General features: G+C 33.2%; 5 protein-coding genes and 1 non-coding gene across 8 annotated transcripts in view; 5 read left to right on the top strand and 1 right to left on the bottom strand.

Annotated features, from left to right (window-relative positions):
- Positions 1-48,074: 48,074 nt before the first annotated feature.
- On the top strand, positions 48,075-51,788 carry LOC137921517 (uncharacterized). Its single transcript, XM_068764306.1, has 4 exons — positions 48,075-48,127; positions 48,917-49,003; positions 50,614-50,706; positions 51,281-51,788. The coding sequence occupies exons 1-4, from the start codon at positions 48,102-48,104 to the stop codon at positions 51,750-51,752; spliced, it is 678 nt and encodes a 225-aa protein (XP_068620407.1). The 5' UTR covers positions 48,075-48,101; the 3' UTR covers positions 51,753-51,788.
- Positions 51,789-53,083: 1,295 nt separating this feature from the next.
- On the top strand, positions 53,084-63,287 carry LOC137921080 (uncharacterized). The gene is made up of 7 exons (XM_068763919.1): positions 53,084-53,221; positions 56,332-56,445; positions 56,989-57,036; positions 58,109-58,132; positions 58,935-59,045; positions 60,209-60,472; positions 62,695-63,287. Exons 1-7 carry the CDS (start codon positions 53,095-53,097, stop codon positions 63,024-63,026), a joined length of 1,020 nt encoding a protein of 339 aa, XP_068620020.1. The 5' UTR covers positions 53,084-53,094; the 3' UTR covers positions 63,027-63,287.
- Positions 55,175-55,248, top strand: TRNAT-AGU (transfer RNA threonine (anticodon AGU)). The gene has a single exon. It is a non-coding gene; the product is annotated as a tRNA-Thr (tRNA).
- Positions 63,288-68,242: 4,955 nt separating the features above from the next.
- On the bottom strand, positions 68,243-89,570 carry LOC137933403 (protein male-specific lethal-1-like). Of its 2 annotated transcripts, XM_068777356.1 has the most exons (12): positions 88,877-89,570; positions 82,565-82,705; positions 80,272-80,401; positions 79,150-79,312; positions 78,465-78,577; positions 77,096-77,438; positions 76,207-76,564; positions 75,341-75,506; positions 74,644-74,807; positions 70,978-71,102; positions 69,820-70,011; positions 68,243-68,795 (listed from the first exon to the last, which is right to left on the bottom strand). In XM_068777356.1, exons 1-12 carry the CDS (start codon positions 89,261-89,263, stop codon positions 68,723-68,725), a joined length of 2,355 nt encoding a protein of 784 aa, XP_068633457.1. In that variant the 5' UTR covers positions 89,264-89,570; the 3' UTR covers positions 68,243-68,722. The 2 variants fall into 2 exon arrangements, with proteins under 2 accessions (XP_068633457.1, XP_068633464.1); XM_068777363.1 differs by lacking the exon at positions 70,978-71,102 and having other exon boundaries at positions 68,712-68,795.
- Positions 89,571-91,521: 1,951 nt separating this feature from the next.
- On the top strand, positions 91,522-125,620 carry Hk (Hyperkinetic). Of its 2 annotated transcripts, none has more exons than XM_068769476.1 (19): positions 91,522-91,602; positions 95,766-95,860; positions 99,060-99,161; positions 102,127-102,261; positions 103,168-103,279; positions 104,421-104,541; positions 115,833-115,906; positions 119,212-119,445; positions 120,126-120,219; positions 121,923-122,050; positions 122,126-122,205; positions 122,454-122,586; positions 123,232-123,368; positions 123,448-123,544; positions 123,625-123,740; positions 123,852-123,988; positions 124,701-124,866; positions 125,096-125,162; positions 125,239-125,620. In XM_068769476.1, the coding sequence occupies exons 2-17, from the start codon at positions 95,852-95,854 to the stop codon at positions 124,813-124,815; spliced, it is 1,824 nt and encodes a 607-aa protein (XP_068625577.1). In that variant the 5' UTR covers positions 91,522-91,602; positions 95,766-95,851; the 3' UTR covers positions 124,816-124,866; positions 125,096-125,162; positions 125,239-125,620. The 2 variants fall into 2 exon arrangements, with proteins under 2 accessions (XP_068625577.1, XP_068625497.1); XM_068769396.1 differs by having other exon boundaries at positions 104,409-104,541.
- Positions 125,621-142,669: 17,049 nt separating this feature from the next.
- The window catches only part of LOC137919387 (sodium-coupled monocarboxylate transporter 1-like), a 17,291-nt gene continuing 15,781 nt past the window's right edge, over positions 142,670-144,179 (top strand). Inside the window, 3 exon segments of the mRNA XM_068762452.1 lie at positions 142,670-142,773; positions 142,775-142,981; positions 143,576-143,735. Coding sequence (XP_068618553.1) covers positions 142,670-142,773; positions 142,775-142,981; positions 143,576-143,735 — 471 coding nt within the window.

Here is a 144,179-nt window from a genome sequence, read left to right as displayed (position 1 = left end):
ATATTGGTATATTAATTTTTTTTTTTTGAAAAATTGAGTATTGCGCTAATTAAAATGTACTTTTAAAAGTAGCCATTTACAGTCGAAACTTGTATCTTCTAATTAATGATAATTCATAAACTTTACCTTTACTAAATTACACAAATTACTAATTTGAAGTCAGTATAAATTAATGTTATAATATTTTAACTAAAAATAAATCATTCCAACGAAGGTTTTCTTTCGGAACTTCTAACAGTCATCAGACATCCTCTGAGCCGGCGATTCGCTTTTTGTTGCATTTAGGAAACGTCAACGTTCACGATCACTTTTTAAATATAGATTGTAAACTATATTAATGAGAAATCGTGACGTAAACGGAGTCCTTTGGTGTTCTTCTTTTCTGACGATAGAGGTCCACTGCAAAACTTAGACCTCTCCCAAAGACCGCCAAGATGACAGGCTCGGGGCAGTACAGTAGCAGTGTTTCTGCCGGATATTCTTAGCACTCCTTGCTTAGGGTAGTTACCCATGAGAGTATGTACCATAAACACCACCGTTGGAAGGCAGGTTGTCGATCGCAGTTTGATGTTATGACACCAGAGGACGCTGCTATCCTCTGGAAACTGATCCCTCTGTCGCCTTTTACGACACCCACGGGAGTAAAGGGGTGGGTCTATTCTAGGCCGGACCCACACGGCAGCGGTTAATTGTATCTAAAATAATTAATTCAAATAAATAATTATAAATACAATTTTACTACTAAACACGTACCATTCCTACGAAGGATTATTTCCGGAGCCTCCGGTGTTCAAGGCCACAAGGCCTTCACTGCGCCAGCGTCCGACTTTGGCGTTGACTTCAGGTTGCATTTAGACGGAATCGCAAACATTCGTGCTGATCAATGGTAAAATTTAACTATAATTATTAATAAACACCAATGAAAAACGAGTCCTCAGTATTTCGTTCCAACAGCCACACTATCTTCAAATATTAATGTCCCATGTCTGTATTTATAGGTAATTTATTAAATAAGCGTCCATATTGTGTGACATTCCTTCCGATTAAGTTACGTTCATAGTTAAACACCAATGTTTTAAAATGTTTTCTTTTCACAATTCGTCCTAAAAACTGGATTTTGCACACCACACACACACGCGTATGTATTTAAAAATAGAACATCATTAATCAATCATGAAAATACTAATATAACTGAAAAAGCCCATTAAACTCTTTTTTCTATAATAATTTGTCACAATTTATCGCCTAAAATAATCACTCACCTTATTTACAATTAATTCATTTAGTGCCAAGTTCTACGATCGCCCCGCTTAATACTGAGATTTGCACCTACAGCCTGTGATTGATTTTCTTGTTAACAGATTTGGAAGATATTGCGTTGCGTTTAGGAAACGTCAACGTTCACTATTACGGACGATATAGATTATAAACTATATTAGCCCGAAATCGTGACGTAAACAGATTCCTTTAGTGTTCTTTTACATCAGTCGGCAGATTCCGCTTTTTATTCTTCTTCTTATCTTCTTATCAACTGAAAGACGTCCTCTGCAAATCACAGGCCTCCCCCGAAAGTCGCCTCGATACCGAAATATGCTTCAATAAATTCCTTTTTTGTATACTGCATCAGTATTGTATATTGTCTTGTATATTTTATGTATCATTTGACCGAAGAACTGGATTTTGCAAAATTTATATTACACGGACAGTTTACGTAATTAAAACTATAGAACTTATTTTATAAACAAAGCTATCATTAAACTAAAAACATTTGAAAGGTATGAAAACCATAGAAGAAACATTTGAAGAAATTACTCTTTGCGGATTCTCTGGTATCCTTTAAACTCCCTCTGCACCTGCGGTTGACTTTGTAGTTGGCTTAAAGTTGCATTAAGAACAAATCTTACATACATGTGATCACTGTAAGAAGATTGCAATCTAAGTATATCTAACAATTAGTTTTGTCCTAATTAAAATGGACTTTTAAAAGTAGCCATTTACAGGCGAAATTTGTGTCTTTTAATTAATGATAATTCATAAACTTTACGGTTACTAAATTACAAAAATTGCTAATTTGAAGTCAATATAAATTAAAATATTTATATTATAACTAAAAAGAAATCATTCCAACGAAGGCTTTCTTTCGGAACTTCTAACAGTCATCAGACATCCTCTGAGCCGGCGATTCACTTTGTTGCATTTAGGAAACGTCAACTGTCAAGATTACTGCAGATATAGATTACAAACTATATTAGCCAGAAATCGTGACGTAAACAGATTCCTTTAGTGTTCTTTTACATCAGTCGGCAGATTCCGCTTTTTATTCTTCTTCTTATCTTCTTATCAACTGAAAGACGTCCTCTGCAAATCACAGGCCTCCCCCGAAAGTCGCCTCGATACCGAAATATTCTTCAATAAATTCCTTTTTCGTATACTGAGCATCAGGTACGCAAGCCTCGTATACACACTCTTGATCTTTTCAATGTTGTTTACGACGGATTTGTGGAAAAACCATTTTGTTGTTAACTGTTTCTCATATTGGTTACATAATGTATAAATGTTTTGAGACAATATCTATAGGTAAACTACAATTCAAGATCGATAATTTATAAAAGATTTTTTAAAACAATGTAATAACTAAGAATGAACCATTCTAAGAACGATTTATTTTTGAATCCCTCATAAACACTGGACACATACTGCGCCTGCGATTGGCTTTGTCATTGGCATTAAGTTCCATTGAAAAGAAATCGTTAACTATCGTGATCACTACAATTAGATTTCAAAGTATAACTGTCAGTAAGCACAAATATTATAAGAACACTTCAATTTTCTTAACAGCTATCAATTGCCAGTAGGCGTCTTCCTCGCTACTGCACCTGCGGTTCACTTTTTCGTTGATTTCAAGTTGAACTCAGAAGGAGCCGTTGACATTTGTAATTACTGATAGTAATATATTAAAAATATCAGGTAACTCTCTCCCCGGCAGTCGGCAACTTCTGTTCTTTCGTAATTCAAGTGAAAACATTTATAGTAAAAACTAATTATCGTGTACAGGTTTTATACATCGCACGTTACATTTAAAACACATTATAAACTTCCTTTGGAAGACTAAACTTCCTTTCTTTTAATTTGGAACTGCGGCTTTGATTGGCATTGTCGTTGACTCTTGGTTGCATTAAGAAGAAATCTTAAACTTTTGTGACTAGTGATAGTAGACTTTAAAGTATAATAATCATAGAAATATAAATAAAATGATTCTTCCTTTCTTACTTTCCAGCTGTTGACAGCTAGTGAGTGTCTAACCATCGCAATTGCGTTTGACTTTGTCGTTGAATTCAGGTGGAATACAGCGAGTACCGTTTTCATTTGTGAGTACTCATAGTAGATTTTAAACTAACTATAAGTACAGACAAATTTAAAACGAAAACTTCTATCTTTCTCTGTGGTCGACAGCATCTTCTTCTTCTTTTTATATAAAATCGTACACTATTTAATCTAAAATAATATACTTAGGTTTACGTGGAATTGATGAAATACCGCTTAGAAAGGCTTTAAAACACTATGTTTATCTTATTACTAGTCAAAAGTATTTATGGCAATCATTACTCACGTGAAGTTCGTCCTTTAATAAATATCCCTAGCGATTAATTATCTGTTTAATGGACTATCCACCTTCTCCACGGTTATTTTTGTTTCCAGTATAAGTCAAGAAAGTTTTTACATCTACGTCTGATTTGTTAATTTAAATTTGGCTTAACCTGGAAATAAATGGTATATTTTATAACGAGCAATATTCTCCAAACAATGCTTAAACCTCTTTGAATTCCCATAAGATTTTTATTCCAAACAGTATTTCACTGCCCGATGGCACAGGACATTATTTATCAATTACAAAAAAAGAAACAAGTTCAGATATGCCTTGTATAGAAGGAATATTACTGAGAAAGATGATAAAATACTCTTCTGGTTTTAATATTCACAATTACTTTGTAATTCAAATTTATTTTTCACCTGGAGATTGTCTTGCCGGCATAGTATCAAATATTATATATAATAGCAAATATTGTTCGTGTCCACCCCTTCCTCATGCCTTCCGCGAAAAGTTCTTTGTATCGCCGCGCCTGCCTAATACTGCTCCTTAACCCTTCAACCGTTGCAATGAAAAGGCCATTAAATACCTGAAACTACCTTATATATATTTCTAGATATTGGTATGTAATTTCTAGATATTATAGAAACAAATTCTAGATATGTGTAATTTTTTTTGTAAATATAATTATTTTACTACTTAAAATGGACTTTAAAAGTAGCCATTTACAGACGAAACTTGTTTCTTCTAATTAATGATAATTCATAAACTTTACCTTTACTAAATTACACAAATTACTAATTTAAAGTCAGTATAAATTAATGTAATAATATTAAAACTAAAAAGAAATCATTTCAACGAAGGTTTTCTTTCGGAACTTCTAACAGTCATCAGACATCCTCTGAGCCGGTGATTCGCTTTTTGTTGCATTTAGAAAACGTCAACGTTTACGATCACTTTTTAAATATAGATTATAAACTATATTAATGAGAAATCGTGACGTAAACGGAATCCTTTGGTGTTCTTCTTTCCTGACGATTGACGTTCACTGCAAAACTTAGGCCTCTCCCAAAGACCGCCACGATCACAGGCTCGGGGTGATAGGAACTATGTATTGAAAATTGTACCAAATGTTATTTGATATTTAAACTATTATATATATATATATATATATACACATATATATATATATAAATCTATATATACATATAGATATATATATATAGATTATATATATTTCTTAGTCAGCCGATAGACAACAAAATTTTTAACTAAATATAATAAACATGTAACCAAAGCTGGCTATAAGCAATGTTCGATGATGAGACGATTTTAAACTGACTTACTTTATAATTTCTTACCTCCCATTACTAACTATTTGTTACGTAAAATGTGCCCAAAGAACTGTATTTAACAAAATTTATATTATATGGAAAATTAACATAAAATTATTAACTTATGTTATACACATAATAGTCATTAAGCTCGAGACAAAAGATTCCATTGACCGTTTGAAATATAACTAAGGTGTTACTATTACAAGAAAATTAGCTTAACGAAATCTCGGGCAGCCATTAAACTGCCACTGGGCCAACAGCAACACTATCTTTAAACGCGTATGTATTAAAAATAGAACATTATCAATCAATCATGAAAGTACTAATAATATTACAGGAAAAGCCCATTAAACTCTTTTCATATAAAAATTTGTCACAAATATTTTATCGCCTAAAATAATCACTCACCTTATTTACTATTAATTCATTTAGTGCCAAGATCTACGATTGTCCCACTTAATACTGATATTAACGCCTACAGCCTGTAATTGATTTTCTTGTTAACAGATTTGGAAGATATTGCATTGCATTTAGGAAACGTCAACAGTCACGATTAATGGCCAAATAGATTATAAACTATATTAGCCAGAAATCGTGACGTAAACAGATTCCTTTAGTGTTCTTTTACATCAGTCGGCAGATTCCGCTTTTTATTCTTCTTCTTATCTTCTTATCAACTGAAAGACGTCCTCTGCAAATCACAGGCCTCCCCCGAAAGTCGCCTCGATACCGAAATATTCTTCAATAAATTCCTTTTTGGTATACTGAGCATCAGGTACGCAACCCTAGTAAACACACTTTTGATCTTTTCAATGTTGTTGACGACGGATGTGTGGACAAAATGGTTATAGTAGCCGGGTCACTGCTGAGAATTCTTAACACGTCTTGCCACGCTGTCACCGTAGCTAGGAATAGCAAGGCTGCTCTGGACTATCCATGTCATCCAGGGGGGGGTATTCCATAATCGATTTATATTATAACTAAAAAGAAATCATTCCAACGAAGGTTTTCTTTCGGAACTTCTAACAGAACTTCTAATTTCTAACAAAATGGGGTGGGCCTATTGTATGTCGGGCCCACACGGCAACGATTATGATTAAAGATTCTTTTAGAACCTCTAGGAGACGCTAGACCCTTCCTGCGTCTAGGGATGAGTTTATCGTCGAATTAAGCGTTTAAGAGGAGACAGGATTCGTGACTATCGACAGTGGATTTTAAATTATAAACGTAAATAAACACCAATAAAAATATTTCCTTCAGTATAAAATAGGCATCCATATTGTGTGACATTCCTTTCGATGAAGTATTATTCGTAGTTATTACACCACTAGACCAGACTATTAAATTTTACATTCGCTTCCGTATATTTATGTTTATTTTAAAATCTGACCAAGGAACTGGACTTTACTAGGTTAATGTATACATATATACAGACCATTTTCTAGTTTTCCTAGAACTAATGAAATATTACTGCGTTGGGCTATAAAAAACTAAATTCTCTTTTGCCAGTCGATAAAATTTTATTATCAAAATTATTACTGACCTGAGATATTGCTCCGAAGGTGTCAGTCGTCTCTTCACAAAAGTAAACTTAGCGAATTAGATGTTATTACACGGACTGTCCGTCTTCTCTACCTCCTCGTTGAATCCCTGACTAGTTCTATGGCTGCCGTGCCGATCACTACGCCTTGCGTCTTAAGTCATGATTCTGTAAATATTCAAAAGCAGCTATAGCAAAATGGTCTACAAATACAAATATATAAATGAAGTATTTTGTTAACATTAGTATTATGTGAAGAAATTTTTTTAAAAAAATAGTCACGCTTAATTATAATTATAATACCAAATATTCATAATCAGCTGAAGTTGGCTTGTCTAGAAATACAATTGAAAATATTAACAATGTTGTTAACACAAGTGTTCTGTGAAGAAATTTAATAAACAACATGCACACTTCACAACTTACCATATAAATAATGTTCCTAAATTATAAGGCTATGGAAGCCAATCAATGGTGACAAGCGTAGCAACCATTATTTTTCATTCTTCTACATAAACCGGTAAAATCTAACTGGTTATTTCTGTATTTTATATTTTCTTAGGAATTTGCCGGCACCTGAAAGATGAATATTTAAATTTTCATAAATAGCAATAATCGATAAAGGATTAAATAAAATGATTTTTTGAAACGGGCGATGGTCCTTTACATGTATTACCTTTTATTTCTGTTAGATTATTACTGTTCATAAAATAGATTTATAAAAATCCAGAGGATTTAACATCTTCCAACTGGCACCTATAATTTATAAATCAAACACTTCTGAGAATATTTTAAAAACTTTATAACTAAATATAGTAAACATGTAACCAAAGCTGGCTATTATCAATGTTCGATGTTGTGACGATTTTAAACTGACTTACTTTATAATTTCTTACCTCCCATTACTTACTATATGTTACGTAAAATATTTTCAAAGAACCGTATTTAACAACATTTATATTGCATGGAAAATTAACATAAAATGATTAACTTATGTTATAAACAAATTAGTCATTAAACTTAAGACAGAAGATTCCATTGACCATTTGAAATATAACTTAGGTGTTACTATTTCAAGAAAATTATCTTAACGAAATCTCAGCCATTAAACTGCCACTGGGCCAACAGTTGACTTTATTATTTACTTGAAGTTCACTACAATGCATTTAGAATGAGGCGACCACATGACTGATTACTGAAAAGGGATTAATATAAAGTTTAAAAACTACACCCATCATTTACGTCGGAGTAAATCGAGTCCTTACTGCATGCCGATATGAATTTAATTCAACACGTTGGTAAAATATTTTACAATTTTCGCGTCTAGGACACCCACCACCTAGTTGTAGAATATTATTTACCGATTAAAACGTGACTATGTACAAGTTTACATGGGGTTGATGAAATATTACAATGAAACTTGTTCGACTCTCCTATTTTCATGTCGCAAATGTTTTATGGATCCTAACTGTTTCTCACATTGGTTAACACTATTAAGGAAGATGATAATTGGTGTATAAATGTTTTGAGATAATATCAATAATAAGTTTACATATCTAAAAAAAATTCAGGAGGAATAGAGCGAATACCGTTCTCATTTGTGAGTACTGATAGTAGATTTTAAACTAACTATAAGCATTGACAAATGTTGAGAACTTCAATCTTGTTCTACGGTCGACAGCATCTTCATCTTTTTATATAAAATCGTACACTATTTAATCTAAAATAATATACTTAGGTTTACTTGGAATTGATGAAATACCGCTTAGAAAGCCTTTAATACACTATGCTCATCTTATTACGAGTCAAAAGTATTTATTGCAATCATTACTTACGTGAAGTTCGTCCTTTAATAAATATCCCTAGCGATTAATTAATTGTTTAATGGACTATCCACCTTCTCCACGGTTATTTTTTTATCCAGTATAAGTCAACAAAATTTTGACATCTACGTCTGATTTGTTAATTTAAATTTGCCTTAACCTGGAAATAAATGGTATATTTTATAACGAGCAATATTCTCCAAACAATGCTTAAACCTCTTTGAATTCCCATAAGATTTTTATTCCAAACAGCATTTCACTGCCCGATGGCACAGGATATAATTTATCAATTACAAAAAAAGAAACAAGTTCAGATATGCCTTGTATAGAAGGAATATTACTGAGAAAGATGATAAAATACTATTCTGGTTTTAATATTTACAATTATTTTGTAATACAAATTTATTTCTCACCTGGAGATTGTCTTGCCAGCATAGTACGAGTAGCAAATATTATATATATAATAGCAAATATTGTTCGGGTCCACCCCTTCCACATGCCTTCCGCGAAAAGTTCTGTGTATCGCCGCGCCTGCCTTATTAGGCAGTATTCTGCGCCTTGACCCTTCAACCGTTGCACTGAAAAGGCCATTAAGTACCTGAAACAAACTTATATATATTTCTAGATATTGGTATGTCATTTCTAGATATTACAGAAACAAATTCTTAAACTTTACCTTTACTAAATTACAAAAATGACTAATTTGAAGTCAATATAAATTAATATCATAATATTATAACTAAAAAGAAATCATTTCAACGAAGGTTTTCTTTCGGAACTTCTAACAGTCATCACACATCCTCTGAGCCGGCGATTCACTTTGTTGCATTTAGGAAACGTCAACGTTCACGATTACTTCTTAAATATAGACTATAAACGATATTAATGAGAAATCGTGACGTTAACGGAGTCCTTTAGTGTTCTTCTTTTCTGCCGATTGACGTCCACTGCAAAACTTAGGCCTCTCCCAAAGACCGCCAAGATGACAGGCTCGGGGTGATAGGAACTATGTATTGAAAATTGTACCAAATGTTATTTGATATTTAAACTATTACATATATATGCATATATATGATGGTTTAGTATTATTCTTCTTTTCAGCCGATAGACAACCACGCTGCATGGCCTAGGCCTCCTCCGAAGATTGAAGCGATGGACTGCTCTTGCGCTGCTTGTAAAAAGTGACTTTAACTTTATCGAATCCCCTTGTGTTACTCTGAATATCAGATACGAAACCCCGGCAGACACTCCCGATCTTGACAATATTGTTGACGAGGGAGTTGCGGACAAGAAACCCGAACTCGTTTTTTTTTACAATTCGTCCTTAAAACTGGATTTTGCACACCACACACACGCGTATATATTTATAAATAGAACATTATCAATTAATCATGAAAATACTAATATAACTGGAAAAGCCCATTAAACTCTTTTTTCTATAATAATTTGCCACAAATATTTTATCGCCTAAAATAAACACTCACCATATTCACAATTAATTCATTAAGTGCCAAGTTCTACGATTGCCCCGCTTCATACTGGGACTTGCGCCTACGGCGTGTGATTGATTTTCTTGTTAACAGATTTGGAAGATATTGCGTTGCATTTAGGAAACGTCAACGTTCAGGATTACGGCAGACATAGATTAAAAACTATATAAGCCAGAAATCGTGACGTAAACAGATTCCTTTAGTGTTCTTTTACATCAGTCGGCAGATTCCGCTTTTTATTCTTCTTCTTATCTTCTTATCAACTGAAAGACGTCCTCTGCAAATTACAGGCCTCCCCCGAAAGTCGCCTCGATACCGAAATATTCTTCAATAAATTCCTTTTTCGTATACTGCATCAGAGTATCAGAGCATCAGGTACGCAAGCCTCGTGTACACACTCTTGATCTTTTCAATGTTATTGACGACGGATTTGTGGACAAAATGGTTATAGTAGCCGGGTCACTGCTGAGAATTCTTAACACCTCTTGCCTTGCTGCCGCCGTAGCTAGGAATAGCAAGACTGCTCTGGACTATCCGTGTCATCCATGGGGATATTCCATAATCGACACGCTTGGCAGACGTTGACGACCACAGTCCGGTATTATGCTACGCAAAAGACGCTGCTGTCCAGCTTCAGTAATCTGGACCCTCTATCGCCTCGTACGACACCCATGAAACGAAATGGGGTGGGCCTATTGTATGTCGGGCCCACACGGCAACGATAATGATTAAACACTCCCGATCTTGACAATATTGTTGACAAGGGACTTGCGGGCAAGAAACCCGAACTCCATTGGACAATTGGTTGCTCTGTTGAAAGTCAAAGAAGCTTCCTGATTTAAGACTTAATCTACCCTCTCGGTGTCTCTGTTCAACTCTTTCTTCAGTTCCAACAGCTTCTTCTGAGATCGCAATGTTCTCACGTCGTATTTTCCCAAGGCCAACTTCCGTAGTTACAGAAGCCGTGTTTCTGCCGGATATTCTTAGCACTCCTTGCTTAGGGTAGTTACCCATGAAAGTATATACCATAAACACCACCGTTGGCAGGCAAGTTGTCGATCGCAGTTTGATGTTATGACACCAGAGGACGCTGCTATCCTCTGGAAACTGATCCCTCTGTCGCCTTTTACGACACCCAAGGGAGTAAAGGGGTGGGTGTATTCTAGGCTGGACCCACACGGCAGCGATTAATTGTATCTAAAATAATAAATTCAAATAAAAAAATATAAATACTATTTAATTACTAAACACGGACCATTCCTGCGAAGGATTATTTCCGGAGCCTCTGGTGTTCTAGGCCACAAGGCCTTCACTACGCCAGCGTTCGTCTTTGGCGTTGACTTCAGGTTGCATTTAGACGGAATCGCCAACATTCGTGCTGATCAGTAGTAAAATTTAACTATAATTATTAATAAACACCAATGAAAAACGAGCCCTCCAGTATTTCGTTCCAACAGCCACACTATCTTTAAATATTAATATCTTATGCCTGTATTTATAGGTAATTTATTAAATAAGCGTCCATATTGTGTGACATTCCTTCCGCTTAAGTTACCTTCATAGTTAAACACCAATATTTTACATGTTTTTTTTTACAATTCGTCCTAAAAACTAAATTTTGCACAACACAAACACGTATATATATATTTAAAAATAGAACATCATTAATTAATCATGAAAATACCTTGATCAAGTTCCCTAGGATTGATGAAATGTGTGTATGTACTGTATGAGGCTATAAAAAACACACCATTCTCTTTTACTAGTAAAACATGTTTTTTGGTTTAAAACTTTTATATTACTTACCTGAAAATTGCTATGCTGGATTTTGTCTGTGATCGCTTTATAATAGTGTCCATAGCGTACGTTATTAGACGGATCGTCTCCTCCTCATTCAATCCCTGATTATATAATACCTATGAATGCCCAATTCTGCGCCTTGCATCTTAAGCCATGACGCTGTAAATAACCATAATTAGCTAAAGCTAGCTGTCTATTAATACAAATAACAATATTATTTGATGAAATTTATCAATTAATATACTGACTTCTCGACTTACCATATTGATGTTTTTTCTTCATTTATATTTTTATATCAATTTTCTTTACGAAGCCAATGAACCGACACCTATATAAACCAATGTATGTCTAACATGTAAAGTCTGCTGCATGTATATTTGATATTTTTTCAAAAAATGCCGGAACTTAAAAGTAAGTTACAAATATTAAAAAAAATGTATCAAGATCTAAGATCATTTTTCACAAGTAGAGATTCTCTTGCATGAAAAATAGTGATCTTCCTATAGGAAATCCAGCTTGGTTACTTAGGCGGTTATCCCAAAAATATGAAGGATTTCAACCTGTAATCTATGAATCTATAAATCAATTAGATCATACCTTCTAAAAATCGCGATCTCATATTACAGGATCAAATAATCCGAATGATAAATCATCAAATTTAATGTATTATTCGTCCAAAGAACTGAATCATCCAAAATTTAAATTAAACGGGACATTTACATAGTAAGAACATTTGCCATATACACATATATATGTGTAAACGTAATAATCATTTGATAGGTATAAGTAACTAAAGAAGGTATATTTTAAGAAATATATCACGGCCCCAGCTACTAAGCGCCCGCTAGGCCTGCAGTTGTTGTTACTTCAGGTTTACTACAAGACAATTTATTTAGAAAGAGGCGTGTACAGCAATGATTATTGACAAGGGTTATTAAACTACACTTCTGAATTACACCAAAGTAAACAGATTCATTCGATCTTTTTTTCAATCATGAAAACCCGTGATTGTTGGTGAACCGTGGCAATCCTATATATATAATAAACATACAAAGTGTGAATTATATAAGATTGTATTGTATCCTAGATATCAAACCCTGGATATATATATATATATATATATATATATATATATATACATATATATACACATATACATATATATGTATATATATATATCACAAGTAAAATTAAAGATAACAGATTTCATGCAGACGATTTCGGCGGTATTAGAAGTAACGAGAAACCATTCTAATAATTTTATACTTGTGGTAACTCTGTTGGCCACAAAACACGTTGCGATAGCAGTTGATTTTACTATGAACTTCTAATTGCATTGAGAAGGAACCGTTAGTATGTGTAATCACGGACAGTTTAAAGTAAAGCTATCTAAAATAACAAATACCAAAAGAGTCCTTCAATCTTATCATGGCGACAGCTGCTGCTTCTTCTCCCTTGTAGCATTTTATTAACCGATTAAATGAGCGCACTGCGGTTTACCGCCGATTGAACAAATATTACTGAAAAAGGCCATAAAACGCCCTTTTTTAATTTTACAGAAGTGAAAATGTTACTTACCTTGAAAATTAATGTGCAGGAAGGTGTCTGTGACTTCTTATTCTTACATTGTAGAATATCCATAGAGTAGGTTATTAGATGGACTATCGAACTTATCCGCCCATTGTTTCGGTTTTAGGGCTGCCGTGTTTAATACTGCGCTTTGCGTTTCCAGCCACACATAAGCAATTGTGCCTATAGTACCTATTAATTGAAGTGTATAAAATGATAATTTTGTGAACATTAGGATTATAGTAAAAAAATCTTAACTAACCATTAAAATTCAGTAGTATCCGTATTCGATAGACAGATGAAGGCGTGGCTCAACTGTGACAACCGTATACTAATATATAATAAGAATATATAATTATGAATGTATTTTTATGCATAACCTTGTATATGTCAGGAGTTGTATATAACAGCTTGTGAAGTCTGCATTCGCTATCTGAAAAAAAGCTAGAGAATTATTATAAGTATAAGGTTTTTTTTAAAATTTAATTATATAAAAATGAGATCGAATTCACAGAATAATTTTTTAAAAAGTGATTTTGACATTTTTCACGTTCTTTTAATGTGTTGAGTCTAGTCTATTAGGTAGAAAGTGCGACTTACTATCGTTAGTTGCGGATTCAATATCCGATGATCATGTCCTTTAAGTATTCATGTTATACGGTGTTATTTTCATTCTTATTAATTAACCACTGCTCACTAGTTGTAACTAGTTCTAAGAATCATCCAAATCATTATTGACATTCACCAATCCGCACCTGTAATGACGGTCTATATAGAAAAGAAAATGATTTCTTCTACTAATCATCATGATGAAATAACTCACATAATCTGCAGTTTCTGGTAGATAGTAAACCCGCTTGCTTGCTCTCCGTACATATTGGTAGTTCGTTTATACATGAAGAAACAAAGCTAGCTATAGATAATGCTTATGTTTCCTGATACTTATCACCTAATTAAAAATTCAAATCAAAAGTAGTAAACACCCTAAAATAACCTTCTTTAAGCCGCTTCATATTTCAATGTAGTACATAAATATCAATTATTAATTATAAATACTAACACTTGTGTCTTATAATGGCTTTGTAAATTCATTTCAAAAATAATATTCGTTGTTATTATATTGAGATTTCATTAAAATGTTTAAATATAGCGAGTTTGGGCGAGTAGACTAACTTACTTTATAATTGCTTACCTTTCTTCTTCTTTTCAGAGTACTCCAAAGATCGCCCTCAGTACCGTTCTTGCTCTGCCCGAATCCAGTGACTCTCCGCGACCTCAACCTTATCGTTGCCCACCCGGTGGGGAGTCTAAGACCTTCCTTATCTATCATCATCCTTATCGGGAACTTCCCGAGCGCTGCCGGTCCGAATTAGATTCAGTAAAAATTCTCTTTCTATAAGTTGAACTAACCAAGCTGGACAGTTTGCACCCGGGTGTATATAATCGTATACAACTTCAAGCGTAGCACCATCAATAACTTTCTCGAACACGCTCTTGTTAGGAAGATCTTCCTTACAGCGTCGATGAAATATAGATCGTGGATCTTTAACCACATCGGTAACAGGTTTGCGTGTTAAAGAGTATAACTACCTGTAAAACTTGTCGACCTCTCTCATCACCTCGGTTTTCATCAGCTGCCTCTACCCAGTACACTGATCTGTTGTGAACACTTCACCTTCCATTATTTGCACATTTTTAATATATAATTCGACCCAAAAGCTGAAGTTTCTAGAAAGCTTATACACATCTCAAAAAACATTTACAATACATCATAAATATTAAAGTTACTGAATAAATAATAGTAGATTCCATTGTAATAATTTTGATGACATTATAACTAACGAGAAATCTCTCGCAATCACTAGACACTTACTTCGCTGGTCGTTGACTTTATTATAGACTTCAAGTTGCATTAAGAAGGATCCATTAAAATTTGTAATAAAAGTTAGCAATTTTTAAATAATAGCTCTCTCCTAAAACAAATTCTAAAGAGTCCTTCATTATTTTCTTGCAGTCGACAGCTTCTGCTTCTTCTTACTTGTAAAGTTTTATTGATCATTTAACTTACCTAAAATGTGAAGATATTACTGAAAAAGGCGATGAAATATTCTATTTTATTGTTAATTTTTACAAACGGATAGTTTCAAATTTATTTCTTATCTGAATATTGTCTTGCTGGAAAGTGCCTATGATCTTTTTAGAAAAGTGTCCATAGCGTACGTTATTAGATGGATCGGTGGCCCTGTCCGCTGCCTCATTCATTCCGTGAAAAGTTTGCTGATCCTAATACTAGGTCTTGCGCCTTTAACTATAGCAATGTAAATAACCGTAAGTGACTTTTATATCTAGATAGAATCTAGATAGATTATCTATTAATTTAAATATATAAAAGGACATTTTTAACATGACTGCCATATGAAAAAAATTATCAACTAACCGTTTCAATGCAGTAGTACATATATTAGGACACTGAAGAAGCTAGTCAACTATGACCACCGCAACAGCTATTATTTTTATTCTTCTTTATTATATTCCAATATATGTCAAACAGCTTGTGTATTCTGCATTATTTACCTAAAAATAAGTGATATATTTATTATAAGTAAAAACATTCTTACAACAAGGATATGAGAATATGAAGAAATGAAGCAGAACTAGAGTAAGACATTTCCCAAAAGATTTCTTTGTGTCAAACACTGCACATGCACTGTAGTGTGAGGTGGGTAAAGAGTGCAACTTGCGATCGTAGACCATAAGTATGATTCTCAGTGAGTACACGAGGATTTTTGACTTCCAATTTTTGACGACCAATATACCCTTTAAAATAAACATTTTTTTACCTTCTGAGAAACAGAGCTTCATAACTCAAATATTGAAAAATTATTGACTATATATATATAGATATATAGTATATATATAAATATATATATATATATATACTATATATATATATATATATAGTATATATATATATATATATATATATATTTATATATATCACAAGTTAAATTAAAGATAACAGTATTTGTAATCACAGACAGTTTAAATTAAAGCTATCTAAAATAACAAATACCAAAAGAGTCCTTCAATCTTATCATGGCGACAGCTGCTGCTTCTTCTTCCTTGTAGCATTTTATTAACCGATTAAATGAGCGCACTGCGGTTTACCGCGGATTGAACAAATATTACTGAAAAAGGCCATAAAACACTTTACCCTTTTTTAATTTTACAGAAGTGAAAATGTTACTTACCTTGAAGATTAATGTGCAGGAAGGTGTCTGTGACTTCTTATTCTTATATTGTAGAATATCCATAGAGTAGGTTATTAGATGGACTATCGAACTTATCCGCCCATTGTTTCGGTTTTCGGGCTGCCGTGTTTAATACTGCGCTTTGCGTTTTCAGCCACACATAAGCAATTGTGTCTATAGTACCTATTAATTGAAGTGTATAAAATGATAATTTTGTGAACATTAGGATTATAGTAAAAAAAATCTTAACTAACCGTTAAAATTCAGTAGTATCCGTATTCGATAGACAGATGAAGCCGTGGCTCAACTGTGACAACCGTATACTAATATGTAATAAGAATATATAATAATGAATGTATTTTTATGCATAACCTTGTATATGTCAGGAGTTGTATATAACAGCTTGTGAAGTCTGCATTCGCTATCTGAAAAAAAGCTAGATATTTATTATAAGTATAAGGTTTTTTTTAAATTTAATTATATAAAAATGAGATCGAATTCACAGAATAATTTTTTAAAAAGTGATTTTGACATTTTTCACGTTCTTTTAATGTGTTGAGTCTAGTCTATTAGGTAGAAAGTGCGACTTACTATCGTTAGTTGCGGATTCAATATCCGGTGATCATGTCCTTTAAGTGTTAATGTTATACGGTGTTATTTTCATTCTTATTAATTAACCACTGCTCACTACTTGTAACTAGTTCTAAGAATTATCCAAATCATTATTGACATTCACCAATCCGCACCTGTAATGACGGTCTATATAGAAAAGAAAATAATATCTTCTACTAATCATCATGATGAAATAACTCACATAATCTGCAGTTTCTGGTAGATAGTAAACCCGCTTGCTTGCTCTCCGTACATATTGGTAGTTCATTTATACATGAAGAAACAAAGCTAGCTATAGATAATACTTATGTTTCCTAATACTTATCACCTAATTAAAAATTCAAATCAAAAGTAGTAAACACCTTAAAATAACCTTCTTTAAGCCGCTTCATATTTCAATGTAGTACATAAATATCAATTAGTAATTATAAATACTAACACTTGTGTCTTATAATGGCTTTGTAAATTCATTTCAAAAAGTAATATTCGTTGTTATTATATTGAGATTTCATTAAAATGTTTAAAGATAGCGAGTTTTGGCGAGTAGACTAACTTACTTTATAATTGCTTAACTTTCTTCTTATTTTCAGAGTACTCCAAAGATCGCCCTCAGTACCGTTCTTGCTCTGCCCGAATCCAGTGACTCTCCGCGACCTCAACCTTATCGTTGCCCACCCGGTGGGGAGTCTAAGACCTTCCTTATCTATCATCATCCTTGTCGGGAACGCCCGAGCGCTGCCGGTCCGAATTAGATTCAGTAAAAATTCTCGTTCTAGAAGTTGAACTAACCAAGCTGGACAGTTTGCACCCGGGTGTATATAATCGTATACAACTTCAAGCGTAGCACCATCAATTACTTTCTCGAACACGCTCTTGTTAGGAAGATCTTCCTTACAGCGTCGATGAAATATAGATCGTGGATCTTTAACCACATCGGTAACAGGTTTGCGTGTTAAAGAGTATAACTACCTGTAAAACTTGTCGACCTCTCTCATCACCTCGGTTTTCATCAGCTGCCTCTACCCAGTACACTGATCTGTTGTGAACACTTCACCTTCCATTATTTGCACATTTTTAATATATAATTCGACCCAAAAGCTGAAGTTTCTAGAAAGCTTATACACATCTCAAAAAACATTTACAATACATCATAAATATTAAAGTTACTAAATAAATTTTAGTAGATTCCATTGTAATAATTTTGATGACATTATAACTAACGAGGAATCTCTCGCAATCACTAGACACTTACTTCGCTGGTCGTAGACTTTATTATAGACTTCAAGTTGCATTAAGAAGGATCCATTAAAATTTGTAATAAAAGTTAGCAATTTTTAAATAATAGCTGTCTCCTAAAACAAATTCTAAAGAGTCCTTCAATATTTTCTTGCAGTCGACAGCTTCTGCTTCTTCTTACTTGTAAAGTTTTATTGATCATTTAACTTACCTAAAATGTGAAGATATTACTGAAAAAGGCGATAAAATATTCTATTTTATTATTAATTTTTACAAATGGTTAGTTTCATATTTATTTCTTATCTGAATATTGTCTTGCTGGAAAGTGCCTATGATCTTTTTAGAAAAGTGTCCATAGCGTACGTTATTAGATGGATCGGTGGCCCTGTCCACTGCCTCATTCATTCCGTAAAAAGTTTGCTGATCCTAATACTGGGTCTTGCGCCTTTAACTATAGCAATAAAAATAACCGTAAGTGACTTTTATATCTAGATAGAATCTAGATAGATTATCTAATAATTTAAATATATTAAAGGACATTTTTAACATGACTGCCTTATGAAAAAAAATATCAACTAACCGTTTCAATGCAGTAGTACATATGTTAGGACACTGAAGAAGCTAGTCAACTATGACCACCGCAACAGCTATTATTTTTTATTCTTCTTTATTATATTCCAGTAAATGTCAAACAGCTTGTGTATTCTGCATTATTTACCTAAAAATAAGTGATATATTTATTATATTATAAGTAAAAACATTCTTACAACAAGGATATGAGAATATGAAGAAATGAAGCAGAACTAGAGTAAGACATTTCCCAAAAGATTCATTGGTGTCAAACACTGCACATGCACTGTAGTGTGAGGTGGGTAAAGAGTGCAACTTGCGATCGTAGACCATAAGTATGATTCTCAGTGAGTACACGAGGATTTTTGACGTCCAATTTTTGACGACCAATATACCCTTTAAAATAAACATTTTTTTACCTTCTGAGAAACAGGGCTTCATAACTCAAATATTGAATTGTCATTGACTATATATATATATATATTTATATATATATATATATATATATATATATATATCACAAAAGTTAAATTAAAGATAACAGTATTTGTAATCACGGACAGTTTAAATTAAAGCTATCTAAAATAACAAATACCAAAAGAGTCCTTCAATCTTATCATGGCGACAGCTGCTGCTTCTTCTTCCTTGTAGCATTTTATTAACCGATTAAATGAGCGCACTACGGTTTACCGCGGATTGAAGAAATATTACTGAAAAAGGCCATAAAACACTTTACCCTTTTTTAATTTTACAGAAGTGAAAATGTTACTTACCTTGAAGATTAATGTGCAGGAAGGTGTCTGTGACTTCTTATTCTTATATTGTAGAATATCCATAGAGTAGGTTATTAGATGGACTATCGAACTTATCCGCCCATTGTTTCGGTTTTCGGGCTGCCGTGTTTAATACTGCGCTTTGCGTTTTCAGCCACACATAAGCAATTGTGTCTATAGTACCTATTAATTGAAGTGTATAAAATGATAATTTTGTGAACATTAGGATTATAGTAAAAAAAATCTTAACTAACCGTTAAAATTCAGTAGTATCCGTATTCGATAGACAGATGAAGCCGTGGCTCAACTGTGACAACCGTATACTAATATGTAATAAGAATATATAATTATGAATGTATTTTTATGCATAACCTTGTATATGTCAGGAGTTGTATATAACAGCTTGTGAAGTCTGCATTCGCTATCTGAAAAAAAGCTAGATATTTATTATAAGTATAAGGTTTTTTCAAATTTAATTATATAAAAATGAGATCGAATTCTCAGAATAATTTTTTAAAAAGTGATTTTGACATTTTTCACGTTCTTTTAATGTGTTGAGTCTAGTCTATTAGGTAGAAAGTGCGACTTACTATCGTTAGTTGCGGATTCAATATCCGATGATCATGTCCTTTAAGTGTTCATGTTATACGGTGTTATTTGCATTCTTATTAATTAAACACTGCTACTAGTTGTAACTAGTTCTAAGAATCATCCAAATCATTATTGACATTCACCAATCCGCACCTGTAATGACGGTCTATATAGAAAAGAAAATAATATCTTCTACTAATCATCATGATGAAATAACTCACATAATCTGCAGTTTCTGGTAGATAGTAAACCCGCTTGCTTGCTCTCCGTACATATTGGTAGTTCGTTTATACATGAAGAAACAAAGCTAGCTATAGATAATGCTTATGTGTCCTGATACTTATCACCTAATTAAAAATTTAAATCAAAAGTAGTAAACACCTTAAAATAACTTTCTTCAAGCCGCTTCATATTTCAATGTAGTACATAAATATCAATTATTAATTATAAATACTGACACTTGTGTCTTATAATGGCTTTGTCAATTCATTTCAAAAATAATATTCGTTGTTATTATATTGAGATTTCATTAAAATGTTCAAATACAGCGAGTTTTGGCGAGTAGACTAACTTACTTTATAATTGCTTACCTTTCTTCTTCTTTTCAGAGTAATCCAAAGATCGCCCTCAGTACTGTTCTTGCTATGCCCGAATCCAGTGACTCTCCGCGACCTCAACCTTATCGTTGCCCACCCGGTGGGGAGTCTAAGACCTTCCTTATCTATCATCATCCTTATCGGGAACTTCCCAAACGCTGCCGGTCCGAATTAGATTCAGTAAAAATTCTCTTTCTATAAGTTGAACTAACCAAGCTGGACAGTTTGCACCCGGGTGTATATAATCGTATACAACTTCAAGCGTAGCACCACCAATAACTTTCTCGAACACGCTCATGTTAGGAAGATCTTCCTTACAGCGTCGATGAAATCTAGATCGTGGATCTTTAGCCACATCGGTAACAGGTTTGCGTGTCAAAGAGTATAACTACCTGTAAAACTTGTCGACCTCTCTCATCACCTCGGTTTTCATCAGCTGCCTCTACCCAGTACACTGATCTGTTGTGAACACTTCACCTTCCATTATTTGCACATTTTTAATATATAATTCGACCCAAAAGCTGAAGTTTCTAGAAAGCTTATACACATCTCAAAAAACATTTACAATACATCATAAATATTAAAGTTACTGAATAAATAATAGTAGATTCCATTGTAATAATTTTGATGACATTATAACTAACGAGAAATCTCTCGCAATCACTAGACACTTACTTCGCTGGTCGTTGACTTTATTATAGACTTCAAGTTGCATTAAGAAGGATCCATTAAAATTTGTAATAAAAGTTAGCAATTTTTAAATAATAGCTCTCTCCTAAAACAAATTCTAAAGAGTCCTTCATTATTTTCTTGCAGTCGACAGCTTCTGCTTCTTCTTACTTGTAAAGTTTTATTGATCATTTAACTTACCTAAAATGTGAAGATATTACTGAAAAAGGCGATAAAATATTCTATTTTATTGTTAATTTTTACAAATGGATAGTTTCAAATTTATTTCTTATCTGAATATTGTCTTGCTGGAAAGTGCCTATGATCTTTTTAGAAAAGTGTCCATAGCGTACGTTATTAGATGGATCGGTGGCCTTGTCCACTGCCTCATCCATTCCGTGAAAAGTTTGCTGATCCTAATATTGGGTCTTGCGCCTTTAACTATAGCAATGAAAATAACCGTAAGTGACTTTTATATCTAGATAGAATCTAGATAGATTATCTAATAATTTAAATATATTAAAGGACATTTTTAACATGACTGCCTTATGAAAAAAATTATCAACTAACCGTTTCAATGCAGTAGTACATATATTAGGACACTGAAGAAGCTAGTCAACTATGACCACCGCAACAGCTATTATTTTTATTCTTCTTTATTATATTCCAGTAAATGTCAAACAGCTTGTGTATTCTGCATTATTTACCTAAAAATAAGTGATATATTTATTATATTATAAGTAAAAACATTCTTACAACAAGGATATGAGAATATGAAGAAATGAAGCAGAACTAGAGTAAGACATTTCCCAAAAGATTTCTTTGTGTCAAACACTGCACATGCACTGTAGTGTGAGTTGGGTAAAGAGTGCAACTTGCGATCGTAGACCATAAGTATGATTCTCAGTGAGTACACGAGGATTTTTGACGTCCAATTTTTGACGACCAATATACCCTATAAAGTAAACATTTTTTTACCTTCTGAGAAACAGGGCTTCATAACTCAAATATTGAATTGTTATTGACTATAGGTTGCATTTAGAAAGACACGTTCATATTGTAATTACCAATAGAGAAAATGTTTAACTACTCCTATTAGTTATTACACTATATACAGAGTCGATTTTAGGGTGAACAGAGAAGGAACCGTCAACCTTCGTGATTGTTTATAACTGATTTTATAACAATAACTTTACGCAAAAATGAATGTTATACGGTTCCAGAACTGAAGAAATATTACTAAGAAATTCCATAGATCATTTTAAGTGTTGTGTGAATAGAAATCATTACTAGCCATGAAGTTACCTTTCTTGAAAGTATCTATGATATCCTGTTAATCTTCTTATTAAATATCAATAGCGTAGGTGGACTAGCCGCCTTCCCCACAATTCATTAATTCCGTGACGGGAGTTCTATACTACGCCTTCCGCCCTCAGCCATGACGTCGTAAGCAACCATAAGCTAATAAAGATTTATCTCGATGTTGCAGAGCGATAATTGAGAACGTAATAAATGGAAAAGAATATATAAATAGTACAGGTCGGGTAAGAAAAAAATACAGATTTAGTGAAAATAAAGTAAATGTAATTGTTAACGAAGATAACGTAATTTGAGGAATTCAAATTAGTACCTAAGTATATGATATTGTACTGAGGTATTTAATTAGAACAAATTGTAACAAATTGTGACCTTAGGAATGACCGTGAGAGATAGAATTACGGATAAGTAAGATAATTATTATGAAGTATAGAAGATGACGAAATAAAGGCATTATTATGAAAAAGAAGGGAATTAAAATAAATATATCATGTGAAAAAAAATTGAAAATGTTTAATGAAGTCCACACATAGGGTGATTGAACGAAAAGCTCCAAAAACCATAAGCAACTGAAATTAACTTATCAAGGACATTAAAAGATGACTTTTTTAACATCTGTATTGCATAAGAAAAATCTTTAAATAAATGAATACATTTTTAAACTCACCATTTAAGTTCAATAGCTGTTGCCATATTTTGAAGGTTGATGAAACCAGACAACTGTAGCACCCGTAGCAAATATTGTTTTTTATTCTTGTACATAAACCATTACGTGCCAAATAGGTCGTCAATTCTGCATTTGAGATCGGGTCCAGAATTGTCTAAAACCACTAGAAAAAATATTCATTGTTTTATAATTAGCAATACACAAACATTAGTAGATAAAAACTATATCATAACGAGAATATCAAAACCAATTTTTCATGTATGGAAGCCAACAAAATACTACTTTAACATTTTACACATATTTAATCTATTATGAGCGGTAGTAGTCTAAATGGAAAGAAGTCTGATTAATAATCGTAGGTATTTTCAATTACCCTGTATACATGCTTTTACATGGGTTTTTCGTCTACAAGCTAGTCATAATCAGTGCTAAAACTAGAAATCGAATCTATAGGTATATTGTCATCCACTAATTATTATTAAAGGTACTCACGTCATTATTAACTTGAACAACGATCAACGGTTTTAGTTACTTTTAAAACAATTGGGAACGTAAAATATTAAGCTGACGACCACACATATCACGAACCGGCTACCTTCTCCTATCATTATCAATACTTTGGTCTACAAAAGTTTATGGCATTAAATAAACTTTAAGAAATTCTGTGTGAATTATATTCATGGATCAACAACGCTTTTTAGCGGGATGTATACGAAGATTTTCATCTATAGTTAATTTCATAAGTAAATAATAAAATTGTGTGATTGTAAATAGGTGTAAAATCTTTTTAAAAGGTAAATGCATAGCTCCTTTGCAGTCAATGTATTGTATAAACTTTACGTGAGCTGTGGTAGCCCAGCGGTGAGGACGTAGACTTGCAATCGGAGGTCGCGGGTTCGATTCCAGGTATGCAAACTAATATAATTCACACTTTATGCATTCATTATATAGGATTATCATTGCTTACTAACATGTTTCCAGAGGATGGGTAGAAGTGTCCTCTGCGTATTATAATACCATATTGCGATTGCTAAATCGGCTGCCAAGCGTGGCGATTATGGTATATCCTCTCATAAACATCTTTGGGGAAGGTTTAGGCCTTGATGTGAACATATTTGGGCTCTTGGCTCTCGATATCCTTTTCAAAATTCAATAATTCCAAAAATGGTAAATAAAATAATAATACAGTAAGAAAAAGCATTATAGAATACAGATATTTTACATATTAATTATTGCTTACTATCTGTACCTGTAAGCTTTGTTCTATCAGTTTTTTAAGGTCACATTTCAATTGAAACAATTAATACAAAACACATGAATTTTTTAAACAACCTGATTAGAAAAAAATGTTAAATATTTGCTGACAAATGAGCTACATATTAACTCTTTTTATTACGATAATACTTTTATAAATACACTTAAAAGTTGTTTAAAAAATTTAACATTTATTAATTGATACGTAACCTTTTTTCCAGTAAGAAAATATTTAATACCCTTTCCGATTTATGGCTTTATAATTCATGTAAAAATTACTCGAATAATCTGCAGCCTCAAGTAGATTGGCAATAATACTCTTTCTCTCCTCACATATTGGTGAGGAATATGAATTATCCAAGTTAGTATCATCATCATCATTTAAATCGTAAGACATTCTCTATTGGACTTTACCGTCCTAAAAGGTTGGCTATAAGCTATGCCTAATATTTCAAATACTCATAACCCCATTTAGAAATTAAAATCGAGAACAGCAAACACATTCTGAAAGCAATACATTAAAGAAATATATAAATGTAAATACATAATTTTGATAAGTACACGTATCTTATAACAGCTTAATATTTAATTTAAATAAAGTTGTATTCATAGTTATAACACCAATATTACAAAATTAAGAGATAGAAAATTTCTTCACTGATTTACTTAACTTTGCTTTATATAATTCGTCTTAAGAAGTGGACTTTAAAAAGGTAAATTACTGGGCAATGGTTGCCCAGCGGTAGAGGACTGTGACTTGCGATCCCAGGTCGCGGGTTCGTTTTCTGGGATACATTCTAATATAATTCACACTTTAAGCATTCATTATATAAGATATATATTCATTGCTTACTAACATGTTTCCAGAGGATGGACAGCAGCGTCCTCTGCGTATCATTACACCAAACTTGATCAAAAACCCGCCTGCCAAGTTTGGCGATATCTCGCTATAGATATCTATGGGAGAAGCATATGCCTTACAATGTAACAATGAAATATGTAATTTGAAAATTACATGTATTATCTGCTCAGTATTTTAAATAGGATATTAAATTTAATATAGTTAAATATTTCATGTAATCACGTAAACTCTATAAAGACTTTCGTATTGATTTTTTAAATAAAAGATTCTGTTTGGTTAATCAGATTTTTTGCGTTTTAAAATTAACGCTATATCTTTTTACAGAATTATGGTTACGATTCAGTCAACTAATTTATGACCTCTGTCTATCAATGTAAGCTTTTTTGCTTTTAACTTACTTTAAAACAAAAATCTCAACTTATTTAATATTCGTATGGCAATCTAACGCTGAATACGTGGTTAAAACAAGATTTTAATAAGTGTAAAGATAATTCGTTTCTTAAGTGGTTTGTCATACTAGTAGACTCATAAATTCAAAAAAGTATAAAGGAAATATGTCACTCTAATCGTATGTTATCATTGTAATCTGGTGTTAAGAAAATAGGAAATCTACACCATATCTACAGAAAACATACATTTATTTCATCTTACATTTTGTGGAAAAACACATAAATTTACTTGTTATCTGTATAATATGAAGTTATAAAATTAATTAAACTTTCATGTTTTAATAAGTTTTACCCGTTAAGAATGAAAAAAAAAACATAAACATCCTATGGTATTAAAAAGCTTAAGTCTCTACGGCTAACATTTGTTAATGTTATTATTAATTTATTCAAATGATTATCTTGCGTTCTTCTTTACGTTTATAATATGATTTTAAAACCGCCTCTGTCATTATGAGATCCAAAGTAATTTGAAATTTTTTAGACTTAATGTTTTTTCATTTCAATTTATCAATATACAGCGGAGTTTTAAAAAATGGGATTACTTTATGTGAAATGTTTTTCTAACAATATATTGGATATTACATTGATATAACATGTCATTCGTTAGGCGTGAGGATATTTAAAGAAATATCCTTACGCTTTACAAATGATATGGAAGCAAAGTCTTGGGTATTTTTCTAGACTGGTAGACTTTTAAAAGCAAAAATATAAAAAGGGTGGTGGAACTATTGTAAATTACATATTTTTGGTGTACATAATGTCAATGATCAAAATATCTTTGAAAGGCCTATCTCACTTCTTTAGAAAGTAAATAATTTATAAGGAATCTTGTGTCACTTAATCGAACAATTACAATTTATTATGAACATTACAACAATTGAATTAAAGGCAATTGATGTTATAAAAAGTCGGTTAAATGCTTATACGATTAATTAATTTAAAATGTATTTTTTTAACTAATTCGTTGTTATGAAAATGTATTGACTTGTACATTCAACACTATAATCAAATCAGCCGATAGATGCCCACTGCAAGGTATAGGCCTCGTCAAAATATCGCCACGATGACTGGTTTTGCACTGCCCACATCCAGCGACTTCGTAGATCGTCGGTCCGCTTCGTAGATGCCTACCCGCGCCGCGTCTACCGGCGTCGATAGGCCCGTTGTACATAGTTATTACAAAAGCATTTAGCATTCTTGGGTATTTTTAAACCAGTGGATCCATTAGTTAGGCAACTAAGTCATTGCAGCTTTAGTCAGTATATTCACTGTACACTTTCTTACGTTTTATTAACCTGGTCTGAGCATCTAACCTATTTTTTTTTCTCACTGTGTGGACTTAAATTTAAAGATTAAAAAAGAATGGAAAAAAGATTAGAAAAGATTAAAATAATTTAAAGATCATTGATTACGTCAAGAAACTTGATTTATGGATCCTTCACCAGATAAAGCAAATTTATTTGACTCAATTTCTGAAAAACTTGGTCACTGGCGACGAAAAGTGGAGACTTTATAACAATGTTACTCGCAATAAATCGTGAGTGAAGAAAGATCAACTTGCCCAAATAACTGGGTTGGGATATTTTGTGACACTAACGATATAGCCATGATCTTGAGCCTTCGGATTACAATTTATTTCATTCCATGCAAAACTCTTTAAATGGTAAGATTTTTAAAAACGCGGTTATAATGTTAAAGCACACCTATTTCAGTTTTGTGGTGTCGAAAAACGTTAATTGAATAATTAACATAACTTGTGCGCGGAAAATGAATAATGCGCCTACGAGCAGTTGCGCATGGATCCCTAGTTCAAATCCGACTCTCCGAGAACTGCAACGGCCGCGCGCGCACGTGCTGCGCCTTGGCTACCTGCCAAGGCGCAAGTAAGAACGCGTATAGTGCACGCCATGCAAGTGAGCGAGACGAGTGAACGGTTGAGCATTGTGACGAGGTCCGCGGGAATTTCTACATATGGTGGTTTTTTATGTAGCAATATTACTACATACTCCCCTTTTTGACCAGGACCAGTGACCTCACAACTGGTCAAACCGACATAAGCTTTCGCGGTCAGCCGCGAGAACGTTTTGGAGCCACAGGCTCAGGAACCTTAGTGCATTTACCCTCTCGCGAGTGATCGCGTCTTAGTAGTCGGGCTAACTTTCTTCTGAACGACGTAGGGCCCGTCTCGTTTAGGTACGAGCTTAGCGCTGACACCTTTTGCCGAGTTGTTGAGAACATGCGTTTTCATCAATACGAGGTCGCCGACGTCGAGACTGTCACTTTTACGAATTTTATCTTTAACAGCTTCGCGGAGGTCCTGTTGGTGTTCAATAGTTTCTTTGCTGGACTGGAGATTATCTGTGAGTCTTAGCAGGTAAGGTGTGATTTGCGGCACATAGTTGTCCGCTTCGACACCTGCACGCAAGTCCGTCTGAGCTGCAATTGGTGAGCGAAGTTCGCGAGCAAAAGTCAGGTATGCAGGAGTCTGTTGGGTTGCTTTTGTTAACGACGTGTTTAAAGCGAAACGAATAAATGACAGAGCTTCAGGCCATTTTTGATGGTGATTTTCCACAAGGATAGCCATTTGCACCTTAAGGTCTCTGTTCTTCCTCTCCACAGGATTCGCTTCTGGATGATACAGGGGCACCAGATTCTGCTTAACACCCAAAACAAATATGGCTTTCTGCATAACATCGGCGACGAATTGAACACCATTGTCAGAAATTAATCGCCTAAGAACACTAAAACGAAGGAAAACCTCCTCTATTAAGATCTTAGCACAAGCTTTAGCAGTAGCCTCAGTAAGCGCAAACTGCTCTACCCACTTACTGGCGGTGTCTTCGACAATAAGGACCCAACGCTCACCCTTGGGACCCTTAGGAAGTGGACCGAACAACTCTACTGCTACAACTTCGAAGCGCTGTGCGGGTACTGGAGTCTGCAACAAGCCTGAAGGCTTCTCATTCGGAGGCTTGTAACGCTGACATTCAGTACAAGACTTGAGATCTCCGACTCCGCTACGAAACGACGCATTCCAGGAAAACTAAACCGCTGGAAAATACGATGCAAAGTCCTATCAACACCACCGTGACCAGCTGTTGCAGCGTCGTGACATTCAACCATCACTGGCTTCCGACTGTTGACTGGCACAACAAGCTGCAGTTCTTCCGTTTTTGCTTCCGTATATCGGTAAAGTATCCCCTTTGACATATGATAACCTCTATCTGTCCACCTACCAATCTCCACTTCTTCCTTTCCTTCGAGGCTCGGATAATCTTCGCGATTTCAGGATCTGCGTGCTGACCTTCACGAAGAGCGGTCGCCTCCCAACGTGGCGTTTCATCCACCACCGTACAGACGCCACAAGCATCGCGAGCCTCCTCAACGCATGGCGGTCGACTAAGCGAATCTGCGATGATGTTTGCCTTTCCTGGGGTGTAGTCCACTTGGAAATCGAAAGACTACAACTTCATAGCCCAACGGACCAATCTACCCCCAGGAGACTTCAAGGTTAGTAACCACTTCAGAAGCTGGTGGTCGCTGGCGACGCGCACAGGATGACCATCGATGTAGCCGCGGAACTTCTTGACTGCCCACACAACTGCAAGAGCTTCACGCTCAGTGGTTGTAGTTTCGTTTCGCCGAAGTCAGAAGGCGGCTGGCGTACGCGATCGGACGCTCGTCTGTAGATGTTAAGCAAAATTTTCAAAGATCACGATGAGGTCGTCTATGTAACCTAAAATAGTCACGCCTTTCAAAGCAGACCCTGAAAGAAACCTGTCAATCAGGCGTTGGAACGTCGCCGGAGCGTTGCGCAAGCCAATAAGCATACGCTTGAATCTGAAAACGCCAAATGGTGACACGAAGGCGGTCTTGTCGCGATCCTCTTCCTTAACAGCAACCTGCCAATAACCAGCCTTGAGGTCGATGGTGCTCATGAAACAGCTTTTGCCAGTATACTGTCGTATACGATCGTCGATCGCCGGAAGCGGATAGGAGTCAACCTTCGTGACGGAATTCAATTTGCGATAATCTACACAAAATCTGTAGGACCCATCCTTTTTAGGTACCAATAGCGCTGGTGCTGCCCACGGAAACTCACACACTTCGATGACACCCTCCGTCAGCATCTTATTAATCTCAGCCTCCATAACTTCTTTTTTCGCAGGCAACAGGCGGTACGGCGGGACGGCAATCGGCGGGTGGGTGCCGGTGTCAATCCGGTGTTCAGCGAACGATGTCGGTCCTCCCCCTTCTCGGAAAATGTCCTAATCCAGATCTGTCCAGATGGTGACAGCATAATACCCTCGTCCGAACGCAACATGTCGGCAGAGGCGCACCCGATGAAGTTCCGTGATTTCTCACAACGCAAGGGGTAAATGACCTGAGGTTGATCAGCTGTGAACCACGTTTCATTAAAATTTTAATAACCAAACCAGCTTTACGTAAAAAATCAATGCCTAGCAATGTTTCATTGTTAACTGCATCTGGAAAAATAACAAAAGTGATAGGTATTGATGCGCCCGCGAGCATCACCACAACGTCCACCAGTCTGACTGTCACGTCACGCACTACACCGTCAGAAAGTTTCACAGTCATGACGCTACTACGCATCGGCTGCGCTAACTTAAGCAACAAGGAGTACAGCGTGGATCCAGAAACGCTACGTTTAGCCGCCATGTCTAATAGACCGGTACCGCGGTAGCTGAAAATCTCTATGTCCAAAATTGGACGGCCTTTGGTACAAACATCCGGACGCAAGCGCTCGGTACGCGAGTTATCCACTAACCGAGCATCAGGCACATTATATACATTACAAACAGAATATAAAAAAACAGTATTACAATCAAAAGAAACATGGGCTTGACATTGCGATGCATCGGTTTTGGAACGTAAATGCCTATTTGTTGACTTAAAATCGCACGAAAAGAACGAATCCTTTCATACCACAACCGTAACACGAAACTGTATGCGGATCATTTTGAGATTTAAGCCTTGAGCACTCATCGCGATCATGTCCACTCTTCTTGCAATAAACACAAAAACGTTTATCTGGATTTGGCGCATTCGTTGCGCTTACCACAGCAGGTACAGCGACGGCGGCGGCGCGTGCGTTGCACGTCGCACGCGCGCTCGTGCCCGCACTCCCTTCTCGCTCGCTGTTCCGACGGCGCGCGGGACTGCGCGACCGATGAGACCTCCATCAGCGACTCCTCTGCGCAGCGCGCCTTTGAGACCAACTCGTCAACGCTTTGTACACTTCTAGTGTTAATCGCTTCCGAATACGCTTATTTAAGAGACCATAAATCATATCTAAGTGAATTCTCTCGTCTAATGCATACGGGAGTTTGGCGATCGAGGCGCGTAAACGACCGATGAAAACTTCCGATTGTTCCCGGTCTCCTTGCTCAGAAGGGAAGATGTCTTGGAATATTTTATGCGGGGGCGGGGCGCTCCGTACATAGCGCGTAAGCGCTGCAGCGCGTCCTCCCACGACGCTATCGATGATTTTACGCTTCGGAACCATACAACTGCCTCTCCTTCGAGTAGCATCGGTAAACCACGAAGTGCATGATCGTCCGCGATGTTTACACATTCTTTGTATATCACAATCGCGTCGATAAAAGCTTCCAAAATGTCGGAGTCGCGTGAGGCGCCATTGAAACGAGCCGTGCAACCGGCGAAGTTTCCCGACGGAGACGGATGAGCCGAAGATGACGATGATGATGGTGATGGTGATGGCGAGGGCGCTTCTGCGGTGAAGGCCGGCGATCGTAGCAAAACACTCTCGAGTAGCTGGCGGTGTGACTCCGCCTGAGCCTTGGCGAACGCCGCCATGAACGACGATAGCTGCCCTTGGTCATGAACCTGCCCGAGTCCTCATCCTCGACGTCGTTACGGACGCCTGGAGCCTTGCGACGCGGCATCGCAAACAACAGATGCAAAACCACTGACGAAATTCACTGCGATAACACACAATTGTTAAATTTTTAGATGGAATTCTTCTACGACGCTAAGATGGCAAACGGTCGAGTACGCGATTTCGTCGATAATTAGCGCGTAGGCCCTACGTTGGACTTCAGTGTGAAGTGGAAAAACGTTTTATCAATTCATAGTTCAAATCCGACTCCCCGAGAACTGCAACGGCCGCGCGCGCACGTGCTGCGCCTTGGCCACCTGCCAAGGCGCAAGCAAGAGCGCGTATAGTGCTCGCCGTGCGAGTGAGCGTGACGAGTGGGCGAGACGAGTGAACGGTTGAGCATTGTGACGACGTCCGGGGGAATATCTACATATGGCAGTTTTTTTATGTAGCAATATTACTACAGTTTTTTAATAGCAAAGACCAGAAATTTTACGAACGAGGAATTCTTGCACAGAACGATTAAAAAAAACATAGTCAAAAACGGGCAATATCTTATTGAATAAAGTTATAATTTTAAACGAAAATTCTAAATTTTCCTTCTTTCTTGAAATCGGCAATGATTTAGTTACCAACACAATATAACTGCAATAGAGTAAGGACGAATGGCAAACTACTGTGATTTAATTTCGACTTTTATAAAATTTCATGTTAAAGGAACTACTTTGTGTATTTCATAAATATAATTATTAGTTTTAAACACGTTTTGCTATTGAATAAATCATGACGTTTACATAGACATACATAATAAATAATACATAATATATTACATAATAATACATAGTATAATTATAGATAGTTGGTTCAAAAAAAGATTGATTAAAATCATTTGAAGTATACTACAACTAAAGAGGAACCGTTCCCCGATGATGTTCGTACGTAGCGTGCAACAGTTACACGATATCCGCTGCGCCTGCGATTGACTTTACCATTGATTTTAGATTCACGCACGAGAGAGAGAGAGAGATAGAGGAACGCATTTGTGATTACGGATACAAGATTTTAAATTATCAGTGAACCATGCAAAATCGAGTCCCTCAATCTCTCTTTTCCAGCCATCGACAGGTTCGAATGGACTACCTGAAAATAGTACGTTATTTTTCCATTAGCGTATTAACTATGTGTCTTATAACGTCCGCCCTAAGGACGCTTGCTATCTATTTACAAAATATTACTTATAGATTAATACATGAAATACTGACAAATAGAAATATCGTTTAAACACTTATGTTTTATAGTTTAAAATAATTACTTACATTGATAGTTAAATTCCAAGATATTTTCATGAGAATATCCAAAAGGTAGGTTTATTAGATAAACCATTCGTCTTCGCTACCGCCAATTCATTCTGTTAATATTTTTCAGTTTTTCTTCTTAATACTGCACCAGTTGTCGAAGTTGTAGTCTTGAAGCTGTAAATAGCCATAAGCAACTAATTCTAATTAATCTATAAATAAAAATGAAGAATTCTAAATTCTATGAAATAAGTTTTTACTCTACAAAACTAAAGCATTTAAAATACTATAGCTATGTATGTACGCTAAAATCTATGATACGCTAATATTTCATAGCTGATGAAGCCTGTCAACTATGACACTCTAAGCTATTCCTAATTTTCACTATTTTTTTATGACTGTCTAAAAGTTAAATCACTTTTTGAAGATAACCTTAAAATGTAAAATTCAGTTATACCTTAGAGTTTCGTAATCTGAAATAAATATAATTCTGTTATATAAGATGTATAATTATTATTTGTTCTTGGCCACTCGTATTCCAACAGAAAATAAATAAATAATGTAATATATTTCAGAGTGATCAATTTATACAAGTGTAGAAGCTAAACGCATTTGTAAATAAATCACAAATGCGTTTTATTTAATTACTCCTTGCCATCTTATGGGTAATGTCGTTGCTGTAGAAATTTTTGGACTTGTCAAATAAGCACGATAATTTTTATCACCAGTTAATAACCTCTTCAAAAACTGTTCGTTTTCATTATGTCTTAATGAATAATCACAAATGAGTACACGGTTCATTGTTTTATTTAGGGAGCTCGTGTGGTACTCGAATATCAAGTATTTTGTGAACAATTTTAATGCTTTAACTATATCGTAACTGAATTGTCTGTATATACGACGATCTTGCTAACTTTTTCACAAAAATTACTGCCATTTTATGCGTAACTGGGCGAACAGACCGAGATATTTTGAGACTGTGCTATTTTTACTAACACTGCATTATGTTTATAAATATCACGCTTTTTAATTTTTTTGTCGGAAAGAAATTAGTTTGATCACAAATGTTAACTAACTTTTTTTAATTTCACAATATAACCTTGACATTAGTAATAGTAGAATTAAAGATATTTTACTATTTATACATATTTTTGCCAAAAATATTTATTTTCCGATGTAATAAATGAACCACGTGCACTTTTAAATACTTTGATTTTGAGACAATTAAATCTATTCACATATTTCACTGCCTGAAAGTAGAGTTAGCGGTTAGGGGGAAATCCCGAGCGTATTAACACAATAAAGAGGTTTTCATAGGCGCCTAAAAGGCTCTATCATATCACACCAGTTTCACGACGAAGCAACTATACATTTCCTTGATTAGAAGTAATTTAACCTCCTAATTTAGCTTTCGGAGACCTGCTTGCACCACACTTGCTAGGAAAAATTTATTTGGTGTGGTATTTAAAGAGGAACATCTGTTTTGGGTTCACTTGCAGCTTGATGGAATTTAGACTACCTATTTATTATATATTAGAACACTACTGCTTATCGTTTTGGGAAAGATGAGTCCAGATGCAGCGATTAATTGCTCCAAATATGTTAATTTTGCTAACGATGACACTGCCCTATGTACCACTTTTGCACACAATTTTATCTATTTTTGTGTGACATTTCGTTAGATGTTATAAAATTATCATTTTTATAAAACATATTGTCACTGATCTGCCGACGAAATTTGTAACTGTGATGATATCACATAAAAAAAATTCACACACATTTTTTCACCATTTTACTGTTTGTTTACTGTAATATAATATAACAAATTCATTAACTTCATTTCTAATGACACTATCACCATTTTACTTATTATTAAAATTATATATACAGCGTAATTGGTTATTGATGTGAGTTTTAAAGGGCTGAATGTAAGTAATGTAATTAATTTAAGTTATAACTTATGAAAAAAATCAATGTTTTCAGAAATTTGTACACAAAATACGGATTACTGCATATTAATATTAATAATTTTTTACTATATGTATATCCTGGGGACTGCCTGAAATTATTTCAATAAATTGGAAGAGGCGTAAAAGCTTTATAGCTTTTTGCTGGAATATGAGCTATACATTCACTCCTTAAAGCTTTCGAATATAACCAATCACCCTGGAATTAGATTAGTCCATTTCATATTTTATTGGTCTGTAAAAAATCAAATAAGGCTATATCTATCAGAAAATATGTTGTTAAAAGTACAAAAAGCTCTCCTGGAAGTTTATAAACGATAATGTTGTGCCATATTTAATTATTACGTTATGATTATTAGATATCTTATTGCATAACCACTTGAAGGTTAGCGTTGTTACATATTATATGGCTTCAGGTATTCCATTAAGAAGTGTAAGTCGAAGAGAACAATTAAACATTGGAAATCTTTGTTTGTCCTAAATTGAATAACATTTATTTAACAAACCTGAAAGTTCTTGTTGACTTAGAGTAGTAACCCAATTTGCGAGCGGGGCCTTGTGGAAATGTAATTAGAGAAGCGATTTTCCGACCGCAATGACAATTAATTGTTAGTTCTCTTACACGTTATGTAAAGAGAATAAAGATCGCTCGCTGAAACGTGAGTGAGCAGCTTTCACCCTTTAGTCAGAGCGCAGGACACAGTTTATCAAGTAATTTCTATTACCCAATAAGAAAATTTAAACATCTTATTGATTTTATTAGTTTCATGTTTCATTAAACGCATGCGTGACCTTTTCTTAAACATAAATCTCCTTCAAATCTTACCAATATGCCTATAAACTTTTTCTTTTACTGTACGAAATATTTGCTTTTTCAAATATTAGAAAGGTTTTTGGCACCCGTTTTCCAAGTGATAACTGCAAATACTATCGTAACAGCTCCGGCTATGACCAGATCGCTGCCAAAATAGCATCTTAAGTAAATAAATGTACTAAATAAATTAAATAAAAACAAAAATACAATATTACAAAAGGAATAAGAGATAGTTAAAATTGTAAATATTAAGAAATAAATAAAATACATAAAAACTTAAGGTAACAACGTACCTGACCGACATCTGTTTGAATAAAAGATCAAACACGTACTCATGACCAAGATCAAAATAAATAAGATAATATAGTAAAAATGCAGAATAAAAATAGTGAAAAATGCAAAATTATAGAAAATATAATAGACGAATTAATGAAATAATTAGAGAGTGTAAGAGTGCACTCTAATGCCATCTGCTTGTATAATACATACACGCACACGAATAACGACTAAAATTAAAAATTTAATAGAGTAAAAATGCAAAATAATAATAGTTAAAAATTCACATTTTTGTATGTACACAAAATAAAATAGGTAATTAAAAAAATTATGCGAAAGTGTAAGTGTGCTTTTAACGCCATCTATTTGAATAATTGATGTACGCACAAGAATAACGACTAAAATAAATAAAAAATATGTACAGTAAAAATGCAAAAAGTTAAAAATGTATAGGTGTAGAAAATAATATAGATACGATAATTAATAAAATAATATAGAGTGTAACAGTGTGCTTTAATGCCATCTAATTGAATAACAGATGCACGCACACGAACAAGGGTTTAATTAAAAAAGATGTACAAATGTAGAATAAGAATAATTAAAATGCGAAAGTGTAAATAATGAAATAAGATAATTTAATAAAAAACAATCGACTGTAACAATGTGTTTTAATGCCATCTATTGAATAATAGATGACACTCGCTCATAACTAGAATACATTACAAATTTAAATAAAGCAAATAGATAACATAATCAAATAATTTAAATAATTAGTCCTGGTATCTCGGGGTAAGGGAAAATAAAAAGGGCCATGATGATTTTAATCGGCCAATCTACTCCCTATAGAGCACTGGTGGCCCAACGATAGAGAACTGAGGCGATCGTAGTTTGCGGGTTCAATTCCTGGGATTCAATCTGATATAATTTACACTTTATGCATTAATTATATTTAATTGCCACTGCTCAGAAACAAGTTTTCAAAATATGCGCGGCACTTCGATCGCCAGCCACTTTGGTAGCGATCGCAGTGCGGTATTTTGGTCCGGGTAGATTATAGAAGGATTGTGAAAGGTGTATATATAAAGTATATCCATATATATTCTATAACTATCATTAGTGTGGGATATGCCTTGCAGTGGCATCTATTGGTTGAAACGGCGAAAAAACTGTAGTAAGCAAAAGTAGAAAATTAATAAAGAAATAATAGATGGAAATAATAAAAACGGTTAGTAAATATAAATAGGAAATAAAAATTAAGGGACGAATGTAGACAAAGTCAAAAACTGAATATTCTATTGAACCCTAAATGAGGTGAAAAAAAAAGATTATCATACAGGGATAAACTTTTTTTATAATATACCAGTAATTTTTAACCTCGTGTTCTCCTCATTAAACCACCCGATCGAAAATCCTACTAAAATTAAAATATATCCATCGCAACAGAAAAATAAACAATAACAAGTTTCAATAATGGTATGGGCAACGTTCGCTTTGCTAATTTACCACTTACTTACTAATGTCATAATATTATTAAGCAACCATATACTCAACTCTCATTCAACATACACACTCCGTACACGCTTTCTAATAATCATATGTTCCGTTTTTGTTTGTTTATTGTCGCGACTTAAATTAATAACATAGAGTGCTTAATAATTGGCGTGTTGCATCTGTTAATGTTTATATTGTTATAAGTAACGTGTTAGCTGTGAAAGACCTCAGAATAAATATATAAATAAATCAATATAATAATAGATACTTACATACATAAATAAAAAAATACGTAAATAAATAAATACAAGAATAAATACTTACATCCATAAATAAATAAATAAATAAATAAATACATTCATAAATAAATAAATAAAATTCTATATACGTCGTTTTCTGCTTCTAGGGCGGATTTAGTATTTGGTTCCGCGGACTATATATATAGCAGGAACTATGGTTCTTATCTTGTATATTTTCATTGCTAACTTCGCATTGCATCTTCGTATAGTAATAGAAAAATCAGCCAATCAACACGCATTAAAGACAACCCTATTAAATCCACTCAGAGAGCCGAATTAGTCCCACGGCATAGGTAGGCGGAGTATAGTTCTCTTTATTCTCTCGTCTGTCCAAATTACGACTACTCGCCCTATTAGAAAGGCAAATGGGGAAACAAAAGAGATGACTCAAAATGTCGACCCAAATACCCAATCCTCCTTGCCATATACCCAATGTCTGGGAGATCTTGAGCGGATTTGCGCACTTAATACATCTTTTTCCGGCATCAAACTAAACAATAACTGGTCTCTTTTGTACTCGATATTTTTCATTCTCAGTTCGCCTGTAGCAGATATAGTGATAGTTTGAGACATTCTCCACAAAATGTAGACCCTAGCTTCTTTCGATGCCGTATAATGTACCCTTAGACCGCATGTTTCAAAAAAATCTAGCATTTTTTTGAAGTTCATGAAAAAACGTGATATTTTTTATTAAAAATGCAAGCTCACGCTATTTCGAATATATTCATTAAATTCACTATTTCATTTTGATTGGAAAAAAAATAAAGGTTAACAAGAATTGATTCCAAAATATTCCACGTCAAGTCACAATCCTTAATACTTTGCCAACAATAACCACAAATAATATTACATTTAATTTTTATTATCGGCTTTAAAGTACATAAAATTTCATAAAAATATTATTTCTCGTATCTTGGGAAAATCCATGTAAACGCACAAAAATTATTTTCGTATCTTTTTATTAATCCAGATAAAAGTACAATTTTGTCTTTTGCAAAAAATATTTATATCCAAGCTTCATTTGCGGGTCTTCAAGTGTTTTCCAAAAATTCTTTGTCTCATCAAAACTTCATGCATGAGCATCAGAAATTCCAAATGTCACGTCTGCTTTACATCCTCTACCACAATGCTTTAATGTAGATACTTAACTATAAAATCATTAACAATTTATACGTTTTACCATGCGCATGTTCTAGACATTAACAGAGGAAATTTCTAGAAGCTCACCATTTCTGTTACTGGTATTAAATCATCGCGCAGGCGCCTTGCATTTACCAATCAGCGTTAAGTAGCCATAAAACATTTTAAGAATTTTCGTATCTCTACCAAGGATAGACATGGTATCACAATACAAACCTTGCAAAGCTATCGATTTCGGCGCTCTGCGCTGCGCAGTTTAAATATAATATAATAAAAAGCTATACTTTATAAAATTATATGCACATTGAAACTACTATCTATATACATGCAATATCAAATATTATCACCCTCAATAATTAACAGTACCTGAACTTTCGAGACACTTTACATAAAATAAATTTCTTTACGCACACATGAATAGACAACAAATTAGCATTTATTGTAATGATTAAGTATACATTACACATATCGAGTTTTCATTGTTTTTAAGATGTATCATCCTTTTCAGGGCGGAGACAAATCCAACGATCTCGAGTTATAAGTGTTGTAACAAACCCGTCTTTGTTTTATACATATAGAGATAAAGTTTTCATTTTATTTCATGACAGTAAAACAAAAATTACTTAAGTGAAAATTTTTATCAGAAATGTGTTCGAATATTGTTATTGCCTGAACATCACTTCGGCGATACAGTTGTCGACCAAATGTATTAAAAAATTTATTAATAAATGATTTACACAAATTAATGTCTAAAACAAACAAATATAACACCTGAACTTTCGAGACACTTTATACAAAATAAATTTTGGTACGCACACATGAATAGTTGTTACATTATTTGACAGGGTTGGACAACAAATGTTTGACATGTAATAAACAAATTAGCATTTATTGTAATGATTAAGTATTCATTACACATATCGAATTTTCATTGTTTTTAAGATGTATCATCCTATTCGGGGCTGAAACAAATCCAATAGTAGTTTCCTCACCTGAAACAAATACAGTAAAATTGTATTTTAGAACCACTAATAGGTTAACGACTCTTACAGCTACTCTTTACTAAATTAAGAGTATAACTTTTTTTGGTTACCAAAAGCAAACAGAATAAAATGTATATCAAGTTAAAACGAAAACAATTATATTTATCTTACCATTCAATAGATTAGTTATTTTGATATTAATGTCATATCCATCGTCTCCTTGCCAAAACATCTGCGGGTATTGTAACGCGTCATATGAACGGTGTGTTTCACATATTCTTTGTAGTTGCCTAGTATTGCGTCGTGTAAGTACAATATCACGTGTTTCCAAGTTTTCACCAAAAATCATGATTTCCACTTCATCGATTGTAGGAGCATTAAATGTGCGTTAATGTGTTCTAGCTGGTCTTTTATCTGCTCTGATCACAACTTTATATTCATCACTTGGCATGCGCTCTAAGCTCTCTAGCAGTCTTGAACAGCCTGACCAATACATGATGTTCATGAAGCATTTGCTGCAAATCTTGGAGAATTGCTCTTTTCGTAGCTGTGTTGATCCCATGACGCCGGTCAAATTGTTCTTCCATATTGCCCATGAAGTTTATTTGCAAGAATTCATGCTGTGCATCTTCGATAGGTTGCAACGGTCCAATGCGATGGCAAATCTGGTCTTGAATCTGTAAAGACAAAGCCATAGTTATAGTTAGATTTACAAACACTTTTTTTTTATATTTTTATTTCTTCTTGCACTTCGAAGATTATTCCTCTGTACAGATGTACGATAAGCTCGACGATTTTTCGTTTCTAACCTAGCCGTTTCACGGGCTGCCTGCCACAAAACTATTTTCGGAAATAAAAATTAAATTAATTAATAATTATCTATATATATGCGATAATTTATATATATATATATGCGATACAGTTGTGGACCAAATGTATGTCGGCCAATAGTCTTTCAGTATTACGTCCTGACACGATATATGGTGTGTGACGATTTTAAAGTATCCTTTTGAATTACTGGACTAAAGACGCGAAACACCTTACGTAGGATGTTGAAGTAGGCAATTATGAATGTCCACAGTGTTGTTTGTCAAATGTCAATGCCGTAATTTCATTTGGAGTTTGCATGCTAATGGTCTCAAAATAATTAATAAACTAGTAGTGTTCTTAACTCAGCTTGCTTCATAAATTTGTGGTATGTTTATATACATGTTTCTGACAAAGTAAAGAAAATGAAACTTGTATGAACTTGTTTTCACTTTATGAATCTCTTGTAAGTCAAAAAAAAATATTTAGTATTTTAAGTATCTAGTCATATAATCTATACAGAAAACCACTTTTTGCTAAACAAGTTATTACGCGCAAAACTCGGATATAGCAGTCTTTTTTATCAAAATAAAAAACTTATGTGAGAGGCCTATGTTCATCAGTGGACGTCACAGGACAAAGTAGACAAATTGTGTAGGCAAAATTCTTCTTAATAACCTTTACAAACAAAACTTAATGTATCTTTTCGTTTGTGTATTGTTAGTTTGATAACGCCTGCATTAATTAAGAACTTGTTCATAGAAATTACCGCCTCCATGCTTTAAAATTAACAGTTTGCATTACACAAAAGTTTGTTTTGCCATTCGACTGTAAATATTTACATCCTTTCTATTGCGAACCTCTTATCCATACTGAGAGTTCTTTGTTTCATCCCAACGATTATACAAACAAGGCCACGACCCTCTATTATACAAATGTATGCGTATGTTTTAGGGAATAACGGAGGAAAATTCTAGAAGCGTCCCCATTTCACTATTGACACAAATGTCATTGCGCAAGCGCTTTGAATCCACCAATCAACGTTCAGAGGTCATGGAATGTTCCAGACGCTTTGTGTCTATAATAAGGATAGACATAAATCTATAGAGCTAACGAAGTATTGATCGCAGTGGATGGGAGAATTTTTTTTTGTACTCTATGAACTTTTACTATAACCAAAACTTTAAAAGGGGGATATTAACAAACTATTTTAGTAACAAAACACAACTAATAATTAGTAAAAATAAAGTAGAAAATCTTTAAGATTTAAGAAATCGAGTAAATTAATGTAAATATTAAGGGCACCGGAGAGCAATGTCGCTTTCTTAAGTTTCTTCTAATTCACACGACTTGACACGATTTTAACTAAGTTTTTATTTCTAATCAACAATATATTTACCTTCGTTATCAACAAACTTTTGTCATCTAGTTTACAAATTGTCAATGCGGGAGCGATAAAATTGAATCGGTTTTTCTGTATAATATATCGACAGAAACGACATTATTTTCCGGTCCCCCCAATAGTAAATAAATAAAATATCTTGGTAACAAATAGATATGTATGATATTAATTAGTGTTTTATGTAACTTTTTAACAGTTGTTAAATACTCGTAATTATAAATGTTTCGTTCACTCGTGTTTATAAATGTTGTTTTGCCAAGCAGTGGTATTTACAATAAGAAAAAAATATTTTTTACTTTCATAATTTATGTACGCTTTGTTTAGTGATATCTTTCATTACCAAGGCATCTTCGTTGCTAGAACCAAACAACATTTGGTAAACTTAATATTTGGCCAATGGATAGTTGGTCTACAAACACAACACTATGTTCTTTATTGGTAGTCACTAAAGAGATTATCGCTTAGTGTGTACAGGTTATCTTTTTCAAAAAAAATTCTCAAGGCTAAAAATTTTAAAACATGAAATTCTATCGATAAATAACAAAAATATTGAGGGAAATCAGATTTGAGTGGAAAAAAAACTGAATATTTATGCTTCAACGATAAGAAATGTATCGGCCGGTATTTTCACCTCCAAAATCTTTAGGTGTATTCTGATGAACTTAACCTAAAATAATATTAAGGATTATGTAAAGGTTATTTATTAAATAATAAGCTATTTTTATTTGGGTGGTTTATCTTCTGGATTTTCAAGTTACCCTGCCTAGTTCCGATAATCGGTATATTCCATAGGATTGGCTAATTGATGCAAGCCACTTATTCGTCTTATTAGGAAACTATGGGAGGCCTCTGCCCAGCAATGGACGTCGTACAGCTTAAATGATGATGATAATAATAGTAATTCTAGTAAATTAAAACATTTTTGAATAAATAATGTTCAATTTCAGCTCTAATATTACGAATATAATATTACGATGATGATGGTTGAAGATTTTTTAATGCTATCGAAACGTTTACACTGTGGAAAATGTGTAAGATGGTTCCCTATAGCTATAAAAACGTATAGAAATGAATTTTGCCGCATAACCATAAAAGGAAACCTCTGCATAGAACTTTCTGGAATGGACAGACTCCAGTTTCATTGGAAGAAAAATGCCGCATTGACACGCATGCGCCCTATTTTCACGAATCAGCATACAGTATCCGTGGAATATTCCATAAATCGATTTATTGAATATAAAACAGATAGCGTAACGGGGTTCACATGAAGGCAAATAACCTAGATATGCTATTTTAAATATTATGGCGCAATATCGCAAAATAGAATAAATAGTGTTATTTGAAATTCTAGAGTTGTTTCTAAATCCCGCGAAGTCATCAAAACTATATTATATATTCCTTTGATTTCCGGATGGTAAAAGTAAAAAGATATTTGATTTATAATACGTTCTAAATTAAGCCTCCGTCTTAAAAATCTTCAGCCTGTAATTGAACTGTAAAATGGCTCTTATTAGATCGCTATTGTTACATATGCTGACACCGCAAACTCTTATGCAGCATATTCTATTTCCTTAGTAACCACTTATGTTTTCTACACACAACCGGCACACCCATTGTTGATCGCAGTGTGTTATTATGGAAGGTAGAGGACGTTGCTGCCCTTCCTCTGGAAACTTGTTTGTGACCAATGACAATCTTATATAATTAATGAACAAAGTGTGAATTGTATAAGAATTGTATTGCAGGAATTGAACCCGCGACTTACGATCGCTAGTTTGAATTCTCTGCCGCTGAGATACCAAAACGTTTACCAAATAATTCGGGTTTATTACATAGAACTTATAAAGGAAAATTATGTTATTAATTATATCTCTTAGAACAAAGGATACGAAATTGGTACAAATCAAATTCTATTTATAGTAAAAAAACTTTTCTCGTTGACTACGTATAAAAAATAATAAAATCATTTTATTTTAAATTTAGAGGAAAGTTTTGATTATTATATAGAGAAATAGAGTAAATATGGTTTCAGTACAGAAGATCAGGCGATAATTTGGACTAAACTTAAAATATTTTTCTTACTTAATATAGTTTCTTAAATCCGTTCATTAGAATGAGAGAGTCGGAACAATGATTACCAAACTATTGATTAATTGATTCAAGATGATGAAATATTTTTTATTAACTATGAGTTGCCGATAAAATGAACACAGTCGAATACAAAGTAATAAAAAAGGAACAGCATTAAATGCAATTTTAACGGCAAGCCACCACAATTAATTAAATACAAAAGAATTTAAAAAAAAGGAAATCAGATCAATGACAAGTCTAAATACATATATAAATGTGTTTACAGATTTAAACGCTTGAAATATTATGGCTAACATTTTTACATTATTGTAATTGAGATTAGGAGTCATTTCTATTTGAAAGTATTCCGTTCATTCAGCAGTCATTTATTTCTGCATTCACCCGGATAATATGTTTAAAAGTATATTTAGGTTATTATATTCAGTAAGAGTTTTTAAAATACCGAACAAAGTTTACTTACACGTTTCATTAAGATTCCATTAATACTAAAACATACTCATATTGATAATAATAGGAATATTAATAACCGCGATAAGAAAAATTTTGTTAAAAGTATTTTAATAACCTTTTGCATCTTTCTTTTCCATTTTTTTAAATTTTTCTTTCTTTTTTGACACGGCAATTTGTAGTGTAACATTTCATACAGGTTAATTGCTACGCGTGAGAGCCTTAAAGGGGTGAACGTATAGGTAACCGACTATCTATTAATATGTGGTGTACCCGATCCAATGATCGATGCTATCAAAAATAATAAATAATACATAAATCATAAAATAGTGATAAAAAGCGCTTTTAAAATTCCGATTACTTCATATTAATATTAATTATTGTTTACATGCTTGTTTGCTTTCTTATTACCTGGGGAATATAAATTAAGTCTCTTCAATGGCAGTGTGAATAGATACTGAGTCTGCGTGCTTAATCTTTGACCACATCGTCGCTTTCCAACAGATGAGTTGGAGATGGAGATTAAAGTACTAGTCCGGGAAAACTATAAAAATATCTATCTGTCCCTGCCAATTTTGTACTACCAGATGTTATCATGTTGTCATCCTAATGCAAAAAAAATACAATTTAACATATTTCATAGTGATAAATTTACGTGGTGATTAGTAGTAAGTGTAAAATCTTTTTGGGTTTACTGGTATTGTACGCTCAAAAGGTATTAAGTCTTCCATTACACAAGTTTTAAAAACGGTAAATAAATAACAGCCTTAAAGCATTTTGCTGACTAATAAGCTGTACATATCTTTTAAGCTTTAACACTTGTAAAGAATCATCCTATACGAGTGAATATCTGAGTAAAAACAAAAAATAAAAACTGTTACTTTGTGCGTAATTTTTTTTTACATATTAATACTGCAGGCTTAAGAGAAACGATGTCGTATGCTTTAATCTGAACATAAAGGTCCTTGTACACCGCTTGCGCTGTAAATTTATTAGAATTTTTTTTTAATTCATGCAGATATTTACTGCATAAAAATTGAAACTTTGTAAATAATTATCTTTTAAAATATTGAGTAATGTCATGTCTATGGATATTTAGAGCAATTAAAATAATAAGAAGAATTTATCCTACTTCCAGTGTATTGTTGTATTGTTTCTGAAGATGTTAATGCTGTTAGCCATAAGGCTTTTACAGATTTATCGGTACTGAGTTCACGGAGCGGAAGGGTCCGTGAACTAGATTGTCTAGCAGTGAATGTCCTTAGGCTGAAATAATGTTAATGATTATTCAACTTACAGAGCGAATTTAAGACTTAAAACTCATTTATTAAAAATAATACTGCCACGTTATCTTTTATATAGATATAATTTTTCTCTTGTTTAGTTTGTTGGGACCTTTCGCCTGGTCTAACAGGGTAACAGCCCAAGCAGAGTCTCTTTGAAGAGCTATACGCTTGGTTACTTTAAATTAAATTTCGGCTCAGAATTTGTTCGTTTTCTGTCTGATATCGCGGAATATGTAAAGGAGATAAGACAAAGGTGGCCTTTCGGGATTATCTAGGGGATTGGTAAGTTATAATGTCAGTGAGCGGGCCACATAGCACGCAGAATAAATAGCAGCTGGGGTCTTAAAGTTCAGTAGTGGAGACCACAAACTGGCAAGATCGAAGTAATATGACCTTGTTAATGGCGTCGGAAGTCGGTAGATGTCCGTCGATTCCGACTGGTACTCTTTGAAATCTATAGGGAAGGGTGAAAATGATTATAATGATAATAAACTTCAATAAAAAATTGGAGTCTGTCCGACAGTTTTCTAAAGTGTTTTCGTTTTTTAAAATTTCATTTGCTTAGCATTTCTTTTTACCTATAAAACATTTTTTTGTAACCATGCGTTGTGTACTATAAGACTATATAAAAATATGTTTTCTTGATTCTCTTTTATTGTACCGGAATAGAAGAATGTACATGTTGTTATGTTTATTAGGATTATTTGTTAGTTTGGTTTATTAGGATTCGCAAATATATAAGACACTATTTTGTTTTATTTGATGCGCAATTATATCTTATATTATATGTATGTAGATGTATAAATGTCATAGTTCATGTACCAACGGGAGGCTGAGGGTGGAACTTTATAGGGGATGGGGATTTCCCTCCAGGTCACGAGGCACGCGCATTGCTTTAACCAATCAGCGATAAAATATCGTGGAATATTCTAGAAATTTTGTACGTAGATTATATCTATATTATGAAATATCTAGAATTACATTTCCCCCTGTATTATTGATCGAATCTCCCTGGCATGAAGGCTTCTGTGCGTCATACAATAAATTGCGTTTCACATGTATTTTTGGACGAGTATGTCACAATCAAGTCTTTATGAGGAATGAAGTTATAATATATTGCAGTAATATTATATTCACTATTCACGTGCTATTACTTAAACATCATTTTCATGTCTAATTCAAATCACCCTTTATCCATAAATGCTGTTTTTTTCTTGGTTGGTGTCATATATTTTAAATATGTAACTTATTCAATGACAATAAACTCATTTTAATTTATATACACAGTTTTTAAACGTTTTTCCAATATATCAACCATGTGGCTACTACTACGGCATTTATTTTTATAAACTACTATATCAATAGACATATCAGTACCTTTACTGGATTCGGATCTGTAGGGAATACCTAATAATGACTAATACTACATGAGTACTAGAATTATACTACAACATTATGTTATCAACATTATTTTAACCGTAGAAAGTCTACAGCTGGAATTAAGCTAAACAGATTTCCAATAGCACCTGTTGGAAGCGATATACTTCCAATATCTTCCGACGACCTAAATATGGTTGTCCCTCAGAACCTTAGGCGATTTATTCTGCGAGCTGTTTCTTTAACTTTCCGATCAGCCAGGCTATGGCAAACCATACGGTAATAAGAAAATTATTTAAGAATACGTTCACGTCAGAAAACATCTACCAAAATAATTTAGATATCATAAAAATTAAAAAAAAAACGCGCCTAAAAGATAACGATGTAGATATTATCTCATAAAACACGAAAACTACATCACAGTTATATCATACCGAATTAAATATAGGCTATCTACGAATGGTATTTATCACTTTACTATATTAAAAGAAAAACGCATATTGACAGCTGTCATTATGTTAAACTAAAAAATCAATAAAAAGATAAATTTTAAGTCTAAAAATCCCGCAATATGGTCATTAGGTGTAAAAATAGATCGTAAGTATTATAATTGTGTTGTTTAATATTAACTAATATAACTTAATATAATAGTATTGATTTACCTAATTATTTAACTTATTATTACATTTTAATATTGTATGCTAGTAATTTTATATTAACGAATTATAAAACTTAACAATGATTATACAATACTAATAGTAACTAGGTAGATCACAGCCGGTAGACGAGGCGTGGGCGTGGCCTCCCACTAAGTGGGCCGGTCACATAGTCAAGGTCGTGGGAAATCGCTGGACGCGGGCAGCGCAATACCGGTCATAGTGGCGATCTTTGGGGGGGGGGAGCTCTGCAATGGGCGTCTGTCGGCTGAAAAGATGAAGTAGAAGAAGATGGACTACATATGTTTCGTTTATTTAAATCCATACTAATGGGAATTGTGAGAAGTAAATAGCAAAAATTAGATTTTACAAAAACGGGAATAACATAGAACTATTTCTATAAAAGTTCTGGATTTTCTGCTGAAATGGCAATAGCTAAGCTGGATACCACATAGAACAGACATCCAGCGGGGCTTTAAGGTATGGAGTGGGCACCACGGCCCGGCAAGCGCATCGCAGGACGTCCACCTACAAGGTGCACAGATGATTTTATTAAAACAGTTCAATCTCTTAATTGAGGCCCTTTACTAGCCGGTTCTACATTTTAAATCTATTAGAATGATTTATCATATTTCTGTGAAAACTTAGTTTCACGCAAATAATGCATATTTTTTATTTTCATGAATTAATTTTGAATGTCGCTGTACTCAAGTGCTTGCTTAAACTACAGAGCTTACGGTGATTCAGTAGACGTAATTCATCTGCCCAGGACCAAAAAACCCAGACCGCTTTCGCCCTATTCGCACAGAATGAAACTGTAAGTTGAAACCAATAATACAAATATTTAAAATGCGTAACGATTTAAAGTTTAAATAATTTATTACTACAAATATTTCGTCTAAAGTTTTATAAACTTTTTTTCATATTTTCGACGTTATTGTAAGTAGTAGTATCATATGAGCCGCTCCGAAACCAATGCGTTTAAATCCAAAAACCAAAAGAAAATTAATGTTTTTAAATTTAATTAGAAAAGTGTATAGTCTTTTTTCGAGGTTTAAACTCTGCAATAAAAACGAGCAATGTACAGGATGTGTTAATAATAACGTAAGTATTTATTAAAATAATGAGAGCATCTTAAAAAATTTTAGGACTTGTACCTTTCGGTAGCTGAAAAAGGTAAGAAATTTATGTAACGGTTACAGTTACTGTAAATTTCTTTCTTTTCAGTGTTACCAACAAGCACCGAAAGAAGAAGAATAATTTAATTTTTATTTCAAAGTTTATTTAAAAAAATATCGATAAAAGGTGGACTTATTCACAATGGCTTCTGAAATTACTGTACAATATATTCAGAAGCTATTAAAAAAGACAAGTAAATCCTTTAGTAACTAAGAATATTATTTATTTCATCAAATTTTACAAAAATCAGTAAACATAAAAAATGGATTGGCATTGGCTATATATATATGTAAATATATGTATATATACCACAGTGAAAATTTTGAAAATTAGTAAGTATATCCCCGAGAAGGTTTATGAAACTTGGTTTTTTATCAGTTTGTTTAAGGTGACAAAACCGCCTTTTTTTATTTTAATTAGATGCATAACACAGCAAAGTGTGAACGGATACACCTAGTTTGTTATAAAAGCCAATTAGCTTTATAATGTCATTATATTGTCATTAAAAAAAATAACTATAATTTAAGACAACATTTTTCTTTAATAAAATTGAAAATCACTCGTTTGAAGTATAATTAATATATTCGTTACCGTGTAACTGCTAAGAAATTATTTTTTTCACCTTGACTTGTATTGTCAAATAAAACACTCACCATCTAGACAAATATCAATCAATTTGGATAATTATTTTCGTACGTTTTCCCTTACGATGGTTTTAAGCAGTGATGTGGTAAAAAATAAATTAAAATGTGTTATGGGTGTAGCATCGGGAGGAGGTGCACATTTAGGTCAACAAAGATACATTGAAACATACATTCGCAAAAGCGCTGCGTCGTAGTTTTCGAGACAAAATAATGCAGCGCTTTTGCGCCACCTAGCTGTTAAATAGTTAACTAGTTATCCTTCGCACGCTACGCGAATCTTATGAGCAGTTCCCAAAGCCCCCTTGCAATTAAAATTTGGTACGTATCTTAGCTGATCTCTGCTTGGCAATACTCTAAAGGAATATTCATACCAAATTTTCAATATTACTAACTTTATGGTTTTCGAGACATCGTGATGAGTCAGTAAGTAGGTGGAAATCTTAAATATGTCAGAATATTTGTGCTGATTTTTTTAATTTTGGGTATTAAATATATGAACCGTATTTTAGTTTATGTTATTTAATAATATCAACTATCTGAAAACATAGTAAAGATTATCCATAACATAATTTCATTATTATTATAATTTATTATTGTGGGACAGATCGCATGGTGAGTCTCAAGATGTGATTGATTTAGGCGGCCCCAAGAAACCTCGTGCCAAACCACGCGCCCCTTACATCCCCAGTACCAGACTGTAAGATTTTAATAATAGTTTGTAGTAATATTCATTATTTTTTATAATTTCGTTAAAAATAAGTTGTCAGTTTCCGGTGGGTTTGGTATTTGTGTGCGCAAGTCCACTCTCCGCCTGAGATCCCGCTTTGTGATTGTATTTTAAATAATACTAACGAAGATTTTGTTTAAAAAAGAGAAAGATCATCACTTAAGAATATTTACGATCTGATGTATGATTTTTCATTATCTGTTTTGATTTAAATAGTATATACCTAAACTTTTCGTACGCTTTTTTATATTGGTTAAATGATGTCATTGAATATTTTGTCAACTACATATTACTACTTAAGAAGCTCTTTGTCAACATATTTATAAAAATCCTTTTAAACTATGAAGTATTTTAAAGGATTGTTGAACTACTGTACGGATGTACTAAAGGTGACCAGAGACCATTGCAGGGGGAGCTTAATTAGATTCAAGTTTCTGACAATGACTATTCTAACATTTTTCTCACGTCTTGAACAAGTAATATGTATATGAATAGACTAATACTTTTTCGAATCAAGTTATTAAATAGTTTTATAATGCTACAGATATCCAGGCCCGCAAGCAATGCATAAGAAAAAATCTCAAGACGGGGAGTCCAAGCTGCAACGTAAGAAGAAGATGCGACAACCCAGACAATTAGTTCCAAACCCCCGCCTGTACCAGCCTCGACCACGGCGTGTGATCCCGCCGCCACCACCCTTGTGGCCCGCAGTGTCCTGGCAACCTCCTATTCCCACAGGTTCCCTAGATACTGCTTCTGGAGCTGCACTCCGCTTGATAGAGTCCCGAAAGCAATCTTACCAAAAACTTTCAAAACGTCGCACACCTATTAATAAAGGCATGTCATCTGAGACTCGTAGAACCCACAAGAAGAAGATGCCGCAACAAGACTTCAACGCCTGGCAGGAAGAGAATCCATTCCTCAGGAGTGTCTCCGTTGCGCCGAAGGCGTCAGGAAAACAACCGTCTTGGCTTTCCAAGCCTCATGTCCTGGGGCCTTACGACGACCTTATATAAACATGATTACGTAAGAAATGTACCAATAATTTTTTATTAAAGCCTTTTGACTTTTGTGGAGTATAATCTACAAGAATTTTTTTTCTAGTACTTACATTAGAATACCTCGGACCTACTGCATATCGTACAATTTTCTTCCGAAAATGTCATTTTTTTTAAACTTTTCTTAATAGAGTATTTTAAAATTCAATTCGCTGCAGATAGCAGCAGGCAAATATTTCTCCGCTTAAATGTAATATTAGGTAGGGCTTACAATACCGAACTAAAATCTACTCGGCGACGTTTGTGTAATAAATGTGCCTGATATAGATTTTATACAATGAAATTGTTTGTATATCTTTAAAAAATCCTTGTAATTAATTAATATTATTTTATTAATATGATTTTATTATTATAATTAATTGGATTTATATTGTGCATAAATTCAATTTTCATCAACTAATTTTTTACCGAAATGCCGGTATTTTTACATAAATACCGGTTTTGAATACCGGACAAATATCATCCGGAATTCCGGTATTCGGGATCCCGGAATTCCGATATTATAAGCCATAATTTTAGGGATACGAGTAACGTTTATTGTACTTATGCACTTGGCTGCGAACTCTAGAATTCAACATCAAAATGTTATTACAAATGATTTTCGTCTAATGTAACGGAGATAATATTATGGTTATAATATATTTTGTGACTAGCAACATTAACGAGTTTAAAAAATAATTTAAATAAGTTTTAATTATTTTTATATATCAAAAAACTTTAACAATCATCATCGTCGTCATTTCCACTGTAGGACATGATGCGGCAGCCCCAGCGGTTAGCCATTCTGCACGCAATATTGTCTGCTCACTATAACTATGTCGGCTACATTTTTTCGTATACAGATCTCATAATTCTCGATTCGATCTGAAAATAATTTCGAACATAACTTTCTCCATAACTCGGAAAACAATATTAAAGAAACAATGTTTAAAATCTTGAATTAACTCGTACTCGGAATACTCTTTTTGTAAATATCTATATGTCTTTATATAGCAGTAAATCATTATAACGTTATATAAAACGCAATAGGTTACCGTATTATCTAGAAACTTGCTAATTATTCAGACTATATATAGATGTATGTATGGCTTATTAGTTTATCGGGGAGGAAAAAATGCGTGAAAAAAATTAAAGACATTCGTACATATGCGCAATGGTTTGTGCTACAAATCTCATTTCTCAAACGTTATATAATCATAACAATTTTAACGACTAAATTGCCCAACCGCTTCTCACGCAGCGATAACTTGTACAAGTGCGTGTTGTTATTGTATTCGCGATGAGATGTAAGAGGTAGGCGATGTGTGTGTCGGGATGGTGTGTGATTATGTGCATATTTGCAACGATTCCACTTGCACAAGGGCATGATAACAGTTCTAGTGAGGAACTGCGGCAGGCTCTTGTCTTAGTCGATATTCTAAGAAAAGGTAAGATTCTTTAGAAAATGATAACTATACAAAGGACAAACACAAACGTCTCTTTGATATTTTTATCTCAATTATAATAATAGGCAAAGTTTAAAATTGGATTCTAGAACAATTTAAAATATATTCGTTCTCACCTTAGGTATCTATTTAATTTTCTAGACTTTTTTCTTGTATCTAATTATAACCTCCCCTCTCTATTAATAGTTTCTAATTAATTAAATAATTGAGTTTAGGAATGCTATAGTTAGCACTGCTATAGTTAGCACTGCTATAGTTAACGTCATATATACGCATAGTGATTACCTTATCGAACATTTACAAAGGAAGTAATATACTTCACTTTTATTCTAAAATGAACAGATATTCAGGGTAACATTTTCTCTAACAGTTATGAAGATGAGGCCTCGCCGCACTCAATTGCTATTGTAACAACCGGAATTAAAATCACCCAATATTGTAGTCTTTCATCCTGTTAGTGTATATCCAGGCAAACGACGATGTGGAAATGCGGCTTTTGTAGGTTACACTATGGAATGTCTGCCAGAGCTAGCTTCGCGGCCAACCAACTCAATAAATAATTAGTATGATAAGGAGCCCTCGACCTTGAGTCCAAAAAACGATGTTTAAATTACGGCGGTTTTTAGCTACGGAATTTGGCAAAGCCTTTAAAAAAAGAAAGATTTTAAGTTTTTTATACCAAATACCATTAAATATTCTTGTAATTTAATTTCGTATTATATAAACTAAACAGCACTACAAAATTAATTAATAAAATTTGATTTATCATTTTTCAGTCCGTTTTAAGTCTGTAACATGAAATCTAAGACACATATTCTAATTGATAAACAATATTTCAGTGTTATTCTTTGTGTATCTAAAAACAGATACAGTTATCATTAGTCCTTTCAGCCCATAGACGTCCACTGTAAGGCATTGACTTCGAAAGGTACCTATGAGATCCTATAGAAACTTTTTTGTAAGCAGTGGCAATCCTATATAATTAATGCACAAAGTGTGAATTATATAATTTTGTACTACCAAACCCGCGATTTACGATCGCAAATCTCTGTCCTCTACCGAATCAAATAAGCACATGATTGTAATAGAGAGAAAGAACGTTGGTCAAAAAATAATAAATAATTCCTTATAAACAAGCCCCTCTATAAACTTCTAACTAAACTATTTAATGTTTTTTCGTTTTAATAATAAACAATAACTACTTAAACAAGTTTTCTATTTCATACGAAAAACTGACACAATATATATTTATTAGTTGACACCGTAACACGTGGAACTATTAGATACTGTAGCACATTTTTTTATTATGACGTTGATTAACGTTACTTTACTCTGTGGTGTTACTAATATTTTTATTCCATTAGTACGCTCTTAATACGTTGACGACAATTAATAAAAATATAATGAGTTTGTTCGTAGTCGACTTTTGCACATAACAGTACATAAGACGAATTTTTATTATACGGAATATCGTCCGCCCGTTTTACGTTACGTAAAACGAGAGGTGTAGTTTGAAAATATGCATTTTTGTTGATAAACGCCCTTTCAACCTCTTTTTGTCAAACCTAGTCACAGGAAAATTACCACCAAAATTTTCGTCTTCATGCTTCCTTATAGTGCCAGAGATATTGCGATATCCCAATCTGCGATGTGTAAATTTCAAAATATATGTATTATAGATGCTCCACCTACGACATCTTTAGCTATCATTGATTATTTATTAACATATTGTAATCTAAAACATTAAATATTTAGTTTTTGTTCTAACTCAAACTTGTAAGCATACGGGGCGAGTTTTTAAAGAAATACATCTTTATTAGCATTACTTGTGTATTTACTATGATAATACTCATTTAGCTTTAATTTACAAACGTTTCTTTTTGTCAAATATCAGTACGTCGAATATGGTTTTAAAATGTCGTAACATGTCTGCAAGGCGCCGTGGCTTAGTTGGTTAAAGCGCCTGTCTAGTAAACAGGAGATCGCGAGTTCGAATCTCGCCGGGGCCTAAGAAAGTTCACATTTTTATTTTTTGTTGTTTTAATTTATGATATACTTTTTTAAATTTTGATCTTTTTTGTTTTCTACATTTTCTACATTGTGTTGTTATAATAATTCGATAAAGAAATTAACATACGCTTATTTTCATTTCATCAAAAAAATTAAACTATTAAAAGTTATTATTAACATTTAAACAAATAAAGATTTCATATAAACATGACTAGAGCTGTAATATATCTTCGATTGCATCACCGCTTAGTTGAAACAATACCTAACGGTCGCTACTGTAAATTTATCTAGATCATCCCATGGATACCATAAATATTTATGATTGCAAAGACTTTAGATGCGCATTTGCGCAAATGCTTTGGAATAAATTCGCCCCTGACACAAAAATCATTTTTGTTCTTATACGTCTATTGTTATATTCAGTTCATCAAAAATATTGTCAAACGTTAAAATGAATTAAAAGGTAATAATAAATTTCTCTACTAATTTTATTTACATTTGTATGTAGCTTTATTTTCCCACAAACGACATCTATCTAAACCTGTAAAATATGCACATATAAATATTTACATAACGGTGTTACTTGTTAAATTTACGTTATATGTGAAGTAAATATTTAAAAACCGATCCCTACTTTCCTTGGTTAAACCACAACGTAAAATACACGCTTTTAATTGATTTCCCTTATACTTTATAACTTTCTAATGAAAAAAAAATTAACGCGCGCCTGTGTGCTCGCCTCTGATCAGATGAGCTTGAGCGACTTGTTGGTCCAAATATCCATATTTATTGTTAGAAAACTTAAAAGACTAATAATCAATGAAATAAATCGAAAATGTTAAAAAAATATATTTTCTAACTTTAATAACACAAATTTGAGACTAAGCATAAATTTTATTTTCTTTAATATTATCTTTTACTGCAGGTCTATTTATGTATTTATATGATGATTCATCGAATATCTCGATATTTTCATTCATACATCCAAAAAGATTGTATACATATAAAAAATATGAAATTGAAAGTAATATAAATGTAGTTAGGTACGACAGTTATGTTACTGAAAACTATTTTATTTCCAGGGTATGCCCGACGCAAGTCACCAATAGTACAACAAACGCAAGAAGCGATGACGCCACTAACAACCTTTGTTCCATGGCCCCCGCCCCCTATCATGTCTCCATTTTACGAATACAGTACGTATATATCAATTAATTATATCATCTTTTCAATAGTAGGACATTCTTTGCGAAACTAGACCCGTCTCATAGATTTCTAGCATATTTATTAGCATAGTCAATAAATATATCGAAGACAATCATCGAGTTTTTATGGCGTAAATTTTGAGAATTCATGTTTACGTCGTGGCTATTTATTATATTATTAACGTGTCTACTAGAAATAGGCCGCACCCATAGATTCTCAATAACACCAGTAAGAAAACCTAAACAATCGTCTGTCCACATCGTGGAAGTCATAGCCTGCGTTTGCCGATCCGTGGTCTTTAATCGAGAACCTTACAGCCCCAGCTACCATATTCTGCTATATGGCCTAGCTAATTCCACTTTAACTTGCCAATCTATTAGGCTACGTCAGTTACTTTCGTACATCTACGGAATTCTCAACGCTGAATCGATCTCGTAGAGACACCCTGGGCATTAAGTCTATTCTAGAAAAATTATGTATACACCTAATTTATATATATTACCCATATATAGATAGAGTTCTTCATTTTGCAGATCACCGTGACAAGATGGCGCCACTATACGCGCCAATGCTTAACTATGGTAAGTGTTAGATTTTACTTTTGTCAGTAAAAGACTTTATATAAATTAATAGAAAACTATTCAAAAACGATATACGTTTCAGAAAAATACAATTTTAGAGCATTTTAAAATACGCTATCTTGTTCTAAACACGATAACTTACTACCAATATTTAGCATACATCCACGAATTACAATGTATTATAGATGTTTGTGTAAGCGTATATTTGTACATATAGGTATTATATATTTACATCGCCTGTATTTTTTTAAATGCATGAAGTCCGTTTTTCATATATCAAAATGAGTAACATAATTAACAACCAACACAACAATCTTTCAGGGCTGGTAACAATATCAAAATGCGTATGAAAGTTCTCTTTTCTGCACTAGATGACCATAAGTTATGTTTTAGGTTAAGAATTTGAGATAACGAAATGGCGCACAAAAGTTAGTTAAAGTAGCAGCCATTAAAATTATAAGAAAACAACATTACAATAACGAACACGATTACAATAAGTGTCAGATTTTCTCCGTTTGATAAAGTACAATGAACGAACTGCCGCTACAAGATATCACGTGGCAAACAAGTCAATATATAATACATTTAATAACTGTATGCCCTGTATACAGCAGAGAGACAAAATATTTAAAAATAGAATTAAATATAGATGTAAAGTAGCAATTTTTTGTCACAAAAATTGTTTGTTCATTGTACCTATACATAACCGGTATATAAACTTTAGACTAATAGCACGAATAAGAAAGATTTTAAAGATTATTTTTGCACCATACCTATTTTATATGATGCAATTACGGCATTTCGATTCTCTTTATCACCCTACTCATTTTAATATCACAAATTATTTTACAATACGCACACAACAAAAAATGTGGACAATAAAAAAAAGAATTGACGATCATTTAATAATGACGGATTTGAACAGTATTTAAGGCCAAAGTAATCATATTGTGTGCTCATAATATGAAATTTGCTAATTATCATCTTATGTATAACTATTTTATTTAAAATAATGTAATAAATGTTTTTTTTGTTATTTTACTATAGTTACAACTATTACCGTTATTTTCAGGTTTACAGTTACGTCGACTTTATGGTGAGCAAAATAACTTAAATTATAATAAATTAATTTGACTGGTCCGGGCTAGCAAATGCTTCAGTTTATTACAATCGGCAAACATCAAAAGGCTATTTTTTGTCAACTCTCATATCATAAGACTAGGTATATAAGACAATTCGCAGAAGAAGAATTCATGAACAAGACGGCTTCGAATCGGGGGCTCTTCTTTCAATAGAGCGCCTGCTTAAACGATTTAAGAGATAGATGCTGATAGCCCGAGCCAACGATTCTGAAAAAAATAAAAGGACAAAGCAAAGGAAAAACGCCTACTGCGCCCTACCACCTCGAACTTTGAATATCAGTCTAGATCAGTGTTCCCCAAACTTTTTTGTGTCGTAGACCCCTTGCCATGTTTTTCCGTGTTGGATAGACCCCCAACTTACCTGATATTAATTTCCTGTAAATTTATTTATTTGTCCCACATTCATATAATATTTATAGAGTGACGAATTGAACAAGTCAGTGCAAGGTAGCGAAGCTCTGAGACTACGACTCTCAGGTTTTTACAAGTTCAAAATATATTGCGACCACAAAGCGAATACCAACATCCTACAACTTACACAATTTTATAAACATATATAATAATTTTTTTACTTCATAGGTACTTTTATAAATAATGTAAATGTTTTGATGTTATAAGATAGTATGATGTAAGTAAATAGGTACTATCAGTGTATGTGTTGAGATCCACTATCGTGGACCCCCATTTTTATTTGCAAGTTGTCATAGACCCCTAGGGAGACCACTTTGTTTGTAATGATTAATGTTTATAATACAGGTAACGCTGCGGATAAGCAAGATGCTTTCCCAAATAGACGATTCCAAAACATTAGAAGACAAATTCAATACGACGATCCTTTTGGACCACACCCTGGAACCTCTAGAAAAGGTTTTTATCTTCTTCTATATTTTTTTTTAATTTATTTTATTTTTTTAATAAAAGAAATAATATTTGATTTAAACAAAAATTAAAATAACGAATTGAAAGGCTGTATTGCAGATTTGTTCAGAATAAAAATGCTATATACACTACGTAAAATATGTTTTGCCCATGTTTATAATGATCGTGTAGCGAAATAATCGCAGTTGTCAAAATGCTTTCGCTTATCGATAAATCCTTCGATCTACGCATGCGCAAACTCTCAGGACGCGCGATGTATTCAACTCTCAATATTTAATTGTATAAACATATTGTTGTTTGTGAATTTATATTAAATCTTTAGTACTGTGATTGAATTATGAATTAAAGATCTTATATCTATTTTGAATCAATGTTTAATATGTACATTTGAGCGGGGAAATTTTTTATGTAAAAATAATATTATACGCACGACTAAAAATTTATTACGGCGTTGGAGTATCAGAAGTTGTAGGCGAATGACTTTTAAAATAAACTGTGTCTACCTTTCATCCAAGCGTTTTAATTTTTGTGCTCCAGCTCGTAGTGAAGTCTCTAAAAATTGCCTAGTAAACCTATTAAACACCCACATCGGTATCATGATTTCAGCGGAAGCTGGTTAAAGGTCTCCCTCATCATTTTATGTTTATATTGGTAATTTTTAAATATTTACATTACATGGATATAGACAAAACAAGGGGCTAGCTATATGCAGAGAGCTTTTACTGAACCTGCTGAAATCTAATAGAACAAGCCTTTATCCGGCAGTGGTCCTATGGCTGAAATGATACTTAAATAAAAGTAAATACTTTTAAATTGAGACATGTAAATTCTTCAATTTGTGTTGAGCAGTGATAGCCCAACGTTAGACTGAGACTTGATATTGTTGATCGCTCTATTCCCGACCACAATCTTTTATAATTCATAATTTATGCACCAATTATATAAGATTGCCGCTGCTAATATACAAGTTTCCAGAGGATGACAGCAGCGTCCATTGCGTACCGCACACACTGAGATCTCCAAATATAAAATAAATAATACACTGGTACTTCCCCGTATAGATATCTTTGAGGAGGCCTATTCCTTGCAATGTGTGTAGGCTAAATAATATATATTAATCACGACAAAAAGTTTTAACATTTCTTTTATAGAAAAAGAAGAACCTATTAGCACACAAACCAGTACGGAAAACCCACAAACTTCGGGCGCAACAGTGACAAACGTGCCAAGCACCGGAATAACAGAGTCATCGACAACAAGAAGTACTTTAAAAAGAAACATTGCATCTACTAAAACCGCAATGAAGCAGACTACAGCATTCTCTATAGCCGATTACGAAAAACCTAACAAACAGACAATTACAACCAGAAGTAATAAAAAAACCATCAATGCAAAGTCTATTACGTCCACAACAAGTAAGTACTATTTATAATATTTTGGAAACAATCAGTATAATGATACATATATCATTAATAACAGTAAGACATAAATCAATCATTTTCATTATCATGACATCAGATATACGCCTACTGCAATGCGCAGTGACAGGTCATGTGCTGCCTTTATCCCGTGACTTCCCGACTAAATCGAAATCTCTCTTGGACTTATTAAATTTATGTACTTTATTATATGTCAAATTTACAGCATGCTCCAATACTTTTATGTTAAATAATTCTTCGAATTTTCAATATGAATTCGACACATGCGCATTACTATTGTATCCATATGTTTCAAACCTATATTAAATTAACCTCTACGCGTAGAACGATGTAAACACTTAATACGCAAAAAAAAAACTTTTAAAATAAGTATGTTTGTCAGGCTTGTGTTACTCTACTATGATCGGCAGGTACGCATTTTCAGCAATATACAGGATATTGTTATAAATTCGTGATTTTTACTTTGCAGTCGTTTTTTTAAAATAATTTATTCAAATTTTCTAAGAATTTATGTACTAAACTGAATTGAGGTGCGATAGAAAACCGATTTATGGAGAGAACGCTCTTAGTTTGATAATTGATTCCTTGAAGTCGATTATGGACGTGGGTAAGCCCCCCCCCCCCACTAGGTGGACCGACGATATAATTAAGGTCTAAGGGAGAGGCCTCTAGCTCCAGTCTCCCGTGAGCCTAAGCAGAACTTTCTTGGTAAAAGGGATTTCCCGCAAATCATATATGAAATATGAATGATATATGAATGATAAGATATATGAAGATATATTCATCCAATATTTAATGGAATCAGGCGTTTTTTGCGGAAGTCCTTCCTAAGTAAGAAAAGGACCAATATATAGCTATTTCCGCACATACAGTCGCAGTCATGCAATAAAGTGCACCGCGCGTCAGCCCGCTGATAAATGCGCGTGCGGCAAACAATGCGAATTACACAACTACCACCGCTCAATAACTCAACACGTGTTTCACCCCTCCACGGAGAATCTTCAGGAGTAATGTTACACCGATTAGTACCAAACACAGAGTCACTCTCTGTGGGCTGGCGGGCGATGCACTTTATTGCACGGCTACGACTGCGTGTGCAGAAGTAGCAATATATTGTTCCTTTTCTTACACATTCATCCAATGTTCATGTTGCCAACTTGTTATTGTCATATGGACTTCGAAGACATCAGTTGTTGGAACAATTCTTAATAATACTTATTCAATGCACTAACGCTTAAGATATGCACGTTAACTATTGTTTAGTCTGTCTTAATTTCTAGACGCTGATACTTCTTTAATATCTACTTATACAGTTTTGTTTACTACGTGGCAGTGTCGAACCGGTGCACCTTATCAGAGTGACTTAAACTAAACATTTTATCCTATCCCACATTCACATTTACAATTTGTATTTTAAAGACTGATAATGTATTGTGTTTTTATTTGTCTATATAAGAACTAAATTTCATAAATAGGAGCGTGACAAAAGTTTTTCATTGTTCCTTTATTTATTTTTACCTAAATCACTTACAGTTGTGTAAGCATGTCGTCTATACTAATTATACAGCGTGATTGGTTATAGCTGTTAAAGCTTTGAAGGGGTAAATGTGTAGCTTTTTTGTCAGCAATAAGCTTTTACGTCTATTTTTAATCACTCTGTATAAAGTCAAAACTCTGGGCTATGGTACATTCTTATTTATATTACAGCGCGACAAGCCAATGACTTCGTAATTTTAATATGAAGTCGTCGTCAATCTATAGACGACCACTGAACAGATAGGCCTCCTCCAAAGATATCTATAAGTGGATATATCATAATGTCTATTTGGCAGGCGGGTTGGCGATCGCAATATGGTACTACGGTACGCAGAGGGCGCTGCTGCTCACCCTGTGGAAACCTGTGTGTGCAGTGGCAAACCCTTACAAATGATAAACAAAGTGCGAATATAAGATTGTATTCAGGGTATTTAACCAGCGACTTACGATCATCGAAGTCTCAATCTTCGACTGCTCACACAAGCTCTTACCTTTTCGTGATTATTATTTCTAAAACCGTTGATTTTTGTGTACCAATAAGTTAAATTTACAATAAATGGGCTATACATTTACCCGTTTAAAGGTTTTACACACATCAGAAATAAACCTGCATTATCATCTTTTGCAACCTAATAATTTATCAAATTATATTTACATTTTAGATATAATGAAACTGAACTATATGAAACAAAACAAAATATCAAAGAAAAATTCTAAAGATAGGAAGGTAAAGCAAAACGGTGATGAGTTAGAATTGACGCAAGTTGCTGAAGAACTGAAACGTGAGGTTGCGGACACAGCGGAAACTTTACAGCCCAAATGTGGAACCATTACATCGAACACTGCATGTACTTCACACTCCTACCCCTGGCGCTTTCGTGCAACAACAAGGATATATCTGTCCCGGAGTTTTCGACCTCAAATTCCTCTTCCTGAAAACAATGCTTTTTGTCACACTAATCCCGAAAGCCCGCTATGTCGTACATTTATATAGATTCATTTTAAAAGATCTGTAGCATTATATATATAGACACCTCGAAAGTTTTGAACCAGCCAGAATTTTTTATGAGAAATAATTTTGACAGGTGATGAATTTTTTTTTAATTTATGTTAATTTCTTTAACGTTTTTATCCTTTTTAGGTTATTGTTACGAAATTCATTTTTGGGATTCTCTATGCCCTCATGTACCTCTCAAAGTAAAGACCTGTATATATATGTTGTAAACTCTTTTCCTATTGTATATAAGATTGTAATTATTTTTGGAATGAAATATACTTCGCATAAGTATTACTTGGTATTTCTTTTCCATCAGTCTCGTTTATTTTTTTAATAAGTACTCGGCATTTGGTTTGGCACGACAAGAATATCATACGTCGTAAATTATTAAAATTTTTCTTAAATAAGTTTCAATACCTTCATGTTCTATATGTACAGAGGATATTAAAACTCGTTTTGGTTGTTCTACAATGCCACGTAAACCGCTGTACCACGTGTTAGGAAGACGCGGCGAGATGGAGGCCCGAGGAAAAAACAACGAGCGTCACCAAGGCGACTGTTAACGGCGGAATGGCGGAGCTACCAATATTCCCTTCCGTCTCCCTGCGCGAATAACTAAGGCGCGGTACAGCGGTTGTGGTAGCACTAAAGCAAAATTTTAATATTTTTATCATGCTTAACCAAATGTCGTCCTACTGTACAATTATTTACATTTTAAACCTTTATAAACATAATTAGATGTAAAATAAGTCTTATGCAGAGATTGAACGAGTATTATGTTTATACAAATCTTAAACCAGGGCAGTAGTCTTTGTTCGTGTGGGTTGGCAGGTTTTTGTTGCATCGACTGGCATTCAACAATATTGTGTAACATTAAATAAAACACAGATAAGATAATTAAGGTCCTTTAATTTCAAGTATTTTACAACTTAATCGGAAGTATCACATGAATCCGTAAAAGTACAGAAAAAGAAATTATAACGGACAGAAGAAAAAAAACGTAAAGCGGTGTCCTATTAACACTACCACATCTAAAACGACACCACTAAATGTGAAGGTTATTTAAATGCCACGGTGACGTCTATTCTACCTGTATCTAGTTTACAACAATTATATTCGAAATACACTAAAAATATTAACATTCTTTATTACATCTAACATCGATTTCCCTGAACTAAATAAATCCAGAGTCGTTCCGATGGTGCGTCAGACTTGAAAATTGTAAAAACTTATAAATTAACTGTATGAGTCATATAAACAAAATCGTATCACTGCAAAACCATTTTACTTATCAGCATGAAAGTTGTTGCATATGTGTGTGTGTGTATATATATATATTTTTTCATGGAGATGGTAATGGTGGTTCATATGGTACTAAAATTGTTGGAATTTGACATCAGATGGCGCTATATCGTTCCATTTTAATGAAATTTGCAATGAAAAGTTGTAAACAAAGTTGGTGAAGACAACTTATGGTATTATTTAGCAGGACATCTGTTCGGTTTATTTGTTGTGTATTACTTACTAAATACATAGTGCAGAAGCCAATTCTTATATTGCATTGTGATTTTCAAAATAAAAGACCACTGGAACTGTTGGTTTCCCGACACAAAAACTATACATGCAAAATAGAAAATAGATATCAAAATAATTCTAAAAATATTAATTTTTAATAGATCATGCTTTTTACTGAAAATTGAGGGTACGACGGTTTCAAATACGATATTAAAATATGTAATGTATCGCCTATTTACTTTGAGAAATTGAAATGTTAGAAAACGAATGGAATGTAAATGTTTGTGATAGTCAGACGCACCTTACGTACCAAGCTATGTCCGCCATGTTCACCAGTTTTCAAATGAAATATCGTTCACTTGAAAACCAGACTAAACTTTTTACTGAATCTCAATTTTATTGTTTGCTTATATAAATAAACTTATAAGTTAATTGTACTTTATTATTGCGGATATGTTGCTGTGAAGTCTTATTATTTTATTGTAAAACTATACATACATAAAAATATTTCAGAACAATATTTGCTAACAAAATTTAATGAAAATAGTGGATAAGATTTAAATAAAGAATAAATTATAAAGAAAGGAGCGGGAAATCGAAAGTGAAATACGATAGCGGAATGAAAATGGAAAGAACTTTTATATTAAATATTGATCTGAATTATGTGATGTATTTTCTACTTAATTTTATTAAAAATTACAATTCTAATTTAAAAGATGGTTTGTATTATTCTATTAGACCAATAATCGAAAAGTTAATTTTCTAACTGGATCGCAAGTTGAACACACATGCATTATTTTATTAGAAATATTACATGAAAAAACGAGAAAGTTATCTATCAACAGGCGGACTTAGCGCTAACTCTGAACAATCGAACACTATCGATTTACATAATTACCTTCAATATTAACAATTAATGAGATCTTGTTACATTACGAGTGGATAGAGCAAGGAAACTAACAACGAATCACGGGCCGTTTTCAACGGCCGCTTTAAATGGCGATCAGTGGGCATCTATACCGGGGGCCTTATGACGGAAGTTGATCAGTTCTCTAGAAGAACCAAAGGAAGACTGAGTCAGATGAAAGCGATATAATGCTATTCACTATCGTATGCGGATGTTTAACGGTGTTCTCTTGTTCATTTATTGGAAATAACACACAACCCCACGCAGAACCCCACTCAATGTCGACAGTCTACGGCTACCGGTATATTAAAATTCTCTGGACAACAATTACTCTCTATGTAATACTAGTTTAACGTACATTTTGTGTAATATACTAACAGTCCGTTCGCGTTAAGAATGCGATGAATCATCATTATTTACGGGCGTACACAACCGCGTGACATTCGAAAATATTCCAATAGGTCACATTGAAACGCAACGACTATTTAGATACGATTTTATTGGTAGGCAGACGATGATTCAATTCAATATTAATGCGAACGAACTGAAGCCACTAATGCTACATCAGAACGTTTGCAAAGCGACGATAAGGACTTGTCGCGCTCGGAAATGAGAGCGTTAAAAATTCGTACGCCACCCTGACGCAAAAATCTAGACGAGGTTCGTGAAGGCGTCTCAAATAAATACTTTAAATCTAAAGCTTGCGGCCATAGGGAATTTGACAGACATGCAGGTGTGGCCGCAGCTCTATAAATATGCAACACAAACATAATTAATGTTCCTTACGGATAAAACGACTTCGAAAACCTAATAAATTACAATAGAGCTTACACTAAAAATTAATGCTTGTAAAAACTTCGTCGACCGTCACACTATGTACACTTTAGGACAAACTTATTAACAATTTTATTCACATTGTGAAACGCGAAAGGCGAAATGAAAAAAAAATGAAATCTTATGATCTTTGGGCTTGGATGTTGCCTTACGTAAAAATAAAGATAAATAATAAAATGAAAATAAGAAAGTTCTCAATCAATGCACAAGTTTCAAAATATTATGCTTACAAGAGATACAAACGTGTGACCGTTACATAGAGGAACATTTTTATTGCTTTACTTTGACGACACAATAAAACAACTTCATCATCAGTTGTTCTAGTGTCTAATGCTTGTTCCTTTTAATTTAACGCTCTATGTTCTAAAACATTAATAACACATTATTTTATTCACAACTGTTAACATATATAATTTTCTACAGTGATCCATTTCATAAGACATCTTTGTCAGTTAATATTAGACATAATTGTTTCTATCACATTCAAATGTCAAAACTAGCCTTCTTAAACAAATTCAAATATTGCTCTCAAAAAAATTATCCAGAAATACATTGTTACGTAATTTGCAATTAAGAAGTATTATTATTAGGAGTCTTTTTACAATTTAGTGTTGTGTTGTTATAATGTTTCTAGCTACATTATTATGTTCCCAAATGAGAGTTAACTCCTCAGCATTTGTAAGGTTTCACTGTGCGGGTCAATCACATCGTGAAGCCTCCGTGCTACACGTGCTGCTCGTAAGTTCATAGTGATATCAGCTGTTAATAATATTTTTTAATGCAAAATAGATTGAAGGCAGACATAAATCTAGTGCAGCTTTAATATTCCATAGCATGCATTACAGCGATGACCTCTGATCCAGCTATAATGACATATTACATTTTTTTTTATTTCTAATGGCCTCTTAAAAATCTGTTTACATCTACTGAAGCCTTACAATACGATGGAGATGAAATGGCATCAAGAAGATGACAATAATGAATGTGCTAGCGTGATGATGCGATGCGATGATATTGCCAATCATTACACTATAATGTAACTTTAGATGATTATACAAACATTCAAAATCAGCATCATATGGGCAACGTCTGATGGTCGATAATTGAAGGCAATTATAAAAAAACATGCAGCAAAGTTTGAGAGGTGTACAAGTCTCTCTAGCTCCACTTATTCATAAATAATATTTATCACAAAACGAAGGAAACCTGTAAAATGACTAATATAATTTTCCTCTTTTTTATGTTTTAACTAGCGCGCACATGTCTTTGATTATCGACCATATACATGCATTCTTTACCTTCATTCATATATTTACATCTATCAGTCCATTCCATTACACTATATACAAAACACATATTTTTATGCCATAGAGAGAGCTATATTAACAAAAGAACAAAATCTCCCAGTTTTCTCTGACCATACAAAATTGGTATAATTTACATTTCTTCAATATGTAGATCGTCATTATTTGTAAGACATTTAAATTTAAGAAATGAATGAGAATACATTTAAATATTCCTAACATACGAGTCGTAACACACGGCGCACATTAATATTTAAATGTTATACAGATCTCTGTTTAAAGAACAGAACAGTGAGGGTGAACCAATAACATGCAGGTCAAAACTGACATAAGAGTTCATTTTTGTGAAAAGATTAAAAATATATCATAATTCTGATATTTACCTCTGAAAATTGCCATAGCTGGTTATTAATAATAATTACACCAACTTGAAAATTTTAGCAATGGTAGTAACATTTATTTCCATATATTTTTGGAAGATAGCAACATTAAATAATATTAAAATGATTGAATGTTAATTAAAATAAATAAACATTTTAATTAAAATAATATTAAGACGAATTTTTAAGTATTGATTAAAAGATGAAATCAGCCAACAGACTTAGCACCAAAAAAGTAAAATATTCCAAATGATTTTTATATTGTTTTGTAATTATATTTCATATTATAAGTAAATGAATTTTGTAAAATAGGTTCCCTAATATTGGGTAAATGAGTTAAATTTATGCATGCAATTATTAATATCCATATTTTTTATATTTGATTATGTTTAACACTAATGTTGCTATTTTTTAAAACTTTAACAATCCCTGGTCAAAAGGTTCGTCATTACTGATATAGATCGATGTAGGGTATAGAGTAATCAGAAAATCTTGAAGGTTGCTGCAGTTTACTCTTACAACTTTGAAAAGTAAGTCATTCTTGCCATGATAATTTACAGTTCTATTTAGACTAAATTATCACTTTTTTTTAACAAACGCCTAAGAACGAATTAAAAAGTATAAAAATGGTTTCAGTAGACCCAAGATGATTCATAGAGCGTAACCAATTTTGAGTCTATGTGACGATTCTATCAAAATTTATGTACATACACTAACACCTAATATTTGCTGAAATATAGTCCGCAGATATTTTCAGTGCAACGTCTTAGATCTTTTCGACCGCTTAAGTGCCTTGGACGTCCTCACCCACGGTAACATAAAGTCTCTGCAAAGAAAAAAAACAGTATTATAGATAATAACTTACAACTTCGATTTATTTTACTAAGAAACCAACAACGTTTACAATTTATAACTTATTACATAAATGGACCTTGTTTTGTTAGTAGTGAAGTCCATTTTCTTTTGATATGATTAACTAAAAATTTCCAAATCTTAAAAAATATTGGCAAATTATTTAAAGACAGTATCTAATTTGGTTTTTACGGACACCATTTACAAAATTAAACAATTATAATTGCTGTTTCAATTATGAAAAATAATTTTGAAAAACATAATGCATACTTTCTATTAATCTAATTCTCTTTATAAATAAATTATGTTCATACATAAATAATACGATTTTAAATAAGAGTATTGTTTTTAATTTTAGATGTTAATAACATTGTTAAAATTACAATACATTGATGTATTTAGTAATGATCTGCATGTGGCAGCGTTTCGAAATATGCATGATGCAGCAAATGCAGAGCTAAATGAGGTGGTAACTGTTTCATAACTTTATATTTTGAACAAGTAATAAGCTTGGCATCTAAGTACAAATTGTGATTTTTTCAAATTTTTAGACATTTAGATAATAAATCTATTATTAGTTCCACATTCTACTTTACCATAGAGATATACATTTTGCTTATTATCTACAAACTAAACATGAATTATAATTTTTTTAAATGAACTTACAGCACTTTCAAATTAAACTGTCCAAATATTGAAACATATACTAAGGCTAAAGGTTATCATCTTTATTTAGTTCATCGAAGTGTAGACGAAGGAGTGAAAAACAATTTGGAAATGGTATAAAATGTTAATATTTTTGACTTATTAGACTAATTAGAACTTTCACATACACATACAAAAATAGTTCTAAATTAACTCAAACCATATGTGATCACGTCGCTTAGTGCGACGTGGGGTGAGTGTTTAAAAAAAGGGAAATTTCGTTTCGTATTTTATGAATGGCTATTTTCTGCTCAAGGTAGTGTTAAGGCGTTACAAAAGAGAGAAATACTTACTTAGGAGGCAAATCAGGTATCGGATCCCCGAAGGCAATAACAGGCAGCGTATCCGTGATCTCTATAAATCGAATATCCCGCTGAGGGCGGGGCCACACAGAGAACACCGCCGGCCGCTCCGACCACCCGATACGCTGCCGTTGCCTCAGACGCTCCACATGACGTTGCTCCCGCATGCGACGCATGTGCCACCTGATACAACATACGTTATTTATTCCGCAGTAAATCAATGTGACCAATTGAAGGCATACTTTCCAGCTTAACGGCTAAACAACAATTTTATTAGTCACGCGGTTAAGCCGACGGCCAACCGATCATTTACTGCATCCTAAACGTCTAAACGCAAATGGATTATATCCGCCGGCATAAATAAGACGTGTTCCGAATTGATCACTAATAGATGTCTTACTAGCAAACAACGATCGCAAAATAAAGTTTTATACTCCGCACATTGCAACACTTATAACGTGAATATATTTTATGGGATACGATATTTTTTTTTGTGTTTATCATCCTAACGTCTAATAATTTTGATTGAGGTCAGATATTTATCAGTCAAAGACTTTTAGTTTTAATTTGATGTGGTTTGATGAAATGTTTTTTTTTTATTATTTTTTTTACTTTTTTTAGTAGTGTGTAAGATACAATACACGTACATGTATTACATGCATTATATTTAGGTTGTGTTTTACACTAATCATTCAGTGTCGTCATAGTTAAAGTCTAAAATAAATATATTTTTTTTTAAATCAGGTAATATAGGTGTTGAGTTTTAATATAACAGAATATTAGCTATATATTTTTAAAAGTTTTGATTTTTTATCTCCACGTGAACAATTTCGATAAGAGATAAAAAAAAACTTTTATCTCTTAAAGAAGTTGGATTGGTAAAGTAAAAGGTAAAGATTGGTATAAAAGTTTTTGCGTTGGTAACGCGATTTTTATATAATTTTATTGATTACACTTACACTGCTCGTAGAAACCAATCTTAATACTATTCAGCAATCTGCTCCGTCATCGTGAAAACTGCTGCTAAATCTTCTTTGAATTCATCCCGCCATGGCTAACTAATTTGAAAATAAAAAAAAAACGAACAGAACTAGACCTCCGTTCCTGAATTACCGGCGACGGTATTCACGCAATTTCTACAACTCTAACCTCAATTGTCGCCTTTCCTCAGCCTCCAGTTTCAGGTGGCGCTTTTCGTACACTCGGTCGTCCACGTTTTCGGTTCCCTCCAGGGTATAGCAACTCGTATAATGCTTCTCTCTCCATCGCGGCACCTGCATACAATTCTATTATCTAAAAAAAAAACTACTGTGACACTGTACGTTAAATACAGCGACGTTATTCCAACCTGTAAATGTACGCAAGGGTTGTACATGGTATAATAAAAGGTCAACAGTCAAACACCAAGGATTTTTTTTACACATATAATTTAGGTCCTACCATGTGAAATTGCCGATTCATTTCACAATAACAAACTTAAATGTTACGAAAATAGTATCTTTTTAGTGCCGACGCCCTTGACACTATGGGAAATTCACACAGGTTTTTTCCTAATGTCGAAATTAACTGTAATCAGTTGGTGCAAGATCTATGACACCGGTTTCCTACTTTTGATAGGATACAAGCCTATTTACGAGAAAAAAGGCATTTCATGACAAGGGTCATTTGTATTTAAATCAGCGTTTTCCAACATATTTTGTACCATGCCCCCCTATGTAACATTTATTATTTTTATATGAAAACAACAGGATTAAACTCGTGTCGAGTCCATTTTAATTTGCCCCCCTCAACAATCAAATTGTCCCCCTGAGGGGCGTGGGCCCCTCGTTAGGAAATACTGTTTTAGACTCCTCCGCTGCCGACATGAAAAGTTTTATAATCCACTAAAGTGCGTGAATGACAGAGAATTTCCAAAGAGCTCTTTCATTAATTAAGTTTATTAAGTTTTTTAGTTTGTCATAAATATTGTTTTGTGATTATTTTGTTTGGTCCTTTCTTCCATCATATCGTCCATTACCGATTTAAAGTTATACATTTCAAGTTGGCTATAAATTCTTCTTTCATAAATTCGAATTTGGAATTCTAATTAAACCAAAATATGATTTCAAAGTCGTCAGTATTAACAATCGGCAATTGGTGTTTGACTGTTGGCAGTTGTTTTTTATCATAGTTAGCATTGCATATTTATATAGATATATAAAGTTTATGTAAATGATATGAATAAGATGCATTTACTTGAAACTAGTTCTAAAAAGCATTGTTAATAGCTGAACCATTAACAACCCATAAATATCTGTATATATGGACAAAACAAGTCCTTTAATTTTAAAATTTTATACTGTGATCGTTATGGCTTAGATTATAAATGTTTAAGAATACCAATAGCAGACAAACCCTGATCGCTGAGCTAATAAATAAAGCAAAGAAGGAAACGTAATTTATTGCAGTGTAAGTCCTCTTTAGATGTTGTGGTTTGCCGATTTTAAGGATGATAGACAATTAGTAAAACTTATGGTTAGGATGGAATCTGGGTACATTCCATGGAACAAATTTTCTAATTTTACACAAAAAAAACAGGTTCATAATTGTAGTGTGTATGGTGTGGTGGAAAATGTGCATCATGTGTTGGTGGAATGTGCCAAGAAACGAAGTAAGAGAGAATTATTGTTGTGGCTATTAAAATTTAGTTCGTATGAAGTTGGCAACCAAATTCGGAAGGGGTTATTTTGCAGACTGGCGTCTTGCATCCATCCATCATGATTTTGTAATGCTGTAATGGCTTATATTTATGATGATCACAATGGGTTTGACACATCCGAAAATGGATAAAACCCCTACCTAAAATTAAAAATTAAACAAAATAAAAATGTAAGTATAGCATTACTTCATTAACTATATGTATTGTGTATCATTTGAAGTTTTCTTAAATGTAAGGAACAATAATTAGTCCATACATTTATAATACCAAAATGAAATGGTAAATTAAGAAAGTCTATGTGATTCAATGTCTAAGATGTTTACAATTGGATTGTATTTACATTAAAAACTTTATGAAGAATTAAACTACCTTTTCAAGTTATTCTAGCCAATGTACGTTGCAAGAGATATTGTAATTTTTTTTAGCAGAACACTGTTCTTGTAACTCCGATTTTTATTGGAGAAAAAAAATGACATGAAATTTCTCTCTCCGTTTCAAAATCGTTATACATTGCTGATTTTTTCATTGTAAAACGGCACTTAGGATATTTCAAAGCTTACATGGTGATTAGTTTTAGATGTAAAAGATTTAAATCGGTTAAATTATATGTCAATAGTCAGCAAAAAGGTTTAATACTTTTACCCCTATTACCAATCTCGCTGTACAAAATGGTTTCTAAAATATGTTACATTAACTTTTTTTTCTATTGGAATGCAACATGCTAATATTTTTTGGCAAAGATTTGCAGGGAAAGAGAAAAACGAAAGTTAATTTTTTTGCTGTTACCTGAATTTTGAAAAAGCTTCTTTTTATACATATGTGAGCTATACATTCAACGCTTTAAAGTTTTTACATCTATAATCCAATCACCTTGTACATAAGTCCCAAATGAAGCTCCTTTTAAATTAATATCTTTCATTTGAATATAATGAATCAAAATTTGTATTAAAATATCATGGAAATAATATTATCTTCTAAATGTGTCAATGAAAAATAATATTATAATATACATAATATTATTATAATACACATAAATAGTAATATTAATGTTAGTTTTATATATAGTTTTGAATCTTTAGTGTCATAGTTTTGTATATTTAGTAAAAATTACTGAATTGAAATAATGTTCTTCTTTCTACTATTTGTTCTTTATTTTTTTTTGTCCGCTTAACGAAAAATATTAATCGTAATTTTGTTTTGACGTATATTAAACCATACAATTTTTTTAATGGAATCAGGCGTTACCTCTTTAAATGTTGGTCCTTTTCTTACTTATACAATTTTTTTTATGAATTACTAAATATTTTAAATTTTGTAACCAAAAAAACTTGTTTTAATTATTTATTACAAACCGATTTTTTTTTGGATTTTATTAATAAAGTCTCTTTTTAGTTTAGTAGAGAAGGTCGTAATTAAGAAATGATTTAATATACTTGATTCGAAATAAATTTAAGTAGTTACATATTGAAGTATCGTTTATGGAATACCCTAACAAGTAGCTACGTAATTATTATCACACGGAATACATATTAATATCTATTTGTATATTATCTATTAGATCCAACGAAATTTATTAATTCTGGTTATCACTAATATTGGGTTGACACCGGCAAGCAAGACGCAGTAGCAGATAAAATTCATTGACTGATATTATATAAATAATTTTGGATCTTTAACCTTTTATAATATATTAAGTTCTTTAACCTTGTATAGGCAAAAAGTTTAAGTTATTTTATGAATTTGTTAAATGTATTATGACTATAAATGAACGTTAGGATAACTTCTTTAACGTAATTACTTCGTATACCAATTTTGTTAAGCACATCAAACATTGAACATCATACGTCGCGATAAATTTTCAAAATCAGCGTGAATTAGTACGATTATGGTTACCCGTTAAGTATATCCGCTTGATAAGAGAGGTGTGTGCAAGCAGCTTAGATGAACCTTAAAGTATCTAATTGTTTCCTAGGATGGTCTTACAATCTGTCAGATTACATAACTTAAAAAAAAACCTAAAACTACACAGGAACATCGAATAAAGATAACATAGACAAGATTAGCAAAATAAAAGCACTAAAAGAGAAGCGGGAGTCATAAGAAAGTTAGGGATTTACCTCGACAGTTGGACGTTTGCAATCTGCTGGAGGGTCGACGTCTTCTGATTTGAGGTCTGGGTCCAAACCCAGGTACCAGGATAGATCCGGGTCCCCCACTTGCGAGTGGTAAGGTTTCTGAGTCATCATTCCCGGCACCGGCGACTTCTTCCCGCGGCACGCGGCTGTCAAGCACGTTGATTGTAAGTAGGTTCAAGCCTTTGTATCTCAGAACAAGCAGAAACCATAAAGAAAAATAAAAGTACAACACACAAGTACAACACATGCTCAGGCGGGAAGATAACACAACGACAGATTGTAAGCCATCGCCTACAACACGACACCGTCTGGCCTCAGCGGTGCCAACTGGCCGTCTCACTTTATTCATGGAAGGAACTGGGACATACATAAGCACTTCAATTTTTATACCTACATCTCGTGTTCTTAATTTAAATTAATGTATAGGCTGTTATAGACTGTACTGACTTTTTATTATTGTTGTATACATTCCAAAGCAGTGTGGGAAAAGTAAAAATTTTGTGGAGTGTATGAACGTAAAATTTAAATTTAGCAAAATTTTGATTATAATATTAATGTTATTTAGTTTGAAATTTGTCTACTTTGATACTAAAGGGCATTAACAACTCAGCGGTCAGTGTTACGTCGGTTATCAGGGAATGCCAGTGATGATAGTATGAATGCTATAACTGGTACTTACCCTTTCCCTTGGGCGCCTTTGGTTTCGGTGGCGGCTTAGGTTTAGGAGGCTTCGCTAGCACGGTGGTAGAGTGAGCGCGTTTGCGACCGCGTTTACTCTCGCCACCGCGTTTCACTTCCGCGTTTGGCGGTACCTTAGCTCCGACGCTCTGCCCGACATCGAGGTGCTGAAAATGTTTAAAAAGTCATCCAATGATATAAATAACTAGCTGTCTCGCTGTATTTGGCCCTGCATTGCTTTTTTAGGGTATTATTTAATACTCCAGTGATATTGTCATAACCAATAGGAAATCTCATCCAGAAAAGAGAAACCTGGTTGTCAAACCTTTAACGTCAATCAAAACAAAATAAACATTATATGGCACTGAAATTAAAATATAATAATATCAATACTTAAGTCATGTGTCTGAAAAAGATATTTTTTTAAGTCATCATTGGGTTAGTGGTGATAACTTTGAAGTACTGTTTTATTTTATTTTTTTACTGGACTATAAAAAGCCGAGAATCTTTGCCAGTAGAAACTTTGGCAGGATGCTGTCAACTATCCAATATTAGAGTACAAGGATAATTATATTTCGAAGGGTGTCGTAAAATATTCATATAAGGCTAATGAAATTTATCTTATATTTTAAATGAAAATTTTAGATTACTATGCAGTTTTAAAATACTTAAAAACTATGTTGCTGTACAACAAGCTGTCATCTTCTAAAAGAATTTGAACAGTAATAATGCGTGATGTTCACAACACCAAACTAAATCTTGTTTTTTTTTTTGGGATTCTACTGTCAGTATCACCAAAGCGACATAGGCTCCTATTTAACTGTATTATAAATTAGAGTTATAATAATTATTGATAAAGCTACATACACTTAATGGTGTGTGTACAAGAGCACTGCTTGTCCTCCCACCTCTTTTCCTTGGCTTCGGGGGCGGCGGTGGAATAACCACTGGAGTAAAATCGATAGGATTCAAAGCATCCAAGGACAAATTTTCGGAAGAGAACAGCTCCTGGAAATCCAGGGACGGAAGTATATTCGTAGCAAGATTATTTGACGTCTCCCCATACGAGAAGTCACACAGGCTGGTCTCCGTCCTCGGTTTCGGAGCTCCGAATGACCGCCAGTCAATACTCGGCTCTGTTTTAACTATATCTATCTCTGGGTCATCTACCAAGAGACTCTTGGGTGATTCTTTCTTGATGGTTGTATATGAATTCGTTATATACCTGTAAATAATAACAATAACATTTCACCCAAATGTAAGCCTGTATAGCGAGCCATCTCAATATCTTGATTTTAATACATAATCTCCAGCAATGCAAACGTGATTATGTATTGGTGTAACTTGCTATTAAGGCAATAAATAATTTTATATATACTACATAAACAATTAATTAATAAGACTTGAATTAAAATTCATAAAATATTCATTATTTTATTATATTTTATACAATAATTACATGTAAAACACATTGGTCATGTAGTATATATATCTCATTTAAATTTTTTTTAAACTGATTAGCTAGTTATTTTTCATGCTGCAGGGTTCTACAAACACTAAATTATTGTTTAGCAGCAGTAATAGACCAAAGACTGCTTTAACAATCTCATGGGGTGAAATCAGTAAAATTGTTTAACACAAGCATAGGATATCTATTTTTATGTATGACCATAAAGGATATCCTACACAGATGACTGTAGATCATGTAAGCAGGCGGAAAAAGTGATGATGAAGAATATTTTTCGGACACACAAACCTATTCATTTTCAACTTAGATTTAGTGGTGGTCTCCGTTGCTGGAGCATCATATATCCTCCTGTTGGTTGCTATACCGGTGTCCTTTGATACTTTCATTCTGCCTTGATTGGTCTTCTGCAACATCAACTTCGGTATAGGAGACTGCTCCCTCATGTCTGCCTCGCCAAGCTGATACGGGTCTTCGCCCGTTGGTGTTGTATCAATAAGCCGCAGACGATCAGAGAGGGAGCCAGTAAACTGTGTGGTCTTCTTAGCGATGCCTCCCCTTGCTTTTCCATAGGTGCTAATCATTTTTGGTTTCCTGTTAATGCTATAGGTTCTTTCTTGCTCAAATGGTTGACCTTTAATTAACAAATTGTTCCTTATGAAAAACTTTTTACAATAAATATTTTGATTATAATATACATAAGTGTGACTACCTTCACTTGAATTAAACTTGTCGACATTCTCTGTGTATGTCAATTGAAGTCAAGTAAAACTTAAAATAGACTCATATAGTGAGAATTAATTAATATTGACCTTGTTATTTCTCTTATCAGAGCAACTTAATATTGTTTTTATTTAACTTTCTCTCCATATCAAGACCATTGCTCTCTTTTAATTATATATTATTACCAGTGACTATTTTCAACTAACTTACAGCTATTTTTTAAGACCATAAAAGCTTAAGTAACCACAAATATTTAATGAATATACAATTCTGTTATCTACATATTCTACAAAAAATTCTATTAACAATGATTTCCCAATCACACAAGAAAAAAGAATTTGCAAATTATACAAATAAAAGTAATTTAAAGTTTAAAGGTTTTTTTTAATTTATCTATAAAATATATCTAAATTTTATCCCATAATTCTAAATTCATCAGTGTGCCTTTTTTATAATTAATTTTTGTGTTAAGACACAGTAGTATCAATTTAGATATGTATAGCTTTAACTTTGAGATATAACATCAATTTAATACAGGCACTGATAGCGCTGAGATTTTGCATTATTAAATACTCGGTGAAAAATACTTTGTCCAGACATTGTCATCGTCACCATCATCATCATCACAGCCCATAAACGTTTACTGCAAGGCATTGGCCTCTCCGCTGCTCTCAACCAGCGATTTCCAGCGACTTTGACGATGTCTTTGGTCAACCTAGTGGGGGCTTTTACACGCCACGTCTACCGGCTCGTGGTTACAACTGGGGAATCTTTCGGGCCCAAAGTATAAATGCATTAAATTAAAATATGCAATGCCTAAGTTAAAGACGGATGGACATGCCAATTCAATCTAGTATATAAATCGTCGTATGTAATATGAGAAAAATGCCATCTAAAACATTTTAAATTTATGTTACAAAAGGTGTCCAACACTTACTAGTCTCAGGAGGATCTACTTTGACGGTGCTTTTGGCCATTCGACTGAGACTACCGATGCCTGTTGCTGGCGCCCGTCTGTTCCTTTGTATCCTTTGGATCACGGGATTGCCGCTGAAAATTATAAATAAAAATTATGCCCCGGGAATTATAGTGGATTCGCAAAACAAAACAGATCTTATTAATTAATAAGAGTCGCGACCTCTTACAGTCAAATTTTACTAGTCGCTGTCCAGAAGAAAAATATAATTATACATGTGTGCCAAAAAGACCTTAGAATTATAAAATTTTATCGATACACAGCTATGTTTTGCTTTTACTTTTAGCAACTGTAAAATTTTGAAGCCTAGAGAATAGAAGCTGGTTCCGACAAGATGGCGCAAATGTTTAGTGCAAAACTGTTATTGCACCGAGGGTACATTCTGTGGCTCTATGGAGCCCAGATCTCTAGATACTAGACTTTTCTTCCCTAAAAATACCTCCAAAGCCTGATTTAAGATAATAAACTAACGACGATTGACCAGCGCTAAAACAACTTTCGAGAAGAAATGTCCGCTATCCCACGAGCGATATAACAACGTGTTTTCACGAATTTGAATCGAGGTTATAGCTGCACTGTCGAAAAAGTGCACACTTATAGTTGCGAGAATATACAAAATGGCTAAAAATATTTTTTTATAACTTACCTGTTCGAGGTGACTGTATACAGGGCACCGGAACGAGGTTCCGTCTTCGGCTCCTTCTTCACATAAGAACGTTTGCTGTCAATCATGGCGAATTTGTCGCAACCCAATTTAGTGTCCAAGATCGGAGGAGGGGGTAGTTCAGCAGGCATGAAGGAGCTTACATCTATAGACCAAATTTTTAATTACCATATTGTGTGGTTAAACGTTACCAGTCTAAAATGGATATAGGCATGAACTGTTATTATATTTTTGGTCACGTCGCTAACATCAAGATCTCTCCTGCGGATTTTGTTTCTTCGAAGGAAATTAATGTCAGAGCATATTTTATTTTCTTTCGTTGTCCTTGAGAAATAACAGTGAAAAAAAATAATAATTTTAATAATACATACACATTCATTCGGTCCAAAATAAGTCAACGATATGTTATAGACAGTAATGATCACTTGAAAACAATTGTCGAATTAGTACAACGGTTATTCAATAAAGCGTAGATTATTGACGCCTCCTACAATTGAACTCTTAGGACTTATTCGATGGCTTTAAACGGGACGAGAGGGATATTCCTGTATCTAAAGCACTTATAGACTTCCTTTCAATCACAGTCACTCATGTATCATTAACACTTCGTGCAACACACCACATCGTTATTTTACTGATTAGTTTCGATATAAAACTGTAAATTTTTAGGTATTAAATAAGGAAAGGATTCACAATCTAAGCACTACATTTATTTATTAATATTGCATGCTATCTGATTCTTCTATCACTTAATTTAAACAAAAGTTTATAGAACACAATGTTTACAAATAATTTTTTTTTCGGAAACATTAGTTACATAAAAATGAATACATTGAAATCAAATATATATAAAACACGTGGATATTCTTAATGTTGATCATGGATGTTCTAGTAATGATACATATGCTGGACGGCTATCAAAACCCATGTGGTGAATATAAAACCACATGGGAAATGTTAGCCAAACAGCACAGTGATCAGTGTTTATCTTCTTCTTTGTTGTTTTTTATCTTCATTCTTCTTTACGCCATCATTATAGGACAAATAACGGTTATAATAAATAAAACACTATTATCTATAGTAATAATTAAACTTTATTTTTACCTGCATCCGGCGCGCTGGGCAGCCCGAAGTCCGAGTCAAATGGTTTAGTTTTAGTCAAGTCGTCGTCGAAAATAAACGAATCGTTTGTGCCACACGGCAGTAGAAACTCCGTGAAGCTATTTAGCATAATCTGTAAAAACGAAATATATTCGTTAAAACAACGAAAAAGTTTTAGGGTCATTCATTATCATTCCAACCATAGGTTATCCACTGCTGGACATAGGCCTACCCCAGTTATAAGGTACTTGTGTATAAACATGGAAATGCGATGCCAAATATACTGTTAAACACTAATTACGATTATCTGACTAATACAACTGTATTAGGAAAAGTCGGGGAGGGCTCTATCCAAACTATTTGAAATTCGTTTAATTTTTGTACACGTGAATTACTACGATTCTGAAGGTAGAACAATATTTTACAGTGTATACGCGTAATAATAACAACATTGTTATAATGTTCAGTATCAGAATAAGGAGAACCGTAGCAAAACGAAAATAACCGACGGCCCAACGATTGGAAAGTTTATAGTGACAGTGTGCAGGTCACATAGCACGCAGGACTGATAGGCGGTGGGGCTTTAAGGTTCTAGGGCAGCGTAGAAAGTCCACCCACAAGGTGGACAGACAAGTTAGTTAAGGTAAGGCTTAGAGTAGCTTGCGAAGTGTAAACGGGGCGGAGCATTGCTTGCGGCAACATCGCTTCCCTTTTGGAAGAGTAGGAGAGCCGCCACACTTTCTTGCGGTTTTGTTGCAGGGTGGTAGGTGAAGTAATTAGGCATAACAAAACCGTGTAACAGGAAGTGTGGCGAGGGATGGGAGGCGATGCATAAATGTTATGTGGGTTCACCCATTGTATGTTGAATGAAATATGAAGGATAAGAGGAGGGTGAAAGTAGGAAGGTGTATATCCCCGTCCCGAAAACAAGATGGGGAAAGAGTATTTTTAAAATAAAAAACAAACTTTATTATGGTTGTCGGAAGATGCCGGACGTAGGGCTTTTCTAAACGGTCTTATTAAAAATCTATAGAAATAAAACAATGGACGTACTGCGTTGAAATTGAGCTAGCTGTCAACGTGTGTGTGCAACATCTCGATAACAACTAATTGAAACTTCGTCTTATTTCTTACCCAGAAGGGAATTATGCACCACTCAATGTAATTTGAGAAATATACGTTTAATACACATATTAAATACAATAACAAAAGAAGCGTGTTTGAGAATCATAAATGTTAATTTTTATTTTTGAAATAGCATTGTAACCTACGTCTTCGAAGTTATTTTAGTCAATTGTTTTTTCTGAGGTATAAAGTTATTAAATAAGGAGATATTAAATATAAATGAAATATGTAATTTTCTGAAAAGATTTTAAAATTTCACGGCTCACGGTGGGTTATAAGAGTACTTTCATAGGTTTATACTCAAGAATAGAACCAAGTGCATTTGTGATCCGGCGTGAACCAGACCGTACTGCACGTTATCCTTTGCTGTCTCGCATACGGGCTGAATATGAAACTGAGCCTAGCAGAAAGATCGATAGCAACTGTATCCCTGTTCCATAAATATAATACATCAGTCCATAAGGGTGGCTACGAACTGCTAGCCCATCTACCCTATTCTCCACATTTATCCCCCAGAAACTATGTTCTTTTTCCAAACATGAAGAAATGGATGGACAGTTAAAGATTTGGGTAGGTTGAAGAAATTATAATTCAAGCAAACGCCTATTTAAAGAGCCTTTGGAAAACATCTTATTTGTACGAAATAAAAAAAAATAAAACGCTGGAATTCTAATTAAAAAAAATAGTCACGGAGTTATGAACAACCCTCGTAAATATATAAGAGATTTCCATCTAAATACTGTCTCTTTTCGCCATCTCTGGAACGATAGGGCTTAGAGACTTGAAATTTACAAGAAATATTTTTTACACCAATTGAGTAAAGATTAGAGATCGTATTTTTCAACACTCCACCCGTTACGCGGATTTCTTGAAGTTGTTCTTCTAAATTAACAATAAGGCTTAATTTTAAGCTAGAAAATATTTATTTATATATATATATATATATATATATATATATATATATATATATAATATCTCTGGAATCATGAGATTTGAAATTAAGTGTAAGAAATATTTTTTTGACCGAGTAGATGCCCACTTAGAAAGGATTTTACGAAATTTGCGAAGCGCGCAGGGGATTTCTTTTAATATGCCGTTATTGTTGCAAATATGATACAAATCTTCAGGTCTTACCAAACTTAAAAATAATTTAAAAAAAAATTAAACTTACCTCTGAGGGGCCATCTGTGCTATTACTGACAACGGTGGATGTAACTGTTGAAGTTGTGACGAGCGAGTGAACCAAATTTGGATTCACAGTATGCCGCGCAGGAGGTGCCGTACTGTCCCTCTCATTAATTATTGACTTTAGCTGAAAATAAAAACAAAGTTAACACGACCTCAAAAACAAAAAAATAGTTAAGTAAAAATAAAATATATAATTGACAAATATTAAAAGTTTATCCATTCGCCTTATGAAGATCGCAAATATTTTATAATTGATTTGTTCAAAAATTATAATTTATTCCGATATGTTATACCATATCTACACACCCTTCGTCAATGACGGGATAATTACAAATAAACTTTGAAGTAAATATATGATAGAGTTGTTGATTTAAGTGCAGTTGTCCTCGATAAACAACGTTAAACTGTAACGCCACTGCCTCGACGTCAAGTTATCGAGAAAAAAAATATATAATATATTTCGCATAGCTCCCACCCTGCCAAGTTATATTTGTAAAGGTCGTTGATGTCAAACATACACACGAAGGAAAATCGAGAAAACATACTTGAAAATATTTAGATACACGTTGCCGATTACATATTGGCCTATTTTTCCAACAGCGTGTAGGTAGTTTGCAAATGAAAGGCATTATTTGAGTGACACGTGTAGACTTCGACTATGAATACACGAGGCAAATTTAACAAAAAAAAACCTAAAGAATGGCTATAGATATAAATCTCTCTTTAAATAATATTTACATATACGACCCAATGAGAAGAAACAAACACGTTTTGAGGAATGACATTAAACAAAGACATATTTTAGTTATAAAGATGATAAATATATTTTTTTGTGTTCAATCTATTAACCCCCTCTCTATTATTTTTTCTATATGACCACAAGTAATACTACAAAGGAAAAATGAAGTGTGACGTAAAAAGGAAACATGAATTTTCAAGAAGCCTATACATGTCCAAGGATCTAGACAAGCATTTCACAACAATTATAAATGACCGTTAAGGAGTCTTAATACGAAAACGAGGCTGGAGACTTCGCAACTCACACTAATTTATCTAAAAAACCAAATCTATTTGGTAAAATAATTCCTAAATGAATTCAGCTATGGTTTGTATAACAAGCGAAAGCGTAGTTATGTTTGATAGCAAGAGGCAGAATGTACTAAAGATCATTTTTAATGACTATAATAGATAATTATCAGAGTTGATTATGCTTAATAATTATATAAAAATAAATCCGTGAAAATCTATATTAATTTTGTGTTAGATAATTCACTAGCGTAAGTTAATTGCAAATACGAATAAGCTGTACTGCAAACAACTGATATGCAATTAAATATATCGTCTTAACTGTATAAAAATAACTGTGCGATTAATGTGCGATTTCCGAGAACTTCTTTAAAGTTACGGATCTTTTAAGAGCACTCATCTATGTGGGAGATACTTAAAAAGAGTTTCATGTATATGTACCAATACTTATCAAGATATCTCTGAAACTGTATGGATTAGATATATGAAATGTGGAATATACTTTCCCTGAGTAGAGGACAACTAAAAACGGACTTTACCAAATTCCTCCTACAAAAAAGGTTGAGGGGGCGTTCATTGAGTTCGCGAGACGGGCCGGAGACTCACATTTGTATATAAATCTTTTCGAAATCGTAGTGTCCAAATAATAAAATAATATAAAGATTTAAATCCAAATCATACGCCCTTATAACATAAGTTGAATACTAAGAGTGGCCAAAAATGGCCGTACTGCTGTAGACGTCTTTGCTTAGAAATAGGCTAGTTAAAGCGGACTATAATACAATAACACCGACTTCAATAAACCACAGCTATTAAAAATCATATTAGTATAAAATGTAATTTTCTATACTTTCGCAGACGCGAGGATCTTAGAAATGAATTAGACACAGGAGTTAAAGTATTTATTAATAGTTATTAACAGTTATATTTAAAAAAGCATGTAACACATACGATTCCGTAGTACATAAAGTTACATACTAATGCACATACGTAAAACCGAATACAAAACGGTTCTACGAGAGCTGGGTATAGAGATATATCATTTAACCATCTATAGATTTTGCCATAGGAATAGTTTGATAGTTAAAACTGCTGGAAATAAAAAAAGGTTAATTTCATTTATGCAAGTCGCAAATTATTATTCGCATTATAAGTCGCATATTATTAACAATAAAGATATGCGTATATAACAATACGCACAGGAACAAAGTACAGAGCAAAGCGAAAACAAATATACATATATGTTTGTAAAATCTTAACTACGTCTTAAAACGATCGCCAAGAAAACAATTATACATAGTAGTTCGCATATTCGCTTAAATAATGTTTCATACAATTCGCTTCCCAATATATTTATTCAAACTCGTTAACTAATCTAAAATAATCTTTCTCTATATTAAATTGTTAGCCGTTTATATATTACTTGAGCAGAATAAAAGAAATAAAAAAATTGCAGAGATTTAAACCTCGTTTCTTATTACACCAAAAATTAAAACTTTCCAACTATCCGTCAAAGCTTTAAATAGTTCCCGATAAACTTTTCACAAACAAAATAGTTTCAATAGATTGTTATAGAACTTTACAAAAGAAACTTTTCCACTGAAACTTAGTTCACGAAATTATTAACATTGAAAGTTGTTACGATTATAGATTATAATGACTCAATGTTATTTGCAAATAAACTTAAGAAGTATTAAATTAAATGATTAAAATATAAGAATCAAAGAATATCATTTAAGAAAAAGCGTTTTTAAAAATTTGGATTACTACGAGTGGTGATTCAAAAGTAATAAATATCATTTCTAACGCACACTAAAATTCATTCATTCTTCTAATTGCTAAGGTTTCTATTAGTCAAAAAATACTCAAATAGGCAAGATTCCCAGCTATATTCTTTTGAATATGAACTGCCGAGGTTTGAATATCAAAATGTCAATTACAGCAAAGTTATATACACGGACTTAGTAGAAAAATTAGGGAACCTTTGTCGATATTCCACGGTTGCAAACTGGGGCAAGGAGTTTAAGATGGGAGGAACATAGACAGAAGATGAACATGGTGCATGACATTGATGCACGTCCATCGGTGAAGATAACGTGAAAACAGTTGAGGAAATTGTATCGGCTGATCGAAGAGTGAATCATCAGGCAGGTAGCTGATCGTACAGAGAAATCGTTAGGCATTATTCAAAGAATCCTAGCGAATAAATTGAATGTGAGAGAGGACCGCGTGTTGGGTTCCGAGAATGATAACCGACGAACGAGGTAGTAGGAACGAGTCGACTTTTCAAGAAAATCTCGTTAAGTTTCAAACAAACAGGAGAATTTGTCAAGCTCAGAAATGTTGTGGCGTCCCTTTTTAGGGACGCTGAAGGAAATATTATGGGGGCCTATTCGGAGAAGAGAGCCTCCTATTAAAGACTCCCACTATGCAGAAAAAGCAAGAAGATTACTTGAGGCCATCAAGGACAAAAGACGCAGCATACTGTGGGCTAGTATTATTATTGGGCAGTGATAGCTCAGTGGTAAAGGACTGAGCGTTGCGATTGTAGGTAGCGGATTCGATACCCGTGATGCTTTCTTATATAATTCACACTCTGTGCATTAATTGTATAGAATTGACACTGCTCACAAACAAGTTTCCAGAGGAAGGGCAGCAGCACCTTTTACGTACCATAATACCACATTGTTATTGTGCGCCCGCCTGCCAAGCGTGGTGATTATGATATATATATAGATATATTTCGAGAAGGCCTAATCTTTATATTGGGTGCCTATGGGCTGATGACACTGCGAGCGGGAGTACTGTTACACAAACATGGAACGCTAGCTCATAAAGCTGCAGTTGCCATGTCTGCCGTGCAATGAGCTTTCCTTGAATTGGTGAAAAACCTCCCTTGTTCACCAGATCTAGCCATCACTGCCTTTCTTCTTTCCTTGGCTTAAGGAGCACTTCCGGGCGAAGAATTTGGCAACGATAGCGTTGTTATGGTTACTGATGGGGATATTTTTTGAGAATCAAGATCAAGATATTTTTAAGGGAATTCTAAATTTAGATTTGAGATGGACTATGCATATACTTGTTAGAAGCCTTTATAGAAAAATGAATTTTATTATTACCATACATATTGTGTTTATTATTTATGCACTGCTTGTACATGCTAAAGTTAATTATTGTTTATTGTCTGTCCCTGCAGACTTTGTGCTGCCAGAAATTATTGGCCTATCGCATTATAATGGGTATATTAATGAAGAAATTAATAAATTAATAGCTATGAAAGCTTATTATGTTAGCTACAGTAGAGCATCCAGTTTGAAATGTTGTTTCTTTAGAAATATCAATTTCTTTATAAACAATGAAATTTATTTATTAATTTTGTGTTTCGGTATTATTATGTTTACATAAAATGTAGTACTAAATTTAGTAAATAATGAAATACAAAATTTGAACCATATTTCATATCAAGTGGCTAAGTAAAAAATAATCTAAAAATAGAAAACATGAAACGCCAAGCTACTATACTTTGGTAAAATTATGAATAGTTTTTATTCATTTATTCGTTATTCGCAATTGTGCATGATGATAGAAGAAAAGGCGATAATTTGTCAAGTAAATATTTGATAATAAGAAAACATTTTCATAAACTTAAAATTGAGTTATAACTGGACTTATTTAAAAAATTCCTCATAATTCTATTGCGCAAGCAGTAACTTATAAAAAGAGCTGCATATTTATCAGGAGTGAATTCAGGAGTAAACACTTTAGACTTTGGAAAGTTCCATATCAAATAATGTGGATATCATTTAAATAACTGCGTAGTGAAAGCACATTTACAAGGTTAACAATGGTTATCAGCAAAGCCATAAATTAAGAGATTCGCAGTGCTAAAATTATTTCACCTTTTCTTGTTTGTTTGACCATTTAAATATCATGGCCTTCATTTCTTATCACTTACAATTACTTAGTAAGTTATTGTTTACTCATAAGTCTCGCCCTTATCAAACTTTATTTTTAGACTTTTGCAGTCACGTACTCTCAGAATGTTCTACTTGTATCAGTATAGGTATGAAATAATAAAAAAATTTAAAAATGAAAAAAATATTGATTTCAATTTATTAAGATATAACTGAATCGTAATAACAGCCCTTTTAGTTTTATATTCTCAAAAGAATGAGCCCGCACCCATTAATCACTCACAAACACAATTTGTGTTGTGGTACAAGCCAGTTCCTAACAATATATTTCATTTACCATTTGTGAAGTGTAATCGCATTCACATAATACCATCACCACCATCATATATAGTTCATAAGAGTTTGTACAATTGTACCTAGATATTATATGTTCACATGGTAATGTTCTTCTGGATCCAATATAGCTTATTGTTAAGGCTATGGGCCATTTAAGCTATTTAACATAAATTTAGCTTAATGAGACCATGTCTAATGATGCTTTAATCAATGGTGATATATCTTATGATTTGATTCTCTCATTATTCTATACAGTATGATATAAATTTTCTTTAAACAATACTAAATTTTAAAACACTGTTTTTAATACTTCAATTACAAGTAATAGTATCACCAAAAGAATATTTACAAATATATTATAATAATATACTTAAATATACATAAGTAATATTGAGAATTAAAATCATAAAATTATAAATATCTTTTTAGTAAGATTGAGATTTAACAATGACTAGAGTATATATAACCTAAAATATTCACAGAGTAACTTAATTTAAATTTTAGAGAAATGTATGTTTTTATTAAGGTACTAAGGTCAATATTTTTATAAATGATCATATGTGAAGAATAATTTGAAGAAAAAATGTTATTAACAATGTTGTATATCAGGTTAAAATACATGAAGTAATATGCTTATATTTTGTTGTCACAATGCTATCATTGTGTTAAATTGATGTGATCAAAACTACTTGTAAAATACCAATTTCATGCTATTATAATTAAGTGTAATACAAAAACTAGTATACTCATTTATTATTATTAAACTATACAAAAACATTTTTCAGTGCAAACATTAGACTTCATGGTAGCATATTAGATTGATTATTTATACCAATAGTTGTTTACCTATTACCTCAAATATTATTACTATCAGTATTTTATGTTTTCCCAGCTATGAACCTTTAAGGTTACCTATGTTAAAACAGAGAGTCATAAATCTCGCAACATATCTATCTATCTTATATTTTTAAATAAATTTTCAACTTGAGAGTCATGGATTGGATTGAATTTATACTCACAGAATCATTTTCTTGCTTTATATTTTGGTATATCTTCTCCCTTTTCGTGAATAAGGTATTCTGCTGCTGGATTAGATCCAAATGATAGATGAGGAGATCTTTCAGTCTCTTATTCTGAGCTTCTGCCGCCGCCAACCTCTTTGTAATCTGACTGACATCAGTTGCTGCAACTACACTCTTGTCTTCTGTGACTACACAATGACTAGCAATCTCAACCTCTTTTTCCAACTGCAGAACTCTTCTGTCCGCAGAGTCCGAGTGACAAGCGTAAATATGATCGAAAGGTATACTTAGAAGGCTTTCTTTCGTCTCCAACTGATTTAGGGTTGTGAGATCCGCCGAAAAATTAACCAAATTCGTTTCATTTCCACCACTCCGACTGTTCATCTTTAAAAACCCAATGTTGCTTTGGCACTCGACAAGCCTACCGGCTGTCAAATCCTAACTACCCAGTCGCACCAGTGTTCGTTGCATGACATTAGGTTCGTAGACGCCTTTTTACACATAAGTTCTTTGCACGTACACTATTATATCTTTCCATTTAAAATTACATTGTCAAAAACGACTGATATCTGCGTACTTGCCGACCGTTCTTTTCTGACATTTCTTTTATGCACATGTAAAATGATAATAGACGCAACTATGTATTCATTACTATCGCCGATTAACAGATGATTTTTTGCGAGTGACAGAACTGTTTGCAATTATGAAATAATAGACGAAATAATATTTGGATTACATCACTAAATATATTTATTTTTTATGTAAATTGATTAAAATTTGTAGCAAAATTCATCAATCAACTGGCGTCAAGGCGTCAACCAGAGACAAACCTTAACTTTTTTGTTTGAACATTTAAACACAGAGGTCAGAGGTAAAGGAATTATAGAGAAAGAGCCATTTAACGCCATGGATAAATGTTTTAAATATATTATATAATCACATTAATATGACAAAAAAATATTATAGTTAAAATTCATGTTCGATTTCAAATAGTTTTATTTGCACATATACTGAACACAAAACTGTCATTACTTTTTCTGGATAGCATACAACCGTATTTTTGTTAATTACTAAAAGGCACTTTATAAAGAAATGAAATTTTGTAATTTCGTATCACTAAAAATTACCAAATAAAGTTAAAACCAAATAAACCAAAAGTCGTGTTTCTTTTGGCGTAGAACATTGTACCGTATATTGAAATATCCATTAGATGAATGAAATATATCTTGTAGCTTTATTTTAAATAATATTAAAATTGTTTAAAAGGTTAAAAATAATTTAGAAAATGTATTTGATACTACTGTAATGAAATCAGTTATTTAATTATTTTTACTCAAATATATTTGAAGTAGTTTACCACATAATCTTTAATTTTAAATGAATATTTAGGTTAGGATTTTTATAATTTCATCTCACTTATCAGAATAATGTTATCAAATAATAATATGTATTTGTAAGAAAATGTGAAAAATATGTAAAATTGAAACTCTCTTTTTGTCGGTTTGATTTCATCTCCCGAAGATCGCGGATTATTTCTTTACTTTATAGAAATTACAAAATCGAATTGATTATTTTTTATTCAAATTAACGGGTTGCTACAAATTAATGTGATTTTTACAAAACTTACGCTGCATCGAATGGTATAATGTACGATTTACGTTAATTTTAATATGTACTTATTAGGACTGTTATAGTAAACTCAACGTTTGTTTACCATTTCATATCTAAGCTACTAAACCTCAATGCAATAATATGACGTAGATCCAATGGACTAGCAAAGTATGAAAAAACTTGATGGCACTATCCCCTTTTAACCACTTCTTTTCCACTATACCGAACTTATTTGAAAAAACTTAACTTTTAAAATAAGAACAAAGACAAGAATACAAAATATATAAATATATTATACATAAAACTCATTTTTGTATTGCTGCTCTAAAATATTTTATTTAATCTGATGTTCTTATAATCTAGTCTTTGAAATAACAATATCGTGTGTGTATTTGATACCATGCTTAGTAACAGTTCGCCCGAATCAGTTTGTTATTATTTTGTATTATTTAGGACTTCACAGGACAACTTGATAAAATGAGTCGTATATATAACATATTTATTATTACACGAAAATATTATCGAAGAAAAAATCTTAATAAAAATTTAAGTTATACAGTACCTATGTTGAACTTTTTAATTTACATGCATGTATTCATTTTAATTTTTTTTTTTGCATATCAGTCTTGTTATACAACTCCATATTTTCCATTCCAATTATTAGACATAATTTATGTATTATACATTCTGAAATTAATTGTAATGAACCTGAATTAAATACCACGTAAAGATTAATGGTAACTAACATTCGAATTTATGTTTATAAGATATTGCATTCTAGGTAAACGACTGGCTTGTTAAAATACGTTATACGGTTTTCGTGAATTTTTTTAAGCGAAATGTTGTTTAATATCGTCCCCAAAGCGCGAGATTTAGGGACAGAGAAGTGTTGGCAGTGTGCCAATCCTTGCCTATATAGCTTTACATTGTATATGTGTAGCTATGAAAATAAACATCTATGAATAAATTCTCACGCTTTATCCACATTTCAGTAGAGTTATAAGCGCAGTCCATCCGTGCACAAGCCGTCGTCTTTACCATCTCGCTGCCACGTTTTTTTAATTTTAATAAGCTGGCCCATCAATTCTGGATATCTTACCACCCACCCACTGGTAAGTTACTTCCAGATATTTATAAAATAAATAAATATATGTAACAATTTAAAACAATAATTTGTTTTATTTTATAAAAACTGGATTTGTCTTTTATTGTACAAAAATATTATTGTTTTAAAAATTATTTACTTTATTAAAAGTTGTGAAATTTTTTTAGATTACCCCTTCTAAATAATTATGACTTATTGCTATCAAAACAATTTTTTATTATTTTAATTAAATAAATTTTTTAACCACTGCGTCAATTTAATGGATTTTTTAAAAATTTTTTTTAAAAAAAACTTGACTAAATAAATTCTTTTTTTAACTAAGCGGCAATTTCTTTTATTAAAAAAAGTAAAACATATGCTTTTTTACCTGTTTTATAAACTTTAAATGGTGAAGTTTCAGCAGAAGATAATTCTTGCGAGGAATAACATGTTTCCTGAACTTTACATTACTTTTGTTTTTATGTTTTTGTTTATCTATTTACCGCGCTTATCTCAAAGTTCTCCGGCATTTTAATAGCATTTTCAAGATAGTTCGTAGCAACGTCGACTCTTCGATATTATATGGTTAAGGTATGTAAGGTTAACATTTTTTTTTCACTTATTTTCGATAACTTTCATCAAAAATCTATTTAATTATTAAATTTTTATTTTTATCACCTATATTTTATTTATGAATATAGTGTTATAGTATACTTTATAATACATTTTTTTTTAAATACTACGTTCCTTTGAGAAATTTAGGACCAAATTTTTCTTTTTTGGATACTTATTTTAGATTTTACGACAACTTCGTGTTATATCTACACGAATCGCTTTATTTTCTGATTGAATTTATATTTAACTTATAGGTTGTACAAAAGAACCTTATATCTATCCAGTAATAATTACGAATTATATAACTTTATATATCACGTTTAGTTACAAAGAAACGTCTTCTTTGAATCATTTTAATCTAAATCTTTTCTTGTTTTCGACGCTTATTATATTTTTTTGATCAGCCTAGTGTTAGATTGAAAAGATATTACCTTTATCTAATAAATAATATTTGTTCTGCAACAAAAAAAAACAATATAGTTACAAACTAATTACGCGATTTGAAAAAAAAACCGCTAAAATTATATTTATCGGTAAACAGCATTGCAAAATACTTTTTTTTTAATTTTTTAAGTAGTGTAAACAATAATAATTTTTATATGGGACAGTTATTGTATTTTTTGTACATCCCAGGGTCACAGCCTAAATTAATCACTTTATTCTTTATTTAAATAAAACATTATTTATTTCTTCTGCAATTAAAAAAAAGTATATGTATAAACTGATGACCCATACAAGCGCATCGATTTCATGATACCAGAGTTTCTGTCGTCTTCTTAACCCATAGATGCCCACTACAAGGCATAGGCCTCCCCATAGATATATTTGGATGAATAAAATATAAGCCACGCTTGACAGGCAGGTTGGTGGTTGCAGTTGGTGTATTATGGTACACAGAGAGCGCCGTTGCCCATATTTAGGAATTTTTGAATTACTTTTTTGTGAGCAGTCGCAATCCTATGTAATAAGTGCACTAAGTGTGAATTATACGAGATTGGGTCACAAAAATCAATCCCGCGACCAAAGATCGTAAGTCTGAGCCCGCTACCGCTGAGATATCACTGCTCAAGCAGGGCTTTAATAAAATTATTTACAATAATTCGCTTATAGAGATACCTAGATTTGTTCCTCCAAAAGAGAAATACCAATATATATCTATACGATGTATTGCGAAAGTTCCCGCACATCGAAACAAAGTTAATTTTTGTTTAAATGTCGACCATTACCATTTTAAACATTTTTAAAAATTTAGATTTATATTTATGTATATATTTTTATAAATATATATATTAGAATAAAAACATATTAAACCTGACTCTGATAGTTGTAATGTGTAAAATATATAATTAAAATCCGCCTAGAAATGAGATTTATTAAACTTTATATATAAAATAAACAAAAGAAAAATTCAATTAGTTTTGTCAGCGGTTCAAAATCGTTTTATTCAAACTCAAACTGTACGCGTATCTTTAGAAGGACGCGAATTTACATTGAGAATACGTGGCGATTATGCTGATAATGCTAACATTACTGAAAAGATGACATAAATAAGCTGGATTTTAAATTTACCAGATCAAATGTCAATTAATTCCCTAATCGCTGTCTTTGTTTTAAGAATATCCTTGAAAACAATAAATAGAAAGTAGAACATTCATAAATTATAATATTACTTTGTTAACAAAGTCTATGATAGTACTAAGTCTATTTATAAGTTAATATTTACAATAGACAGACTTTAAATAAAAACGATGTACATTTTTAGAAAATGGTGTAAAGTAATTTGACGCTCGTAAAAAATATTAAGTAGTTACAAAATAAAGGTTAAATAGCACTAGATAGAGACGAATTTGCCAGGGACATTTTTAAGTACACGGAAAGTTTTCTACATGTATTACATTATTATTTTCCGTCCTGGTCCTTGGTTATATCTAATAACGTTTCGCAGTTCAGACGCCGATATCTAAAACTAGTATTAATTATCTTTTGACACACTTCCTTCGCTTCACTTAAATTCACACATATCGTATATTTCTAATATATATTTATGACGACTCTACAGGCGTTTTTAGAGATCACAATGATGATGAAATAATCATATATAAAATTTCTTCCAAACTTTTGCTCACTGTGTCTTCTATACTTATAGAAGTAAACAACTAATACATAGCATATAAATGTCACGACAATTCAATTTTATTTGTAAAAAAAAAGAAAAATAAATGTTTTAAAATATTTGAAATTGATAAAGATATCTCAAAAGATAGTTTCTATTGCTTTTAGACAGTTTATGGACTGAATTAGGTTCATGTCAAAAACATTCATGAAAATATCCGTGGCAAAGACATATATTTTCTGACAACATAATATCTGAATATTAGTTGTCTATGTGAATAAAGTAATGAATATTTATTGTTACAATCAACTTCTTTTAATACCCGTTTTATGAGCGTACCGCGATACTGTAGTGAAATCAAAAACATCATATTACGAAAGTACTATAGGCAATTGGTAAGTGGTTGATTTAGCCCATAGACACGCACTGCCAGGCGTTTGGCATTACTGTACGAAGAGAACGCTCCTACCCATCCTTTGGGAACTTGTTTGTGCGCAGTGGCAATTATATATAATTGCACAAAGTGTGAATTATATAAGATTGTATCCGGTAATCAAGCCCCCCGACCTAAAATCGCATCATTGGTCTACCACTGATATATGACATAATAATCTGTAATGTCTTTTAAACGTATGTATCTTTAAAACGTTTTTGAAGTTACACAAAATATATCATTTTTTATTTTATTATTCTTTAATTTTTAAGAACATAATCTTTAAAATAATTTGCTATCAGAGTCTAAAACCTAGGAGAGTAAAAGAATATATTTAGAATCAGTGAGATTCACAAGAACGTCAATAATATCAATACTAATAAAAAGGACATAAAATATCATCTTATTTTGAACGCATTTGGGAAAATACCTATCAATAACAAAGTTAAATATGACGCAAAAGAGACGCAATTTCTTATTCAAGGTTATCTCAAAAACAGTACGAATGTCTGATGACATGTAAATGATGACATGGGTTAGACAGATCGAGATTTATGTTAAATTGACGGGAAGGTCAATAGTGAATAAATCTCAATGAAGTGAAAAAAGGTCTCAATTTTACATAATGTTTTTCACGGTTTCATGAGTCGGCACGAGTAATCGTCGCAAGTGCGTCTACTTTATTTAAACGGGATATTAAGCGACATAGATAGTTTTAAAATAAAATTCACTTTAATAATTACTCATTAACATTAAACTTCTTCAATCTATTTGCAATACATATTTACTGTAACTAGACACATTTAATTATAGGCTTTAGTATGAAAAACAACAATAAAATACTTTAGAAAAAAAAATTAAATAGACGAATTAAACATTGATGTAACGATTGATGATTTCAGAAATTAATTACAATTTTTCAAATCTTTTTTCAATCAGTTCTAAAGTTTTGGAAGACATATTCTTATTTATTATTAGACATATTCTTTACATATTAGAAGGCATATTCTTATTGTATTTATTTATTTAGGTGCAAAACACACCTCCAGCGGGGATGAAACTCCGCCTATCCCGGAAGAAGAGTTGGAACAGCAGAAAATTGAACATGAGAAAAAAATGCAAAAGGTTTGTATAGCATCATCGCTGTTAACATTTAATCTGTCAGACCTCCACTGCTGGACATAGATTTTAACTAAAGAATTTCAATAGGACCAGCTGGAAGCGGTCTACATTCAGCGTTTATATATTGAATTTGAGCAGTGGTAGCCCAGCGGTAGAGGACTGAAACTTGTAATCGTAAAATTCCGGGTTCGATTCTCGGAATACAATTTCATATAATTAACACTTTGTACAACAAGTATATAGGGTAGCCACTGCCCAGAAAGTAGATTCCAGAGGATGGACAGTAGAGTCCTCTGCGTACCATAATACCACACTACGATCGTCAACACGACTGTCAAGCGTGGCGATTATGGTATATCCCCCATAGATTTCTTTGGGGGAGCCCTATGTCTTGAAGTGGACATCTACGATCTGAAACGACGATATAATAATATTATGCAATAAAACATTGGTACAATGATGGCTTTCAACGATATATTAAAATTGTATTGTTTTGAAGTCTTTCTACTGAATACTACAATAATGATAGCTTAAATATATCTAGTGGAAGTTTTAGTGAACACTTCCAAGAAAATTATTACCGCTGTGAACCTGTAATCTATGGATACACGTAATTGTTAACTTTTTGGACTAAATAATATGATTTCAATATTATATATAACAGTGGTAGCTCAGCGGTAGAGAACTGAGATTTGCAATCGTAGGTCCCGGGTTCGATTCTTGGGATATAATTCACACTTTGTACAATAAGTATATAGGATTGCCACTGCTCAGAAACAAGTTTCCAAAGGATGGGCAGCAACATCTTTTGCGTACCATAAACCCACACTATGATTGTCAACACGCCTGCCAATCGTGGCAAAAATGGTTTATGAGGGGTCATAGAAATATTTTTGGCTACACCTTGCATTGAACATCTTATGCCAAAAATCATAATACTGGAAATGCAAGATTATTGCGAACTATTTTTAAAATTTCTAGTTTCGACAAATAACACATAAATATGTGTAAATAACATAGCAGAGAAATATTTAATGTTATGTAAAGATTTATTCAATTTTATTGTTCTCTACATTGTATTGTTCTCCATACAAACCAGCAGATGAATTTTATTATAGAGAACAAAGATTTTTCCTTATTTTTCTCGTTGCCAATTCAATATCTTTCATAGTAGGTATGCGTATCTCATAGTATAGATTACGAAAGAACTTTTGCATACTTGTCGTCTTCGTTAATAAAATCACGTAGTCATCCTGGTGTAAATCTGATGCAATTTTTTACATTAACCCGATCGGCATAAGTGTTTGGCATACGAAGGAAAGTATAATGCATAGAAGTATTATGAAAATCGAATCACTCTATGTATTGATGATGTCCGACTTTTTGTAAAAAAAGGCTTTTTAATGAGTATAATTATAACCGTAACACTAATTGTGCATTACTTACTATGACACTTCTCTTAAGTGAGAATCTTTAACTTTAATTAAAGTCTATCACTTGTGAGATACAACTGCAATACGAAAATAAACGAATGAAAATCCATATCAAAATATAGAAACCAATAAAACTTCCATATGAAAGAAAAAAAAATTATTAATATTTTTATTGGCGAAAGGAATTGTTACGGATATTCTAAAGTTTTAAGAAAAATTAAAACAGATCATTTCTATGCGTTTTACCATTGTTAATTAACTTTTTTTCAAAGAACCAGTGCTACGAAATTGCTCGAGTAAGCGCCCTGTTCTTTAAAGCTACATAAATTGATTAAACAATTTGAGGTCGTTGTTATACTAATTAAAAGCTTAAAGGGAAATTTAAATTTAGAACACTTATAGTTTTACTTTTTAAATATGTAATGTCAATATAAGTGGCCTGATATATATAATATTTCGGTAAACACGACTCTAAGAAAACACAAAAAAATGTATTACGTAACATTTTTAAGCATGCAATAAATCTGATTTGTTTTCAAGGTATCAGTTTAATCGAAACGCATTTGACTTTCATGAAACGTGTTCTCAGAGGACATTTCCGCGCGAACACGTGTCGTCCTCTTTAGAGGTCTTGCAGAAGTATTTACCATTTTTCCATATGGAATTTTTGAAATAAAGCGGTTAGTAGGAAAGGAAACATGATTTCTTTGGTACTTAAAGTACTGCGTAAGTTTTAGCGTTGAAAATAAATTTTAAATTAAATTATTTATACATAGGTATTCTAAATAGACGCCTTTATATAAGTATTTTTTAAAAATAAATTCTTTAAAAATTTTAATACCGTGTTGGAAATAATTTAAAAAATATAACTTATAAGGAATAAATCACGTAACTCTCATGATGATTTTCATATTTTTTTTAAATTAAATATACTATAACATAATGATTATTTAGCGGAGAACCTAAATAAAAACATATGACAGATTGTTATCTAAAAGTACAAAATTTATGAGGTTATTTAATAAAAAATTTAATTAAAAAAATATCATATAATAAAAAATAATATATAATAAAAAAATATTAATAAAAAAATTAGATAAAATAATTTCTAGTCTTTTTTTGTTTTCAAAATTCTTGAAGATTTTTTTTTAATATTAAAGAAATTCAGAAATTTATTAACGGAAAGCTCCGATATTGTGAAGATGGCTTCAATGGAAATTTTTCCTTACTAAATCGACACTTCATAATTAGAAGAACATGCATTCGAATATGTGATCTATAAATTATAATTCACGATTGGTTACAGACTGGTTACACCTATTTCCAATCAGTCTGTATACAATGATCACTCAGAAATATATTGCATTGATTATTTTTGATTTATTTGAATGCGACGAACCAATAAGTTATAGCGGTATATTTTGTAGGGTCTGATAGTAAACAATAATTTATTTTATTGTGTAATATAAGCTGAGAAAACGCCGCCTATTATATTATTATGACGTTATTTATTATTTTTGAGACCATTAATTTGTGGATACGATTAATCATTTGTTAATTGACAGCAGCTATATCCGTACCCTTTTATGCCCTTTACATCTATGACCTATCTGTCATCCTGTATAATATTTCTTCGTATATACAAAGTCTTCGACGGATTTGTGATTGCGGCCTAGAATAGTAAGTAGGTTCATCGGTGTTGTAAATATATAAACTACTAGACGTACTACCTAAGTAATTTTTATATAATTATTTCTTTATTATCCAAGGAAAAAGAATGTCAAGCAAGGGAGGCGGAGGAAGTCAGACAATTAGACATCGAACTATTACATCAGCGCGCCATCGAAGCGGAAGAAGAACAGAAGAGAGAGGTAAGATAAGACGTAACTTCACACATCCTAAACTTATAGTACGAATGCCGAATCTATTATAAGGAGAGGGGTGGGTACGGTGCAAGGGGATGTCGACCCACGTAGCAGGTTTAGGAGAAGGAGAGGGAGAAGAATTCACCAAACGGACTCCTTTTCCTACATTACTAAATTTAAAGTGATCATACTAATTCTCCTGGAAGCATTATACACATTCACAATTTGTTAATAGTATATATTTTTTTAAATCATCATTATTATTATTATTACATTCTCATTATTATACAATAGCTTGATTCAGTAGTGTGATGCTGAAGCTAAAATAACATCATAATTATCACACTTCATCACTGTCAGTATATATTTTTAATTTGTTCGCCAATACGTCTGATGGAAAGCAACGATTTGGTCGAAAATAAATGATATAATAAAATTATAATAATTTTTTTTTTTTCTAATTTTAATTTGAATTACTATATGTTTTGAATTTATGGACTGGATTTTCATTGTACACTAATTTCAATTCTTTTGACTTTTTGTCAGTCGTGCGACAGAAATAACGCTCTACGAAGCTGAAATTAGCCGATTGTCTCTTTCCAAAGGTCGATGTGCAATATTTATCGCCAGTTACTGTAAAAATTGTTGGGTGTGTATACATAGTGATTATAAATGTATACATCTTTATCTATATAAGTCGTAATCATCATTTCAGCCCTCCAGGGTCAGGTTCAGGTCTCCCATCTATATCTATAGTACACAAGTATATATTATGTAGTGGCGGTTGGTACATATCTAAATCAATATCTTTCTGGATATAAGATTTTCTATAAACGTTATACACCGGCAGCTGTTCTTCAGTCCATATGGAATGTGTTTACGTCATTACGTATCCACCACTTCAAGAGTCATCTCCTCACAAGCCTTCAAACACAGTAGCTACGAAATTCACAATATCAGTTTTGTACTGAATTTCTTCGGTCCGATTTCAATTTCCTTTAGAGAGCAGCTTCCTAACCTCCGTGTTTTTTAAAAAACTTTTTCTTTGTTTTATCAAAGTAATAGTAGCTTCTCGCAGCCTCTTATCTTCGAAATATATATAGAAACGTGTTTTGAGGTCAGTCTTCAATATTTAGAATTACCGCTGGATTTGTTTACTATTCTAACGATCGCTTCGCAATACATTTTTATTAACATTACTTATGCGCCAAAACAAAAACTTATATTAAAAATAGTAGTAGACACAGGATAAATACAGGTAATAAAAATAAACTCGTAACGCCTAAATTTTTTTCTTCAAAAGTTACCCCTTTCAGGACCATAAGGTTACTGTACCTTATTTAATTAATTTAGCTAGATGTAATGAATTAAAAGGCATCCTAAAAACATAATTTATACTAAAAATTCAAAAAAGTTTTACATTTTTTTTGGAAATTTATGGGACAAATATGTCCCTATGGTCGCTAAGGGTTACTTTCTACTTAAACTCTAAATTTTGGTTTACTTGTTGGTAAGTCTGTTTTGTTGTAAATAATGTACATTTGTTACTTAGTGTACTTTTTTTTACTTGTTTATGAATAATATAAATATAATAGGGCAAGTTATTTGTGGTACTCGGCGAAACAATTCCTGTTGTTAGATGATTGGTTAGTAATTAGATGGATTGTTTTTTTGAGATGTTGAAGGTTCAGGTGATTCTTGCCGTTGAAGAGTCGTCGTCTCTTCAACCTCGACATCAAATACCCCTTGGTCATCATCCTGTACTAGAAGTCTTTGGTCTTCGTCATCAAGCACTAAGTCATCTTCCTCATCGCTATTGTCGCCCACAAAAATTTGAAGAATTTTATTTTTTCGAAGTTCAAAAACTCCACGTCCCTTACGAAACATATTCTGAGAAAAATATGAGTAAGAAAATGATAGCATTTTGGTATATCACCAGGCCAAAAGTTAAGAAATTCCGTATAAAAAGTATCCCTTTACGCCGACAGGGACATCCGTGTCCCATAATCTTTATAAGGATTTATCACAGAATACAACATAAATACATTACTACTGAATATTTAGAATAACAATTTACTTATCAGGTAATGATAATTTGACACTGTAAAAACTTGAAAAGCACTTTTACAATATCAATTATTTATTCCAAACAGCAGATCATTCGCGCCAAAAGAACTCTAATGTTCCGATGACGATAAACAACAAAAGGTGTTAGTTATCCTATATTGCTAGTAAAAAATAATAAAAAGGTACTTTCCGAAATATTAAAACAAAAAAATAATTTACAATGGTTACGTAAATATTTAATTAATCCATGATTTTTGCTTGGGACACCGGCGTCCCCGTGGTCGTGAAAGGGTTAACATATCCTTCATGCGTACGCTTATATAATAAAGTTTCACAAGATATCGAAGTCCTTCTGTTTCTAAGTTTTAGTTTCTAGTTTAGTTGTTCAAAAGATTTGATCGAAAATTTTTAATACTTTGGTTTGTTGACTTACTAACATGATCGATTATTAAATTTCATTTAAAAGAGCAACTATCGAGTTTCTGGCCGGCTTTTCTAAACAATTCAGCGCTATCAGCCTGTGGAAGCTGAATACTGATAGTGTTAAGTTAATTGACGACTCAAAATAGCACGTGAAAGCCTACTTGGATAAAGATTTTTTTTAATTTTAGAGCTTCCTTCATTAAAAAAAAAATATTATTACTTTATCGTTTCATTATTGAATCATTGTTTCCATAACAGTAAGCGGTATAAAATTTTGTAATCAATTTTGAAAATTTTATTTGATTTTTTATTATGATCGTACATTAATATTTCTCAGCATGGCACCTAAGGTATCTCAAGGAGTAGTACTCTCTCTCTCTCTCTCTCTCTCTCTCTCTCTCTCTCTCTTATTGTGTCTCCTTTTTCTGGTGTTTCCGATTACTTTTTAATATACGATAACTAATTATTAATTTATTGACAGATAGCAGAAGCGGTTGAGGAGTTGCGAGGCATGAACACGTCTTGGTCGCATCACAGACTTTGCGATTTGCAACGACAAGCCGCTCGATGGCACCATAGCCGGCCTTCCATACCAGACACAACCAAACACTACAGGGTAAAATACACTATAGCTAATTAGATTTTAATTATCTTTAACGACAAAACAATTCTCAGGGCATTTCATTATCATCTCAGACATAGGACATCTACTGTTGAACATCCTCCTCCATACATTGCCAACACTAATCATAATAAATGATAAACACTGTAAGTTTTAAATAAGATACTACAGATATATACTTACCGAGATTTTGAAAAACTAAACGATAAAGATAACACTTTACGAAACCGAACCTAGACGTATGACGTAATTTTTTATTTTACCGAAACCTAAACAAGAACTCTCTTGATTACTAAAGAGATCTAGGCTACACTTGAACGCACTGCTACCTGAAAACCGCTGGAGCCGTAAAAGCCAACAGGCAAACCATCGTCGTCGTCGCTTCAGGCCATTTACGCCCACTGCAAGCTGTCTGGCTGTATTCGAATGTTGATGGGCGCTGTTAGCCGTTTTGGCTTTTACAGCTTTTACTTTTGGCTTTACAGCAGCAGCCACTGCAAGGTATAGACCTTCTAAAGATATCTATAATGGATATACCATAATCACCAAGCTTTTTAGGCGGATTGACGATCGTAGTATAGTATTATGGTACACAAAGGACACTACTGCTGCAATCGAAAGTCTGAGTCTAACGCCTTAGACCGGTCTAACTACGACCTTAACAAAGTTAACTCAATCTCGTATTATACCCCTTTCTAAACCTCGATGAGTTCAATGAAAACCTAGAAAGTTAAAATTAATCTAACATAGAACCAGTATAGTGCCTCTCGACTTATACCAAGACTCTTTGCCCGTGAAGGGCACAGCAGGAAAAATGGAAATCATAATCGCGAAATACGTTTGCAAGTGTCAGTAAATGAAGATAAAATAAGCTATTAATATTTTATTTATCGTTCACAGAGCGTCCTTAAAAAAGCGTGCAGCGCGCAATTGACTAAACCACAGTCTAGTCAAAGTATCAGCGACAACGACGGCATATTCATTAACCTCTCAAATTTAAGCTCCTGTAGAGGTACGTAATCTAATCTACAATTTTCATTATAAGTACCTTAATTTTATTTTATTGATCCGAAAAATGTAGTTAATTCTATCCAATCGCTTTATCATTATTTATAAGCTATTTATTTAATGTATTCTCAATATAAAACTTTACTATATTCGACATCATAGCGTAAATATAAAGTAATCAAAAAAATCATCATAATTTAAGCCGTAGGAGTCCACTGCTGGACATAGGCTTACCCCACACATGTCCAAACGATCGATTAAAGCTGCGTACATCCAGCGTCTTCGAACGACTTTTATTTGGATGGATGATGGATGGATCGAGGTTCCCCTACGTGTTCTCGGTCCGACACCTTTTCTTCAGAAACTTTAGGCTCACTTTGTGGCACTGTCCACTGTCCACTGCCATTTCAACTTGCCAATCCATTGGGCTATGTACAACACTTTTGTTCGTCTACGGATTTGAAATTAAATTACTTTAACACTTTAAAGACATTTGAAAATTTGTCCAAAATATCTTTTTGCAAAAAAAAATTTTCGAACTAATTGTTTAGTAATACATAGTGTAGAAGATTTTGTTTATTTTTAGGATATAATTTGCAAATGAGATATTATTATTTCAAGTATTTTGAAATCGTCTAAGTATTAACATTATTCATTAAAAAAACTCAAGACGATTAATATAAGAAACTATGTAAATATTGCGTATTAATAACAAGAGTAATTAATCTTTTTAGATAATTAAGTTATATTTATTATATAGGATGATTAGTAATATATGTAAAAGCTTTAAAAGAGTGAACGTCTAGCCCATTTGTATTATTTATTTCAATGACTCTGTTTTAAATTATCTGAAATATGTTACAATAATTTCAGTCTGCACGGACAAATAGTACATAGTAATTAATTTTAACATGTGGTAATGCATATTTTGAAAACCCTTTTTTTACTATATATCCTTAACGTCATTTATTACGTCCTAAAATATTAACTTATGGATTGAGCATACAATATATTAACTGCAAATGAGATATACATTTAGCATTTCAAAGCTTTTACACCTGTAATCATTCTTTATTATTGAATGTTAACTCTAAAATATATTTGAATTTAATTATCTGAAATTATTTATATAGACGAATTGGCAGACACAGAAACATGTTGTGAAACTCCTTGCATGAGTAACGAAGCTCGTGCTTGGAGAGCATCAGCGAACGACGTCAGCCCCCGAATATCTGTTGATCTTGTTCGTGCACCATCTTGTCCAGGGTGAGTAGTTACTATAACTTGCTATAATAACAGTGTGTTCATTTAAAATTAATAAATATGTGTACGTATACATATGTAATTTTTAAAACAGAAAACAAAAGTAATTAGACTGTTAAAAAAATAGTAAGTTTCTAGAACATTTAAAATTGATTCGATAAACTGTAATTAGATTTGCACGAATCGAAAAAAAATACTAACATATAAGAAACCTACATGTAATTTGACTCAAGAGTAATTTATATTAATCTTATGACAAAAAAATACTTTTGTTATATTGTAGTTAATGCTTTATGAAGGTTTTCCCGTAAATCAACGTGAAGATGATATCGGATGATGGAGTCTAAAAAGGTAATACCTGAATATTAAATTTGAAATTGGAAACAATTTTGAGTTGCCAATTTATTATAAAATTAGGCCATTGAGCTTTTTGCTATTCTTTATAGATGGCTCATTTTTTATTTTCATATAACTTACTCCCGAGAACGTGAAAACAATTGAAATTCGAAAAGTGATGATTTGCATGGTAATGGAAAAGTTCTTTCTAGCGATCACAGGGTGAATTAAATCCGTTTGCTTATTTGAATGGATTAATTTTAAAAATACATGATGTTTAGTGTTTCAACCCATAGATGCTGACTGCTGGGCATAGGCCTCCCGCAAAGATATCTATGAGGTATATATTAAAATCGGTAATCGCAATGTGGTATTATGTTACACAGAGGACGCTGATGCCCATCTTCTGGAAACTTGTTTGCGAACTGTGGCAATCCTATATAATTAATGCACAAAGTGTGAATTATGTAAGATTCTATCCCGGGGAACCAAACCCACGACTTACGATTGCAAATCTCAGTTCTCTACCACTGGGCTGTTATAATGTTATAAGAGCGACGTTAATTTATAGGATTAATTTATGGGATTTGGCTATAATCGTGTGTGGATAAATAAAATAAAAACTCAACTGATAACGTATTTAAGATGATTGGTTGTATTGCTTTAAAGTGGCAAATGAATTTCTGTTAATGTATAAAATCAAGAAATAACATATGAAGTAATATATAACGTATTGTTAAACAGAAAAATCGTTTTCGAAACTTGGATTAATTAATAAAATTAATTATTGTTTACTGTCTGTCCCTACAGACTTTGTACAGCCAGTAGTTGATGGTCTGTCGCGTTCTAATGGAAAAAATATTAATGTAACTTATTTCAGAGTGTTCAATTTATACAGCGTAATTGGAAATAGATTTAAAAGCTTATTACTACCATATAATTATATACACTACTTTAAATCCCACAACCAGTCATCTTGTATATGGTCGAAATATATTAAATAATAAATGTGTTTCCGAGAAAATCAATTTATTCAAGGCTTTGTTGGCTTATAAGCTTTTATAACAGCTTTATGAAGACGTTGTCAGAGCTAAAAGCTTCAAAAGCTCAAAGCTTCTTGGTAAATTTCTTGTAACATGTTTTAAATATGAACAATTGCTAGCGAAATCCGCACTACGAATTACTCTTATCCTGTGGCCATACATGTACTTAAACTTGCCATTTTCTGAAACTCTTGGGATACTGTTTAGACTATACACGAAGGTAGTACAGACTTTCCAGGGATAGTTTTTATATCGTTGTAATAACCATTGAATTAAATTTTTCTATGGCATTTACAAACCTTCATACTCGTTATCGCTGCACCAACGTGAGTTGATTGGTAAAGGCTAGGCATATACTATAAGGCATTAAGTCCGCCATTGCGCAGTGTGTAAAAGGAGTAAAGAAATAAATATTCTTGGAATAACAGTAACATGCTTCACTGTGAAATAAAAGCATTTTAAGAAATTATTTTCAATGTTAAGTTGAATTAAAAACGTTCGAAATTAAATTTGTACTATTAATTGTCCGAAATTCTGCATTTGATAATTTACGCCGTAACTGTTCATTACAGATTGTACCTAAATATAACAAATCTATATATTACATGCAATTTTAATTTATTATGTTATTGATTTTGAAAGTTGCGAAGACGCGAAGAGTAGTTTGGAACGCCATGAAGTGTTTATGTAGTTAAAGTAGAGAAATTACACTGCAAATAATCTAATAAAATAATTTTGCTGAAGTGTAGGTAAAAAAAAATTAACAAACTCGAAAAACGTTTCAAGTATCGCGTGATACACCAAAAAGGGAAAGCGGAGATCTATGATCATTTTCATCTCTTAAAGACTAAGATAGAAGTAGTCGTTACTATCTTTATTTATAAAAACTTTTTTTAAAACTTACTTAGTTATCCGTACCATTTTTATTTTTTATCTGTTACATAATATTATCTAATTCCGTTAATTTATCTCTGCATAGTCCATATGGTTAACTGGTATAAAATGCCTTCGGCATTAAGTTCTCTATTATACATTGTATCGCTTTAGCCTATTGATGCCCTCTGCAAGGCCTCCTTCAATTATATCTATGTATATATACCATAATCCCCGCGCTTAGCAGGCGATTCGGTGATCACATTGTGGTATTCAGTGTGTACCCATCTTAAGAAAACTTGTTTGTGAATAATGGCAATCCTATATAATTAACGCATAAAGTGTGAATTATATATTGTGTCCCGGGATTCGAATCTGCGACCTTCGATTATGTAGTGCATCATTAATGTTTATAATTTTTCGTAAACGCTATAATATTCATCATTAACACCATCATCTCAGCTGGTAGATGCCCACCGCAGAGGCCTCCCCCAAAGACAGCTACTATGACCGGTCTTCGTCTGTCCATATTTCGACATTTTTAATACAAGATTTTATGACATGTAATAAAATATAATTTTACTTAAAGGTAAATACTATTATATCTTTTAAAAAAAAACTTATAGTTTATTGTATTATCTCCGCTTATATTCTATTTAACACGGCGGATGCTAAATAGTACATAGTTATTTATTATGGCATACATAAATGCGGCGCCGAGATCAGACCGGGAATTATTGATTTGTGGAGGGAAATAAGGGGGTGGTGAGAACTATGGATCACATAGCGGTTTTTCTACTTAGGTATTTACAGGTAGAAAATTGAAATGTCGGATGCACTATCCTAGGTTTGAGGCGGGGGAGGCGCCCGGGCCGAAAGGGTGGTATTGTATGGTACAAAACAAAAAGTACAAATTAAAAATATTTTTTAATTTATTTAATTAAATTTATGTTATTAAAATGTCTTATAAAAAGAACAATTAATATCTAATGTAATACGTATGTTTCGAATAAATACAAGAATGACGGTGAAAGTAATTTTTGTGGTAACGTTTTACCTATACGCATAATAAAAAAATCATATAACAAACATAAAGTTACCGCCATTTGAGAACTTAATTTAAACCGAAGCTATATATTTTTATACTGAATGTTAATCGTTTTATATTGAATCATACAAAACTCCGACGTTGTGAATCTAAAACTCTTTATTTGGAGTATTTTATTGACGGTTCGTCAGCTGTTCGTTTTGAGTAGTGTACTACGAAATTCAAAACACGATCTATTAATCGTTGATTAACTTTAACAAGATAAAAATTACCTCAATTATTCCTCAAAGAATTATTTTTGCCTGCCGACAATATAACTTAATAGATAGCTTAATTTTTAAAACTGTATATAATGATAACAATAATTACTCAATTATCTCACGTAGGCATAAGCATAATAAGCATAAGCAAAAAATCAGAAATACGTTTCTAAATATGATTATTTATGTATATGTGTATATCAACTTATATATATACTACTGTTATCTTAAATTTAAATTCTTCTTTTATATGTTATACCTGGATACTTGACCTTCTGCCAGTAAATGTATCATTCCTGATGGCATATACATACTAGAAATAAATATTTGAATGCTGTCATTTTTAAAAACAATAAATATACAAAAATTTAAGTAAACGATTTTTGTTTACACCGATAATGATTATTATATTTTGAAACTTATAATAATATGAAGAATATATATGATTTTATTTTACCTAAATCTGATTTTGACTCAATTGCTTATTATGAGAACCCACTTTCTTCCTATTTCTAACTTGTTGATTATTCTGTCCTTGAAGCTAACCTAACCTAACCTTACCGTTAGAATATTCCAATGAGTACAATATAGAGTTCAGGGACCTATTTTCGGTAGCTCTTGCCTCCACCGTCACCGTCACAGGTGGGGCAAGCTATACCGTCTTTAAGGTGAGTGCCTTGTGTGCGAATGCAGTATCTGAACCTCCAATCAGTTAATGAAGTTGTAAGGCTCATTCGCTTCCCGTACGTCACCAAGAATGCACTAATGATTCAATCCTCGCTCGGAACGCTAGATAAGCTGGCAGTCATATTATCCCAATACGGTACGGGAAGTGTTGGGCATACTCACTTTTCAATTTCAATGACGGGATGTAGCCTAAACTACACCCGGATGCGGTGGGTACTATCTAATTTATACCTTTCGCTGAGCAGGCCATCCAGCAAGCTACCGCTAACGGTTGATCCTGACCACGCGATCACATACTATACAGCCCGTTTGCAAGACTAGTGAAGACGACCACTCACCCCGCGGGACAGTCGTGCAGTCACAGACCATAAACGTAAACGAACGTATTGGACGTCTGGACTTAACCACATAGTCATTACGCTCACGCATTAGGCGGGCTACTGATCCCGTAGTACATTAGTTCAAATGGGCCAAAGTTGCGAAGCGACTGAAGCCAAGTACCTCTTCAGCTAGAGATCAATGGAAACTATAATATTCACTAATAGTGTACTAGTTCTACAAATCGCAGTAAAAGTATATTATTTACTTATACCAAAAGGTTTTTACCTCAATGGCTTGAGAAGGTAAAGCAGTGAAGGCGTTTAGCCTTGACCTTTTGATCATATTTAAGTCAAGGGCTTCATAGGAGCCGCAGTTTGTATTTGGCAGCCGACAAGCTCTTAGTTCGCTTAGGCGGTTGCTCCGTCGTCTGACTGAGTTTAAAGACATCCGTGTGAAGACCTCTGTTTCGGTAATAATACGATCATTAGTATTTACTAACTAGAGTTCTACTCTATTCTGATTTATTGCGCACATTCGTAAGTTAAATTTCATTGTCAGCTGCCATATTTAAAGGTTCAAATCCTAAACGTGAACAATATTTTGAATTATGTAAAATTTATTATTGCCACACTATATTATACTTGTGTACTAAGGTGGACATATCGAAAGACAATGCAGGTTGCTTCCAACCACTCTTATTGAAAATTTAAGGAGGAAGCCTATGTTCCGCAGTCTACGACTTACGTCTGCAATGATAATGTTTGTAATAATTGTGCTCTTTACACGACTTTTAACTTCTTGTGATTATTCACATCATGGTGCATGTTTTTATCCGATTGAAAGTTGATTACATGCGACATTTAAAGCTAAAATTATCTATTATGTTTATTTACCAATACGCTTATTTACTAATAAGAAGGAAAAAAAATAACAACCACTATTTCATAGTTATACAACATGTCTAACTTCGTATTTTATCTCCGCTCGTATCCCTTAGATATCATAAATTTTCAGTGGCGAACGTGATAAAGTCTATACCCTACCTCAATGTGACCTATAGAATATACAATAATAGAGATACACAGCGGGCGTGCCTCAACACCCCATGACGCCACCTTCTACTGGGCGGGGGAGAAGGGGGACTTGTGAAATATGAAAAGATCTACGTAGAATTATCTACTACTGCATGCGCTATAGACTATTCTAGAACCTAGCTACCGCGCATGTACAACAGGTATGGTCACGTAATCAGCTTCATCGATCGGGCTGGGATGCCCGGAGCCCGAACATCCGCGTAGGTGGCTTTTGCTTAACGTTGCCTTTGTTAAACGCCCACAGAGCTACTATTTTAATAGACCAACTTTACTGAAAAAATGAAAAACCGTTTAAGATTTTCATTTGGATATTTCGTTTGTAAATGAGTAATGCCTCAATGTAATAATATTGGTATATGAACTAATTTAATAATGTAGATTTTTGTCAGAATAGACCAGCGGTCGACTTATTAAATGTATGGTAATATTTACGTAATTTAAAGATATAATATACAGTCCTAAAACGTGGTCTCTCACTCTGAACATCTTTGACTAGCTCACAGTCTCTCGACGATCCATGGATAGAACCATGCTCCCGATTTCTTTATATGATGAAAACAGAAATGGGGGAGATCCGTAGCTGAACGTTAGCAAGCAATTTTGATACAGATGGTAAAGGATAGGCCACATAACGCGTAGAACAGATAGCTGATGGCGTCCTAATATTTTGGAGACTAGGGACTGATAACTGCAGCGTAGGATGCCTACCTACAATCTCTATAGGGATTTTCATAAAATATGAATTGAACTTCGTATGGCACGTGGAAATTCGAATCTTTTCCTTTGAAGTTTGGTTTCTCCCCGATAACTCCCATAAATCGCCATGAGATCCACTTCAGTTCATTTGATTTTATTTAGATGGAAGTATAAATGGCATCTAACGCAGACATTAACAATATCCGATGATGAAATGTTATCAGGTCATGTATGACTGCGTAAAGATGCACAACGAATAACCTTAAAAATATTTTTAAAACTTCTACATGTAAATTTAATAACTATTTCATGTTTACGTATTGTTTATGGTTTTGAATTGTATACTTATAGATTCTTCTAGTCTTGGGTTACGTACGAAATGTATTAGGTGGGACCTGAAAGTAATGTCACTTTCTTGAGTTAAATTTTAAAAAGTTTACATCTCTAATCAACAATATATTCACTTTCGTTATTATCAACCTTTTGCCATCTAGTATGCAAATTTTCCATACCGGAGTGGTAAAAATCAATCAGTTTTTTTGTAAAGTATGTCGACAAAAATGACCTTAGATTCTGATCCCCCTATAAATTACATAACATCAAAACTGTTGTCAAAAATGACATGACACGATGACAGTAGGCCCCAAAATCACTCAACATAAAAAAGATCTTGATTTTGATATTCTTAGTGTCTTTTGACTTAACGTCAAATCGGTGAAAAGTTTTTAAGACCGATTTGACGTTTTTTTAAATATTTTTATGTTACGTTTCTCGTTTATATGCCACGAGAGTTTTGCTTATATTTATAAAAAGAGTTGATTACTTCCATATGGTTTAAGTCTTAAAGCATTTTTAACAACACAATATTTTTATTTTTATACTATTAGTACCTGTTCAAGTTTTCCAAAACGATCGACTAGCTAAATAGCTTTTCTTCCGTTTTTAAAATAATTTGTTGTGCATCCTTTCAATATGCACAAACAATATTAAATTTACAATAATTGATAGAAAATAAATCTACTTTATACTTGATTACTTTTATCGACCAAGTTAAATGATTGAATTAATTAATCTTACTGTGTATTTAAAAACACACTTGACGATATGTGATTTTACAGGAGATGTTTTCTCTAATTTAATATCAATACATAGTCTGATTGTTGAATCACAGTTGAACTTTCGCCCACGCATACTTGTAGGAGTTATTCGAGTCGTACGAACGAAATAAAACCCTTTGTAGTATAAATTTAAAATGAGATATGCCTTACTATGTCATCGTTTTCGAGGCCAAACGTAAGCGGCTTGACATCGATTTTTTTTAAAATCCGAATACCCTACTAATATAAAAGAGCCGTAACAATAAGCAGAGCACTAAGTCAATGGTGTTCTTCGTGCAACAAGTTGGCCCGGGTAATGTCTACACTCACGACTCTCAAGTGACGTCACTAAACCCCACGTCTATCACCTCCCTGTGAGACATAAAAATGACAATGATACGTTTTAAATTTACAAATACAATTAATGTACTAGTATTATTGTATCATTATTTTGATCAACCTTAATAAATGACGTAGGAATATAAAAAAGTCTTCAAAATCCTGGAGATGTTTTTTTTGCATAATATTAATTCTGAAGGGCGTGGCATTAAACATTTAAAATGCTACGTGATGCCCTTTAGACTATGACCTCTCCGCCCGGACGCAGCCTCCCACGCTGCACCATTGATTTTCAGGTGGTGGGCTACGGATTAAGATGTGAGGTAGGAGGCAGAAGCGGTGACACCGCCATATTGCACAAAATTGATTTAATCAATATTTAAGGTAGGATGAGGATGGAGCATCTAGGGATTGAGCTTAAAATAGGTCAAATCTGAGGTGGATAATGAGGGCGGCCAACTGTGAAAGACGAAGAGTGAGTGAGGTAGTTCAGGGTGAAAGGGTGGTGAGGGAGGAAGTGGAGGCACAAGGTGAGAGGGGTGGTAGGCGGCGCGCGCAACCCTTTGTTCGCTAAGCTACGTGGGCCGGAATCGCGCTAGCCGCGTCGCAGTCAGGGTCCGCCAGTGCTCCGCTCCGCACCAATGTTGAGTACGTAGTCGCCCGCCTCGACCTCGGTGAGTCTTTGGCCGCGTTATAAACGTTAGCAATTCTCCTCGATCTTTCCGCGTTTAGTAATCAGTGCTTAGATGTTTTCCCGGTGTGAATCACAGTCTTAGCTGAATAGGTGTTAGCGTTAGGGCATGCATGCTTTTCTATGTCTACCTACTGTCCTTGAGTGTTTCGAAACTGAACCTGCAATGTCCTTTCCCATGGGGTTCGTGCGCGTGCGGAGACGTGTGATCGTTTTATTACAGAAAAAATGTTCGTAAGGAGATAAGATGCTATTACTAAGCGTAGGAGCGGAATGAGACGCAGCGAGATGCAGGGCAAGGACGGGAGCAGGGAGGGCGTGGGCGTGCAGATGTCTCGGAGCGAGTCCTCCGTTGGACGATGCACTCCTCATACTCCGCGTACGCCGCTGGGCCTGCCCGACAGCGTCAGCGTCGACTCCAATCCAATGCCCACCATATATCGGTAACTCGACCTTTAACGACGGCCGTCTAGGGAGAAGACATCCGGCAACAGTGCGGATCAAAATATCGATGCGCATAATGTTGAGCAACAAAAGTGGCGATCTGGTGGTGGAGGTTCCGATGATGAATGACAAGTTTGAAACTTCGGTCCTTTGTCCGTATGTCTTCTCCCGGCGACAAGTACAGCTGAGCACTTTGCTGCATCGCGCACCGCGATCGACGCATGAGAGTAGCAACCACGGCCCTGTATCTCTGCAGATTGTCAAGTGCCATCGACGTATGTAATTTATGTTACATGGTTCTTTGATACTTCACAACAGCTAAAGATGCAAGTATAGTTCCGATCGCTTGGCTTGCCTCATGCAGCTCGGTGCCGACGTCAAGAGCTAAGGTATGGTAACCCTCAAGTGCCCCATGTCTCACACTATCGCTTTACCACTCTGCCTCATACCTGTTTCCTTCATCCTCGTTTTACTAGCAAGCTTTTAACTTGTTTCTTTGCCTAATCGTGTAGTTACGTTTGCGATTTTTTGTCAGTTTGTGAAACTAGTTTATTTGTTTTACTTGTTTTTAAAATATATTAGCCAAAATTTTACTTTAGTTAACTATAACGCAGAAATTATCGATTTCATAGACATTTTACCAATGATCAAATAATATCGTGCCTTTGTGTCGATATCAAAGCGTTGGCTGGACCTGCGCATCAGTAAAACAAAATCGATGATCCAGGTCGATCCGCCATTTTGTAATCGGTACAACGGTTAGTACAAAATGGCTGACTATTGGGTGTCGGCCATCTTGTTATAGATGTCATAACAAAATGGCGGATTGGTTGAGGTCGGCCATCTTGAATCCGGTACTGTGATCATAACAAGATGGCTGACATCTGTCATTCCACCATCTTGAGATCAGTATCGATCTTGATAAAATGGCGGACAGCGAAGAAAAACCATCCTGCTTTTAATAATGCTTAGGTGCAACAAGTCATTGTTATGAAATGAAGTACCATCAATTGAATACAACGCTGTATTTCCATTATTGCATTAGTATTACACGCAATTAGCTATTCAAAAACAATACAGAGTAATTGAAGACTACAATAATGAATGTTTTGCTAGTGAGTTAGTTACATTAGCACATCACATAACAATTTATATGATAGATATAACATTTAGACAAATTAGATAGACTTTGAAAAATAGAAATAGATTATACAAACTTAGAAATCTTAACTTTAGTAGTGAATGTAGACGTTCTGTTGTCACGCTCCAACAAGTAAGAAGACAGGCACATAAAATAACCAACAATTCTAACTAAATTATTCAGAATCTAGTCATGGCAATCAATATACTTTGTGAACATTATTAAAATTTTTTTCTTCTTCTTCAATTAAACTCAAACGGTAAAATGCTTTTATATGGTTTGATTACATAAGATGGTTGGCAAATCTATGGATTAAAAAATTTCGTTAGCCTTGGGCGTGGCGCAATAGTTTTGCGCATGCTCTATAATTTTTACCGTACGTACTTTGTTTTGCTGATCGATACAGGAATTCGCGCAGCCGTACGGTTAAGAGTAGCCTCAGTTTCTTGTTATAGATTACGTGCAAAGCGCATGCGCGGGAACCGCCATCTTATTATCATGGCTGACATATGGAAATAACATGGCGAATTGAATGATAGAACATGCATTGGAACAACTTTCAATAATCATAGCAATCTCAACAAACTTATTTAATTTTAATATTTTTTTTAGTTTCTAATAAATTGGAGAACTGATAGGATATATTATTTCAAGATTTGCATAAACAGAAGTTTACCTAAATCCTTAATTGTCCTAACTTGAAAAAACGTAGTGACTAAACAAAGTAAATATATTCTTAATAATCAAATATTTTAAAAAATCAAATACAAATAAAATATATTGTCAGCAATCACAGATATTAAATTCAATTATTACAGGCATTACAAACACGTGAAACTGTTGTTTCGGATATTCATTAAATATATAATAACTTGGATTGGATTTCAAATAAATGTAACTAGATTTCGTTTATTATTTTTTAAAGAAAAGAAACACTAAAATTTAACACGAAATCTCGGAGCAAAGAAATTTTTTTTCTTGGGTACCATGCCCTGAGATGTCTAAACGAAGCTGAAAAAGTCTTATGTCTCTATGTATTTCAGATTAACAAGACCTAACAACATCTAAAGAAAGTACAAAGAAAAATGATATGGTTGTCAATTTTTGACCTAATAAAAAGATTAAATTGAAAACATAGTTATTAATTTGTAGAAGATTACAGAATAAACGTCATTCTACAAGAATTAAATTGTTTAACGACACATGTTCTTGATTGTTATACAGATGCCGCGCCCCTATAGCGTCATTGGATTGTATGGACGATTTTAGTGCCAATTCACAGCAGATGTTAGATCAAGGTACGTAAATACTATTTTAAATTTTTTTACAAATTTTTAAATTTTTTACAATCGTCAAAACTATTCCTTGCCCACCAGATAAATAAATTAAAGATGTTTATTGAAAACAGGTTAAAAAACAATATAGCCATGAAAACGAACGCTTTATGGGAGAGTTGCGCAGTCAATGAATTGAAAAATTGAAAACTGCGCGTGCGCAATCACGAAACAACCTCCGCGTGCGCAATAATAAAACTTTAACATCTTCTTTTATTTTGTTTAATTCAAACAAAAATATTTAAATTAAATAATTAGTTTTCAAAACTATTAATAGTTTTTTTATTTCAAAAATATTAATCATGAACAAACATATGAAACTACTGCGCGTGCACATTTATGTAACTATAATATATTTTTTAAATCTTCTTTAATTCAAATAAATATATTTAAATTAAATAATTAATTTTCAATACTATTAACACTTTATTAAGACGGTTGCTTAAATATGAAACATGAACATATGAAACAACTTGCGCTTGCGCAATCATGGAATTCAAGTTTTTTTTTTATTTTCTTTCATTGAATATATGAAATATATCCATCATTAAATAATTAGTTTTCAAAACAATTAACCATTTTTTTAAACTAGTTTCTATGAAAGATGAATATGTGAAACGCGCAGTCATAAAACTTTAATTTTTTTATTTTCTTTAACTCAAATGAATATATTTTAACTTTTTAGTTAGTTTTCAAGACTATTAACACTTTTTTTGAAACGGGTAAAAATTCGTTTCTTTCTCCGCTGGTGTTAATTGCAGAATAAGTTTAGTTAAGCCTTTTGCTCGGTTTTTTAATTGAACAATTCCTTTTATTAATAAATTTTCATAACCGATATGAATATTTCTTAAAAAAAAAACTTTAAGTATGTTTATTCTTTTCGTAATTAATTATTTTCATCGTGATTTTGGCATAAACAAATATAACGATTGGAATGAAATTACGCTATTTAATTCGCTATTTTCAGTGATTATTATGCAGTAAAAAGTGTTTATCTAGTTATGTGAATAGTTTTGTATTTTATAAGTCGGAGTTTGCAAATATGCAGTTAATGTAAAGAAAATGAAGACACGAAGTTGAAACAATGAATATGAATGCCATCACAAAACTAGAAACTATTTATGATCTAAAAGAAGGTCCTCGTTAAAAAAAAAGCTAAAAACGAAGAAGCTACGACAATGATATCATCTCCAAATTAATTTAAACGAAATGAAAATAGATTGATTTCAATACTCTGTCACGTATTGTACTTACGTCTCACGTAAGCATAACTAAAGAATAAACAATAAAAATACGATAAGATAATTCCGACGCCGACGAATTTCAGCGACTGATATTCACAATGAATCTATACATAATTTTGCCAATTTTTTATGCATCTAACAATATATATTTATAAATAAATACGGTTATTGTGAAAAAAAGAAGATAAAATCTTAAAGATAGACTCTATCAGGAACCTAAAAACCTATGGCAACTTTGACTGAACGTTTGAACGAGGAAGCATAATCCACACACTTAAATTTCATACTAAGGAAGTGGAACCTACTCATAAAGAGAATCAATTGATCACAAACCTGAAAAGTTTGTTTCTCACATAAACTTCTTACTAATAAATGAAGAGTAAAAATATGATAAGATTATATCGGAACATCTGAGAAAAATTGGAACATATTTTGTGATAGCAAACTAAAGACTGTTTTGAGCTCTTTAAGCAAATTATACTTTTGAATACGACGCTCAAACTTCTGAGGAATATTAATTTTGAATTATTTGGAACCTAATAATTCATCTGATCTGGTATATTAAAGATAAGAAGATCGAATCAAGAGGTATCAAAAGCTATAAGATATTTCTCAACACCTTCGAAACAAAAGTTATGTTTCTTCGTTAATATAAACGAAATAGTTACTTTACAGTAATGTCGTTTCTGTCGACATATTTTACAGAAAAACCGATTGATTTTTAACGCTCCGGCAATGAAAATTTGTATACTAGATGGAATAAGGTTGTTGATAGCGAAGGTGAATTTATTGTTGATTAGCAAAAAACGTGTTAAAAATGTAGTCGTGTGAACTTAAGAAAGCGACATTACTTTCTGGTCCCCCTAATATAACATGACATTGTTAAGGCATTTTCTGCTTTAATTTTAGGGATTAGTTCAATATTAGGGACATGAGAAATTATTCTTGCTATTTTTAATACTATTTATAAAGAAGTTTAGAATGTACTTCCTCGTATGTTAATAAAGATATATAAATAACATGAGTTATTTCTTATCTCTGTAAATAAATAAAGATTGTTATTTTCTAATATGGTTCATTAAGTTAAATGAGATCATAATGAACATCTTCGTCATGCATCCAGTTGAAGTCCGGTTCGTGATCCGCACGCCAAAACCTTAAGGCCCAAATGGTCATCTTTTCTGGACGCTGTGTGGCCTGATCACTGCCCCTTACACATTCGCTGGGCTGCATCCATTACTTTCATTCATCTACGCATCTCTTCGTTTCTGCTCTGAGTATAACTTTCTCGGTAGCTCGTTGATCGACTGTGTGCTTCTCTACCTTCTCTATAAAGCCCGAAATATGAGACCCTGTCCAGTGCCGAGTCATTTCTGGTAACACACAATGGTCGTAGAATTTCATCTTAAGGCACTGAGGGATATTGGACGAGAAGATATTTCGGTATCTATTTTGTGCATACTCACAAATTATCATAAACTATGGCATTGAAATAATTTAAACAATATGCTCTCTGCTTATCGTGTTATAAAACGCATTGAATTTTAGTTAATACATGTGATTTATCACAACCATTTGGTAGTCTGAGCAATAATCTACGCTTACAATAAATTACATCAACTCAATAAAAAACAGGGAAAATTTAAACGCATTTTAGAATATTTTTATAAAGTTTACTACGTTGTTCAGATACTACCCTAATTAACAGTTTATTCGTGTTAAATATAAACTAAATTATCATTGTCCGTAGCCCTAGTTACGCGCAAAATGCAAAAGATATTATTGGTTGGCCAACAGACAGTGGTAATTCACTCCATTTCTAACGCGAATTGATTGCATAATATAATTTATCTTATAAGTTATAAGCTTATTAAATTAATTTATCTATATTTATTAATTATATAAAATAATAAGCTTATTAAATATATAATTATTAATTTAATTTATCTTATAAGCTTATGTATTAAAAATATTTTTTTTAATTTTGATATTATTTACAATTACCGTAACTGTCCATTGCTACAGCCGGGGAAATAACCTTATCCAAACACATGTCGACGTATATGGGAAACCACACCAGCATGCCCTCGGTAGTAACACCAGGGCTGCGCTACAGGAATCTTGGCAAATCTGGCCTCCGCGTGCCCAACATTGGGCTCGGAATGTGGACCACCATCAATGAGGACTCCGCCGAGGATATCATCATGACAGCTCTTGAGAATGGCATCAACTTGTTTGACCTGTCTGAGGCGCATTGCGGTACGTATTGTTTTCTTACTAAGATAGATAATCGCATATCTAAAAGTAGACTGCCATCCCTAAATTTGTTAGATTCCAATTATTTCCACATGTTGCGGTCTCTTCACAATTATTTAGACAATATCGAGACAAATTTTACGCACTTTTTAAAACCAAAGTCTCAATAACCTACGTGGTTGCAAACGGTCATCCAAAAAATTGGCACTTATATATTTAGTTAAAAGTTAATAAACTGAAAAAAATCTTCTCAAATTTCCATATAAAATATGGAGTAACTTTTTTCCTAATTTATTACATATTCCAAAGACCGCAAAATTAGGGTATATGTATAATTTAAATTTTCTTATCTATAAATTTCTGCTTATAAATATATACAGTTCTTGTAAATAAAAAAAATTGAAGATACACTGTATCAGCAAACTAGATCGAAAGTTTTAACGAAAAAACATAATTCACATACAACATACTAAGAGAATGTAACTAATTCGTGAAAAGCGTGAATTGATCACAAACCTCTGAAATATTTGTGTATGAGCTTCTTACTAATTAATACAAATTCATAATAATTAAAAAAATATTAAGATTTAAATTAAATAAATATAAATTAATTGGCAGCGCTTAAAAAAACTTTGATTTAGATAAATTTAGAATATCAAGAATATCGTTAGAAATTTTTGTAGCTAAAGGCGAAGCAGAATTAGGAAGAGTTCTCAAGAAGCGGAATGTAAGGAGGACCAGTATCATAATAACCACCAAAATATACTGGAGCACCAAGTAAGTACCGCTAACTGTATATTATACAAAGTACTTTCAATTTATATTAGTATATAAATACTCGTAAATTATACAAAGTACCACATATCAATTTATAGTAGTAAATATATATGCTTAATAAAATTTATATTATCTCTTTTAATTCCATTTCCAAATAACATTAGAAATATATTAAATATTGCAAGTAAAATTTTTGACTTTCCGATAATAAAACAGTTAGTGTATTTAGACACTGTCAGTACAGTATACAAAGTGTTGCCACATAAAAAAACTTAATTATTACATATTAAATCAAGTTTATTTTTAAAAATATGTCAAATATTAATGTTGTGATGTATTAGTTTTCATTGTCCCTGTGTTAATTTCACTAATAAGATTGCTGTTTGAAACACCATTCGTGTCACGTAAAATTAATAATTTTGCTTTTCTGTTACACAAGTTTCGCTTGCTTAAAACAGTATAGAAATTTATAGAATCGCATTTGAGATATAGTTTAATTAAAAAAAATATGTACTATGTTTTAATATATAACATATTGAAAGTAATTATGTTATAAGTAAAAAAATAGCAAGCATAGTTAGGTATTAGAAGTTTTTAAGATACTTTGGATTCTATTCGTTTTAAATTTTTAAAGAAAAATATGTGGTTTAGCAACTCCTTTTTTAATACATATTAAACAAAACTTGTGAACAGTGATAGCCCAGCGGTAGAGAAATGATACTATCTTAAAGAATTCATACTTTGTGCCTTAATTATGTATTATTCGCCACTGTTCACAAAAAAGTTTCCATAATACCACACTGCGATTATTAACCCGCTTTCTAAGCGTACAATTATGGTCTATCCCCATATAAATATCTCTAGGGGAGTCATATGCCTTGTAGTGGGCGTCTATGAGCTGGAACGACGAAAAAAAATTTGGTTCGTTTTATTAGAAACTAGATACAATCTAGATTTAAATATATATAATTTTGAAAAGAATCCACAGTATCGATACATCTATATATCGTTTGTAGAAAGTTTTTAAAATATTATAAAAATTGATAACGTAATATGCATATTAACCACTGTCATTAGTAATATTATTAATAATTTCATTACATTTCCGTAGCTCACACGGGTCAAAACCGACTCGGTCGGTAACAAGGCTAGAACACGCTTTCATCTTGCTTTGACCAACAGCTTTAACAACACCACACTCCTATCGCTCGCAGCAGTCTAAATTTTTTTTATCAAAATTATGCCTATATTACGTTTTGTTACATTTTACAATATGTTACATAATATAACAACAAAAGAGTCATATTTTTGACAAGTTTCTTGTGTTTAGCAATTCTAGAAATTGTTGCAAGAAGACTCATAAGCATAAATTACTTTTAATTAACATAAACAATAGTAAAATTAAAACAATCAAAAGTTTAAGATATTACAGTTGCTTCATGCTTCAAACAATTATAAAAATTAAAAAAAAAACTAATTGAACAGAATATAAAAATATTTCGTAATTGGAATTAATTTATTCAAATGTCTTACATTTCTTTTTTCTAAAAACTATTCTATAATTTGTCATATAATTAAATAACAACAATGAAAATTAATTAAAATTCTGCTGCGAGCATTTCCCTACGCTTATTGATGTTACGCTTGTTGCTAGTTTACCCCCTCACTCTTGGCACCATATTCAATTTTATTCCACGTAACAGATCGGATGAGCGCGGCCTATCTCGGAAGCACATCATCGAGAGTGTCAAAGCGTCGCTGGCCCGTCTCCAGGTTGAATATATTGATGTGGTTTTGTTGCACAAAGTGGACCCTGTCTGTCCTATGGAAGGTACAAGTTCGATGTTCATAGAATCTATTTAAGATTTATTCAAGATCTACAAAAATATAATGTGTATTATTGCAGAGCTAGTTCGAGCCATGAACTTCGTGATTAACCAGGGGTGGGTAATGTACTGGGGAACGGCGCGGTGGTCACCATCTGAGGTAATACATAACATCTTTCGAGCTGAGCGTCGCCAACTGCGATGTTTTAGATTGCGTATTATGTCGACATTTATCTCACAACTATCATGTAACACTACACATTATACCTGCTCAGCGATTTATCTCATTTCACATTATACATGTTATGTGACATTTCTTTACTTGCCGCCGCGAAACTTAATACTAGATTCCTAACGGTATTATTGATTTTTGCAAATATTAACACCAATTAGAATGTATTCCTACAGATTATGGACGCTTACACCAACTGCAGACAATTTAATTGCATCACTCCCATCGTAGAGCAGACCGAATACCACATGTTCTGTAGAGAGAAACCCGAACTTTACATGCCCGAGCTCTATCACAAGATTGGTGTTGGTATGTATAAAATTTACAATGGTTTATCTTATTAAATATTGATACTTTAAGGAAGTCCTATGATAGTTTATGGCGCTAAAAATGTTAAAAAAATCACGACTGCCAGTCTCTTATTTTATTAGTAAAATAAAAAATCGCTAGACTGTTTCCATGAGATTCTGGAATAGTTAAAAGCTGGATACTTTTAGCGTCTTCTGATGACTTTAGCAAGTTCGTCAGTCAACTTCAGTGGTGTACTAAGCTGCATTTGCCAGTGGTCTCCATTCCAGAACCTAAAGGCCCGATTCTTGTTTTAAGCGACTTCAAAATGTCAACTGCTACTTATAAATATTTGTAACTAGGATCTTTAGGTGATGAAAATACTTATCGATAAGAATGTAGGCTGCTTTCAACCGAATCTATAGGAATATGGGTCTATGGAGAAGCCTATCTCCAGCAGTGGATGCCCCATGGTTGAAATGATGATGATGTTCGATATTCAGACGTTAATAAAGTCAATAATCAAAATGATTACTCTAGAAATAACTGTCAAATGTTAGGCTTCTAAATTTAGCTAAACGTTAAGACCTCTTCTAGGCTTTAGTCTGTTAATATCTATTGATTATTTGTTATTTTCTATTTTGTTTCACCAATATATTTATTTAGGTATGATGGTATGGTCAGCTATAACCACCGGAAAAGGACTCGGTCGCGAGGAAATCACAGGTTTATTCGCAAAGTCACGATTCAACAGAAAATACAGCACGTTCAGCTGGTGCGAAGAAGACCTTGCGGTACCTGAGGTAATTATACAATATTGTGCAATATTTTACTTATGATTATATTACAATTCAAGTTAAACACTTATTTTTTTGGTTAAAGATACCGATCACAGCCAGCAAGGATCAAGTGACTGGCGAAGAACCTCGTACGTACGGTGACAAGCTCCGCGATTTATCAAATCTTGCCAACACCATGAGTATGTGTTCAATTTCATATTTTTTATTGCATTGCTCCTTTCTTTTTGTAATAAATTTAATATATTTTACTTTCTACTAGACTGTTCGATGAGTCAGTTGGCTGTCGCCTGGTGTCTCAAGAACGAATCCGTAAATTGTCTACTTCTGGGAGCCACTAGTGTAGAGCAGTTCAAAGAAAACATTCATGCTTTACAGGTAATCATTCTATTTTCAAGTACTGCCATTTTTATCAAAATCTTGTACTATTTTTTTTGATATTATGACTAATATGAGATAGTATTATTTAGCTCTATTTCACCTGTATAGATCGTGCCGCAACTGACACCGTCAGCAATGACAGAAATCGAAAGATTGCTTGCAAACAAGCCTCAGCGTCCCCCCATGGTTTCCACCCTCGCCATGCGTAACCAACAAAACAGCAACACAGTCCGCCTCGATATGACGTAAGTAACATTCTCAACAATATAATACAATTCGTAATACACTGTTTTTATAAAATTGAAAGACAGAATTTGAATATTTTGTATTCAAAGCTTTATCTCCATTTTTATTTTCTAGTTATAATTCAAAGTATAACAATATAAACTTATTTTTATCCGATAGAATACATATTCTGTAAAGGTTGATACGATTTCGTTTTGTTGCACCACTAATGTCTAACGATTTTTACTGTCTATTAATTTTAATGAATTCTCTAAATTTATTCATTCAACTGACTATAAATCCCATACTTATATCTCCTTATTCGATTTTCCACAAATAAGTAGTTGTGTTTTAATTAATATCTTTGTATTATTGAGCATTAACTGAAGCTCTTTATCATTATTAGGTTAAAACTCAAAATTATTTACTGTGCGAAACCATGGTGTTCAGGAATTTATAATGTTAGTAATAAATACTACTAACAATTTGTATTACCTACGGGAAAGGGATATTAAACTTTTGGTCCAATTTAATACAAGGCATAGTTTACAAACACGATTACGCTACAATTAGATGAAAATATGTATAATAATAAACAGATATAATTGTTGTTTTATATGACGGAGTTACGACAGTATATGTTCAATTCCCGTAGATATACTTTGAGAATATTAAAGTGAATTATTTAAAAGTATAGGTAAGTATAAATCGTGTTTGTGTTTACTATAACAGAGGTGCCACGGCTTCTGGAAGCGGTTCGCCTAAACCAGAAGGAGAGGTGACCGTCGAAGGAGAAGCGTCTACACCCGCCAAGGAGTCCGGGCGGGCCTTCTGTGAGATTCAGTGACCGTGGTGGCGCGGAAGCACTGACTCTGCTTCCAAATCTAGTAAATCAAAGGTCATTGTTAAATAATTTGTTCCTTTATTTTTTTATTTCATGTCAAAATAAAACGATGTTTAATTGATGGTACGAAATTTCTGTCGCTATAAAATGTAGTTAATATAAATACTGGCAGTATTTATATTAACAATATTTTATAAAATATCTTCCTCATCTTCATTATTTCGGTTCAGTATTTGATATGATTATGAAAAAATAGAATAAAAAAGTCATAAAATTTTCACAGGAATCGCTTAAAGACAACAAACCTAAATTCTTTTTGAACAACGCGGGCGAAGTCATCAAACGAACTGGTAAGTGTTAAGTTTAAGTAACTTAGTAGTACACCGTAAGATAATATATAGTAATTATCACGTGCTTCCCCATTAGAACAAGACGGTGTATCAATTGACGTGGTGGTGTCAGTTTCGACATTAAAAGGGAAACAACCGGCAACTGGTGGCAGCAAAGTAAAGAAATCTAAATCGGAAACGTCTCGTCCCCGCTCGTCCTCTCTACAACGGTCCTCCTCTGGCCAGTTATCCATCGCTAGAGATCGCAGGCGTTCCAGACTCGATCTAGCTTCTCCCGCCGACATCTAAGGCGACTATTTCTTAACTTTTATGCCTGGACATCCTTTCATCTGCGTAAATATTGACCATACCGTAACTCCGTTCCGATGTAAATATGTAATTTTAACGTGACCTATGCAACATCTAATGTAAACTCATCAATAATTTCCAAGACGCTTTGTAAGTTTCCCTGTAAAAACAAATATTGAATATATTTATTTATATTATATTAATACATAACCATCAAAAGAGACAACCACTTTAAATAAAAATAGAGTTACTTGTCAAGGTCTATCTGGGAAATTTTTATTTTATTTACACATTAAATAATGATTAGGCTAAAAGAAATTTTATCTATAATCAACCTTATAACGATACTCACTAACTTGGTTTTCTAAATTAATTCACACACATTTATACACTTTCTGATATGGTGTCATTTACTTCCTTTGTTCAAAATTATCTAACAAATATCCTCTCCAACCGTCTCAATGGGTCTAAACATTACATGTTGCATGTGTAACTCAACTTTAAAATTTAATGTTTCGAATATTGGTGTATTTAGTAGAAATAGGTGGTAGAACATTGATAAGTAATTAGATTTCTGAAATTCAATCTATGTAAGTCTATACATGTGTAGCAGAATAAGACTGGCGATATCTTGAGGTAAATTATGTAATAGCAGATAAATAAGGTGGACGGAGTTACGTCGCCCGACACGGATATCTGGACATAAAAGTAAAAAGTTTTATTTATGTACTCTATGTAGATAGTATTCGAATGGCGACAATTGAAGGAGAAAATCAGCACAACCGAAGTAGGTACTGCTTGTACTGAGAACTGCTATTCATCAGGTTTTGTTCGCAAAAAGCGATAACGTACTAGGATCTTGAGTATCCGAGTTTCTTAACTTACAGAAAGTGAAACAAAAAGTTTTGAACAAAAAAAACCTCTGATGATCAAATTTCAGTTGCACGATATTCACGATATCTAAATAACATCATAAATTTAACCGAATTTACTCATAATTAATGTTAGAACGATCGGGAGAAAAGTAATAAGACCTTGAAGAGAAATACTCGGCGTAGTCGATGTATGGCAGTCCTTGTAAAGGCAACATTAATTAGATAGGATTTTTTCATTGCGTGAAGGACGGCCGGCCGTCGGTAGCTCAAAGCAAATTATTATAGATCTGTGATGCATTTTCACTTGTTATTGGAAAATTATGGAAATTCAGGTTTCAGGTCAGCTTTTGGATCAATTTTCGGAAATAAAAAATTAAGATAACGCATTTCGGGTATATGGTGTCAGCAAACTTAATTATTAAATCAGGGTTGCTTTTGAAATAACAACACAGCAGTATTCGCCTGGTGGTGACGGCAAATATCATATAGAAAACTAAAACCTTTGTGCTCTAATAATTATGCCGATGTCTCTATTAGTCTCGTGATAAACCGGAGAAATATAAATGAAAGTCTATTTGTAAAGGTCTCATATTAACTATCGTAACATCTCACTTCAGTTGCACATAGACGCATAATGCCCGGGCCTTACTTATTCACCTTTTTTTTTCTTAACCATTGTACGAACTATTTAACGCTAGGAAAACCAAACTTAGACGTAATTTCGTGTCACATCCAGGAAAGCGTGAGTCCGTTTTTATATTTCTAAATTTTGATTATTCTCATACATATTTGCTTTTAACTTCGGCTTTTCGTGTAAGTCATTTAATCCTAATCGCAGTTATTAGGCCAATTAGCAATAACATAGTTATAAATTGTATTTATCGGTCCTAGAAACAGTCGGTTTGATACTGATATTATATAATAAGTAGTAGCATAGGTGTGAAAAAAATTATTAAAAAAATAAAAAAAAAATTAAAAAAAAATAAAAAATACAAAAAAATTTCTTGATGTCTATAATCGTAGCAAAGTAAGATTAGAAAATTCTGATTACTATTTATCAATTTATTTAATTATTTCTTTACCTAATTTCATGGTTCACAATTTTTTTATCGTTTAATCCGCAGAGATTATTTTTCAAATTGAGATTACATAAAGTTTACAGTTAAATAAATTCTCTTTTAGACTAATTATTATTATTAGTTACCTTTCTAAGTTATAGTTTTATAAGTTAAAGTTCGACATCGAACGTTTTGTATCTGATAATTCTCGTTAGGTTTTCTTGTAACCTTTAGTTACCATAACAGATAGTCTTTGTATTTAAGTTTACTTAGTCCCTATATCCTCGGTGTACATATTCTAAGTACAGATTATTCAATATATCGTTGTTATGAAATTAGTTTGCCATACGATTGTGGTGGGCTACGGCTGCTGAAGGTGCCTAACGCCTATGGTGCCTTAGTGCCTATTATTTAGGGTGAGCAATAAACCGCGAATGAAAAGGTTTAGCCCACCTTCCCAAATCCCACTTCTTCTTCACGTTTAATCAAATTCTCCGCTTCGTTATTTAATTTTGATTTTAATTTATTTTATTTCATAATAGATACAGAAGAGTATTCGAATACGTTTCATCTATTACCTCGGTCTTAATTTTCTGAAGAAACTCAGTTCTCAGGAATCGAACGTATAACATCTTCCACCAAGACCAACTGTTCTGTGAGTTTCTAAATCAGATCTAGTAAGGCCTTGCGATACTTGATATTATTGAACATCTAACTGGAAGACCGTACGAAATACTTCTATAATCCTCCAAAAGTTCCCAAAAACAATACCGTTTTATTTATTTTAGTTTTAGTTTTAAATGTAATTGAATATAATACGGAGAGTTCCTTTAGTTAATTTCTTATCAGTTTGTATTGCCATGCAGTATATAGTTGTAAATTTTTTTAAGCTTTGTAAATATTGCAATATATTTAATTCCGATTTTTTGAGTTTTTAAAATAATTTTCTAAAAAAAATTTCAATCACTTTCGGGCCTAACTTATTAGACTTGGTTTATAAAATCGTTTGCTATTTTCTCTATTCCTATGTCTACCGGTTCCCAAATCGTAGCAATGTAATCGATTAGTGAATAAGATAAGATAGTTTTTTACTGATACTAATTATGTAGTTTCACATTAATTTCGATCGGCAATAATAAAATAAATTAGTTTTCTCCTAAACTTACTGCTGCCACTGACTGTATTGGTCGGCGCGTGGCCTACCCATAAAACAATGAAAGCAGGATTAATACCCGCTTCATTTAGCATTTATTTTATCGTTTAATAATTTAGGTAAGTAGTTCAATTCTGTGATTGCGTTATCGTTTAGTATAGTATTCCATCACCGTCGGATTACCATTAGAATAAAGAAATCGAAAACAGCTGGTGTCCTAATAAGATCTAACACCGTACCACGCGGGTCAGCCTAAAGTAGACGCATCGGTTGCGTCTAGCCAACCCGACGGTCCCTCCCTTTCAGTTTTTAGTGCATTTCCATATCTCTTTATAATTTCATATGTAACAGCCTTCATTAAATAAACGTTAGATAAGAGTTTTTAGTTTCCTAGAATGAGTAAAGTGTAGATATTAAAGATCGACCGCACAACCTCTCCTAGAGTAAGTACCATCGATACGTCGTGGTGACACCGAAAATAACGGTATACAAATTAATTATATTAATACTCTCGTAAAGATTAACACTCGAAATACCTCAGGATCGGAACCGTAGATTGTAGGGTTAGGCACACGATCTCACTAGGCTAGAGTATATTTTAATGGTGAATTCGATATAGCAATCTAGTGATATTAAGATTATTTATAGATTAGAACACCTCATCGGAATCGCTTCTTTGATTCAACGTCGGTCTCAGGACCTCGCTTAGGCTAAGAACTGGAGCATTGATATAGGATTAAGTTAGTATTAGTTAGATAATGTGGTTTGGTAGGTATAAATATTATTTGCTCAATTTATCAGCTTCTAATCTTCTTATGACATCGGGGCTTACTCAGTAATTCTTCTCTTCTAAATGTATTTTGTTGTGGAGGAGCAAGCTATAACGTCTGGTAACATACACAAGGTGAACTACAACCTATCCTCTTGTTGGACGGATAATGGCTCTGAAAGTAATTCCATAAGAACCGAGGCTTTCACCTCGGCGCACTATCACAATCTTAAGAAACATCACATTCGTACCGTTACGTTATTGCTTGCTCGTTAACAATGATTTTATATCCTTAGGAGCGTTGCATTTATTACTCTTTCGGGAAAATAAAGTTGTGCATCAAATGAGATTTAAAGTGCCCTTAAATGTACCTTTGATTTTGTTTAGCTAGTTTAGGGTAATTGGTATTATGATGAGTGCTTTCGACCCGGTTGCTAATCACAGCTTACGTGAGTATCAAGATCTTATGAGGTTTCCAGATCGGCGAGGACCGTTATAATTACCAATTAGCTGATCCTTTTTAATTCAATAATTTTTATACTCATTTATTTTTTAAGTAATGACATTGACTATTATTTCAAAATTTAACTTTGGTCTTATTTAATTGTTTATGCGGATTCGCAGGCATATAGTTCTTTCGATCAAAACAGGCTGCATTTATCAGAAACAATAGGCCGTGATGCATGCGATTTGTATATTTTACTCCGTTCATTATGTTTAGTCGTTGTCATTTTATATTTATTTAAATATTAAGCACTATGTTCGCCTATTATTTATAAGTTTGCTCAATTATCTTATTTTTGTATTTTAAGTTAGCTAATTCTTTAGTTTTTAAACCTCTGAGATTAGTTCCGCAGTGTTTCGTAGTTTACTTAGGTTAGGAACATGTATAATTGAAATGGCGTCGCAGTTTGCCTATGTTACAACAAGCGTTATAGTACGATGTTTTAACCTAGAATAAGAATAGGTTATGCTTGCGGCACGTCGATTGGCGTCGCGTCCTATGTAGCGCCTGTACATTCGCTAAACCACAGACGCGGCGCCGGTTTCCGGCGTCTACCGTAGAATCGCAATAAACGGGTAGTTTTAAGACCGTTAAACGTTTTAAAAGTTTATAGAGTTCTAATGCCGTTATCAATTGCAGATTATTCATAAGAAATATTTTTTAACTATGAATTAAGGTATAATTATATAGTATAATTTTTAAGTAAAATAAAATGAAAAAGGAAAAAAAGTAGAAATGTAAAATAAAAAAATTCATAAAAAATTAAAAATTAAAAAAAATCAAAAAAAATAAAAAAGAAAAAACCAAATTTAAAAAGTAAATAATCCAAAAAGAAAAAAAAAGTTAAAAAGTGGAAATACAAAAAAAATTTAAAAAAAATTAAAACACAAAAAAAATAGTTTAGAATTGTTAATATTAATATTTTAAAGATTAGATTATAGGGATAATATAACTAAGTGTCTTATTACTTTATAGCTTTGCTAAGATAAGCATCTAAATCAGTCTTGATAGGGGTTGCGGCACAACAAGCCTTTGCCGTCGAAATGTCTTGCATGGCTTCAATTATTAACCAACGAAATTTAGAGTAATTACCGTTCTACCAATTTAATTTCGTCGAACAACGAGTCAAAACTTAAAGCAATACATAAATATTAAAAAAAAATTATTTAAAAATTATAAGCTCGAAAGTTCTTCCACGATAGTTGTAAGAAATGGAACACTACCCATTTCTTACAACTATCGTGGAAGAACTTTCGATATAGTTGTTAACATCTTAAGGCATCGATCGGTTAATCGTTATCGATTCATCTCCCAACCCTAACATCGGGGCTGATTGCTTGGTAGAAGAGTAATAAGTAGTTCATAAGTACAGCGCCTTAAAACCTCATATAGGCTAAGTTATGCTATTATTGCACCATAAAAATAGGTATAAATGATAGAGCATAGCCCGCGTGTGATTAGGATCGTTCACAGTTCGCTAGGTTTCGATTGTAGTCGCTAGGATTTTTTACCGGTTCCGTTTCGGCCAAAAGTTTGAAGCGTGTTCCGATGTAGTGTAAGAGTTGTTTGAAATTCACGCAAGAATTAAGTCTTCCAAAATTGTTATATTTAGGCGGATGGTTATTTTGATTGGAATCTAAATTCGCATTTAAACCGGTCAAAAATTAAAAAAAAATTGTCGAAATTATATCACAAAATTAAAACGAATAGCGACTACTCAGCAGTCCAAAAATACAAACCCAAATTACGAAAATCGTTGGTGATGTTCTACTTGAAATCTTAGGGTTTCGCTAATTACTTGACCCGCTCGCTTTATAAAGGTTTAGCAAAACCAAGAGAAGATTGCAATTGAATCATTATTGTCAACGAGGAATTTATAACTTTTCCTCTCAACTCTTGGTGTGTACTAAACTTTGGCTACACCTGAGCACGCTAAATTGACTAATGAATATCAACTTCTTCAAAAGTAACTTCTGCTGAACGGTTTCTGATTTGTTATGTGACAGTTAACATCTAGAGTGTCGATCAAGCTTCGTGCTCATTCGGCATTCTGTTCTTTGTATTGATGCTATTTTACTGACCTCTATGAAGAAATCAAGTAAAGCATATGGAATTCTTCTGTCTATCCTTGTTGACTTATTAGCATTGATGATTCAATGTACTTTTTTGTTCTAATAGGACTAAAATGATCACCTGCTTTTACAAATCGTGAATGTTAATTGTTTTGCAACAAGCCGTGCTATTTTGTGCTGTGTGCCTTACACAACCTTTAATCAGATGTTTTCTTTGATTTCATTGTAGATTTTAGTGTAACAGCATCATGACATAGTTCTACTTTTAACTTAGGCATCAATCTCGAGACCGTTTTACTTGTTCCTATAAATTAAAATGTACTTTTGCTCTTGTTAATAATTTATTGATATAATTTTTCTGAACACAACTTATGCTTGTTACCTATGCAATATGTCCTACATTCTGTGAATAATTTTTTGAACCTCTTTACTGGAAATTCTAAGTCCGTTCACTCGACTGTTGTATCCGCCTTGGACCAAGTAGATCCTCTATCTTTGCATATTTCTGCATAAATCACCTCTGTTGACTTTGATACGCGTCAACAGTTCTTCGGTCTTACGATTGATGGACATCTTACCTCAGTAGCCACCCCAATAAAATAGTTACAGACTGTTGAGGTCGATCATTGATGCAACAGGTAGTACCTATGCGCGTTCCAAATGCAAACCTTGCAACTCATCATCTACTCGGTTTCAAGTGGGTTTAACATCTTAAATCGACAGCCAAATCTCGTTACTGAGAATCTAAAATTCATTGAGTGAATCGAAGTATGAAAAAGTGAATGGAATCTAGAATGATCGCCTTATATAAGCTGCTCAAATGATTTTTACATTTGTATTAGTAAGGACTTGTAATTGTAGGTTAATTAATATTTTGAAACTTTTTGGCATTCATCGCGGTCAGTTTAGACTCCTATAATTTAAGTTAAAACTACGATCGTAATTTCTCTAGTACCTTACCTCAAGCTAGTTATAACTTCTAACAATGAATTCTTTTTTGTTCTTGGTAACTTTATAGTGTAACCTCAGAAGCAAAGTTCACTCTGTTCTGAGCATACGTATGCGGATTTTATATCAACACTCCGCCCAAATCTCTCGTATCTACCATCTTTGCATGGATACAATGTTAACGTCGTGCCTTCAACTTTGTCCGATATTAATATTATTGATAACAACCAACAAAAAAGAATTCATGTTAGGTTTAAGGACAACATATTCAATTAGCGGTTGCTGTCAAAGCAGAGATCATAAAGAGAAAAAATATAGATTTCGGTACTGATAAGATCATCACCGCCGTTTTTCGATCAGTATACCGGACGTGAAGGTTGAAATGTCGATTTCTTATATTGACTTGTACAATGTGAGAAATCTGGCATTGGATGGATTCAATATTAAATACATTTAAATTCCCCAAGCGTATCTACTTACGGGGAAAATTTTTGGATCCTATGGCACTAGAACTGATGAATGCGAAGGATTGAGGGCCACCAACGAGAGCCTTGAAGAACATTTTTGTGATATTATAATCGCCTTATCTCAAACTTCGTTACCGCAAACAATAACTTTATTACCTTTAGTAAATAGAGGTGCTATTTGTTTTGTGTGGTTTATTTCTTCAATTCTATTTGAATTTTTTTCACACGCCGGTTATCGTCGTTTATTTTTAATAATAGATTAGTTATTTTAATTTAGTGATAAGTTATCTGAAATACCCCAAAGCCTGTCTGTCTTAATTGGTAGAGTCAATTTGCAGCAAAACATCGCCACAGTGTAAATGCTCTACAAACGAAGAACATCGGCCTCATCTGTTATGTGATTCGTAAAAGTCTTCGGAGATTTTCCATCTCAGTTCTCAATGCGTGATACATCTGCGTCTTAATTCTTTTCAGTGAACAGAGTGTGTTCTGTAGGTCTCAGGGATTATTTACCATCAGTTCAAATGTGCCTCTATATCATCCCATTTCCGTTAAAACAACTATCCTATTCAATGATTTCCGATAATTTGACTAGGTTTGGATGCGTTAAGAATTCTATTCAATTAGATGTGTTCAATGTTAGTTTGATAAAATTGTGATTTGATTAATTTGCAATAATCTCATGTGTTCAACTGCCTGCACGGGTTATCACGATTGTATTCATGAATGTGAATTGAAATAGATCTACTTACGTATGGTGTATATTTATTGCAGTGCAGATAAACGGAATATAAAATTAAAGATTTATATATTTTGTTATAGTTTTCAAATTGTGGGAGTTTATTTTTAAATAAAAAACGTTGAACTTTTCTGGAAATTTTAAAGCCGATGTTCTGGTTGATATGTTATATGTAGGTATAATGTAGCTAGCTGTCACTCGGCTATGCGTGGCTTGCATGTGTTCTTAGGTTCTAGGCTATAGAATGGATAAGTACACGAGTAACTCTTCCAGCAAACCGCGTGAACAGTAGACTACCTAGTTATAAGATTTGCCGTGTAACCTCATTATAATTAATCGATGTATTTTTACCTATTCTATGTATTTAAGCCTTTGTAGGAGTACTCATAAGTTACGCGGCATATTAGCTTTGCGTTATTATATTTTCTTAGAATTTTAATTCTTATACACTTATTTATCTTTTGCCCTATTGGCAACTATATTTAGTTCACATAGAATTAAGATAATTTGCATATAGATTGAATACTGCCAAAACTCGCCATTCGACTAAATCGGATAAAAGTTTACGGTTCACGGACTGTACCTTTCCACTGACGTTATATTGACAAGCTGAAACCGTTAGCTAAAGTAGTATCGAAAACTACTACTCCTGTCCATGATCATCCTACGTTTGTCGGGACACAGTCATTCAGGTATGATGCTGTCGAGCATTTCTCTATGAAGCGGCAATATATCAGTCTTGCGTTTTATGGTGTCAGTATGAACCACGCTCACTACGAGCAAAACATCTTTCCAAGGCAATTGGGAATATTCCACGGGTGATATGGCCGGATCCACAGCAAGTGCTCAACAGTAGTCCGTGAAGTCGTATATCCGCTATCCTTAACTAAATTTAAATATGTATTTGTACGAATATAATTTTGTCTACATATTGCTAAGTGATTGTGGATACTTCTACAATCGATTTTGAAATGTTTTACAAGACGCCTTACTGATTGCGGTGCTCGTGCTCTTCAAATCAAATCAATTCGGCCTCCTACCACTAAAAAAATGCAGTATTTTCGACTTAATACTTTATAATTAGTTACAATGATTGTTTCGAACCGTGACGACATATTATTGGCAATCGAGTGTCGTTTCGACCTAATCTTTATAGCAAGTTAACCATCTAATTTCGTAATGAAAGCTGGTCGAACAAGAGAGGAATTTGCATGAAATATGTACTGTAACTTGCCTTAGCTCCCCACGGGCACCGCGTCGTTAAATAACCTCATTAGAAGTATAAAGCAAAAAAATAAATTTAATTATTACCGCATTACAGCTCATAGTTTTAGTCGAGTCAAGAGTGTTGTTTGAGTGTTGGATTGAAAAAGACGAGTTGATGCATATTTATTAGCACTATCGAAGTTATTGCAATAATTATCGTTATACTGACTGACTGCTTTTTTACGAAGAGGATTTAACAAGGAATTAGGCTTACCGCAAAAATAAAACTCGCAACTATTTACAGCTGATGCTTTATTAAGCGAACTCGCGATTTCTAGCGTTTGTCTGGTTAAGCGTATCAGCTACATGTTCTTCGTTTACGTGTTAATAAATAATCTTTCTATACGGTTTAGATTGTAAGATCCTGCAAAGCGACTTGTTGCTTATAGCGCAAACCATTGAAACGGTGAATTTAACATACGATACACAATTTTTCCAACATCACTTGCAACACCATATAGAATCATTCTTTTCAATAACGTAAACAAAAGAAACCAATTTCATCTTCCATCTAGCTTGTTCCTCGTGGACAAGCGTATTGAATTGGACGTCCATCCAGCTTGTCGATACATAAACAAGTGACATAAATAGCTGTGATAGAGTACGATAAGAGAGAGATCATCAAGGAGCAATCGTGTAAGTGTAGTGCCTTGACGAGAGCGCTTAATACTGGTTCAGCAATTCGAAAATTAAACCGTATAACCTCTTAGAGTATTTTTTTATCGTTGCAATAATGGAGTAGTATACATACATACTCGTTAGTTGATATCGTTTGCAATATTATAATCGTGCAGATATTGAAGTCTATGTAGTAGTTGATAAAAATAGTAATAAATTTAGCTTAGCGTCGGCATGTTTCTAGGACCGGTGAACAATTCGTAAGTAAGTGTTACTTTCTGGATGATTATATTCCGGAGCAATAATGACCGTAACTGTGATTTTAACCTGCTAATCCTTCGCCGTCGCCTCCACTCGCACCTCGGGGTGGGGTGGAAGTGGCGACGAACAGATGCAATATAGTTAGATGATAATTATTTCGAGTACCTGCAATTAACTAACACTGCCTTAGTAATCCTTAACCGTTGTTAAAGTCATTTCCGGGTGCACTAGTTGCGAACATTTGCGACGAGGGTTATAGCTGAAAGGCGATGTGATATTTAATACTAGGGATAATACAACCTTACCTACCTGTAATAGCTAAACACTGCCCCTTAGTTTCACTATCGCTAACAGCGTCATTCCCGCGTGCACTCGCCGCCAAGTGTGATACGGTGTAGAAATGATTAACATTCGGTCTGTAGTTTGTAAGGATTTATACAACAGAGACAACCCTGTGAGCGGCTAGCACTGTCCTCGTTGTTGTCGCTGATTACGTCATCTGTTGCACCAACCGCGATGCTTGCAGCAATAAATGTCATCTCCGTAGGCTCTAGCCGCGACAACACAGGCGGTGAAGGAGATGATCGAGTCTTAAAGAGCTAAGTATGTATCACTATGGAGTGTCTTCCCCTCGAGTAATAATCAAATAGCTTTAATACCTTGTGATTAAACGCAAAACCTCATTTTTGTAAGCAAATGCCGTTTCATTGGATTCGGAGGATCTTCAGTACAAATAGGATCTACTAAAAAAACAGTAAATTGAAGAAATCGACAACTAGGCGACGTATTCTAAAACATTTAGATTTACATAATTTATTTATTAAGTTTAAATGTAAAGTATTGATTTCGTGTGAACTTATTGCTATGTGTATTATATCTAACTAACATATCTACAATTAATAATAACAATCCACCTAAATAGCCTGTGACACGGAGTCATTACTGTACATTGTTTTCGCGATGAATTCTAAAGTAATAAGCCTTTAACAATGGCTAGGATTATCGATTTCTTCAGCGAAAAGCCAAATCTTCCACTTGCGTGTGATTGTCTCGAGTTTTATTATTACGATTTTTTATGGTGAATCAGTGCGTCTTAAGTCGACATCCGCAGCCATTCATTTCCTTTTAGGTTTAGTTTAGTTAATTGTACTGGTGGAAGGTCTGTTTAGCAAGAGGCCGTCTAGGTAGGTACCACCGCGGCGTCGATATTTCCAGCCAAAATATTGCGAAAGCATTTTTGCGGTTTGAGGACACCGTAGCTAGTAACATTGCTGGGCTAATTAGACATTACATCTAACGTCTAAGGTGCAGAGGGCACGTCGTCACATAACATCAAGTGACTGCACTATGCCTCTTGCCACCACTCTTGTATAAAAAATATAATTTTAATTTTTTAATTTATTAATTTAAGTTAATAATCATTTCCTATTTCACCATTGTTTTTTTTATCAATATTTCATGTCACAAAACCATTAACATCAATATCATCTTCATTTTCATCTCCATTTTCGTTATCACCACCACCACCATTGTTATCTAAATTCTCATCAAAATTACTCATCAACCCAGCCCTTTATTAGTATCCTTCCACTATATTTTACGAGTTAGGAATCCTCTTAATTTCTTTAATTTAATTAATATTTTAATCTTATATTTTTACAATTTTGGATAATTCTTTTTATTTTTAAAAAAAAATATTATTTTAAAAAATAATCCCCTGGCATTATGCGTAAATGTTATTACAGACAGTACATTGAAAGAGTTCTGGTAACATGATCATAATATGTCTTCAATATTTTCCAACTTCTGTAGTAAATGACTTCGGAAATTAATCAAAAGTAAACAGAGATTTTTCTAATATTTCTCCGGTTTCTTTATTTGAGCTATAGAAAGTGCGGTAGTTCATTTCGCGGGGGCATATACAGCGCAATTCTATAAGATTAACTGAAAAATAACATAAAAACTTTTTACGAATTCATCAAAACAACTTTGAAAAAAAAAGTGACTGCCGTGTTTGGACTAGACACCATTCTTTCACTTAGGATACTAATGATTCAAATTATCCACACACTGGCAAAAACTGTTAAGATAGGTATGGTATTGTATAAACTCGAAGAGATTCCTTTGATTATTGATCTGTGAAGCAAATTTTAGAGATAATCTTTAAACTTTAATATCCTACCGCTTCTTCGATTTCACATAAAACATCCAGCTAAGCTTAACAAATAAATTCAAAGCAATATCAGATACAACTGCAACTTTTACTGATAACCATAACACACGAAACACACTAGCATATCACACTGACCTCAAAAGAAAATTTTAAGAAACAGGCAAAACGATTTTACAACTGAAATGTATTAAAATCAGTTTCGATCCTAGTAAACATGTGACACGGGTTAGAGTTGCGTAAGGTGAACATCAGGAATTGAAGTTTGTCGCTATACGTAATATTTGAGTGTTGTGTACTACAGTTCGAGCCGCAGCGTACGTACAATAAGCTGCGGAGTAAATCGGACTGCAATCGATGTCTATTGTGTCTAATAGCCCACTATGCTATTTCAAAAGCGTATGGAAGCTAACTGCTGAATCGAGAGCCTACACATTGCATGCTACATCTAACAAATACCTGACGTCTTAAACTGAGCAGATTTCACACCGCGACATTTTACTTCGAATGCAAAATTACCAACTTTATTCATTTTCAGCAGTAAGGTATGAGATTTTTCTATTCCACAATACACTTATTGCTTTTCCTAAAACTATTTAAGCTTGTTAATATTTCCGGATGTGATTTATATATTTTTAAAGAGGAACACTTATTTGTTATTTTTTATATTCCATTATTCTCCTCAGCAGTCCTACACTATTTAAATTAAGTGATTCTCCTAAAGGTACAATATGATTGTAATCTTATATTTGTAAATATTTTATATTCTTCATTTTTGACAACTAAAGGAATGAAATACCTAACACTTTTTGGAAACATGCAACATCTAACATGGGTGCAAGCAGGCGTGCAGGTTCTTGACATTGTCAATAGCAGGTTTTATTATCAGTTTTTTAATGATTTGTATTGAATTCTTTTACTAATAGTCGCCTCTACTATCAATGTATTAAAAACAAAAAAAAATCTAATTGTTTTTGTAATAACTATGTCGACATGTTTTAAAAACTAACAGTGTACTAATTTTACAGTTGTTTAAGTAAAGTTTTGTGAATCTCAACTAATCATGTAATAATAGTTTAATGTTAAATCACCTTTTAAGTTTCATGTAGATGTGTGAACACTTAAGAATCTGACACGATGTATCTAATATACCCTAATAAATACTGTTACCGATTGATTTTTGTGAAATGTTTGTTTTGTACTTGTGTTGTTTTGACTACTTTTGTATGTGGCATTGTATAGACTCTCTGAGTGCGATATGTCCACAAAATTTTGTGCTTTTTAATTTTAAATCTGTTTGACAATGTGAAAAATTTTCATCGTAAGTAGTTAAAATTTCACCACATTACTAAGTAGCATTGTACCCCGCCTGTAGCACTCTGGGCTATTGTTCAAGCCAATCATAGGTATAATCAGATAAATAAACAGTGTAAAAAAGTAACTCGGCCGTTTTATTTATATCCCAAACGCCCACTGTCTCAGTGTGGACACTACATTTCCCGTTTGCAATTGACCGGCAAAAGACGCTTAAATGGCATCACGTGCCTTCACACTATTAGGGGAATCTAGTGTACATTGTGTAAAGCGTCCTAGTATACTACTTTTCTATGATGAAGTAAAAAGGCTGTGGTATGGAGTAATCTAATATAAAATTAGATTATAATTATAAGTGGACCACAGAAAAATTTGGTTTGAAACTTAATTTTTGCAGTAATAAGGCAAACAACTAAAAATATTTTATAGTGGAACAAATGACAATAATTTAAATATGTTTGTAAATTCGGCGATATTAAGACAAGAACAGTGATATTCTAACTAAGCACATTAGGCTATAGTTACGGGTTCGATTCCCGGCTAAAGTATTCTTGTGGGAATTAAAATATAATCTTAGCTTTCAAACTACAGGAATATGTCGTGCATTGTTCAATTACTTCAGGAAAGGGGACAATCGTCGTACAACTCAACTGGACAGCGTTCGCGAAACTATGAAACACATCCTAGTCCAATATCCCACAGTGCCCTAAAACAAAAGTCTATCTACATAGTCTATAAACTATATGTACAGAATCGTGGTTTCTCACCCTGAGCCAGATTGGCAAACTCACAGCGGGTTGGCAAGTTGAAACAGCAAGTGGCCGCTGAGACTATAAGATTCTGGAGTGCAGACCTTGGACCGGCAAGCGCAGCGTACCACTTCCACCCACAAAATAGGCTGACCACCTTGTAAAGGCCGTCGAAAAACGCTAGGTGCAGACCTCCTCCAAGCGGTCTTTATTGGACATTACGGGGGAAGACCTAACCCCAGCTTTGGACATCTTATAGCTGAAATGGTGATAATAATGATAGAAATTCTATGGCAAAAATGTACGTAGTTCATTAAATATAATTAAAGTTGGAAAATAGCATATTCAGTATATAATTTTCTATGTTTCTAATAGCCTTTATTTATAAAACTACAGAATTATACAATAAAATTCAACAAAAACAAATAAACAAATCAATTAACTAAACAAATGTCTAACAAAATAAGACCAAAAATAATACTAAACACTGTCTTTTTATTTCGCGAGGAAATCCTGCACAAGATACCCCTCTGCTACGGCGGCTCGAAAAACTATGGGAACGCAATACTGCCGTAGCTTTCACATCGGTGACCAAGTAGAGAGGTCCTTAGGATAGAACTGGAGCCCCCAATCTGTTATCATAAATACGCATGATTTAGCTCGCGCGTCAACGCAGGGCGAGGTCATCACCCCGAATCTGTCTCCAAGGGGGTTAAGGGGGTCAGAAAAAGGTGCGGAATCACCCGTCCGACATCTAGGTCTCTGATTGCGAATGTACAGCTCAGATGTTCTTTCTCTCTCTCTCTCCGCAGCCTCCTCCTGCAACCTTAAATTTTTTCAAGTTTTCCAGCACTCCACAAACGCTCGTTGTGTACCATCACCCTAACGAAGGCTGGCTACGAGAGATCGTTCCCAACGTCGGTGATTTCTCGGTGAAGTTCAACGGCTCTACGCACTGCCTGTCTCGTAGAGCTAATTACGTACGCTAGACACCTGGATCTAACTAAAAAATCTTAGGTGTAACTACTCTTAAACAATATTAAAAGAAATTGTAAGAAAAAAAAATGAATAATCAAAACGAATTTTTGTTTTTTTACCCTTTATTCCAATTTTACTATAGAATGTTTTAGAGAAAGAGAGACAAGGCAAACGATAGACGCATTCGAATAGTGATTTTGGCGCAAAATATTCAGAAATCCGAGGACAGTGCGCCACAATTATTTATCTATACTCTGGAAGCTGAGAAGAAAGACCCAACTATCCACAATCTGCTTGACTAAAATACTCTATTACTTCGTCGATGTGGCGATCTTTGCAGGAGTGAGAAGAGAGTGAAAATGCTAAATAACTCTTAGGAAAGGACGGATTTATAAATTAAAGCTAAATAATAAAGAGTTTCTAAAATAAAATCAAATGAATCTGGAAAATATATCTCTTTAAAAAATCACTTCTACCTTTATACTAGAGATAAGAATAAGATATCCTTGAAGTATAAAAATAAAACCTATTCTAGCAGTAAAACCTCATAACAAAATCAAAACAAAGCAAGTAAAAAATGAAAATAAGAAATACAACTTAAGATAATTAAAAAAGATATTATCCTTTATTTTATATCCATAATCGTAAGAAACTCCAGTAAACCGGGGAGAGGTGTAAGCGCTGACTGTTCATCTTTCCTCTTCTCCTTGTTCTGACCAACTGGGCAGGTGACAATGATATTTCAACAAAAACTTTAACTGAAGGGATTCTCTTCAAATTTACAAGTGAGATGAAACGTTCTGAAAGTTGTTATGGAATGTAAAAACGTTTTTTTTTCGCATAAAAAAGATCAGGTAAATTAAAACACCAGTCCTCTGCTGTCAAACATTTAAGGTCATGAAAACTAACTTAAAATGATCTGTGACTCGAAATACTTTTTTTTATAGGACTGCAGCAGGCAAATAACTCTTAACAGTACTAATACTACTACAGTATTGTTGTTAGTAAAAACATGAAGAATTAATTTGTAGTAATAGTATTTTTTTTTCAAACAAGTGCGTTTACACATTCATGTACGGACACTATGAAAGATAAAAGTATGCATCCATAAAGTCATAAATTTTGGCATAAGTATGTTTTGCGAACAAATGAGAGTAGGAGAGACAAGGAGACGTACAATCACAGCGAGTGACGTGGCGCGTGATTAATGTATCTAGGCGAGGCGCGACGACTTGCGCAGACCGGTAACTAGTCAATTAGCCAGCCTCATCCCTCCAATGGGCCCGTCCGAGATCCTTCCAAGGATAAATATAGCAACTGTCCGGCTCCGGGTTCCGCTAGCTAAACGTCTATTGTGTACCGAGATGGGATCTAATCGCGCCGCGACACAGACGCCCGCTCGACCGCAACATGACCGTGTACTTCGACTGGCTGGACTACCTTGTCTTCGGCGCGATGCTGCTCTTCTCCGCCCTGATCGGCGTCTACTTTGCTTTCTTCGCAAGCAAAAAGCAGAATACCACCGCCGAGTATCTCATGGGTGGAAAGACCATGGGCATGTTCCCCATTTCCATGTCTCTGATCGCCAGGTATTTGTCTTCTGAAAACTTTACGACACTTTCTTTTTCATAACCTTCCACCTTCACCTTTTAATGTAAAACCAAAAAGAACTTGTACCATAATGTACAGTTTATTTTTTTATTACATACTTAACCCGAAATTTTATTTTTATTGACGTTAATTATTTGACAGCTACAAACAGATGTTTCAATTGAAGTTATTTTTACTAATTTTCTCAATTTTTTCTTTTATTCCACAATAATTTTTCTCGTACCTTAACGAATATGTTATAAAAATCACCGCCGAATTAATCGAGACATGTATCACTTTTCGCTTAGCAACATGTTTGGCGTTTAAGTTTTACATAAAAATAAATAATATCATTGCAAAATTAGCATATTAAAGTATTAGTAGTTCTTTAAAACAGTAAAATTAATTTAAAAAATATATATGCAAGCGCACTTGTTGTATAGAGGTGTATATGTTTTATAAATAAAGCTGGCGATATATTTCCCCGCGAATTTTGTAATCGATAGCGATCATTGTGTTTTGAAATAGAACTCCTAAAATAGGAAAGCAATATATTAACCGCGAAATTTATATTTGATAATTTGATTTCGTAGTTACATATCTGGCATATCGTTGTTGGGACTTCCTGCTGAGATGTACACTTACGGAACTCAGTTATGGACCATTGTACTGTCGGAATGGGCCGTATCCGTCACTATAGCAATCGTGTACCTTCCCGTGTTCTACAACTTACAAATCACATCAACCTACGAGGTAAGTGTATTAAGAGATTCTGTATCACATGTTCAGAAAAAAAAATCGCTATATATGTACTATCCTTACTATGTAGTTTCTCTTAATCGGAATATTATCTATACATATATAAACATTATCATTTCTCAAATATTACACAATTTTAATTTATAAACTCTCTCATTATGTTGATACCACAATATGGTCACATAATTAATTTTGAACTGCGTCTTCCAATCATAACTGTCAAGTAACCATGACAACACTGTTTATGTTCTACCTTTAAATTCAAACTTTTATTCGCTAATATGTCAATTTAAACATTGCGCATACTTCGTAAAGTTATCTGTGTCTGTTAAAAAAAATAAACCAATAAAATGTATTAATGTTTTATTATTGTATTAATTAATTTAATGTCTAAATAATAAAATACGGAAAGATTATGTGTTGACATTGTCTCTTTAA

Source organism: Battus philenor, unplaced genomic scaffold (genome assembly GCF_028537555.1).
Source record: "Battus philenor isolate CCGP_79_NKW_IND1 unplaced genomic scaffold, ilBatPhil1.0.hap1 SCAF_1, whole genome shotgun sequence".
NCBI lineage: Eukaryota > Metazoa > Arthropoda > Insecta > Lepidoptera > Papilionidae > Battus > Battus philenor.
The sequence above is the reverse complement of the archived record's forward strand: the minus strand, read 5'-3'. Positions and strand labels throughout refer to the sequence as shown.

What these genes read in the sequence shown, in the direction of transcription:
- LOC137933403 (XM_068777356.1), bottom strand. Translation starts at nt 89,263, where the DNA reads ATGAACAGTCGGAGTGGTGGAAATGAAACGAATTTGGTTAATTTTTCG. An exon ending in GCAAACGTCCAACTGTCGAG is followed by an intron (nt 71,103 to 74,643) that starts GTAAATCCCTAA and finishes AATTGTATGCAG; the next exon opens with GTGCCGCGATGGAGAGAGAA. An exon ending in ATACCTGATTTGCCTCCTAA is followed by an intron (nt 68,796 to 69,819) that starts GTAAGTATTTCT and finishes TTTTCTTTGCAG; the next exon opens with AGACTTTATGTTACCGTGGG.
- Hk (XM_068769396.1), top strand. An exon ending in CGTGCACCATCTTGTCCAGG is followed by an intron (nt 104,542 to 115,832) that starts GTGAGTAGTTAC and finishes ATTGTTATACAG; the next exon opens with ATGCCGCGCCCCTATAGCGT. An exon ending in CTATCACAAGATTGGTGTTG is followed by an intron (nt 122,587 to 123,231) that starts GTATGTATAAAA and finishes ATATTTATTTAG; the next exon opens with GTATGATGGTATGGTCAGCT.
- LOC137921517 (XM_068764306.1), top strand. Translation starts at nt 48,102, where the DNA reads ATGGTCATTAGGTGTAAAAATAGATC. An exon ending in ATTAGGTGTAAAAATAGATC is followed by an intron (nt 48,128 to 48,916) that starts GTAAGTATTATA and finishes CTTAAACTACAG; the next exon opens with AGCTTACGGTGATTCAGTAG. An exon ending in TATTCGCACAGAATGAAACT is followed by an intron (nt 49,004 to 50,613) that starts GTAAGTTGAAAC and finishes ATTGTGGGACAG; the next exon opens with ATCGCATGGTGAGTCTCAAG.
- LOC137921080 (XM_068763919.1), top strand. Translation starts at nt 53,095, where the DNA reads ATGTGTGTGTCGGGATGGTGTGTGATTATGTGCATATTTGCAACGATT. An exon ending in AGTCGATATTCTAAGAAAAG is followed by an intron (nt 53,222 to 56,331) that starts GTAAGATTCTTT and finishes TTTTATTTCCAG; the next exon opens with GGTATGCCCGACGCAAGTCA. An exon ending in ACAGTTACGTCGACTTTATG is followed by an intron (nt 58,133 to 58,934) that starts GTGAGCAAAATA and finishes TTTATAATACAG; the next exon opens with GTAACGCTGCGGATAAGCAA.